Raw genomic sequence first — 144,179 nt, 5'->3', positions numbered from 1 at the left:
TCTGTTTGTTCAGGACCTGGTACACAGGGGCTGTGCTTTCGGCCTGCTTTCCAGGGCAAAACAGAGGGGTCCAGAGGCAGCATCTTGCCCCCAAAATGGCAAAGGCAGTGGGACAGGTGCCAGAACACCCAGAGGGCTTAGAAACATCCATAGAAACAGAGAGTCACAGGCCTGAGGTTTTGAGAGGTTTTTAACTCTTCCAGAGAGTGGGAGTCTTGGTTTCTGTTGCTGTTGACATAAGGAGTGGGAAGAAAGGCTATTTACACCTTTTACTTAAGGTCATACGTGACTTCAGTCTCCAGCACTGACGTTTCAGTGCTCACATTTCCTCTGCCCACAGAAGGTGACTCAGGGAGTCAGCTCAAATATCCTGCTCAGGGTAAACAAACCAAGTGAGTTGGATTGACAAGGGATCCCAAACATCCCCGCAGAGCATGCAGTAACACAGATGTTTCAGGAGCAAGGATGAGAGAGACAGGGCAGGATCTCATTCATAGGCAGTTTTCAAGGCTGAAAGGAACAGAGGCCCAGCCACCCTGAGCCGTGGACAATATGACAGACCAACTGCCTAGTAGGGACAGCATTTTTGCACTGAACACTGAGACCTTCGGTTTTACCCCAACAAAAAGCCTCTGTCTGGAACTACAACTCTGTGCAAACGGAGCCTTAGGGCCACAGACTCCAGCAAAAACCAAGGTATTGGCCATGCAGGGGAACTGGCTCTGCTCAGAGCCCCCACTTCACACAGTGTGTAGTGACGACGCTCTGTGTTACACACCCACTCCCCCTGACCACCTACCACCACATGGCACACACCCTCCCGTGTGCATTAAGCGCACCTCCTCACAGAGAGGTTCTTCCAGAGAGGACAGATCCTACCAGACCTTTACTCAGGGTCACCTCAGAAAAGACTTTCTGAGTTATTTCTCTTGCACTGAAACAGAACCTGCAGGGATGAATCACAGAATCACAGAACAGCTAAGTTTGGAAGGAAGCTCTGGAGATGGTCTAGTCCAACCACCCTGCTCAAAGCAGGATCAATTACAGCAGGTTGCTCAGGGCCCTGTCCAGTCAGCTTTTGAAAACCTGCAAGGATGCCTGCATGTACCTCTACAACTGACCTGGGCAGCCTGTTCCAGTGCTTGCCTACCCTCACAGTAAATAAAGTTCTTCTTATGTTGAAACAAAATGTCCTGTATTTCAATTTGTGTGCCACAGAGAAGAGTCTGGCTCCTTCTTCTTTACTCCCTCCCATCAAATACCAGCACCAAGCCCAGCACAACAGCTACAGCAGGAGAAGTGTACTGTGCCTGCTTGTTGAGTTCACCACCATGTAAAAGGCAGTAGGACTAGCCCTGCGTGTTCCCACCGCAGAGGGGGGAACTGACGCACTGAGAAACTAAGTGACACTACCAAGGTCAAACAGGACATTGATAGCAAAGGCAGGAGTTCAAACCTAGAAGCCAGGTCTCAGCCCGCACCCCTCCACCAGCCTCCTCTGTCTGGCGCAGCGTGTCCTACACTCCCTGCAGTCCCTGCAAAAGCCCAGACCATCTCCCTGGCTAAGAAGACACCAAGATCCATTTTGTTTCAGGAACGAGATGCTACAGGTGTGAAGGGAAAGATGAGCAATGCTATTCTGCTGCCCTTTCTCCATGTAAGAAACCAGTGATATGCATGCATGTGGGAGCAAATTATTTAGTGATATCTTCGGAAGGCATTTTCCAGTCTTTGCTTCCAAACAGCTCCACAACTACAGCAGTTTCACATAAATTAGAAGAACCTTCAAAAAGGAGGTCCCAACAGAGCCATTGAGGATTGCCAGCTCCTCTCTTTTCCTTTAACACATCAAGCCTCCACTGGCCTCTTTGCACATTCCTACCTGTTGTCCCTGCCCAGCGGCACCCTTCAGGTGGGTGCCCACCCAAGGGAGGCCATGGCCTGAGTTTCCACAGCTGTTGGGAACCATCTAGTGGCCCTCAGCCAGATTGCAGCAGTGTCCCTCCTCAAGCAGAGGACTTGGCAGAAATCACGCCCGGCCAGGTCAGACAATAACTGCACCCCGATGGTGTATGTCCCCGTCAGACTGGCATGAAATTGCAGACTATGGTGTTCACTCTTGCAAAAGTGCCACTCTTCAAAGAAAGCTGAGATTTCTGCTATTTTCACTGCAATGAATATCCCCTGTCCCCATTCTTCCCCTGCCACTTCACACAGAAGCACCTTTGCTTCGCTCAGTCGCCTTGGGGCAACAACCAGTTGCAACTTCATTGGCAAGAGCACCTAGGCAGTCCCTCTGGGAGAAAACATGACAGCAAGGAGCATGGTCCTGGAGACGCTGACAGCTGCCTTAATGCAAAACTCCATAAAACCTGCCTGATGCTTACAGCCATTCCCACCTTTCCACCACCTAGCTCACCATCTAGGTAGGTTTTCTTGCCGTCCCTGGTAACTTATCTTAGATCCCATGCAAACACCATGTCATCCCCTCAGGGAGTGCAAATTACCATTGCTATACCAATGCGAGCAGAGTCCTCATGTCCAGCTGAGGAAATGACCTTCCCATGGTGACACAGTTATTCATTGGAAAAATAAACCCTTTGCATGGTAACGGAGTGGCCAGGTTAACGAGGTGTCACTAGCAGAACAGTCTCAACTGGAGGAATTTTTAGTTAATCTAATTTATTGCCAATTAGCACCAAATTCCGATGACTGATTCGCGTTGCGAAGAAGAGAACGTACATAATTAAACGCTTAGGGGAGCACCTTTCCTCCCTCTCCCCAGGCTCAGCTTCACTCACGGAGCTCTCCTCCCGCCTTCCCAGTCTCACCTCCCCCTGCGACTGTGCCTCACACCCGGCCCGCCCCGGCCCTTCACGGGGCCGAGAGCCGCGCAGGGAGCGGGTCGTGCCCGTTACGGGTTTCTTTCCGCCGCCCTGGGCACCTTACCGTGTTGTCTCAGCAGCCCCGCACCTCTCGGGGGTGTCCCTCCCCCGGCGTGTGTTCCTGCAGGCGGTGGTCCTTCGGGGGAGGGGGGGCGTGCTCCGGTGTGGGTCACTGCTGGTTGCAGTCCCTCGGGGGCGTCTCTGCCCTGGCGTGGATCACCCATAGTCTGCCGTGGGGTGTCCCTGCCCCGGCGTGGATCACCCACAGTCTGCGGTGGGGTGTCCCGCACGGGTGTCCCTGCCCCGGCGTGGCGCGGCTCCGGCCGTCCCCAGCCGCCTCCTCAGCGCCGGCTCTCCGCAGACCCGCCTCGCGCCTCCCCGCTCTGCCCGCGCCCACCTCCCCTCAGGCGGCTCAGACGCGGCCGGAACCGGTTCCGACCGGCCCGGGGCCGTTGGGCGCCTCCTCACACACAGAGCTGCCCGGCTCAGACCCCGCGGGTCACGGCGGGCCGGGGGCCGCCGCCGTGTGCGAGGGGCTGCTCGGGCCCGCCGGCTGACCGTCCCTCAGCCATGGTCAGCAGAGGGGCTGCCCGGGAAGATGTTTAGCTGCCATTTCACAAACGCAAGCTGGAGGAAGTGGGGTGCCGCTTCTGAAGGCCTCTGGGCTTTTATTATTTTTTTTACTGTTGATTCTGGTACTAATGACCAACAGAAGGGTTGGAAGGGTGAGCGCTTTCCTGACAGAGCCAATTAAGAGAAAGAGGTGAAATGGGCTTAGTCTAGACAAGATAGTTTGAGATGTAGGGGAAGTGCGCATGCTCTTATAATTCAGGTGCAAAGCACTGCGTTGGGATGACAAGCAATGTAAACGCTGCAGATTACTTGGGGGGACAGAAGATGTACTGGTGGAAAAACTAAAATCTGAAGACATTAAAAGCACTTAGGCGGTTTGGGTGCCTCTTATGTGGGAGCCAAATTGCAGAAAATGCTGTGTCATTTGCTCAAAGAAAATGGTGCCCCCTTTGAGGTAGTGTCAAAACGTTGTTATGGTGGAAGGAAGGGATAATCCAGGTGGGAAGGGGTCTCAGGAGGTCATCTGCTCCCACCTCCTGCTCGGAGGCATTCAGTTGAGACTGTTGCTCAGGGCTTGGTCTGGAAATTGCCTCAATTCATGTATTTTCAGATAAAGATGTTCACAACTGAAATTAACTTTTGGAAAACAAAAAATTTGGGCTGATCTGAAATTAGTTTTGCCCCTCCATATTCAATTTCCTGGAACCTTTCGGAAGAGTGCATTATTCCAGGGGGATTAGCTTCCCTATTTTGGAGGGGAAAGAGGAGAATTTTTAATGGATCAGAAAATGCGTTTTCTGGCCAGTCCCATTTCTGGTAGAGGCTGGTCATCCCGTAGGAGTGAACAAACACCAGCGAAATGTTTTAAGGTGGTTTATACTGAGTCACCCAGTCAGCCACTTTCCCTAGTTTAATATAATTTGCCCCAATGAGCAATCAGTACTATCTACGAACCAGACAACTGAGCCTTGCCACTTGCACGGTGCTGCAAAAAGCACAAGTGCTGAATCTGCCCTGGGAAGCTGCAGGGCTCTGCTGCCACCCAGGGCTCTGCAGAGCTCGTAGCACTCTCCATCCTGCTCTGGGAAACTGCAAGATGCAAAGTGGGGAAAAAAAAAAAAAAAAAAAAAGCTGCCTATTTCAGTTTCCTTTAATTGTTTTCTTTTGGCTGAGATGACTTATGGCAATTCATCTCCCCAGCAGCGGGTGTGCCAGACTGCAGTATAAATATTCTGGATGAGTAATGAGCCGATCGAGGTGTGCTGCTCTGTGGGCAGGCAGTCCGTGGTGGCTACCCAGCTGCTCTCTGCTGTGGGTATTACCATACAAGCACAGGAACGTTTGGCCTTCTTGCTCCCTGAACATCTCTGTGAACACACATGGCTCAGGTCAGCTCTGTCCTGTCCTGAGGAGTTGTGGATGAGCAGCCAAATCCAGATTCTGAATCAGAACAGCCAGATTCTAATCTCATATGCGATACTATTATTATAATTGCCATTACATGGCAGTATATGAAGGCTCAGCCATGATCAAAGCTGTTTTGTGCCAGATACTATCTGTATTTATACACTGTGACATAATAATCTCCACCTTGAAGACTTCAAAAGACAATGAGATCGAGTGTCGTATCTTGAAAAGGGTGTTAATGCATGAAAAGCACCTTTGAGAAATGTGGCTTAAAAAAAAAAAAAAATTGAAGAGGAAGAAACATTCCAGTCCGTGGGAGGGAAAATGACTGCTCTTCAGTGATCTTTCGAGTTCTTTGTTTTGTGGATCTCTGACCATTTTCAATTACGGCTACAGGCCCCTGACCAGTGGATCAAAGCTTGCTGCCAGTAGGATGATGTTCCTAGTTACCTTCCTGGAAACCCCTTCAGAGTAGTCTGTGGAGCCCTGGGCCTGTGGAGCTCAGCCTGAAGAGCAGTCCTGAAAGGCCAGTGAGCGTTGAAAGTTGCTGCTTACAGTTCCTGTTGCCTCATTGCTTGTTACCTCCGCTGGGTGGTAAGATGTATGCACTTGCATACATGTCTGTAGAGGGGTCTACACGTTGGGGACGCTGAGGGTTGCAGCAGGCAAATCAGTATGAAATGGGATAAAGAACAGGGCAAGGGGAGACCTGGAAAGTCTTCAGGATAGTCACAGTGGCTTTGTAAAGGGAACTGTAGCCCCAGTTCAAAGAGATTAACAGGGGAAGAGGCGTCCATTTGCTGTGGTCTGCGTGGATCACTAGAAGGCTCCTGGCAAGGTCTCCTGTGAAATGCTTGTAGGGAAACTCAGCAGCCATGGCGTAAGACACAATGTCACTGCATAGATAATTGGCTTAAAGATAGGAAACAGAGAGTAGAACACAGGGCTTGGTTCCTGCAAAAGATACAGCCCCAGGCGAGTTCATTGCCTCCATGGTGTTCCGGAATCACTCTGAGCCAAGAGATCGTGGTGTTTCAGACTGGTCAGGACTGTGTACCATCAGACTCCACAGAACATGACAATTGTGTCCAGGTAGTGCCAGCCAAAGCCTGTCAAAGCAAGAACTTCCCAGAGCCTAAGTAACTTTTTCAAACTAGAGTCACTTCTTTGTGTGTCTAGAGTCACACTGACTTTCTGTGAGACTCTGGAAAGCGCAGCAATGCAGAGAAGGAAAAGACAGATTTTTCCCTGACTGTATGGACATTCCCAAATTGTTAAAAGCAATTCCTTTGAAATAAAGCTATGGATGAAACCATCAAACAATAATAGATTAAATTTGCAGAACCAATATACTGCGAAGAAGTTGCATCTGTCCTCTTTTCAGAGACCTGAAATTCTCCATACTGAATTAACACTTCAGAGGAATAAACATGGAAAGCTGTCAGCATTCATCTTGGCAGCTTCTCACTAATAACATACAAAATCCTATTTAAAGTGGGTGTGACCAGGAAAAAAGAGGTAACGCAAAAGGCAATGCACAGCCATAACACAGGGCATGGGATAAATCACCTGACCTGGACAATGCCAAAGAAATGTTCTGTGAAAAGAATTCTTAACAGCCCAGGTAAGAGAGGAACTTTTTTCTTTGAATATAACTTTGGAGGAATTCTTTGCAGCTAGTACAAAAGCAACTCTGCCTTCAACAGCAAAGCAGCCTGGAGGTCTTGCACACTGTATTTATAGCTTCTAACCCCATGGCTAGTACTCATCCTGCAAAGCATCTGTCTTAAAAACTAGTGGAGGAGTTTGGAAGGAGCTTTGAGTTGGATTCCCAGCTGTTTCACAATGTTCTACATTTCTTCTCAAATCTTAAAGATCAGAAGTGGATGACCCCATTAGACTTAAACAGGAAATGACCCAAACTCTTCCCCCAACACTCAAACTGAACTGAAGCTCAATTCTTTTGGAGGATTGAAGAGATTCAGGTCATCTTTTCCCCTTCATATTTCTCGTGCTTCCAAAGAGCAGCGCTGAAGCACAAGCCTGGAAAACAGGATGCCTGCATTTACTCTGCAGCCACCTGCCAGTCCCCAAGGCAAAGGGAGAAAGGGTTATCTTCTCCTGGGACTGCTCAGTGGAGATCCCCCTTTCTCAGATGGAGAAATGTCTCTAAAAGTCGTAAGGAGGCCCTGCTCTTCCCAACCCTTCAGCTGTGAGCAGATAGAGAGGTCCTGCCCTGGGGCAGGAGATGCAGAGGACTGTGTTAGTAAGCCCCTCTGTGCACAGGGCAATGGACTAGGGGTCTTTCTGTAAAGGGGAGCCCCTTCTCCCTTTCCTTCTGCATTCAACAGCAAGACATAGAAGACCAGCCAAGTGATGTGGCAGGGTTTCTGCTGGGCATGGTGCAAAAGATGCTGTCTCTTGGGAGGGACAGGGCTGTCGATAGCTGTTATTCCCACCCCTCCAAATCCCCTGAGCTCAGATTGTTCAGAAATTCGGGCACAAAGTCAGTTCAGTGAATATAGATTAGCTGCCCCCATGACTGCATGGACACATCAGTTCCTGGGCTAAATTCCTTAACTCTCTATTTGTGGCTAATTAAATCAAATTTCCCATTGCATCCTTGAAGTGGTAATGAGCCTGGGGTGACAGTAGCATGCAGCATTCAGAATTTGCAAGACAAGGAGGGGAAAAACAGTGTAAGTATAGGAAAGAGCAGGGGAGAGGGGTTTCATTTGTTTGAAAAAGCAACGCAGCGCCTGTCCCATGATCCAGCACATGCTTTCCTGTACCAGGTTGTTTGTCTAGCCATAAAGTTAGTATTTTGTGACTCAACACACATCATTGTGCCCTGGCTGCTAGATGCTGATGCTAATTCAGAGCAGCACTCTGCATGCTTGGAGCACCTTTCATCTCTGGGCATCTGGCAATACTTCACCAGCTACATCCGCTTGCATGAATCGCCTTGTCAATCACCGCTACGCTAATAACAGCACCCAGCATTTCCAGCGTGCTGCCTTCCTCCCATCTGGCTACAATTCACTCAACAGGGGTTTGTTCAAATGTCATGCAGTAAAGAATGAGCATAGAGGGGAGAGTTGCAGATGAATAAGCCAGGGGGAAATTTTTTCATCAACATGGTCATCTTATTAAGAAAATAGGTTTCAAATATTTCTTCCTTGTTTCAATTAAAAAAAAAAAGTTTTACTGTAAAACTTGGAGAGCAGTTTTTGAATAAAAAAGGCAACAATCAGTCTTGAAAATGCTTCTGCAATGTCCCAGGAGAGCTGCAGTTCATGTGCCTTCTCACCTGTTTCTCTTGCATGGCTGGGAGGTCCCCACCTCAGTATCTCCCAGAAAACACCTTAGTTAGCAAGGAGTATGCACTCCTTGCCTGCTTGTTTTCGAAGTGAGGTGATGTGCATGAAAGGAACCGTCGCCAGAGTCAGCAGCAGGGCCTCTGCAGGATACCTGGAGCTCTGAGGGGGTAATGCACCCAAAAAGCCAAAATGTTTGCCCCTAGTCTTTGGGGAGCAAACTGGTGTATCCTTACACTTCTAATGCCAGTCGGCAGCAGTGGGTGGAACATTTCCAAAGAGCTTACAAACATGAGCTGTCCCTGTGTTGATGACGCCTGAGGCAAACTGGTAGTTCTGCTATAGTGAGGATTTGGAGCCCTAGGGAGGGTTGGGCTGGAAAGCTTCCAGGAAGGAAGACACAATCTTGCTGAGCAGCGGTCCCAGGCAAGCAAGCAAATGTTACCAAAAAGGTCCCACAAAGCTTGTTAGGCTCACCCAGCCTCCATCGCCTCTGGCTGCCACAGCACGTTTTTCTATGACACGGATTAAAAACCTCACGTCCCAGAACTTGAGCATCATACCAAAGCAAAGAGGCTTGCTTGCCCAAAGAAGAAATGGAAAGTGTAGCTGATATTTTGCCTCTTTGGGAACTTTCGTAAGTGTTTTTTTGGCTGGGTTTCATAAGCACTTTTTTATCCAGGGCTACAAAGTTACAAGTAGCTGATGTGTTTTTGGCCATTCAGGCTGAAGGCTGCACCTCTGATGTTAATTGAATCCTGTGATCCCTAGCATGCCCTTGCAACACCAATAACAGAAACATCTGGCAGAGCCAGCAGAAGTGCATCAGAGCCCTGGTTCCAACAGCAATTAAAAAGGGGGAGGGGGGGGAAGGGAAAAAGCCAATTACATGTAATTGGATTCCATAAACTGAATTATCTCACTATTAAAGCAGTGCTTGTTTTTTAGATAGTGGGACATTCAAACTATCAAAAGCATTAATTGATTCATCCCGTTTTTCAAGTGCTTTCTCAACAGTGCCTCTATTCGAGAGCTGCAACCTTTTGTTCGCGTGGGGAATCTGAACTATACAGACCATGGTTATATCTTGGTAGCTCTATTCATTCTGACTTTTTTGTCATGTTGGTGTTTTAACTCAAAAATGAGCTGAGACTCCTGCAAAACATAATGGAAGGTTTATTTCTTTTTTTGTGATGCCTTCACTGTTGCTGGAGGTGTAATTTAACAAGGGAGAAAGGGAGGGGAATGTTTTGAGTCTGATTCTTAGTCATTCAGGTCTCAGGCGTGGGAGCTAGGTGGATGGGTAGGAAGCCAAAAGGAACCAGAAGCCTTCTCTGTGTTGTTGTGAAGCTTGGCGTGTGTGTTCTCCACAGCTCCAGGGCTGCACTAGGGCAAAATTTTTTTCCTATGCCCTCTACATCCGCCTTTCAACAAAGGATATTCAATGCTCACAGACATATCCCAAAGGATTTCTGGGCCACCGCTGACCCCAAGGGCTCAGAGCAGTGACATAAGGAGGCCCTTATGCCCGCTGTCAGTCGCTAAGAGAGGGTGTCTCCATAGCCAGGGATATCAAGGAATTGTTCTGTGCCAAAGTGGTACATTTGTCACTGTGCACAACTGAGGGTGAGGCCCCCTACATCTTTCTGCCTTCCTAAGTGGATACTGAATGCTGGAAAAGCCAGCCATGAGAATAAGTCAGATCCAATGAGTTATTTAGGCAAATTGAAAGCATTATGTCAATTTGATGGGCAGCGTTTCAGGCCAGAATGGTACTATTGGCATTTTCTTCCTTCTGAATCAATAACTGCTAAAGGATTACAATTTAATTTTTAAAGGGTAATTCAATCAAGAATTTGAAAACAGAGGGCATTCTTAAAATTAAACTTTAATCAGATTTATTTATTTTTTAAAATTGTACTTGCAGAAAAAGAAGAGCAATTTCCAAACTATCCTTCACCTTGGACTTAAAGGGGCAATTTTTTCTTATATCCCTAGTAGGAATCTGTCCCTTTGCTTACCTCGAGTTACTCTTGCCTATGCCAGTTCTATTCAGACATGTTTCCGTTAATACCCTGAAGAGACATCTTCCAAAAAACCCAAAGACTTGGCTGAGTTTTTCATTGGTGACTGCCACCAGCATCAACTGCTTTCTCTGCATCTGAGCGTCTCCCCACAGAATTGGGCCTGGCTGACAGAGAAAAGCCCATTTCTCATGTGACCGTATTCCTCCTCTTTTCTATCTTCTATTGCCTCTTTGTCTCAAAGTTAAGAGCCAATACTCCAAATCAATGCAATTTTAGGAGGGACCTGGTGTGGGGGATTAACAGTACCTTTTGTTCACGGAATTTTGTCAAATGAGGTGATTTGGAGTTTTGGATACAGCTGCTGATCAGAGGCAGCTGAGCACTAAACTCTTCTAGTCCTATAGAAATCCTAGACCTGATCACTTCAGCCCAGTCTTCAAAAAAATTTTAAGCTTCTTCTGGACAATGCAATAGTTTGAAAGCCACATAAGCAGTGCAAGATTCAGGCAAACACCTACTTGGATTGTTGAAAGTTCTAAGCAAGTCTAAATATCTGTGTTTTAATTCCTCTCTCACAGCTATGCTGGGTACCTCAGTACAAAGTTTAGATTCTCAAAATCATTGCTCTGCAGATGCCTAAGCCACGAAGCACCAGAAGTCTTCCGATACCAAAGTGCTCACGTGTGCCAGGCAGCACAGAGCAGTGCAGAAGCCTTGACCTCTCTGGTCCCTCCCGGCACAGAGCAGCACTGTTTGGATATAGCAGCGCAAGCCCAGGACACTGCCTTCAAGCCCTACTTCACCTGCTTTAGTACCGTGAGAGCACAACTTCTAGGTGCAAGGCTCTTGGGAGTTGTTTTGGATCTCAGCAGCTTTGCTATTGGCGCTACACTTCTGCTGGTAAAATCCTCATAGTGCCTAAATATTGCCTGCAGGGCTTCTGCAGCATCACAGCTGCTAAGCAGGGAGACTCACGCAAACTCCCACAGGAACCCAGGAAGCCGTCCTTCTCCTGTGTATCCCTCCCATTGCGTATCCTTCCCGTTGTGTATCCCTCCCGTTGGGCCTGTGCCAGTCACAGGCAGTTCCAGCCAGCTCTGAAACAGATTAAAACAACCCATTGCATGCCAGAACTACAGCCAGGCACAGGAGCACATGGCGCCTCTGCAAAAATATTTAGGAAAGAGTGGCAGCCCCTTGGGCAGAGACACAAAAGGAGCTATGTGAAGAGGCGAGAGGACACACAGGATGAGACAGTGAAGAGATGAAGAGACACGAGAGGAGAAAATGGAGAAATGGAGGGGATCTGTGCAAGGAGGCATTGTTGGAGATCCAGCTGGAGATGCCCTTTCGGAAGGAGGCAGTCCATGTAAGAAGAGGTACCTCTAAGGGGAGGAGGACCCATGTGAGAGCTGGTACACCTCCAAAGCCATCCCTGCTGTGCCTCACCTGGCTGACAGAGGAAACTGAATTAGGCAGCATCTGAATGGGGGTTTTAAGCACTTTACTAGTGCTCGATTGTGAGATTCAGGTCCTGAAAGTAGCAGAGAGCTTTTACTGAGTATTTAATCTGTGTCTATAGGCATCTGAGCCAAATGCCAAGACTGTGAAGACATCTTATCTTATTGGTGAGCTCTTGACTTCAGCAGAACTAAATGTGTGTTAGAGCACTCACTGGGGGTGAGAAGCAGTTGCACAGTGAGCCATTAGCAATCGAATAGGAACTGCTGTCTTGACAGATGATACAGTCAGGACTCAGGGGATGCTGATCTCATAGGAATGCATGACATCATAGAAATGGCAAAGAGCACTCCTGTTCTGGGAAATGAAACTTCCTAGATGAACCTGATCAGTTCTTCTCCAGGTCTTTCACTTCTATGACATTTTCATTAAGTGTTTCTTCTAATATTTTTCATAACTTGCTTCTCAGGCCCTAATCCTGCTGCCCTTTGAAATTAAGAACCTCTGTCCATTCAGTGACAGTAAATCTGAAATCAAATCACTGATGATCACAATAGCTTTCCATTTTGCAAAAGTCACAGTGACACTGCAGAAAGCAACGGGTGTTAAAATGCTGCTGTAGTACGCCCTCATCTCAGTACAGCAAGATGTATTATTTCAAAAACAATGATTCCTTCAGATTTCATTAGAAACCCCCATTAAGCGAACCCTCCACTAAATAATGTGTACCTGACACTTTTTGTCATGCAGCCACACAGCGATCAAGGACACTTTAGGTGGAGTAGTGCAATAGAGTGACACATGGCACAAAGAAACAATAATGAAGATAATTATGAAGATAAGGTCCCTTTGGGAGACCATTGTACTAAATGCCTCAGAAAATCTTAACTACCAAGAGGTTTTCCCGTAAGCACTCTTTTCATGGAGAGGTACTCACACACCCCAGAACATCAAGGTTAAAAATGCTTCCTGCTTCATTATTGTAAGACAATGGTTTTCTTTTGAACTATTGTTTATGTGCCAGATGGGCCATTGATGCTTTGCTTGAAATAGAGGGAATCGTGTGATTACAAAATGCAATAAAAACCCCAAACACCTCTCTGACTGAAATGTAATCAGCAATAGTTTTGTTTAAGGTGACATCTAAAGCCTGAAAAACTTGCTGTAATTAACCATGGAGGAAATAAAACAAAATGACACTGCATATATTTTTTCAGGATTTGATGCTCCTGCAATCTGAATTAAAACTGTAGAATAAGACACAGGTGGAATAGAGTTCTTCCGCTAAACTAAGGAAAGAGAGCGGTCAAGCACTACAGAGGATTTTGCCATAGTGATAAAAGACTAAGGAAAATGTCATCCTACCCATAGAGGTCGGTAAGTGCCTTGGAGCAAAATCCAAGAAGAGAGGTACAGGCTTAGGTGGAATATAGTCTGGGACAGTGATTCAGAAGATGTTTGCCCCAGCAGCTCCAAAACCCTGCATCTGGCAGAATGATACCGGTCCCCATACTTCATTCCTGAATATTTTCTCGTTTCTCCACTGAGTTGAACACTCTTCAATAGGAGTGTCTTGGTTTTCTGCACCTCCTCATGTAAATATATCCAGAATGACCGTTCCCTAAATGTAAAAAAATAAAAATAAGAATAAAATTTTATATATATATATATATATATGTAAGGATGAGAGAAGGGGTGGAGAGAGATGGGTTTCTGTTTTTTCTAATTATCAAGAAATGAAATTTTCAGCTGTAGTTCTCTTTTGTTTTATGTAGCTGGTATTTATTATCTGCTAAAATAAAAAAAAAGTAGTTATGTCTTTTTTGTACATTTCTGTTTCTGTCTGATTATCAGAGTGTGTTGTCAATTCCTTGCTGCAGGCACTGTTTTGTCATAATCCTTTCAGAATAAGAAAGCTAAAAAAACCCCAAGAATAACACAATATGAATTCCAATGATCTCTCCTTTTCAATTAATGGCTGAAATAAGCATTTGATTTACATTCGTAGAGACACTTGCTGCAGGCTAATTAAAAATAACGTATTGTTGGCAGATCATTTATTGAGGGAAAACAAATTGACAAAAGATAAATTAAGTTGCTACGTAATTAACTAAAAAAAAAAAATACACAGCTGAAATAGTAAATTAATACATACATTTATCAATATCTCAACCAGGAGTGAATAACGAAGTTTAAATATCCCTGTAAGAAATAGGTAACAAGAAGATGTGGCTGAAATAATGTTTTAAATATTCTGCGACTCAAATTTGCATGCACGCTGGTGCAAGTAAGCCACAGAACTGCAAGATTTCATGTACTGAGACCTTGAACTTGTCAGTCCAAGGTCTTCTCTGCCAGCCAGGTCCAGATGTTTCAGGAAAGAAGAAACAGTGCAGGAGATGATAGTCACTGAACAACCTTCCTCCTAGAAATTTACCTCCTGAATCCTAATAGTTTTGATTCTGTATTCCTAAGGAATGAGAGTCTATAGCCATTTCACAAGTTCTTTTAAAAAGGGTTTTAAGTCCAATCAGTGGCAATTCTTAGTAGTTTCATTACGTGGATAAATGCCCACTCATTTAATTGATACGCATTTTCATGCTGTCCTCATCATTGTAATATCTGTGGATAATATTGATAATATTAAGCCATGGGATTAAAAATTGCCAAAAGTTTTCTTTATCTGTTTGATAGCAATTCATTAAAATGATCAGAAATTTGACCAGGAAATCTGTCCAATGGAAGACTCAGTGCTCTAAATTATGGCGAATGTGGCATAAGAGACATTGGGTGGAACAATTCCACTATCTATCTGGCATATTAATACAAAAATAATTAATACAGGATTGCTCAGGCGGGGGGAAGGAGGAGCTGCTGTGCCGTGTGTCTGTGGCACTTGACGTACATGGAGCTAAACTTAACTGAAGGTTTCTGTGTAATGAAAAGAGGAGTGACATCAATCCCAGGAAACAGGTTAGGGAGGATTAGCAAAATATAGCCAGACACAAACTGTCCGGCAACTTCTTACAATGTGTTGATAACAGGGTCTTTAAATAGGAGTTATGCAGGTGGCTTTCCCAGCTCTGACTCTAACCAAGAGGGAGCCGTTGGTCGAGAATAGGAAGGGGGAAGGCAATTTGGGTGAGAGCGTCCAAGGACTGTGAAAGTTCATGACTCTTTGGCAGGATAAGAGTATACACACAGTGGACTTCAAGATGACAGGCATCAATACACCCTGATAACTGGGGGGTAGGAGCTCATAAGACACAAGTCTAAGCGGAAAAAAATAATCCAGAAAGCTGTTGGTTCTTTAAAGACATTATGTTACAGGTACAAGTGCAAATTATTCCAAAATGAAGGAAGGATGTCAAAGACATCAGCCTGGCTAAATGAGAAACTATTCAGTGTCCTCAAAGAAGAGAAATACAGAAGGTGAAGACTACAACAGATTGATAAGGTTGATTCTAGAACAACAAACAACACAACCCATAGGTACAAAAGGCCAGATCTCTGTGAGATACAACCACCAAGGGACAGAAAATGTTGCCAGAAGTAGCCTGCAGTTACATGCCTGAAAAGAGGATGAGGAAAGAAAGAGTTAATGTGCCTTTCAGAAGGAGGAAAAAAACTGTTGACAGATGTTGCCAGAAGAACAGTTCTTCATGTTTGTGTTTTTCCCCTGCAAGTTTTCAGTGTAAAGGTCAAATACAAGCCTGTATCTATAGTCACTGGGGAGAGACATGGTCACTTCTACAGGCTAAGCCCGATCAGGAACTCATTTTGAATGCTCTAAATCCCTTTCAGAAGAAATCTCTCCTTCCTTTGGCCCTCAGCAGAGGTTCAGATGAGCCTCTCCGGTTTAAGCTTAACCTGTGGGAGCTCCATATCCTATGACCATGCTGACTGTGATACAGCAGACTCAGGGCCTGTGAATCCCAGCACCTGTTTCTCCTTTCTTCATCAAACGGCCCTGTGTAGTCCTTGTGGTTAATATCTGATGCAAGAAGCCAATGGTGCTTAATGCACAATCTGGGTTTTCATGGCTCAGAAAGAAGAAAATAATATTTAGGAGCTGGATTTCCAGATTGCATAAGGAGGGTATATTAGCATTGATATTTGGATAGGATAGTCTCCCATCTTGTCCACTGAACAGAACATGAGCTTTGAATATCATATCAAACCTTTTCTGCTTCATTGAGCTTCTCTTTTATGCTCTGTTGCTTTCCTTTGGCTTTTCAAGGTATGACCGTTACTGAAACAGAATAATAACTAGTACCAGGGATCCCACTTCAATTGCACATTCACACAAAAGCCATTGCTTTGCTTTCGGCAATTGTGTATAATCTGGAAAAAAGAAAGAGAAAGAGAAAAATAATATGTTATACTTCAGCAGGCAAATGAGAGGATCCAAATGAGAGTGGCTTCATAACAGCATGACAGCTAACTTGGTAACTACTTACGAAGCCAATTGGGAATGGACTCTCTCAGCAAGGTAGTGTTGTATGCTGACCTCAGTCATTCAGATGGGAGAGCTTTATCGCTGAACTCAGTGGGAATATAAATGATGTTCGATGGAAATACTGCCAGCAGAGCCCCTCTGGGTTAGGAGATCAGCTCTAGAATAATTTGGGTGGGAATTTGAAGAGTTCCATGGGAGTACAAAACTGATTTCTGCTTTCAACTGCAAATGAAAAGAAAATACAGTGAGTTAGTAAAAATGTTGCATACATGAGTGCAAGGAGGGAGAGTGTGAAGGAAGATAGAGTTCTCTGATATTCTGTCTAGTGTTAAAAAATCATGCCAGTAGGTAACTTGTCAGCAAAGCATGGCTCTGTGTTGAGCCTCCCACAGCATCCATATTGCAAAGTGCAGTTTTGATGATTTTTTGTCCCACCCAGGACAGAATGCCCCTAAAGCCTGTCAACCCCATCACTGCCACCATGTATAATCTGCACCAGGAGAACACAGAATTTTCTCTATCTTAGATTCTGAGTTTTCTCATGCATTTTTTCTGAAGATGAAATTATTTTTTTGTTGAACCTTCCTTCTGCTTTTTATATTTGGAGGTTTTAGTTCAGCTGTTTATCCAAGCTGTAAGGGCTAACCAGAGTTTGGGTTATTGTGAGGACCAGGAGGGAGAAAAGTGGTTAAATTTTGCAAAAAACACCCTAAGTCTAGCTAACTGATTTGTTTTAACTAGAAAAGACCTGATTCTGCTACAATCTTACATAATTTTCTCATCAGAGCAACTCCGCCATCTTCAGTGGAATTGTCTCTGATTTACATCTGCACGTGAGAGGAAAATTAAGCCCCAGTGTGTCTGAGAGACAGAAGCTACAGCCTGTAGATGTGATGTTACCAAAGTGGTTTTTTGTTTGTTGGTTGGTTAGTTTTCTCTATTTGTTCCTTCAGCCCCAGCCCTGTCTCTGTTTTCAGAAACTGGAAACAGTATGTTTGTGGCAGAAAGGTTTTGGTTTGTTGGAGGGGGAAAATGGATTTTACTGTTTCAAACCAGTTTTTCTACTAAAAAACAAAAAGAAGTTTGGAGTAGTGAAAGAAAAGTATAAATTTTTTTTTCAGGACTAAAAATGTTTCAGAAAAATGTCTGTTTTGCTTGAAAATGCAATTCTTACCAAAATAGAGAGATTGACTAGAGAATTAAAAATAGCGATTCAACTGAGTTCATTTGCCCCTGTTCCTAGCTGTGAAATGTTGACAGACTGTGGCTACCCTATGGGTTTGCTTCCATCTGTTACCATGTTCTTCAACCTCTGTGCCTGGTATTTCCTACTGGCTATACCAGTCTGTAGGTTCAGAAACACCAAAAATCAGGAAGCCCAAGCTAGGTCTGGACATTGCAGCTTTAGTCTAAGTCTAATGGTGCCATATGTCACTGGGAATTTATATAATCTTTATTCCCTTTCTGTGACTCATTCATCAGACTGACTCATCCTCCTAGTTAGGCTTTTTTCCCCTGTGGAAAACACAGCTTGTTTTTATCCAGAGCCCTACCTTCCATTTTATTTAGGGTCAATCTTAGCCTCTTTTTATACAGGACCAAGAACACAGAGCATCTGTTTTTGCAGCTGTCCTTATTCTAACACAACTGTGCAGTTGCCCTCCCTTGGGTACTCTTACAGCCATAAGCAAATGTCACTTATCCCCACTGCTGATGCCTTCAGGTCCTTTCTATTCGCTTGGTGTTTAGTCTCCTAGCCCTGCCAATATTCAGTCCATCCTATGTCGCTCCAAGCCTATATCTGTCATCCAGAGGGACCCATTTCTGAGACAGAGAAGAGTGAATCCACCCATAGCTTCATGACATGCCATCCCCAGAACAGCAGAGCACTGAGCTCTTCTGCCCATGCTGGTAGGAGGTGACTGGCAGGTTGCCCAAGACAAAGTAGTCTTGAAGAGAACAATATTGTTGTGCTGGGATCAAGAACTCGATATTAATCAGAGGGGCCATTCCAGGGCCCAGGTGGACTCTGGGGATGTCAGAAAAAGGAAGAGATCAACTACTGTTCTGTCTATTAAATAGGGGACCGAATCTCAGGGATAACGTGCCCTCTGCCTGGACAACTGGACAACTTTATTCTAGACAATTTTGTGATAAAGGGGTGACTCCAGCCCTTCTATGGGTTGCACAGCTGCATGGTCACAACCCCATCACTGAATGCATCTGTGGTGCTGACGGCAAGCTGCAGCCTCATAGATCCACCCAATAAATACACAATTATAGTATGACAAAGCAGAGACTGTTGATGTCTCTCACAGCAGAGAAGAGGAGGCTTGAGTGCGATAAATAGAAAGAGAAGACATTATTAAAGTGGCTGAACATATGTAGACACTCCATATTTTATCTAGGTCCTATGCTAGTGCCACCTACTGCCACTGGGAATACATCCATACAATGAAGAAAGAACAAAAATGAACACACCGAGCCCTACAATTTGCCTGTTCTGCTGCTGGTAGCTTGAGTGTGGCATGACTAGCGCACAAAGGCGAGCAAGGTTGGAGCTACAGTCAGGTAGCAAACTTGCAAGGAGCCTGCCTCAGTGATTTCTTAGCATGGACTTCAGAGGTTACAATGTGATTGACAGTGTACCAGTGAGCGGAGAAATACTTACATTGATCCAACACTGATGGAAAGATCGACTGACCTTGGTAATGGTGATTTTTTTTCCCCTGCATCTGGAAAACTGTTCTCATGGACTGTTTTTTGGGAGAAAATAAATAGTGGCTATGAGCAAAGCATACGGTGTACAGTCAAGATAGCATTTCATTAGCATGATGATTAGATTTGGTCTGAAATCCTGATGAAAGATCTTGATAACAACTAGAAATGACATCCCTGAAGCAGTTTTGTAATGCAAGTATTTGAGGAGACCAAGTAGCTCCAGGCAGCAGAGGCATGGCTATGATGAATTTAATAAGCAGTGGGAACTTTGTTTATATCAGACATAGAAGGAACAGCCCAAAGCCAGGTTGCTATAGCATATTGTGCTAGTACATATTTTATTTATTATTGAGTGCTATATCAGAAAGAATTTTCTTCAGATTCTCCCTTTGCTCCTCATTTTTGTTTTTTCTCTCATCTGTTCAACTCTGCTTGATGTTTGATACATTTTTCATCCTCTGTCTTCACCGGACTTCGCCTTTCTACCTCTTTTCCAAAAATTTCCTATGTGGGCATGGTCTCAAGAACTTGAGGTTCTCACTGAGGCTTTGATGCAAGGGTGTTTTAATGTCTTACTCAGCCTCTATGAAATCCATCCCACAGCAAACCGTTAGGTTCAGTGGGACTCTGATAGTGCATGTGACTTGAACCAAATTTCTGTAAGATACCAAGTTCATCCATCCTAAAGCCCCATGGAAGTTTCAGAGACGGGTTACATGAGTAAGAAGAAGATAACAGTAAAGAAGACATGTGGTGTTGGAGTGTTCAGATCAGTTTCAGATGAACTCAACTAAGGTTCAGCCATTTCTCCTCAAGATTCCCAGGAAGGAAGATAAAACATTTTGGCTTTTAGGATTGGTGTCTTATTATTAGAGTCAATTATAACAGTCAGTGAACTTAGCTGTGGCTCTATTAGGAAGCTCACAAAAATTGTGACTATTTCTCTTAGTTTCAGGCACTTCATTTAGGGAGAACAAGCAGCCTGATAAGCACATTCCCCAAACACAGTGCTTTCAGCCCTGCCTGCTGGTCTAAGCATATTTTATCCTGAGACTACGGAGGCCTTTTGAACCCTGGATTTGGAAAAGACATCTCAGACTAATGGCCAGTCTGGTCAGTATGTGGCAACAAGTCATTGAGAACTGAGCACTCTGGAGAACTTTGTTTTCCATCTACCATAGCGAAAGACTTTGAGCAGTTATAAATGTCTCTACAATTCAGCACAAAAAAAGTCGTCATGATGAAGCAACCAAAAGCTATATCCAAGTCACTCAAGAATCTGTGAGAAACGCTCTATAAAGTCTTCACATGCTGGTAGAATTTTCTGCGGATGGAAATCTGCAGTAAAGGTTAATTCTAGGACAAATCCCTCTACTTACGTACCAAAGAGCTACTCTTCCTAGAAACTAGTGTTCATGTCAAGAAATCACTTCTCTAAATTGCAACTTGAAGTGACATTTGGCCCATTAATACATAGAGAGTTAAAGCTGACTATGATCATTCTTTTATTACATTCTCTGGCCTCTAATATCTTTTAGTACTTTCAGTTCTCTACTCTGACTGTAACTGTTTTGTTCCAGGGGCCAGCAGTATAACCCTGCTATTACATCTTGGCATCAACAAGAAAGGGGCAGAAGACAACAGCTGCATGAAAATGTGCTTTTTGCAATACAGAAGGAAAGCTGGCATGATATGAGTCTTCTATAAGATTAAGAGTGGGCTTGAATCCAGATTTAATTTTGTCTAGCTACATGAGCATTACGGTTTCTGTCCCTGTTGCTAGCAGCTAGTATGACTGTATCTTGGACTGAAATAATTCACATGGAGGTTTGGAAGAGTCAAACTTGGAGCATCTGTTGATGGACTGTGCAACTGCACTACTTGTGCTGAGTCCTGTACAAGCTGGCTAAACAAACAAGACCCTTGACTTGCCTCAGCGCTGACCTTGCCCAAGCTCTTTCCCTACACATTTTTCCAAAACTCAGGCTGAGACAATCTCTCAGAGCAGGCTTCTGGACTTGTAACATGAGCAATGAGTGAATTAATTTGGTTTTGAGTGGGTTGGACTTACACTCAAATAACATTGTTAATGAGTCTGATCATCTGATGGTCTTCATCCAGCCCCACTGGCTTTTCTCTGCAGAAGAGCCACACGGCTGCAAGAGCAGGCACCCTGCGCAACACATGGCTGGTTTCCATGCAAGGGCACCACGGAGCCACTGGGGCAGGAGGTACACAGGCCCCGATGGCCTTTCCTACTCCGTCGGCATGATCAGGCTACAGCAGTCACTGCAGCTGCGTGGGGAGAAGGAGAAGAGGTTTAGCACTGAGCTGCAGCTCTGTCAGGTCAGATCATTGCTGTAGGTACATCCTCTGGGATTAATTTAGATAGGTGTAACAAGGCCAGCTCCAAAACTTGAAGCACTCAGGACTCATGACCTGAAACTTTCCCCACAGGGCAGGTGCCCCTGCCATTGCCTAAAGAGAAGAAGAAAGAGAAAAGCTGAGATTTATTCTTCTTTTGAAAGAGATTATTTCAAATCCACCTCCAACGCACAGAGCCTTTTATACTAAAGGCTATAAATAGCAATAATAGCCCAAAGATGTAGGAGACACAGGTCTGATTCTCTCTGCTTCCTGAAAAGATTAAAACTCACTGTCTCTTACTCTTAAGAAAACAGCCTGGCCGCCATAGAGATGTGGTGAATATGGAGGGGCTCTGTCTCTTTTTAATTCTGCATTTAGGCGTCAACACTTCATCTACGTGGGTCCTACCTTAGTTGCTTAAATCTTGTTTTTGATATTGTACTTCTCCTGCATCCTTTTTGCTTGAAGAGCTACCATGGTCCATTAAAGAGTCCTTCTGTTTGTATCTTGTCAGCCAAGGCCTTATTCCACCCCAAGTTTACATCTCATTTCCTGCTTCGATGTGTCAACACAACCATTAGGAAATGAAGGTCATTTCTATAGCACAGTCTTGTTTGCAACAGCAGTTGGGTATAATTGCAAAACATGTGGGAGAGTATGGGAGAAATGACTGTGGTAGAAAATGAGCTTCAAAAGCTCTGAGCAGTTTATGTGAGAAAGCCTTGTTTCCATTAGTAAAATAGAGATTTGTTATGACATTGTAAGTCTTAGCTGTGATATGCACAATATTTCCTTGGAATATCTGGCAGCTGTATCACTGGTTAATATATCTATTAAATACTACATCTAGATGTAAGAGCAACCAATAAAACTTGTTTATTTACCTTTGAAACCTTTGACAGAGTAAGGCATATCACTCTCTAGATATATTTCCCCATTCATATCTACTAGATATTTGAAATGGCAGCAATAAAAGAAAAAACTATGGATTTTCTTTCCACGTCTGCATTTACTGTGGACAAAACAAAGACTATCAAAATGCATTTATTTATTTATCTATTGCTGCTGTCTTTTGAATGCACCAAAAGTAAAAATCAAAGTGTTGCCCTGATGTGCTTGTACAATTGCATAAAATATCCAAGAGGGACCAATAATCACTATCTTCACAGAGGTCTTCTCTGTAATCAATCTTCAGGAAAAACTCAGCATTTTGTTTTTATTGGCATTTATGGTCATATTTATTGTCCCTCTGCTGGGACAACTAAGGGTTTTCTTGGCTGGTGCGTGCATGTACACACGCATACCTTCCAGCATCTCTCAACTATCAATTCACAAAAATTGCTTTCAATTCTGAAACTATAACATTTCAAACAAGAGTGGGTGAAATAAAATAGAACATTAAAACAGCCTTGTGGGTTCAGACAAGTGCACAGCAACCAGGAAAGCCAAGAATAAGAATCTTTTGCTTTCCCACTTGATGAAGGTTACAGTCTCCTGGTGACTTGTTTTCTTAACTTTAATATCTTTTGATATTTTTCCAGTCCTGTTATAGCCAGAGCTTTAGACACATGAAATAGCTTGTGTATCAGGAGGAGCAAAGGGCAGCTCGACCTTGTCTCTTGTCACTTTTCCGTTGGCTCAGGGGGAGACACCACACTGTGTTAAATCGCTAAAGTTTATAACGAGATGAATCAAGGTGGAGGCTGGGAAAAGGGAGAGAGATAAAAAGCAAGCATGTACCTTTTGTGATTCCCTTGAATCTCTCCAAATAACTGAAGAAACGCATGAACAAGGGAATATTTTGTCAATTTTTTCCACAGCAAATGTAAAAGAGATTGTGATCTTCCCCAGGTAATGCTGTTAATACAGTGACTAGATGAACTAGGCTTACTTCTGATCTGAAGCACTGAAGAAGCAGGTTATATTAAGACCTGAAATTGTTTCTTATTTATTTTCCCTCCTCCTCTTGTTTTTGTGTAATTTTACAAGGTGACTGCTGAAAGAAAGTTCACAGTGCAGGCTCGAGCACAGCCAAGGAAGGAGAGGGACAGGGCAACAGGAAGGGAAGGTGCTCCACGTGCAGACCTGTTATAAGTAATGACCTTCCCAGTGTGTCTCTCCAAGTAATTAGACAGGCATTAATTACCAATTCAGGGTTAGTACATGCTAAACGTGTACATGTGCTCATGTAAATGAGCACATGATAAACCAAAACTACTGTGTACATGGTAATTTTGTAAAAGGGGAGTGAGAGGGAATTTAGGTGCGATTCATAAGAGAGGAAACTAGTTTCCATATTTTTTCCTGTGATGATCAGTAAATAGTTCACAGTATATCTATTTGAGTGTATATACATTATACATCCTTACAGATCATATCATTGCATAATCAATACCTGGGAATCATTTAGCAAAGTGGTTTGATAGTTTCCATTTTGGAAGTCAATTTTATAATGAGAATGGTGATGAAGACAGTCAGTTTTATAGTAAGACTGAATGGAGACCAAGATAAACATGCTAAATCTATGCTATAAAGACTTATAGATAGTAAGTCCAGAACAGCGACAATGCTAAGCCAATCTAACCTTCTGGACAAGATAATCAGAGAAATTCCCTGAACGAACATTCATTGTTCATCTAAAAATTTTTCAATGATGGAGAATCTCCCATCAACCTGTGTAAGTTGTCCCAGTCGTTAATTAGTATCACTGCTGCAATGGTCCAGACTATTTCTGATGTCATTGGATCTATCATACCTCCATCTGCTAGACTAAAAGCCACAGGACCAGAAGACTGACTTTTTTTGTGACTAGCCAGCCTAGGAGCTCCCTGTGCTGTGCTAACGCCCGCACCACTTTGTAGTGGCTTCTGTATCATGAGCAGGTCACATATGACTGTTTAGGAACTCCTGCACTAAGGACCTCCCACAAAAATGTCATGTCCAAAAGACCCAGCCTTTGTGTCCATGAAACCTCTTCAGTGGACAAGTTGCATGACTTTGGAATGGGCTCAAAATTTAGACCTGTGCTTGGGAAGTGGTGTCCAGCTTTCTTCTGGGCCACTTCACTGTCTAGGTCTTGAAGGTCTTCTGTGTTTTGGAGGACTTAAAATCCACAACTAAATTCTGTTTAATTTTAATATCTTTTCTAACCAGAAAGGATAAAGGAACTTTTAAAAGTCTATTTATTCAATGAAATACAGGATTTGGATGTAAAAAGCTACAAAACACTTGTAGTTTGTTTTATTTTTCACAAGTAAGGTATTTCAAATACTTCTTTGCTCTCCATGAAGCAAACCGACAGACAAAACAGCAGTCAAGACTGACACAGGACTAAACATGCTTCAGGTGCAACTCAGCCAGGCACGCTCAGCTATATGGATTTAATTATGTCTAATAGTTTGCATGCTGGGAGAATAAAAGCCTTGTGCAGACAGTATTTTTTTCTGTCAACTTTACAAATAGTGAATCAAATTGACAAGTTCAACAAGTCACTTCCCTCTTTGTTATTCATACATTGATACCCCTTTCAGTAGGAATTTTCTGAAGGGGTTGCAATTTTACCATTTGCAGGAACAATAACTTATACTACTGCAGAGATGGTTATAACTCGGGACAGGATGCAGATACCCTCCCTTCCCAAATGAAGGTATCTTGTTGCTCACAGAGAGCCTCATCTGAGGCTTCTGCCATGGGCTGACCTTCAGCAGACATGAATGAGTTTAAGCAGTAGCTCAAGTATAAGTCACCCAAGGCCCTGTTGGGATGCCATTCTGCTTGTTGACATGGCAAATGTCACCACAAGATAGTGAGGCTTATCAGAGAGTGCCATCACTGAGCTCTGAGGCTCTCCATACCTCCAGCAGTCTGGATTGGGTTTGGGAAATGGGGGCAAATGCCAGGGAGAGAAGATCCGATTTTTCGTGCCCATTTTCAGCTTCCCAGGGAAGAATGGCTGAAATACAGAGGGCCTTGCTCACATGTCCGTGGGTGAATATGGAAAGCACTGCTGGAGCACATCCACCAGCACAGACCTGGACATCTCAAAGCATGAAGGGAAGGAGCTCTACACTGCCTTCATGCTCTTCATTAAATTGCTTTTGTTTTCCTAAGTGTTCCTCATGTAAACATCTTTCCAAAGGGGTAGAGAGGGGGAGAGCTAGGAACAGTCACTATAAAACCAGATGTCTAGGTTACAGTCCTTATTGACTTTTGCTCCATTTACAGTCAATGGGGAGAGATATTTCAGAAAGTCATTCAGAGCTTCAAACAGTGTCTGTTATTCTCCAATGATGGACTCTATGGGGAATGACAACCACTGAGCTCCTGACTGATATGGTGGGTGCTGATTAGGTGATGTGGATTCCCCACCATCACAGACACCACATTGGTGCTTCAGTCTTGCAATCTGTTAAAACTGAGGACAGTATTATGACAGGGCTTGCTCTCAGGAGTGTTGTTAGAGCACAGTCATTAGTGTCTGCAAATCGCTCTGAGAGGAGCCATTAGAAAACTGTAAAGTGCTATTACTAAATACCCACTTACATTTTAAAAGAGGAAAACCAGATGCACTTGTAATCTAAAACTGCATATATTTTAGACAAAAGATATAAATAATGACAGGAAAGTATCCAAGAGAGAGCACCATACTGGCCAGTCCTTTGTAAAAAGTTGCAGAACAGTGGGAATGAGCTGGCTGCTAAATGCCTGGAAACATGAAGGTTGCATACACAAATGACAAAAGTCATCACAGTTTCATGTTCTGCATCCCTAAATTATGTGGTGTTTCAGGGCTAGTGAGCACCTTTTCATAAAGGAGGAAGCTGTTCTTGACAATAATTTGCTTTAGCAGCTTTCCTGGAATCTCATGAATTTGTAGAACACAAAACAAAAAAAAAAAGCTCTAAAATAATTTTTTTTTCATTGCAGAACAAAGAAAATGAGGCTACAAAAGTGTATCTATCTCTCTATATTTTTTTCCACATGAGGCCCCTGATTTAATTAGTCGAGCCACCAGAGACTTTGAAAGAAGCTTTCTTCAAACCCCTTTTCCACACTCTCAGGGATGGAAGTAAAAATAGACTTTAAATTGGTCTTGGGGAACTGCTGCTTACTTTAAAGGTAGATTAAAAAAAATAATCTACTACTGAACACTAACGATGGCCTCGTTCCAAGTCTTTGTCAACTCAGACAGTCCCAATTACTCCACTTTCAATCTAGCAACACAGGGCAGCATAATCCTAGGGTCATTCCACAACCACTGATGGAAGGACTCCAGATACACATTGGCACAAATGGACATAATCAAAAGTCCCTTCCTGATTCCAGCAGCAGTAGCAGAAAGGGACATCACAGCTTGGCTGCAACTTCCAGCCGTGGCCCTTTCCCCGACCAGCCAGGCTTGGCCCTGCCGGTCAGCAGGATGAAGGGCTGTGGCACCAGCTGCCTGGGACGTTCTCCAACGTCACCGTGACGCCTGTGTTGCATCCCAGTGACATCACAGCGTGGCGCCTGTCTCCTGGCAACAGGAAGTGGAAGACAGAAGAAATTGCTAAAAAGCCCTGGTTTCTTTTCATGGAGGGAGCTGTTTTGAGCCAATCAATCTGTGAATCAAACTGTACTTGCCTTTGGTATGTCCTGCTAGGGCAGTGCTGCGTCCCGTTGCCCCCAGGAGCTGGTCCCCAGGGAGGGATGGGGAAGGCTGCAGCGCTGGGCATCGAAGTGCCCCAGACCTGAAGTCTTTCCCTTGGGCACCGTCCCCCCGTGCAGAAATGCCCGCACCCTCTTCTATGGAATGACCCCCGCCCTGTGCTTTCAGTAGCGCTGCTTCTGTCGTGCCTGTCCATGTACCCAGGGGATGCTCTCAGCTTTCAGCAGGCTCGCCGTGGCCGCTCCCTAGAATGAAGTACAAGTGAAACGCCACCTAAATATATTTTGCCATTGAAATAAACTGGTGCTCTTCACCCTCGCCCTTTTCTTGGGCTGGGTTCCTCTGCTTTTCTTTGCTATAGAACCTTTAGAACCCAAACCAGGAAACTCAATGATGTTCCCTCAACCTTTTGTCAAGCTATCAACCCAGTCCTCTGAGTCAGAGGAGCATGACTGCAGGAACAGTGACTTTCCATTTGCGGACAGTGAAATTGTAAGGGACCAGTTGCGTCAGCTGAATGTTCCTAAGTCCGTGGGGCCTGATGGGCTTCATCCCAGAGCACTTGATGAGCTCGTGGATGTTATGGCAGGACCACTCTCGATCATTTACCAAAGGTCTTGAGAGTCTGGGGAGTTCCCTGCTGACTGGAAGCTAGCTGGTGTTATTCCCATGTACAGGAAGGGCATGAGGGAAGACCCAGGAAACGACAAAGCTGTTAGTCTGTCCTCAGTACCTGGAAAAATGATGGAGAAGATCATAGTGGGTGCTACTGAAAGGCATTTAAAGAGCAATGCCATCATCAGGCACAGTCAAGATGGGTTCACAAGGGGAAAGTCCTGTTTAATTAATTTGATATCCTTCTACGATAAGGTCACCTGCCTAATGGATGAAGGGAAGGGGGTGGATGTGGTTTTTCTGGATTTTAGTAAGGCTGTTGATGGTGTCCCTCACAGCATCCCTCGGGACACATTGTCCAGCTGTGAGATGGGCAGGTACAATGTGCGGTGGGTGAAGAACTGGCTGGATGGCAGGTCTCCAAGGGTTGTAGTGATGGGGCTACATCTGGCTGGGGACCAGTCACCAGCGGTGTTCCTCAGGGCTCAGTCCTAGGGCTGGTTCTGTTCAGTGTTTGCATCAGTGATCTGGATGCAGGAGTTGAATGCACCATTAGCAAGTTTGCTGATGGTACCAAATGGGCTGTTGCCTCTTGAAAGGTGAGAGGCCTTGCAGAGGGATCCACATAGGTTGGAGCATTGAGCAATCATCAATGGCATGAAATGGAACAAGAGCAAGTGCCAGATTCTGCACCTGGGATGGAGTAGCGCCGGGCACAAGGGTAAATTGGGAGAAGAGTGGCTGGCAAGCAGCCCTGCAGAATGGGATCTGGCGTGCTGGTTGGCAGCAGGCTCCACAGGAGCCAGCAGTGTGCCCTGGCAGCCAAGAGGGCAAACTGCATCCTGGGGCGCATCAAACACAGCATGACCAGCCCGTCAAGAGAGGGGATTGTCCCGCTGTATTTAGCGTTGTTGCAGCCTCACCGTGAGCACTGTGTGCAGTTCTGGGCCCCATCATTTGAGAAGGATGTGAAGGTGCTTGAACGTATCCAGAGGAGGGCAACAAAGCTGGAGACAGGGCTGGAAGGCATGTCCTGTGAGGAGCGGCTGAGGCCTCTGCATTTGTCTAGTTTGGAGAGAAAGAGGCTGAGGCGCGACTTCATTGCTCTCTACAACTACCTGAGGAAAGGACATAGAGAGGGAGGTGCTGATCTCTTCTCCCTGGTATCCAGTGATAGGACGCGTGGGAATGGTTCAAAGCTGCGCCAGGGTAGGTCTAGACTGGACATTAGGAAGCATTTCTTTACCAAGAGGGTGGTCAAACACTGGAACAGGCTTCCTAGAGAAGTGGTTGATGCCCCAAGCCTGTCAGTATTTAAGAGGCATTTGGACAGTGCCCTTAATAACATGCTTTAACCTGGTCAGCCCTGGAGTGGTAAGGCAGCTGGACTAGGTGATCGTTGTAGGTCCCTTCGAACTGAAATAGTCTAGTCTATGCTATGCTATGCTATGCTATGCTATGCTATTCTATTCTAATTGATGAATGGGGCCAGTTTGTTGTGCTGCAAATGAAGCACCAAGCTGGGAGGAAGAAACTTTACATTTAGTCAGAACCCCAATTAAATTAAGATAGTAAAAGAAGACAGAATTTTAAATAAAGAAGTGGATCCCAAACCCATCCATAAGATCCACGCAAGATTTCAACATTATTGATAAAAGTACTTGTGGGTAAGGAGAAAACGTGTCAATTTTGTCAAAAGAGGGACAGTACTTTGGGCAGACATGCAGGTCCACCCTAGGCTAGATCTTCATGTAATGGCAATCCCCCCAGGGATCCGAATTAAGATATACCCCCATCACGTCATCCTGCTGCTCCTCAGCACAGAGACAATGCCTTGCTTACAAGTAGGCATCCTTGTACCAAGATATTCTAGCATCCAGAAAAGTTTAGGGAGTATTTTTCTCTTCAGCTCCTAGTGATAAAATACTTACCCATCTTTTGCAAAAATGTTCCTATAAAGTAGCAGGAGAACTGAAAAGTTCTTAATAAAACCATTAGCTCTGTGCTGTAGACTACAGTTACTCTTTGGGGGCCAGATACAGATCTCAATTATAAGCTGGAATAATTTCCTGGCACTCAGAGGGCTTACACTGGCGTACAAATAATGCAAGCCAGAACTTCATCATAAAGCATCATGGCCACATTAACTTTCACAATTTACACCAGTCAAGGGGTTGACTCTCAGCATTTTAGGGTTTGGTCACGAGAGAAAGAAATGCAATTGAGGGGGGGGCTCTGTTTTTGAAACCAATTTCTAACTAATAAAATTTTTCCCTTCATTTTAATACACGGTCCTCTCTTGTGCCTGTATCTGATTGAATGAAATATTACTGTGCTGTGTAATATCATTGCCTAGCCCCCTGGGTCATGTAGAATGCATATTACTGCATTTATCACAATATGGGTACAACCTAGCTCACTGCACAGCCTGGAGACTGAATCCAAGAAGACGGGATGGTGACTGGGAGAGGACTACTCTTTAAAGCTCATCTTTTAATAAGACATGGGAATTTTGAATTCAGCCCTGGGAAAGCAGTAAGTTAAGTGAGATTCATGGTGTTGCAGGTGTTTGGCACTGCAAAGGAGAGCACTAAGGGTGCCTGTCCCGATGCTAGAAAAGGAAGACTCCTGTGTGAGGTAAATCCGATTCCTCTGCGGCTGATAGAGGTGCAGTGACAGCAAATTCAGGGACATTAAGCAACATTTGCACTGGTGGTTTCTAATCCACTCCATATGCAGAAGCAAAGTGGACTGCTCAGGGACACCCCGTCATGCACAATGCCCCTGGGGCTGGCTTGCAATTGGGAATGAAGTGGGGACTATGATGGATGGTACCATATTCTGTGGGAAGCAAGGTGCTGAAAAAGCTGAAAGCTGGGTTCTAGAAAGGATGTGAAGGTTACTCTTCAAGCCTCTAATTATGGAGACCACTAACAATTTGCTTTCCCTCTAGGGAAAGAGGGATATAGGACCAAAACTGTGATGCTAAGGGGTCCTTTCCCTCAAAGCCTAATTCTCTATTCATGATGCCAAATCTAAGTTAAAACTTTAGCCTGGCCTGAATGAAACAACTTGTTTTCTGGTGACGTCCTATCTGAGTCAGGACTTTTGATCCTGAAAACAAAGTTTTGTGAGTAAATGTACTTAATTTTAAGGTCAATTTTGAGATTAAAAATATAACCACAAAGTGAAAAGTAATTTCAAACTGCAGAATGATAATGTTCTACTAAAATAAAGGCAGCCTTAAAAGGGATATGTCAGTATTTTCAGAATTTTCTTGTAAGATAAAATACTGATGATATCAACACAATTCTGCATAGTCTTCCATCCTGATGGGACTGCATAGCTGGACAGAGTTTGCCTGTGTGAAGTTTGTCAGCTGTCTCTGTATAGTAGCTCATCATATCTTCATTGAGCCCCTTGAAAATCCAGCCATTCTTTTTGATGCAAAAATGACAACTGTGCTGTTCTGAAATGCTGATGCTTAAAGGAGAAGGATGTTCCTGGTACCTGGGCCTGACGGGTGTGTTTATCATGTCTTCCTGGGCCTCTGTGGGTTTGTTTGGGGGCCAATACTGATATAGGAAATACTTCTTTGTACACGATTGCCCCACTCAAGCTGTGCTCTCTTTTACCTTGTTTACAGTGCGTCTGGGGGTTGTGGTTCTTTTTAATGTGAAACACCTTTAATGCATTAAACAGTTGACATGTGAGTCTTGTCACTTTATGAGGTGGAAAACAGTCACTGTCACCAACAAGTTAATAATAATAGAGATGAAAAATTAACCATGAAGAGCAGGGCCTATACATTACTGTGCTAATTATAAGCGTTGGCACATTCATGCATCAGAATTAATTTCTAATAGAAAATGGGCAATGCTCTGTTGCATTTATCACCACAGCGAGGGATGTGCAAGCAGGGAAATCATCACCTACTGCTTTTTTAAAACAGGTGAGTAAATAAGCAGGTAAGTAGGAATCGTCTGCCATGATGCAATCATCACCTTTCACTTCGGGCTGTGTCTGGAGCTAGGAACCCCTGCAGAGGGGACACTGGGCAAAAAAACATTTTAAGTCATCTTTTATCTGTACTACTTTTGCTTCAAAGCACAGAAGTGTGTGCATCTGAAAATCCTTACTCTGAACAGGTTGGCAGGCTGTAGATGGGGAAATGAGTGTGAGTTTCAGCTCTGCTCTTTCTGTTTTCTGGCCAGGCTGAAAATAATTATTTATGAATCTGAAGCAACTTTGACAAATAGTTTCAAGCAAAAAGGAGAGAGAGAGACAAAAAGAGAAAATAATACATAAAATTTTTAAAAGTCAGTTTCTACACTGGCAAAATGAATACTTTGCCTTAGCATGCTGAAATGATGTTTTACTTTGATATTGACCTAAATTTAACTTTTCAAAAGGTTTAAAGGGATACAGAAACCTCCAACCTGAACTGATTCATTTCAGTTTAAACCCAATGTACTCTCTGATCTACCAGATTGTCCTCGATGCTTTTCTCATTCCATCTAGAAGGTAAGCAACAAAACTGGTATTTTTTATGTGCTTAAGATGAGTGAGGGCTTCCTTGGGGCTGACCAAAGAACCAAACACTCAGGTATTCTCACCATTCTGCTAGGTGAGGCTGGGATTCATTGCACCTACCTGCAGCCTTTTAAAAGTCAGGCACTTCGTTTAAATTACTTAAGCTATGCCAATAGCGGATAGAAAGAAGGCGGCATTTCAAGAGAGTGACTGATCGATCTTCAGACTGAGTGTGTCGTGGTTTAACCCCAGTCAGCAACTCAGCACCACGCAGCCGTTTCCCCCTCCCCGCCCCCAGTGGGGTGAGGAGGAGGAAAGGAAAAAAAAAAGTAAAACTCGTGGGTTGAGATAAGAACAGTTTAATAACTAAAGTAAAATATAATACTGACAATAATAATAACGAAATATAATAATAATAGTAATGAAAAGGAATATAACAAAAAAAGGAAGGGAAGGGGGGAAAGAAAAACCCCCAGTGATGCACGACGCAATTGCTCACCACCCGCTGACCAATGCCCAGTTAGTTCCCGAGCCGCGGTCCGCACCTCCTGGCCAACTCCCCCCAGTTTCTGTACTGGGCATGACATTCCATGGTATGGAATACCCCTTTGGCTAGTTGGGGTCAGCTGCCCCGACCGTGCTCCCTCCCAGCCCCTTGTACCCCTGCTTGCTGGCAGAGCATGGGAAACTGGAAAGTCCTTGGCTGAAGATAAGCGCTACTTAGCAACAACTAAAACATCAGCGTGTTATCAGCATCATTCTCACACTAAATCCAAAACACAGCACTGTACCAGCTACTAAAAAGAAAGTTAGCTCTGTCCCAGCCGAAACCAGGACAGAGTGGAAGGAGGAATCGCCTGTGTAAGGGCTCCTTTCTCTCCAGGGACCACCAGGAGGGTTGCAATGACCGGCCAAGCACAGACTGCCAGCTCTTAGCTGGCCGTACCACGGAGAGAGCAACTTGCAGGTTCTGCCTCTCTTCCTGGCTGACACCTTAAGTAACAATTTAATCATTAATTTCTTTCAGAGGTTTCTTCTTAGGACAGGAACAGGAGATGGCTAAAGGCCAGGATTTGTCTTCCACAGGAACATTGTGCCTATGTGGAATTACCAAGCTTATGTGCGCTCAGGGGTGAAGGGCTGAGTGCAGGTCCCAGTTATCTCAACTCAATCTCCTGGATCAGAAGAATGCTACAATAATAAAAATCATAAAAATCCTCTTAACCCTGAATCTGACATCATTAGTGATTTTCTAGTGAGTGATAAAAGCGAAACAAAAGAAGAGCAAGAAAGGGCATTAATGTGAACTGGTGCAGGTTTCCCTTTAGCTACAGGTAATCAAACAGACATACCCCTTAAAGGTAATTACTGGAGCCAGCTGGAAATGTTTACTTGAAAATGCATTCTGACTAAAACTCAAGGTTCTTACTGTATTTTTTGTTCGCAAAAAAACCCAGCCTGAGTTTCGATCAGTCTTTGCCAGCATCAGCACAACTGCAGATCTCCAGAGCAGACCAAAAAGCAAAAATAAGAGGTTTCATTTGGAACGACAGTGGTATCTGACTAACAGTTTTGGAAAACCTGCCTGATTCCCAGCATAGACAAGGCTGAAGTGGTGAAGATACGCTCGGAGGGGAGGGAGAACTGGCTGCAGCGGGGGCACCCTGAGGATTCCCAAATGAAAGCAGTTCCTTAGATGTGTGTGGCAACAATTCATGCTTCAGCCCCAGAAGAAGGGTGCCCCACCAAAGGATGATGATACTTTTGCTGTCAGACAAATGCTCTTTCATCACTGCATGTGATTTAAATTAATCACTTACTTTCTCACATATCCTGAGGCAAACCTGTTCCCAACATAGGAATGGAGCCTTAAATCAGGGACTACTTGTGATAGCTGACACCCTTCACTCAGATAGGGATTCAGGACATACAAACAAGCAGTGGAGAAAAAAGAAGAGGGAATTACAGGTGAGAACTGCTGGTAGAGGTCACCAGGCTGTATTAACCGCTTCTGTCTGACAGTAAAACTCAAGGTATCGTCATGGTTTTCAGATCAGAGCCTGTGGGGTGGGCTTCTACCTCTTCCAGTGTTAATAAAAACAATTCCATTGCACATAGCTGCCAAATAATATCTGGAGATGTATCTTTTATAATAACTGGAAAAATATGACAGCTTGGATTCAGAAGGGGAAACATCTAATTGTCATTTGATGTAATTCTTGCATTCTCTGAACTTGCACCCATTGTATAGACACTATGGGAAGACTGCTTGAAAACAACTGCCTTTATCCTTGTTCCTGGAAACAGAAACATGATGGCAGACATCAAGGGAGATTCGTTAAAACCATAAAGGTGCATCTAACCTTGCAGTTTGGCCTACTCAGAGCCAAAGGCTGGACCAGAGATCTCCAGTGGTTGCTTTCAACCTAAATAATTCAATGATTCCAAACAAAAATGTGTTGCAATATTTTACTTAAATGCACTTGGAACCAAATTGAGTCCATCCGTGGACCCAGGGCCTTCATCATTAAAGCAACTGATCACCTCATATTCAGCAGCCCTTCTCTTTTATCCTGTATTTTTTTAATTCTACTTTGGTGCTGATGCTTAAGTGAGATCAAAGGGGAGTGAGAAACTCCCAGCTTCTCAGAGCTACAGTATTTCCACTGCTTGCAGGCCCAGGCTGGCCTGTGGCTAGAGCAGGGACTGGAGATGTATTTCATCAGGAAGCTGTTGAGACAAAAAAATGTGTTATGATGCCTACCTGTGTCTGAGACAAGCTACAGCCTCATTCAGCAGTTCTCAGATTTAATATTTTTTAGAACTGCACAGAGAAAGATTATGTGTCTTTGTTGGGAACTTCTGGTATTTCAAAAAATCTAATGTGTAAGGATGAAAAAAAAGAGGGTTTAATGCTCCCTGTATGAGGAAAATCAGCCCTGACCTAGCTAGAAAACCTCAGCTGAAAGGCCCACGTGTTACTGAAATCAGCAGATGGACTGCTCACAGGCAGCAAGGTCCAAGCATCCAGAAAGTCCAAGCAGCCCATTGCTGGGGAGCTGTGAGATGGTCGTGGAAGGCACTGGACCAGCTGAGCAGCACTTTTATATTGCAACAAATTGGCAGGCCCTTGCAGACGTTTACTAAGGCGTTATTTTGGACTAGGTCCAGTACCGAAGCCCAGACTCAGTTTTAGTCATGCAGCATCAGTAAGAAAGCTATTATTCAGCACTTTGTCCAAATCTCTCCCTGGATCAGACTTTGCAGTGAAGGTGAGGAGGAGTTTGGTCCTCTGTGCGTGGTAGTAATTGTGGCGTATTGACACGGCTGACCACACTGCAGCAAGTGAATCTGAAAAAATCTCCCTTTGTACTGCTCTTCCAGCAAGTCCCTTGCTATTGTAAATACCTAGGTGAGAGCTATCATCTCATCAATTTGATACACTGCATGTCTGATCCATCTGCCCTATACAAAGTCTCTGATCCTTGACCCTGATTTCCTTTCATCACTGCCTGCACTTACAAGATAGCAGCTATCTCTTTTCAACATTGGTCTGTTACACTCCCCATAAAAGCTTTGCTTGCTAACATCTTCAAATGCTGAAAGGAGACTGGGAGAAACGCCGACAACTTGCAAATGCTCTCTGTATTCTGCAAGAGCAAGACAGTCCTTTTCTTTCCCCAGGCTGCAGGAGTGCAGTTCTGGAAGCATCACGTCAGAGCAGGAGGCTCTCATGATATGAGAAGTCTGAACTTCCACAAAAAAAAAAAGCTCTCATCATTACATGCTTGAGCAGATCCGGGAACAAGAAAAAACTCTGCATGAATATTCTGGCAAGTACCAGAAGGGCAAGATTGATGCTGCCTTCACCCTCCCTGGCTTCTCATCACCCGTGTAATTAACACTCACCACCTCATGATGGATGGGAAATTCAGTGCAAATTTTGAATACTAAACAGGGAGGGTGGGTAGCTGCCCCCTCCTCCCCCAAATTGACCTACTTAAAGGTATTCTCTGATGACCTAGGTAAATAGGAGCTTCTTGAGTCAGAGACAGGATAATGAGGTATGTATCAACAAGCTTTATCGATCGGTACTGCCTGGGTAACCACAAAGCCCTGGTAAAAGCTGCAAATCCCCTCTCCCAGCATGCAGTGGAATCAAGATAAAACTCAAAAGGGATTGCCTGCAGACAGCACCTTCTTTGTTTGTTTAAAGCCCTGATCAGGAATTTGCAGGAGTATTTCAAATGAAAGGAAACAGAGATGTTCAAACCCTCCCACGAGCTGAGCTGTGCATTAGGAATGGACTAAGAGGTGCAGGACAGGCTGTCAACTTTTGTGCAAAGTCCTTGTCTTTAGTGCAGGAGGGGAAATTTCAGGAAGAAGAAGGTTTACCAGGTGGAAGAAGCTCAGCAAGCCTGCAGCGGCCCAGATGGCAGCACAGAGCTGCTCTGCAGGTTTGGGATCCAAGCCATGAAACAGAGGGCTTCAGGGTGGCAGCACTGGCAGGCAACTTTGGCCAGCTTTCACTTTCTGGTGGTTTTTTCCAGCTGTTTTTGTTTTCTGCAAACATTTCAGACCAATGCTAAGATCTAAACAGATCTTAAAGTGTAGCAACCTAGAAGTGAGTCGATCTTAGACTCTTTCGAAGTGCTATGTAGGAAAGAACAACAAAAAACAATATTTGGAAACTATAGCAAGAGAGATGAGAAAGATGCCGTAACACATTAGCAGTGTGAATGATCAGCCACTAAAACAAACAGTGGAAGATTCTCCCATCTTTGGCAGTTTCAAATGAAAATGTGGCAATTATCTGGAAGATGCGAGTCAAGCATCTGTCAGGCGTCCATCGTTTGGCCCAAAATAAAGCTATACAAGAGATCAGACTTATCTCAAAGCCTATGTTACCATCACTACTTGATTTCAATCTGTCTGGGAACTTAGATCTGCAAGCAAGAATTTCTGAGCAATTTTGAAGACACAAGAACACATGAATAGGGAACCAGCTCACAGTTCTCCAAGCCCAGTTCCTCCATATGGGTTGTTGATGTGGGGCCCAGACCTTTTCTACAGGCTGTGTCCTAGTGCCATCACAACTGAAAATGACAAAGCGTCAAGACTAAATCAAGCTGTTATTGCTCCTCCAAGACATATTTTTACCCTTGGATTTGAATTTTTGTGTAGCTGCAGCAAACCATATGAAACAGATGTGAACTTATCAGGGTTCCAGCATCCTTCGTGGAATATGTCCCTTTGTACAAATTACAAAATGCTCCATCTGTGCTAACTGGATTGAAATGTCAGCCCCACGGTTGGGGTAAGCCTAGCAGAATTTGTGTTTAACAATTTTGCAAGTATATTAGATTAGCAATTATCCTGTTCTGGTTTTAAATTCTAATTTCACCTTTTTTCTTACTGCTGCAGGATGCAATATTCATGTACTGTTAAATCAAATACTCCATTAACAGAACCAGAGATAAATATTGAATTAATGGAATAATGCAGGTTAATAGTAGATTCATAGGATAATGCTGGAGAATACTGTGTATGAATTATGCTGCCAGCTGAATCACTGACCCTCGCTGTGCTCTGACTGCAGGTACAATAAAAATAACCAAAAAATGCTAAGCTATCTGAGATTTAAATATTTACTGGGAGTAGGTAATAGGTCGTGGATGTGGACAGATGCTTAGATGAAGCTAGGACAAGCCATAAGCACTGAATTTTTCAGGCTCTCCCTTCCTGCTGAGAAGTAACAGAATCCGCTGGTTGCTGCTGCTGAATAAATGCTCATTTTCCACCCCAGAATCCTCTGTCTCCTTCAGCCCTGTCCAGGGCTGAGGCACTCGGTTTGTAGTTCCCCACAAAGGCATCTCATTAAGGCTGCATGATCCTCTGCAAAACAAAAACCCCAATCTTTTTATCAAAAAATTAACAACCCAGTACCTCTGCTGTCAGAGTGGTTCCAAAGAATGTTTATCAACATGGTGATAGGCGCTTTATATATATGAATATAAATCTATATATAAACGCCCTTCAGAAATGGCCCGAAGCAGAGACCTCCTCAAGCCCGGCACAGCCCTGCGATTGCCGGCTGGAGCAGAGCTCTCACGGAGTTCTGTGCGGCGGGTCCCAACCTGTGCTAACGAGGGCCGGAGCAGAGGCCGGTCTGCGGGCTCTGAGCATGACTGACATATGCCAGACGGATTTAATTTCCTGCTCTGACCAGCCAGACCTCCCCAGCCCATCCACTTTCTGGGGCTGGGCGACTGGACAGACATAGGCCAGCTCTGATGTGCTGGCTTATTAACTGGGCAGCATCGGATGCGGTGCAAGGGACTGTCCCCTTCTGCCTGTGACAAAACCTGAGGTCAGGCAGAGTCCACCACCGAATGAGTGGGAAGGGCAAGAAGCCTGTCAGGACGTGCTTTTAAACTGTCCCCATGGCTCTGTCCTTAATTTTCTTTTTTGACAAGTCTGCCTAGTCAGTTACTATATTTTTATGCCTAGCTTCATGAATATTTCAAGTAGGAAACTCATCCTGAATTTGTTTCTTTTTTGTCTTTTCTTCCAGGAAATGTATGTGTGCAAACTCCCCCTAATTTATGTAAATACGGAGGCGGAAGAGTTTCACTTCATTGTTACAAATTAAAAGTTCCCTGACATTTCCAATTAGCTGGAGAGAAAGGCAACGCAACTATAAATACATCACAAAGCCAGCAAGTCTGCTCTGGCATAAACAGCACGCTCCCATCGCGACACCAAACGGTGAGGCTCCGAGGTGTGCTTGTTGCAGCGGAGATTAATGGCATGGTGGCCCATTGCCCTGGGAAGGTAAGAGAGAATTTGTGGCAGGGGGTGGCTGAAAACTTCGGCACAAGAGCAAGGAAACTACCATTAGGGCTAAACCCAACTCAGTGTTGCCCCTCCTGGCTGATCTGAGGCTTAAGCTGGGGATAGGAGTACGTTTAGTGTATCAGCATAGTGATGTTTGACAGGGTCCTGGCTTCTGCAAGACAAAGCTGGTGAAATGCCCTTTCCTGTGACCTGCAAAGCTGCTGCTGTCAGGGCCGAGCTCATTGTAAACTTCTCTGCCCGAAACCTGTATGAGTGAGACAGGCAACTGCGTTGAAGCAAAGAAATGGAGGCCGGTGGGTGGAATCCTGAAATGAGGGCAGGAATAGGACCACTGCCTTCCCACAGGAGCCACCACCCCTGATTTATCCCTTCCTTGAAATCCCATCTGGTCTGGACTAGGGAGGCCCCCAAAAAGGGTAGGAAGATGGAAAAGTCTCCTTTGCCCTGTGGTCTCTCCATACAGGAACCTGTCCTTAGCGTGGAGGAAAAGCACTATGTGTGGGCGCGAGCCCAAAGGGTAGCGTAGTCTGTGCTAACCACGCTCTGGAGAAATTTATGACACCCTTTCCACCCCAGAATAAAAAGGGTGCAGGAGTCACATTGGCACTGCAGGGTGGTATACGCTGCAGTTCTCCCTCTGCCCTCTTGCCTGAATGTCTTCTACATGGGATCTACCCGTGTCGTCTGACTCCGAGAGGCACAGCTATGACTGGGGGGGTCGGAGTAAGGTGGGGCAACAAGCACAGGCCTTCAGGTGAGTGGCGTAAATCTAATCCTGTCTGATGGTTTTGATTGCATTTAGACTTTTTGAGGTGGTAACGTGAAACATCTCATGCCTGGTTGCCCAGCTTGGAGGTCTCTCTGGCTTCCCCTGGGCATTAGGACGCCTAGGAATGGGCATTGCAATGCTTGGCGTCCCCCACCAGTGCTCCTTCAAGTGCAATACCGCCATGCTGATGTTCAGAGTTAATGCTCAGAGTTAATGTTCATGCTGCCTCCCAGGCTGTTTCACAGCAAAGGGCACCCTGGCTTTTGGTGGTGGATGTCTAAAATTCCAGCGACATCATTTCCCATTTTACAAATCCATCAGGCTGCAGACACAGTCGGGTACAATGTGTTCAGACATCCAGTGCAAGGAAAACTAATAATAATACTGATGCTTTTTATTGGCTTCACACACCATAGCTTGTACTTCTCCTCCCCAGGGCCAGATAAAAGTTTTGTGTTGTTGCTTAAGAGAAAGCCGATTTTGGCACCATAGCTAGCAAAAATATTGAGAGTTTCATTTCTTCCCCTTCCCCCTCTCTTCCTCCTCTTGTAATCTTTGATAAAGAAAAAAGTGTTCTCCAAAAAAGGTATGCTAATTAACAATTAATTCTTTTATCTTATAGTGCCAAGACTGTAAGACCTGAAGAAGATGTAGAATAAAATTAGTGGTAATTAGCTTTTTAGAGCATTAAATAAAGTGTGACATGAACGATGGAGAATTAATGTTATGCATTTATTTTTAACAATATTTATACAGGCAGTTTTTGAACAAGGCCCTGTGGCATTAGCTTTTACTAATACAGGCAAAACAGCAATGAGAAATAATTACATTTAGTCTGCATTAAGACAGCACTATGCAAATCAAAGGAATAATGAAGAGAAGCCTGTTAATAGGGTTTTTGGAGACTCTATACTTAAATATAGTATTTGGGCTTTGTATTCCTCTGAAGAATTCAGAAATTACCACCCTCCATCATTTCAAGCCACAGGCGTGTGGCTCTGTATAAATATCACTGGTATGAATCAGAGCCGCCAGCCAAGGTGAAGGTTTCCAAAGCGGTGATTTGGGCTGTGCTGTTTGCATAGAGGGGACCCCCTTGCAGGGACCAGTGAGCAGAGAAGGATGCACGGCTGCATCTCCCGCTGCTCCCTCCACAACCCACCCACAGCCTTGCAAAGTGGGGCATAACTCAACATTTGCCTCTCCAATCCCTGTTGAAACCCCTGAACGAGGTGCCCTGATTTCCAGAAGGGTTAATGCTGTCCCCTGTAAATGAAGCGTGCAGAAAGGCTCGAGATTGTGTATTTCAACACCGACAAACCGTTTTTCTGACTGAATGTATTTATTCTTTGCTATTGCTGTTTTCGTCTTTTGGGGCACCTCTGGGAGCTGGTCATCACCACGTTAACACGCTTGGCGTGTGCAAACTGCCATCCAAACCGCTTCATTAGTGAGCCCTCTGCATGCACGTGCTTCACTTTCCAGGGTCATTGACACAGCTGAAATCTCCCTCAGCCGGACCTTCGTAACACTCGGGCAGAAAGGGACAGAGAAAACAGAAATTTGGCTCCTAATCAGCTGAAACACCCACAGATCATCCATCTTCTGTTATCGCGCCAGCAAATGTAGGAGAAGAAAATGGGAAGATATGTAAAACCTTGTTTGTGTTACACAGTTTTACTGCTAATAGGGTGTGCTAATTAAGAAGGGAGCCTCACCAGATGAATCCTTGAAACAGTTTTTAATTAACACTCTCTCCAAAGTTAGAATCAGAGGGGGGAGAGGGGAGCAGGGGGAAGGGTCCTCCTCGGGCCCCCCTAGCCCAGCACCCACAGCAGGAGCCCAGAGCTGCCGCCGCCCAGTCCGCATGCTGGCTTCCAGCCTGCCTTCAAAAGCGCCCGTTTTAATTAAAAGAGAAAAGGCATCGGTGACAGTCTTCAATCAGGCATTTAATGAATTGCTGACAGGGCGCTTAATGCAATCAGTCCATTGTCATTTCAATGAAATGACAGCAGGATGTATATTAGTATCGTAACCTCCATTTCAGAGATCTGCTGGGGGATGCTGAAACCTCCCGTCAAGGTTTTGCAGGGCTCGGTCACCGCTCTCTGCTCTGTATCGGGTGTAAATCACAGGGTTTGAGTCATGCCAGGTCTGTAGCCTGTGGGTGACCCACACCAGGGCAGGGACATCTCTGAGGGGCTGTGGCCATGGGTTACCCACGCTGGGAGAGGGACACCCCTGAGGGACTGTGGCCACGGGTGACCAACGTTTGAGTGGAGGAAAACCAGTAACAAGCAAAGAGCAGCATGAGCCCTCACTGCCTGCAGACTTAGATGGGGTGGGGGGGGAGAGGGGGAAAGTGTTTGGTTTTAGCTGAGCCCTGGGGAATGGGAGGTAATGTGTTTTCTTCAGTGTTTTTTAATTGTCGTCTCTTTTTTTTTTTCCTCAATAGCCAAATCAGGCATCAGAAGTTGGTGTTAATTGGCAGGAAATTAAATTAAGCAAAAATTCCCTAAGTTGAGACGGTTTTGCCTGCAGCACGCTGCCACAGAGCATGTGCTGGGCTGTTGCTCTGTCCTCCACCCTGCACAGTCCTTAGACTTCCCTGGGCTGTCAGCTCATGTACACAGGGTGGGAGCTGGCTGTTACCGCTCTATTAACCTGTTTGCTCCTTTGGTTCACATATTGGGAACATTCTTGGGCTCCTGGGTTTGCCCATGTAGATGGGGTTAGAAGGTAACGATTAAGGTTGTAATGCCTGACAGTAGTTTCTGTACATAATCATGCCTTCTAAAGCGGATCACAACTGTTAGTGTTTAACTAACCACAAACCATTGGTCTGTGTGCTGTTGGTAGCGAAAAGAATTGGGTCCAACTACCAACACCCCCCACCCCATCTCCTTCGGTAACCCCAACCAAAGACCATAGAAAGAACCAAGTCTGCGTTATATCATTCCTTCTTGCAAACAGGGAAACCAAGAGTTTAAAATAAAGAGAGCTTTCTTGGAATGGGAAAACAGCAAAATAAGAACTCAGGTTGACTGCATTTATATGTTAACAATCCTCATCAAGACATTTCTCCACTGTCCTTTTCTTGGAGGGGGAATTTTATTCCCTGATGGACAGCCTGGAAGATGATGATGTTCCCCTTGCAGAATGATTGCAAGGTAGACAATGACAGTTCAAACCCTTGCCTTGCTCTGCCAGTCTCCACAACGCTAATGGGACTGCCAAGAGGGCATGAGAGTGTTATTTTCTCTCCACAGGCCATTCAGAGCCAGCCTTCCTGCGGAGACAGCCCCTGAGTTGTAGTTAGGCTCTAGTGGTTGTGATGACTATGGTGTGGCTGCTTGTCCTTTATCTTCAGACCCACCTGTCTCACTCCCATCTGGATCATTCGGTGGTAATTACAATCCTGTGACCTGTTAGGCTCTTGGGAGATAAAAAGACCCATTCCTTCCAACAAGATAGAGGTCACAAGACACTCAAATCATGTTCATTTATGGGGTCATTCAGGGGAACAGAGCTGTAGGTGAGGCTCAGAGATATCACAAATAGAAATCAGATGGCTAAAACAGGCAGGCAGAGAAGCCTTTGCAATGCCCTCTTCTCGGAAGAAATGCTGAGAGAATCACTGGGTGCCACTTGGGTCCTTGAACTGAATCAACTCTGTATTTTTTTAACAGCCACAGCCTGAGGAGGAGAAATTAAAATGGTGCGTCCAGTCCTGATCTTGAACAGCCATATTCAGCAATATTGGATACAAGATGCTGTACAGAGGAGACTGAAAGCCACTGTGCTCCCGCCCGCAGGTAAGTCAGACTGAAATACTCATCCAGAGAGGAAAACGTTTCCTGAACCCATTTTCCTTGATCCCTTTCTGCAAAATTTTTAATTTCTCATGCTGCATTTTTCTGATATACTCTTTCTTTCTTCCTGCATGCTTAAGTTTACTTCCTATCTCCCACCTGCAGCTGAGCGGCTGCACTTCTGCCAAGATTGCACATAAAACAAAATTAGGAAAGGAGAGATCAGCTAATAAGCAGTTGCTATTCATTATGGGAAATTACAGCTTTCGTGTCTTCATAGCGTAAACGCCTGTCAGCTCCAAACCGGAGACCTGTTGTGTCTAAATACTTTGCTTAAGTGGGTGGATAGGATTAAATGCACTCCAAATCATTCCTCTTTTTAGCAGAAATTGCTGCTGCTGTCCTCGGTGTCTGGGGACAGACACAAGCGGTGAGGGGAAGGTGGAGAGGGCATGCTCTCCTCCGCTCTGTTTGCTTCCCCTGTGACCCGCAGCGCCTGGTCATTGGACCTCGTATGGCACCACCAAGAAGTGGCTTTCTCTGAACCACCACAGCGTGTTCACCAGGGAACAGCAAACACCTTGAGGTCCGTCCTCATCCAGGTGAGCAAAATTTTCGTTGCAGGGATGGAAGATGGCCACTGAATTAAAGACAGTGGGCAAGTGCTGGATGATGCGCTGCCTTTCTAAGGCTGAATGTGCATGCTGCTAGCAATGGCTCTGGCAGAGGCGTTGCTGCCACCAGGCCTTGGTTTGTGTTACAAAGGATGTCCCCTTTTACAGACATGGGGAATGGAGGCAAGAGGCATGTGAAGCAACCTGAGAACAGTAGATTAGAGAAAAATGGGTGATGAAACCCAGGCCTGAGAGTCCCACTCTATGTCCAAGTACTAAAAGGGCTTTGCCATCCCAGCCTCTTTCATTTATTACCAGCATATTGTGTCCCTGCAAGAGAGTCCTATTTCAGAAGAATCATCCATCCAAAGACCACCACTTCTTCTGGGGCCTCCCAGGCCCGCTGTCCATCCTAATTCAGCAGTTATACTCTGGCAGGCCAAGATGGTGCTTTCCACGGACCTGTGCAAAGCAAAGGCGGCAGGAGTGCTGGCGTGGGTGGGGGCCCCATGAGTACTCGAGGTCTAAGGCTTATTGAGGCCCCCTGTGCTGTCTGTTCTGTGCCATTGCATCTGAGAGGAGGGCAATGTCCAATTTATATGGTCAAACTTGCCTTACTTGCAATATTCCACCCTCCATTGCAGTTTACATCGAGCTGCTCTGTAAGAGAGGGATGGAAACTGTCACCCTGTCAGGGCATTTTTTCTGCCCTCTTGTGACAAAAGAGCTTTTGAACGTCAGAGCTTTTGAATGTCTCTTGTAAGAATTTCATAAGCAGAGTGATGTTGTTGGCCCATTTTACAAAGAGGAAGACACCCATGGAGAGCTGGGGAAAAGCACTGCTTTGGGTGCTTGGATGTCACATCTAGCACAAAGCCTCACTGCTTTTCCACCCCCGCTTGGGGATTTTTGCCAAAACTGCATTTTTGGGCTTCTCAGAGTGCCTGTTTTATAGAAGATATGCGAGGGGACCCACTGGGGAGGGGTGGGTACCAGTGCTGTAGATGCTCACCACGGAACAACAGGACATAGAGTGCAAATTAGATAACTCCAAAGTTCATGTAAGGTAGATCAGTAATGGAGCAAAATCCCAAGAGCTCCAAAGTACACAGCTCAAATCTGGGGAGGGCGGAACACTGGGGCCACGATTTCTCCCCAACTATAGAGCACCACCCTCACTGCGGAGATGGATGCAGGACACGGATCCAAGCACGGCATGTGATAATTCACAACTAGCCAGGCTTCCCGGTCTGAACAGACGCACTGCATGCCTGGCTTCCCACATAAAGCAAGGACACATGATCACAGCTTTTGGCCAGGGTCTCCAGTTCACACACTGAAGCAGAAATAAACAGAACATTGTCAAAAACAAAGGCCCAAGTGATGTTGGGAAACATCAATTGCCTCATACATAATGTAAACCGGCCCGGCATCCCCAGGATGCTTGCCTGTATGTTTTGAGGCTTGCACAGTATTTGAGAGAGAGCAGAGAGTATGCTAGGAGGTGTAGCTGTTGCTATGGCTCCCTAATTACCTTCTGCAAGGTTACCATAGAGAAAAGCCCAGAGCTGTCTTTAGAAACAATAGCACTTCGACTTTGTTTACATGGACTTCTCAGTTTTTAAGTAAAACTTTACATGAGCCAGAAATTGAGCCTTCAGCCCACTGCAGAGCAGGGAGGATTTTATCACTGCGGAAACTGAATAAATATTTCAACATTTGTTTCTCTATTTCATATTGCACTGAAACAACAATATTTTGGGAGGCAGGGTGGGTTGCTTGGTTGGCTAGCTAGTGAGTTATTTGTTTTACAGGTTTGTTTTTTTTTTCCCCATTGAGAGACCAGAAAAGTTGAGAGTTGTGTCTGGGAAGAGACCGTACCAGTCTGGGTGTTCAGCAGAGACAGTCTCTGCTGCAAGGCTCAGTTATAGAAACGGAAAAGCTCCAACAGAAGCGCATCAGCAAGGTCACACATCCAGAGTGGGTGACAGGCTGGCAGCAAGTGCATTTTCCTGGACCACAGAAGACAGAGGTTCCAGTGCAGACACTGAAGAGGTCCTAGGGAGCCCTTAGCCTTTTGACCTCAGTCATAGCCAAAAAGAAAACAGCCTGGTCTGTGATTCTGGGGCAGTCAGGCCCTGTTTACTATTTCTGGCCAAAACGAAAGAGGTATTGTAGGTCTAAGAAATTTTTGCTTGCAGAAAAGATGCATTCCCTCAAAAAATATCAGGTTTGAACAAATCCCCGTTTCCAAACAAGAACCTGCTTGGCAGAACCATGGCTTTGTCCAACACTGTCCACTGCTTTAAAGCTTCCTATGAGGTCAGGGGATGTACGGATCTGAGGCAATATAAAAGCTGCTTCTAGTCCTGACACTGCAGAGTGGCTTTTTTGGTGGAAATAACTGACATTTGCTGCACTAAAAATCCTTTTGTATTGCACAAGGGGCATAAACAGTTGTAGCACTTAGAAGAGAAAGCCAGCTCCCATCAGCAGTCTCTTGGTAATGGGTGTGTTCATTGTGCAGCTCATTAGGTAGGAAGGGAATTGAAGATGCCACTTGGGACCAGATGCCTGTGGTATTTTACAAAAAGCATCTTGGGATCACTAAGCACTCCATCGCCATAGTCAGGGGCTGCCTCCCCACATCACTGTACCCTTCCATGGGTTGACAAACCTAGGTCCTGAGACTCGCCTTTCCAAATCCTGGCTGTCTAAAAGGTTGGCACCAGGATAAGCTAGGCATGCAGTCTCCCTTCATTTCCACACCTCACCCACCTCAAGAGAAGGTGGCATGGGTGACCTTCTGAAAGTACTGAGATGGCGCAGCAAGGGGGCTTTCTCCAATTACATGTAGATATTAGCAGTGCAGGCCTCTCCGATGCAGATCCGGTTGGTAGAGTCAGTGCTGCCTGGGGTGTGTTTTATCTCATCTTGAAATAGATGTCTACACTGGTTAGAAGAATTGCTCCTCACAGTGCCTGTCTCTCTTCACTGACTTTGAAAGGAGTCTATAGGGTCTATTTCAGCTGTAGCAGCACCCTTCACTGACTTCTAAGTGGGATGAATCCTATCCTGAACTAAAGTGCTACCTTTAATTTTTTGAATATCTAAAGTGACTGTGCATCTTAGTGATGAGGCAAACATGGAAAATCCGCCATTTGACCTCATTAATTGACGTCAGCAATACCACTGACTCTGGAAACTTTGAGGGACGTCGATAGGTTTCAGCATTTTGAGAAAAGCCAGATGAGAGTGGCCACAGAGTTAGTAATGGGCTAAGAATCAAGGACTGATTCCCACAGAGTATCACCTCCCACAGCGTGGTACAAAAGGAAATTCAGAAAAACTCTCCTTGCGGTTGCAATGATATACATAACTTTTCACAACACTGTCAGAAAGACAGAGAATGCCATACCCACTTTTTGGCATCAATAATATAATAGTTTATTAATTCTGCAGCAGAAGAAGTTAATTGGCTGGGGATAAATTATGAACGTAGCAGGAGGCAGGGGAGGTCTGTATTCCTCTTGCTCACAATAAATGAAATTGAGTATTATTAATACATAGCAAGATTAAAGCAATTTCCGTCTGATTCATGGCTCCTGCTTTCTCTAAAGACAAGTGAGACAGACAGAATTGTCTGTTTCTGCTTTCAAGTCTCCAGTATTTCCATCAAATTTGCACTTGCTTTCTGTCCCGGTGAAGAGAGGAGAGTTTCTACCACCACCTAAACCCAGCCATAGGTGGTCAGAAAAGCAGGAAATCCACTCAGCAATTGTGGCAGTGTTTTGTGAAAACTTGCTATAACGTTCTATCTTAGTTGATCCGTTTTTATCAAAGGAGAAATAATAAGTTAAAATTTCTCGTGTTAGTTTTTAATATAATCTAAATTTTAAAAAAAGAAAAAAAGGAAAAAAGCCTTTGAAACAAATCAAACTGGCTTAAGGACTGCTAGTGAATACAAGAGTACTGGTGCTGTTTTACACTCTGTGCTGGCATTGAAATGCTAAATAACCTGCAGACAAGCGACACTTCCAGGGTGCCCTACTAAGAGAGGTCATTAACCCTTGTCAGAAGTAAAAGGAGCAATTCAGTTTGCAAACAAGCTAGAAAAGTTGGAAAGCAGAAGACCAAGGAGATCACAGGGGAAGCCAACAAACAACCGCTGAGTCCCCTCTGCTGAAAGGAATGCATCATATGGGGGGGGAGCTTCTTTAAAATGGGGCAAAGATGACAGCAGAAGAGAAAGGTTGGTTTTTCAACATTGGAAAAATGACAAGCTATTCAGGCTTCCCAGAATAATCCATGGCTTCCAGAGCAGTGGAGGTAGTGGGAGACCACCTGCAGATGGAAGCAGATGTGAGGATATCAGGGACTGCTGGTGATTCAGCTAGGTCAATGGTCCTTTTCACCTGGGTTCGATACTAATGCATTCATTTTGCTCGTTATTTGAGAGCTATTATGGACAGATTGCCACGAATTAGGTGGCCCTGGCTTAGAGAGTGTGGCAATGTCTCCCTCTAGCAGCTGCCCCGGCAGTGAAAATTGCCTCCAACTTGCTGGTTTTGATTAAGTGAATTTTCTGTTCCCCCATAAATAGAGAACACTGCCTTTCACCCTGAGGATATTCGATTTGATTCATACTGTCTACACATCTCCTGTATGGCTCACTGCACCAATGTATCTCTGACTGCAGTGCATAATAATGCATAGCCGTAGTCCTGGCCACTGAAGGAAAAATGTACATTGTGTGAGAGCAACAAGGATCCAGCTCCATCTGTCCTGAGCTTACTGTTATCATTTACATAAGTAAACGTGAGAACAAGGGAAATGTGAGTCATTCCACTCTGATTCAGAAGCATTTTACACCCTGCCTGCGTGAGTGGAAGTGCCCCGAAAGAGCATCAGACAACAGAAGGTCTACCAACCAGCCCACCAGCTATATGAATGCATATGTCAGGTTCTCTCTCCATGTACTTTTTGTAATACTTCACCCCAATTTCCTTTTCATAGCTCTGCAATGACTGGGTGCTCAAAAGCCAGTCATTTTTTCCCCTCAATGATACCAATTGTTCTAATAGAAGCTATTACCTCTCCCTGCAAACCTTGTCTCCATGGAATGCTTAGACCATCATGGTCAAAGCACCACTACCATTTTCCCTTCTTGCACATCCGTCTCATTAGCACTTTTCCATCATTCAGGTGCCTCACCACATTGTCCTCCAGGAGACTTCCAACAGCCCTTATCTGCAGACCTGTCTGCCCCCGCTTTCTGTGGGCTCATACTGCGTATCATTCCGTGTCACATTTCTCTCCTCAACAGCCCATGAAAAGAGTCAGATGTCTGACCTTTTTACAGCACTGCATGCAAGAGTCTACTCCTATACCTGCAGTCTCTAACTTTCCCTCTATACCCCTGCTACCTTCCCCCCTGGATTTCACAAGGTGCCTTGGTGGCCTGTCACATGCCCAGAGGTAAGTGAGCAGGCTGCAGTCACTGCACCGAGGAGACCCAGGTGTGGCAACATTTCTTTGGTTTTGCACTTTTCTTTAATCTCATACCAGCAAAGAATGTGCTTTTAGACATGAGATCCAAGGTCCAACTCCTGACACAAACAGAGGAGCTGCTACAATCAAAACCAAAGCCCACGCTCACCACATGAGTTTGTTTTATTTTCTTCTAAAACCAGGAATCAGAGCACTCTATGCTTCTCTGCAGAACTGTAAATTGAAACTAAAGGGTAGATTGAAAAGGAGCCGCTTGTACCATATAGCCAGTGACCTTCCTGAAGAACTTTAATGCCTGAAACATCCTAACACTTGTTTTGAATCAATTCAATATCACCTCAGCACAAGGCAATCTCTATATCTGAAAAAGGCTGCAAGGAGGAACAAGCTTGTCTAAGCCAGGCTGGCAGTGTTGCAGGTAGGATTTTGATTACAGGAGTGTAGATACCACTTCTCCTTAATGGGATTGATTAAAAGCTTCAAATGTATTATCCTTTACATGGGGTCACTTATATCTTGGGGTAGGCTTCTTTTTTTCCTCACAGGTGCAGGTTCATCACTTCTGCTGATGCTAATGGAAATCACACGGTCTTGCTGGCAACAGGGCCACAGAAAGTTACACAAATCCTTTTACCCTTAAGTCAAGTTGGAAATGGCTTCGTCCAGAATAATGGAGTGCATGTATCGGAAAGTGCCCCAGCCTAAAAAGGGTCTTGCCGTACATTGGAGAGAATGCTGTGCTGAAGAGGCCTATGGTGACTTAGGATGAGTCATTTACCCTTTGCATTGCAGGTTTTTTTACCTGTAAAAGCAGGACAAAACCCCTTTTTCCTGACCCTGTTTTCCTCTTAGCCATTTGTACTCCTCACAACAGGAGTCAGCTGTTGCAAGCAATTTGAATCGTACCTAATGCAGATCTGGGTCTTCCCAGCATCTCCACCCTCCAAGAGCAAGCAGGACCTGCACTCTTTGGAGTTTTACAGCACGGACTAGTGCTCAGGTACAATTTCTCAGGCCTGACACCACTATCGCCCAGTGCCCTGAATGGGAGCTTTGTCAGTGATGCTGATGCCCAGATTAAATTTCTGGCATACATAGCCAGCAACAGGGGTTTCCATAGGCCCATACCAAGTGGCTGCAAAATGCCGTGATGTGCGTGAACCCTAACCTCCCTTCCCAGGAGTTGGTGGGCCCCCAAAGAGGAGCATTGGAGAGAGAGCAAAAAGTTGCTGCAGCAGGGCAGTGCACTCTTGCTGTTTCTCCCATCCCTGGACCGTGGATGCTCCTGGTGTCAGCCATGGCTACTCTGCTCCTGCTGCTACTCTGCAGTGGAGGTATTCCCATTCTGATGCTTGGATCATCTCACAGCTGCTTTGTTTCTGAGGGTGTAAATTATATCCCTGGTAGGCCAGGGAGAAGCTGATGCTTTGCAGCTGAGCCCACTGGCTTGTCAAAGAAATCTCAAAAAAATAAAAAAGAAGGAGAAAAAAATGAAAAGGGTAGGAATCATGAGGCATGCCAGCCTGGGAGCAAGCAGCAGCTGGTGCTGGCCAGCACTGGCACCAGTGAAAAGAGCTGACGGCTTGAGGTCAGCAGGAGTGTTGTAGGTGGACACTGCCCCGTGTCCCAGACGTCACTTATCCCAGTCGCTGGGGAGCCAGCACTGTCTGCAGACTCGGGCAATTACTGTACGAGCAGCTCATGGCAGCAAAATAGCTGTGCTGAGAGCCTGAGCTGCAATCTGGAGGAAACTCACCTCCACTTTGGTGCTGACATGATTTTGGTTTGTGCTTGTCAGCAGAGGCATCGTGCTAAAACAGCCCAGGAGCCTGGGCACCCTCTCCTGCCCTTAGCTTGTGCTCAGGGCTCAGTGGGCCAGCAGTGCATGAAAGTCTGGGCCAAAGTTGCTGATGCTGGACTCTTAGCCCAGTATCCTCACAGTTACATTGGCTATGACAAGAATTTGAAAATTTGAAACTGGTTCTTACTGGTCCCAGCTGGGCAACTATACCCCATGAGGAATTAACAGCTGTATTGGTTGTCTGTGTTCCTGGGAATGACTGATCCCTGATGTCAGCCACCAGTCACCAAGAGGAGCGTCACTGGAAACCCAGCTGAGACCCAGCTCCCATAATTTTCCCCTGAAAGACAACCTCATTTTCTCCATTTCGCTTGCAGTAAACTGCAGCTGGTTTTCCTCCTCTGCCAGGGAACATGAGGAGATCTTTGATTTTTGACCTTGCACACGCCTAGATGATTTGCTCTTCCCTTGTATTTCCTGACAACTTCCTCTTTGCGGGTCTGCTCCTGCCCTAGGCTGCATTCTCCCCTCGGGCATGTTAGCGCTTTGGTGCTGAGAGGTGATGGGTTAGGAATCGCAGATGATTAAACAGATCAGTATGAACGCTTCCCTTTCCTTGTCCTTACCCTAGACACCCTGATAGCTATCACTCTCGTGAGCCAGGCATCCTCCATTCGCAGTCAGGCCTGTATGATGGATCACCCCTCCAGGCAGCTAAACAAAGTCCTCCATGAGCTGCCAGAGCCCTGGCAGTGGTAGCACTGTCAAATTGAGCATGTGGTACCTGAGGCTACTCTACCAACAGACTTCACAAGCAGCTAGGCAGGCATGCCCTCACGCTTAGACGATGCTCTCCAGAATGGATGATGGCAGGCGGTACAGATGGGAGGGGGGAATTTGATTAATAAAAGAAGCGATTCTTACTCCCCCGCTCTCCTCTCATTACTGGCATTTGAAAACCAGGATTCACATTTCTTCTAAGCTCTGGTGTTGTGTACAGATGTGAAGCTGTGTCTCTCGGGAGTGCTTCCACCAGCAGAATTCAGATGGGAGGAAATGGGCTGGCGACACCCAGCAGACAATAATCTGTTGGAAAGTATCCTCTGCAGATGTGCTTCCTCTTCATCAGCACTTATTATTATCAATAAGATTCCTTCCCTTCTGCCCCACGCTAAAAAGGGACTGATATTTTATCTTATGGGTTTTTTTTTCCCAGAAGGATGAAACAAATGAGTGAAAGAAAAGCAAGAAAAAGTATCCGTTCTGGGTGGGACTGACTCCCATGCAGAGAAGATGAATGAGCCTTCTGAGTGACACTAGTTCCACTGAAGCCTAGACACTAGCTTTGCTAGGCAACATCTCTAGATCAATGTGGTCCTTAGGTTTTAACTGTGACATGCCCTGTGCTGGCTTTCACCCCCTGAGTAAAAGCATAGAGCATTTTTTTCCTTCCGAAGCTTCTCCTGGGTAGGCTTCAGTGCTCCCCTGAAGGTTCCAGTAGCCTTGTGGACCATTCCTTTTTAGCAAGGCAAGCCTGTGGCAGGTCTATCATCTTTCCGCTGTGTGCCCCTTTTAGCACACAGTTGTATTTTATCAGTCGGCTGTGAGTTCTTGGGCACAGCATCTTTCTCTGTCCTGTCAGGGGTCAGCACCCAGTTCATCAGCACCTGAACTCCGTTGGGTCCTGAGTGGCTGACCCCGCACTGTGGGTGCTCAGCCTGCTGGAGATGACCTTGTAGTCGCAGCTGGGACCTGGGGTTTTGTTGTGAGCTCTACCCATCAGTGATGCTGTTAAGCCTTGTGACTGTTTATGCCTCTCTAGTCTTCCAGATGTGAGAAAGGGATGCTGCGATGGTGTGGCACGTAAAATATTTTGGGACCTACTGGAGAGCAGTGCAAAAGGAGAGCTGGTGCCAGTGGAGATGGTGCTGTCTGAAGCTGCAGTGTGATGGACTGAAACTGTGAAGGAACGTGGAGAATTGAAGACAGAGGTCCTGCAGCATGAGACCTTAATTTAGCAGAAATGCATGGTGCTAGTCTTTGTAAACAACTGTCCTTTAGAGTCTGTAGGAAACCTTTACCCCGACTGAGTTGTGAGCAGGCTGATTGCCGGGAGGTGTAGAAGGCAGAGGTCCGCTGACCACCGAGAAGCTTGAGCCATCGCAGAGCTCCTCAGGAAACCAACATCTTTCCCACAGAAAATGAGGTAGGAAAACCTTTGGTTAGAAGTGTTTCAAGTGAGCGGGCTTATTTTGTTATACTAGATCTCATTTTTTTAAGTGGGAGGAACATGAAACTTTGGAACCCCCCACACACAGTTGGCTGTGTTTCAACACATTGAAAGGATACTGTTTGTTTCTTTTCAACCTAATCTGTGAATCCTGATTTTTTTTAATTTAATTTTTTTTTAAAGCAAAAAACATTTTTCTGTGCTAATGTTATGGCTTGTGGCCTTCCTCCCCACTGTCTTGCATTTACTGTATTTTTTTCTGCAAAAAAGTCTGTTTTTCCAGTTCCAAAATCCCAAACAAAACATAATGTTACATTGATTTGAATCTGGAGTTATTTTCTGATGGTTCTTTTTGCAAAGTTTTTTTCTTTTGTAGTAGAGTTGAAAATTTTCAGGGAAAAACAATGGCAAAAATTCATTTTTAATAGGGAGATTTTTTTAATCTAAATACTTCATTGAAGAAACAGGTCCAGCGTGTTTTTGTTTCACTGCATCTAATTTAATGTACTAAACCTTCTGAGCACTGGCTTTCATTTAAATGACCCTTTTTCTTTATTTGAGGGAGGGTTGGTGGAAAAAATCAGATTCTTTTTTGAGGGAACAGCTGCAGGAAAAGGTTTCTTTCTTGAGCAGAATGAAAATGAGAATTTGAATGCCTTCTCCCACCCTGGGAGTTCTGGAAAAGCTTTTAAAAAAAAAAAAAAGCAAACCCCAAACAAAAAAAGAGCTAACCTCAAGCAGCCGTTTCTGTTTGAAATGGTTTGGTTTGTTTCCCCCCGAAACAATACCAAGCCCCTGGTTGCCCAGACTGCTGGGGCAGTCCTCATGTTTTCAAAATACCACGACTGTCTCTGACTTTTGGGATCTCTGGGAAGACCATGAGGATGCCCCATGAAGCTGGAGCCACCCGAGAGGTTCTGGAGGGGAGTGAAGGGACACTCTTGCTCCAGTTCAGAGAGGCTGGAAACCCTGGGGGTGCTGGCCCCATGGCATTCCCTTGGGTACCATGCTCCTTGCTGGGGAGAGGCTGGGCTTTAAACAGGACACCTCCCAGGCTCCGGGTCCACAGCCCCAGCCTTTCGCCAGGGTTTTTGCCTCTGGTGCAGTCGGCTGAGAGCAGCTCTCTGTTCGAGCTCTGGGCCATTACTCATTTCACACAGGCCACCAGACATGAACCCTGCCTCTGGGACCCCGCTTCAAGCGCCGAGAGTATGTGAGACAGGAAAGCTGGGTTTTTCTGTTCCAATCCCTTTGTCCTCTTCTACATCGCTTCATTCCTCATCCACCCCAGCCTAAGGCACTTAGGCAGATATTTCTGCCCAAGACCAGGCAGATGATCCCTGGCAAGCTGAGCTCTAGCCTCACCACCATGTAATCCCTGTATCTGAGCCAGACACAGCTGGGTGACCTGGAGGCGAATGGAGGCATCCATCCCACGCTGCCAAGGAGCTCTTTCCTTAGTATCGATATTTTCCTACTTCTTGTGCTGCTCTGGACAAAACAACAACAATAAAAAAAATGAGCCAAGCTGCTTGATTTTGCAATCTCCATAGATGTCAGAGCAGAGACGGCCACAGAATAAAGATATCCTGTTCAGACGAAATAAATAAGATGTTGATTGGCAAGCTAAATCCTCCACAGTGTTGCTGCCCGTATGACTGGAATCCCAAATGAGCCAAACTGCAACATGTTTTATGCTGTTTCCGCACTCCAAAAGCATTTTTCAATCTATTTCCTTAAGCCTGCAGGACTGCTGTCTCAAATTCCACTTCCCATTTCTCCACTTGGACAGAAACACTAAATACAAGCTCTCCTTAGCGACAGCACCTTTCATTTCGTTTCTCAGATTTCTAAGCACATTGGAAGGGTTAGCATGTGTTAACAGAGCCATTGTCATGAGATAATGGCCTGCTATTAGAGCATCTTTTTTTTTTTTTTTTTTCCCCCTTCTGATGGCTGTGGGCCATTTTCCTGTGATGTGAGAAATGATGTCTTGCAGTTCCTGGACATATTATAGGATCAGCCTTGTCACACAGCCCAATCACTTCTGTGATCTCTCTTTTGAGAGGGAAAGAAGAAAAACGTCCCCCTGGGATGTTCTGTGCTAGCATGACAAAATCAGGCCACTGAAGAGGGAATAGCTGATCCCAGGCTGAATAAAGCCTGAGCCTAAAGATCAGCATGCCCAAGCAGGGCACTCTGCAAGAGCAGGTGGGGAGGTCTGCCATGGAGTCACCCTCTGCCTTCAAACAAGAGCCTGTCTCCAAGGGAAATAGAGCTACTTGTCCTCTTCTGCACAGCCTGGAGAAGTGGAGAGCATCAGCCTAAGCAGATAAATGTTGAGGTCAAAGTCTAAGGATTTATCAGCTCTGGTTACAGTCTCCACTTGCCTCTCCTTAAGAAATAAAGCAGCTTAAATGACCTCGAAATATTAAGTCTGAGATAAGCAGCCAGGTAAAACAAGACAGAGGAGCTGGAAAAAGGAGCATGGACAGCAGGGGATAGCTTACAGCTGCCACAAGGACTGTCCACAGCCAGCTTCTGCTGGAGGAACAGCCCGCCTTCCTGCATTACCATCCCTGTCTGGGAACCAGCCCACGACGAGGAAAAATGTTCTGACTGTCCCCAGAATATAAGATCAGGGATGGAGGTTGCCCCTGTGGAGAAAAGAGTCTGTCCAGCAAGGCATCAACCCCTTTCCGTGAGGTCTTGCTTTTGTGCACTGCATTAAGGGATGCAGACGGGGAGATCACACCTTTCTGAGCCCTCCTGAAGTCTGCGTGGAGAGAATCTGGTTTGGGACCAAAACTCTGCTGGCCCAGGCTTTAGGTCAGGACACAGTGGTTGCAGAGGATGCTGTAATGCTGTTAATCTTCTTGCAAGGACTTCCGTGCAGCGTTGCAGAGTGATGACAGCCAGCTGGGTAACATCAGGATCCAGACAGCGGCCGCCAAACTACAGGCTCATAGGAGCAGAGGCCAGGAAAGGGTCTGGAGGAGAGGTGTTAGGACAGAGTTGTGTGGGTGGGAGGGGACGTCTGGAGGTCTCTGGTTCTGCACTTTGCTCAGAGTGGGGCAAATGCAGAGCAGGTTGCTCCAGGCTGTGTCCACTTGATCTCTGAACTGTCCCTACCCTGACCCCCGCTGCTGAACCTCTGATAACTGAAAATCTCACATCCATCCTTTACTCGTGGCTAGCTCATGCTGTTTGGTTTGGCCATCCTTGTTTCCTACCTCCAATGTCACTCCCTGCACTTGGGGAATTCACATCACCTTTGTGCCTTCCTTTCCCTCACCTGGAGCTACCTGGCAGGTAATCAGACAAGCCTGATCAACCTCAGGGTTAATTCCTGCTCCCAGCACGAAAAGTGAGATGGGAGCAGTCGTTATTGCCAGTTCTGGCCCAGTGCAGCACTGCTGCAGGAAGGAATCAGCCTCTTTTCCTTCCTCTTCCCTCCAATAACAGGGATGAGAAGGCAGCACAGGGGCAGAGTCCCGCTGGCCCGGTGGTGTACAGAGGATGCAGGAGCCAAACAGGGTGCATCAAACTGGGGCCAAGGAGCAAGCGTGGCCTCCGCGCAGCCTTCCTGTAGCCCCGCGTTTTCCACGGCTGCGGTTGATTCCCTGTTTGGCGCCGCACGTCCTGCAGGCGTGCTTGTTTATTTATTTATTTAACTTTTTTTGATGCAAAGGTTAAACAAATCAAACATTACTGATTCAGTGCAAATGACAGAAGGCTAAGTGGTGTTATCTTTAATTACTGTCAGCGTCAAGGAGAACAACCAGGTACTGGTGCGGGGGTGTATGTCTGGGGGTGGGGGGGGGGGTGGGGGAATGGCAGGTTGTCATTTGTGTTCAGATGGGGACATCTAGTGACCACGGTGACGTATTGCAAGGATTGAGCACCCCGGCCCTGTGTAATGGAGATGGAAAGCCTGGCTTGCAGCCCCCTCCCCCTCTTGGAAGGCAGCTTTTGCATTGCTGATGCTGCTCCCCCCACCTCACCTTCACCTGCCGCTGCAAAGGGGCATCCTTCAGAGGATGTTCCCAGGGACATGCTGTTGGCCTAATCCTGTTCCCTCCAAAAGGATTGTGGGGTTTTGTGTATCTTGCCATGGTGCAGGGCTTCCCCAAAGCCAAGTCACCACCACGGGTTCCCTACCGGGCTCCATCCGGCGCTGTGTGGGGCAGGGGATGTGCCCTACGAGCAGAGCCTGGCACAAGTGTTGGGCTCCCCTGGGTGCCCAGGGATGTACACGGTGACAAGGGATGTCCCCATGTGCCAGGGGGTCTGTGTTGTGTGAGCCTCCACTGAACGCACCAGAGTGTAGCACGGGGAAACAGAAGGGACGGGGTCCCAACGCTCCCAGTTCAATTCATGTGGCACTGGGCAATGGCTGCTCCCAGTCCCTCTCCACCTCTGGATACATCCCATGGTCCAACACACCGTCAGCAAAACCAACCTGACTCCTGCTCTGCGTCTCCCTCATCCAGAGCCGTTTCTTCATTCAGCGCATGGCCAAGGCTGTGGGTGGTCACCTGGAGCCAGGTTTCCTGCAGGGCAGGTCTGCAGCCGGCCGCCTGGCCGCATGCACGCAGCGCGGGGCCTTTGATCCCACCGGCTGCTCGGCTGAGGGGGCGTCTCTAGCCCCTCTCTGCTGTAGCTGTTGTCCCAAACGTCCTCTGCTCGGGAAAACTTCCCTGAAAAGAACAAGCACAGCTTTTTTTCTTTTATTCATGCTCTAAGGCAGAGAGCCTCAGCCAGGCCAGGAAGCTGTACACATTTTAAAGCAAGGATCCTTTCCCTCTCTCGTCTGTCACACTCCCTTTTACACACCCAGCCAGCTATCTCCCTGTTTTCTGAGCATCTGGTGTTCTGAGGCTTTCCAGAATAGGCTGGGGATATGGAGAAACTGGAGGTTTTGGTAAAAAATGTGGCCCAGTGTGATCCTATAGAGTGTGAGGGTGTAACCCAGACCTGCCCTCAAAGCCCCCACTGCCCATCTGGATGAGTACTTGGCTCTCTGAGCCTGGCCACTTTGAGTGGCTAGCGTGGTGAGAGGAGAAGCATCCCGGTCCCCTTGGTACACCCTGGCGACTGGGAAGACACAGGCTTGATCCTGTTTCAGCCAAATTGCCACCAGCCCTTGCACCCCAGCACAGCCCTTGGGGGTCTGCAATGTGTCATCTCAGATGGTCCGTTTTAAGCAGGTGGAGTTTTGTTGGCTTAATGCCAGTCTCGTCTCACCCTTCCCTCCCGCCGGTTCTGATTTTGGGGACAGGCACCTGAGACACGAAAAAACCATCTTTCGGTCACTACTTTCTCTCTGTGAGTTTTCTCACTTTGTTCGCTTATTACTAAAAGGAAATGGCCTGTGGGTTTGAGAAGTTTCCATCGCTGTCCTACATGCTAAAAAGATTGCACTTCAGTTCCAAATATACTTCCAGTTTTACTGTTGTATTTCTCTTCCCACATTTATGTCAACCTTAACTTTTCTTTTCCCCTTACACCTGCTGCTATCGAGATCTCCTACATATATATTTGAAATTAATCCTTTATTTCCCAAAGTAGCCCTTGCTATCAGCTCTAGCAGTAGTGCCAGTAATTACTTTCTTCCTATTAGTTGGTGAGACACTGTGTCTAATCTGTGGGTACACTGATAAAAACCAGAAGTGTCAGGTGATTACACTGAAGTTTGACTGCATGAAAGGTCAGGAAGTGATTTCTCCTATGTAGGTGGTTTATTAATCTCATGCCTTACTGAAAGGTCTAGCGACAGAGTCCCTGAGACTCCGGGTGCCCTGGTGTGCGATCAGAGAGCAACCACTGCAATACTCATTCGTGTTCCTTGCTGTCTGCAGAGGTGCCTGTACATAGCAATTCACCAGGAGCTCTGGGACAGGGCATGCCCACGCCAGCTCCCTGCTACCTGTTGGCAACCTGACCCACGTAAGGTTGTGCTGTGGTGCCAAAGTCCTTGTTTCCAGCTGACTGATGGGTGTGGAGAAGTTGTCCCTTTCTGACTCCTACACCCACTGTGTCTGGGGCTTCTTCCCTTGCTGTGCCCCTTTGTAAGGCAGCGAGGAAGAGCTGGCTGCAGTATGAACCTGCAGCATTCTGTGCTGCCAAGTTCAGCTCCAAGCACAGGAACAGGCATGTACCCTTCTCTCTCTCTCTCCAAAACGTGGACTTTTTCATCAAGAGAAGGTCACACCAGCTTGGGACAGAGAGCGGTGCAGAGTGAGAGCAGGGTGTGGGGGGCAGTCTGTTGTTACCCCAGAGACATCACTTCCATCGCAGGCTGTGCCAAGAGCTGCCGTCTGTCGATTGTGGACAGGTCTCCATCATCCAGGATGGAGAATCAGAGGTGTGTGAGTGTGCTCAGAGGTGTAGGAAGTAACGCACCTCATTGCTCAGCTGTAAAACTACCTGTGCGCCTTGTACTTCATCTGCCTTAGGCCGGTCCTGGAGAGCAAGGACTCTCCCTTCCTACCCATCCGTACAGCGCCTTCCACCATGCCTCAAGCACTTTACGATGCCGCCTGCTCTGCCTCGTTAGGGTTCACTTTCTCCATCCAGAGGAGAGGGATAGCAATCTGATCTCCAACAAAGAACATAGCACTACCTGAGGACAGATAACTGTTCAGCATTTATTGTTATCTCTAGTCTAATCTACGCAGTACATAATAGTGGGAATAGGCCACGGAACAGTAAATTACTGCAACAATTGTAAAACTCGCAAAACAGTTCCTGCCATGATTGGTGATTAAAAAATAAATAAATACAAATGACTGTCTGAAGTATAAAGCCACTTACAATTTATTGCCAGAGCTCTGATCCTTAGCAAGTTCATCACTAAAGGAATTACACAGGGTAGGGTACTCTGGCTCGTTGAAGCCTCTTCCCAAGTTGAACATAAAATGACAAATAATAATTTGCACGACGTAAATTTACTAGCACCTTAAACTGTCTGTTCACTGAATTAGCTCAGAGAACTAAGAGGGACGAAGCTCACTGCTTTTCAGAAGGAACAGTAAATTCATACAGTCTGAGACAGGTTTCACTGCCTGATGTTGCTTGGAGAAAAATCATAATAATAACTGGTCTGCTACCTACCCATTCATTAGCAGCAATTACACTGTATTAGTGTTACAAATTGCTATTGAAAGATGTTACCAAGCTAGAAGCCCTCAATTTAATTGAAAGCACTTTTTTATTTGATTACTAATGGCCCTGTGTTATAATATCAATGACCTGCGTGAGAAAATTGCTTCCCCAGAGGGATCTTGTTGGCAAAAGAACTCTGCTGGAAGACAGAGCTTTCCTCCCGCCTTTGGGAGCAGTGGAGGCTTCAGTCTTTCAGTGGCATGCTCGGCACCCAAGGGGAGGTAAGGAAAAAGTGGTCAAGGATTTTTTCCATACCCAAAGAAGAGCATTTTATAAATTATTTTGCCAGAAGACCTAAAGGAACTTGGGACTTGGTGGCAACGTGGAGAGGAGGAGTGGTCATACATAGGATGCAGCAGCAAAGAGAGGGAAAAGAAGTTCCATGTCTGTAGAAGGATCATTTACAACCTCCAGCAAGGAGGCTTTCACTATAAGCCCATCACTTCACAATTTGGGACATATAAGTGGTTTTTTTCATTGTGTGCAGCATTTTTTGTTTCCAAGATAAGCATGTAATTAGCTGAAAGAAAATGCAAAGAAAGGCTCATCTAGTAGGTTTCCATCTTGCTGCCGTTGGCGATCCATTAATGAAGTCTAATTACAATGTCAAAAGCCTATGTTCTAGCCCAGTGACTAATTGACTTTGGAGATGCAAGAGCTCTTTTGTTGTTTTAAGCCAGGAGAAGCAAGAAGGGAGGAAAAATAATTGTTAATTAGTTTAGTTCTGCTTTATCTGTAACACAAAACAAAATATTAGTTACAGAAGCAATTCTATGCCTGATAATAGATCTTGGCCCTCCTGCCATTGCAGAGCACTGGAAAAGCATTCTTTTCTGTTTACACCTGCAAACTATTTATGGCCCACTCCTATGTTGTGTTCCTTGCAGAGGATTTTACTGTGTGAGGTAGGCCTGATGATGCCAAAAGGTTAGCTTGGATTGAGGTTTTCAATGAGTAAGGACCGTAGTATAGAGAAATATGAAGATTGCTACTTGACTGATTGGATGGGATGGATGGATGGATGGACAGATAAACTCTAGGAAAGATAGCTGGGGAAAGACAGATATAATGGTATACTCTCCATAAAAAGAGCTGCTATGTCTGCGTGTAGGGGCATTTCTTTGCAACATCCGGGAGTATTGCTCTGAAACACGGAACTTGGTGATTTAGGAAGACACCGTGTCTCCTAGGTCCTTCCTCAAGGTGGCTTGCAGAGATTTGAAGGAACAATGCTTGGTATATCAGCCCTTCACATCCCAAATTGAGTCACTAGCCCCTAGGCATGGTCCTACCTGGATCAGCCTCCCTAGAAAGGGCTGGGGATTGTTTTGCTCCCCAAAGATATGAACAGCATTGAGTTTTATGGAAGTTGTTGGATTAAACTGGCAATGGGCAAGGTAGGCTGCAAGGACGCGGTTTTCTGTGGAGGTGAAGATCCAGCCCTCACTTTACATGAAGTTATCCCATTACCAGCAAAAGTCAGGCAAACGGCTTAAGCCACAGAATGACAATAGTAATATCTTATCATGTAGACATTTCCATGTGTGCCATGACAGGAATTAAAATCAAATCCATCTTTTAGTTCCTGAGACTATTAAATTTTACTTTCAAGGCATTTAAAGAATAAATAGGCATATAAGAAAATTAACTACAGGAGCTCATTTCCATGATTGGCAAACTGATCATAGCTGAAAAAAAAAGAAAAATAATGCTGTCATCATCTTATCAGAAGGAAGTGAATTGCCTCTGACCAGCTGTTAGATTGAAGAGACATAGAAAAAAATGGAAAATGAGAAAAACAGAGTAAAGAATAAGAAGTCCAGAAATACGTCGGGGAACCTGGACGTTACGTTAAAGCATGTATTCCATGAGGACCAGATGAGTATTAGGCTGTATGAACATGACAGAAACAGCAACTTTAATGGCCAAAAAGTTCTGTTTTCTTTGAAACCCTGTGTCACAAGACAACAATTTCAACATAGCTAGAGTCTCATCTCATTTCTGAGAGTAATAAATGAGGGTCCCAGCTACACCCATGGCTTCATCCCCACCTCAGCTGTTGAGATCAACCTGACAAGCAGTGAGGTTTCCAGCCCCTGAGCTGTGGTTTGCACGGATCCCTCTGCATTTCTCAAAGCCCAGTTGCTTCCTGGATTTTCCTCTGGCCAGGAATTGCTGTTATCTCTTTTCCTGGCTTTGTCATGGTAAAAAAACTCCTCTGACTCATCCCTGGGCATATGGTGCTGGAAGGATTTTTGAGCCCAGTCCATTACCCAGTGAAGCCAGTAGGGGCCATGGTGAGAATTATTAAATACTTCCATCATCTTTGAAGTATTCTGGGCTATACTTGAACCCTGGTTTCAAACAGGGAGAGACAATAGGATCAACAACTCATTAAGCAACAGTGAAAAGATGATACATAGGCTTGTTTGACCAACTGCTGGACCTCCAGGTCTTCTCATCCACAACCATTACGGATCCATTATTCCTGACTCAAGGAGATGAACCATTACAGCCCTATATATTCCTCCTTATTTTCACACCCACCTCCTGGATTGCTACTCGCTTCCTCACCAGTACTTTCCATTGCTTGTTTGTATAACACTTTCTGTCTGCATGAATACAAGATCATAGAATCCTAGAATGGTTTGGGTTGGAAGGGACCTTTAAAGGTCACCTAGTCCAACCCCCCTGCACTGAGCAGGGACATCTTCAACTCGATCAGGTTGCTCAGAGCCCCGTCCAGCCTGACCTTGAATGTTTCCAGGGATGGGGCATCGACCACCTCTCTGGGCAACCTGTGCCAGTGTTTCACCACCCTCATCGTAAAAAATTTCTTCCTTCTATCTAGTCTGAATCTACCCTCTTCTAGTTTAAAAGCATTACCCCTTGTCCTATGGCAACAGACCCTACTAAAAAGTCTGTGCCCATCTTTCTTATAAGCCCCCTTTAAGTGTTGGTTGGCTGTAACACTGTGCTGATACTCAATGTTATTCAACAGCAAGGTGAGATTCTGCACTGTGTCAGGAGCTCAGCTGCTGAAAGTCCTTCATAAAAAGAGAGGTTGAGAGCCAGAGCATGCAGAAGCTTCTTTTCTTCTGCTTACTGTGGAGGTTTTTCTTCCCCCATTATAAATATATTGTCTTTAAGATGGAAAGTGATTCCACATAACCAGGAAAAAGATTCCTTGGATGGCTGTATAGGCAACTCGGTTGCCCTGGGAGAGGTGTTTAAAGGTTAGTTGCATAAGTCTGAAGGAGTCGTTATAATCTATAAGGAGAAATGGGCTCAGGTGCTGCTTTGTTGCACTAAAATGTGCACATTAGGTAATCCTGACAAGCATGCCCTGTGGTTTCTATTTCTACTGAGAAACAAATGTAACATGAGAAGCTCAATCTTAGAGGTCTAGATTTTATATGTGTAAAATTAGACGACAGAAATCTTATCCCTAGAAGTTCAGGAGTTGATAGGGGTTACTCTGGAGTCTGGGGTATACAAGATTTGACTGAGAGGACGAGGTTTTGCTATCAAGAACTGACTGTAGTCCTTGAGCTAATGCTTGGAAATGTGTTGGCTCATTCCTGTGAGTCCAAGAGTATGATAAATGATTTTTGTTGTAAAAGAAGTTTTTGTTTTGAGGGAAAGGTCTCAGTTTCTCTATGGACCTGTTTCTGCTCTTGCATTGAAATAAAAGGTTGTGACATGAGATGGACGCTTTCCTGCGCACTGAAAAGACTAGAGTCGTGTTGTCAGGCAACTACCTCAAAGCTTAGACAAAGAAATAAGTTAAATTCAGTTTTAAAATTTTCAGCAAACTTTTAATATTCACCCAAAACACATCTGCTATGGTGACATTTCTGAATAGGCCAAGTTATTCTGTAAAGCTTTTCATGTAGTCTCAAGTATAAATATTTTGATACAAAAAATAAAAATAAAAAACCCTCCAAACCCAGCCCTTTGTGCTCACATTCAATGGTGCGCCATTGTGCCGTGAATACACACGGCCTCTTCCCTCCACGCCTAGCCAGACTACAGCTGTAGGAGACAGGCAGCGTTAGATGCTTCCAGTCCACATTGCCTTTTTGTCTTGCCAGTGCTGGGAATCCAGGAACAGAAGAAGAGTCTGAAAGGTGTTGAGATGAACTTACTGGCTTTGAAGGTGCTTAGAGGTGTGGGATAAGGAAGGAGGTTGTGAGCCTCTGGTCGACACAGTAATGAAGGCACCGCTTCCGTCGGCAGCAGCTCCAGCTGCAGTTCCCTGTGTTTTAGGTGCTAATGATGTTTTGTAGCTTCAGTTGAGGACGTGGAGACCAGAGAGCTGAGGAGCAGGGGCACGTCGCCTGGGGTTGGTGTTAACAGTACTGCCTTGCATTATACAGAGCCACGGCCGCTGGCTCATTGCACATTAGCAGGACTTACCCAGAACAGGTCTAGCTCAGGTGCTAGTTCACTGAGACATTGTGAGACCATTCGCTGGCTAGGAAAGCTGAGCTTTTTTTCCTTCTATATTGTACAGCAGCTATGGATAAACCCAACTAGCAGCAGCGTCCTATCCTATCTTGTCTGCAACGCACACTCAGAGATCATTACTATATTTCACCTACTTACTGACAAATGTGTCATGCTTACAGTAATAAGCTGATCAGCGGCTTTGACGTTTTACACTCAGCATCTGAGTTGATTTTAAGTCACTTGGACTTTTAAATTAAATTATCTCATGCATAGAAACAAAAGATGCAGAAGAACACAGCAAGGATTCACAGAACTTGTAATCAAGTACTTATTAACACTTATATATTAAGCTTTAAATCAAAACCAAATCTTTCCATTTTTTTTTTTAATATATGCACTCTATACGATGCAACAAACATTAGCATGGTCTAGCTCTCAGTCATACACAGTGCTCTGCCTGTTATACAATGTCTGCTCTACGGTTATACTTCTTCCCTTTTAAACAAATGCAGGTAGACTAGACTCTTCAAAAAATACAAGCTGGCCATAGCACTGTGGCTGAGCTGCCCCCCGTTACAAGTGAAGGAGTTCTAGTTTTGTTACATTAGGAAGGAGGGAAATAATATTGTTTTGGGATCTTAGATGATCTTGTTCTCCAGGGCTTCAATCCTTTTTGCCACAGCTTCCAGTGAGCAAGAGTTAAGGGGAAAAAATGACAGTGCACATCATTAGTGATTCATTGCTCAAGTCCTCCTCTGGCTTGCAGAACAGATAATGAATGGAGCTACCTTGCTGGGAGCAGGTAGCAGAGGAATGCTGTCATCATCTACGCTGGCATTCCCAGAACTGTTCAGGTTGATGAACTTTTATTGAAGGTAGAAAATGTTCATGCATGCACACAAACTCACATGCACCTATACATTTACTATGAAAGGAAGGGTAAAAAATGTGAGAATGATTAGAGTGTGTTTTGAGTGGTTGACAGAGAATTCCTGACCTTGAGCTGTATGGGTTGCATGAAGAGTAGAGCAGAGTGCTTTTCTTAGAGTTATACGCGTGTCGCAATTTTCTACTCTTTTCACTAATTGCTTTTCATGATGTGCCTGGCAGCGGCAACCCACTGGGTGAGAATTACTGATTTACTCTGTCCTTTGGCATAACACAAGTCGTGGATTTCACTCAATTTGAGTTAAAGAGTAGAAAATATACTGTGCAACTGACATAGCAAAGCACAGAAATGTGTGAATAAATTAGAACATTGCTTTTAAAATTATATTCTCTCCTTATTCTCAGTAATGAAAGATCTCCCTAGCCTTGTGTGAGCCACCCCAAGATTTCACTAATTCCTCTCGCCCTGAGAAGTTTGAATCTTATTCACAACCTTTTTCTTGTTTCTCTTTCAACCACTTATTCGTGGTCTTTGTGCAATATGACAGGACCCAGCATGGCAGAATGCAGTCCCACAAACTCAGTTCAGATGGGATCCAACTTACCTCACTGGAGATGTTTGCAGTGAGTAGTTACATGAGAGTTAGTCTCGCAGAACTGAGTTTTAGCCAGCTGGGAGAATTTGGACCTACCCATCTGACTATTGGACATATCCATCTGAGTTTGTCCAGACCACCAGCTATACAGTCAGAGGTGGTTTGCTGTAAAAGACCCTCTTTCCCTCCAGTGCTGTGGAGGAATTTAGGCAGCCAGCTCGGATGTTTGCATTGTAGACATTTACCATCACAAAAAGAATCCCATCCATGGTGCATTAATGACTGAGTGAATCAGCTGCATGTGTGCACCAGTGGTTTTGTCTGCTCACAGTCCAGTGTTAGCCACTGCTGCTCTCAGCCCTCACATTCCGGCCTGCTTCACAGGACCTGCAGCTTGCAGAGGTAGCAGCATCATCCCATGCATGACCCATGCTTCCACACATGTCACACTGGCATCATTTAAGCATCATTCTAAAAACTGACCTAGGTCTTGGTGCCTACAGCTCATTGCTGTCTTGCAATGGTTTTGCAAATATTCTACTTTAGCTCTATTGGTTTTGGTCTACTTATTCTGTGTCAGACCAATGGCTATTCACCCTGGTGCAGGGACTCTTCTTGTTATACACATTCATAACCCAAGTGTCTTGTTTCCCAGCTTCCTGAACACCTACCCAACCTCCTTCCCCCACGAGTAGACTTTCCCCACTGGTCCCTCCAGAAAGCACAACCCAACCCACTGAGTTCTGAACAAAGAGAGCTTCCGAAGGATATATTTCCGCTGCAATGAATTTATGAGGTCTTCTACTTTTGTCTGGAACTTCACAATAGATTTACATTCACATGGATCTTCCTCTGTGGATCAGAATATCAAGAAGATGAGTTAAGTGGCATGAAAAAAGGATTAAATGAAAATCACTGAGACAAGTGAAATAAAGCAATTCTTATTTTCTTTATCGGAAACAGGAAAGAAATCAAAATATCATTCCTTCTAATTATCTGACTGATCATTTCTGGCTTTAACCTCAGATGACTAAAGAATCTCACTTTTTCTTGTGATGTAGGCCAGGCTCTGTGCAGAAAAAGTCTTTCCTGGATTTCCGGTTTCCTGAAAACCCACTGAGCTCTACTACTGATGCTTAAAGTTTGCCCCCAAAATTTGAATCTGACCAAATACAGTGCTCAAAACAACCTCTGTCTTCCCAATAACATCACCATGGTGGGCCATGCTCTTATTTTGTGAAATAAAAATTGGAGGCACTGTTTACCATCTGAGAGTCAAGACTTGTTTGAGCTTTGCTTCAGTACTCCATTTCTTGAGCAGGCAGAGCAATGTGCATTAATCAGTTTGTTAATCTGTGTCAATAATTTACATATGTTCTTCAAGAAAAATTAACTTAAACTGGAACAGGAGCAAAAAAGGGTACTGAGATGACTGCGAAAAGAAATGAGATGTTTACAAGACGCCACTGAGTCAGCTCAGCTGCCTAGCAAATGGAAGGAGTAAATAGGAGAAGGACTTTGTAAGGGAAAGGATATCACTTGCACAAAACCACAACAGGATTAAACCAGTCATGAGTAAACTAAAGCTGGATATTAAGAGAAGTTTTCTAGTCATCTGTTGATAAATACAGGTGGGCACTGGAAATCAAACAAATACAAATATTTCCTTTCCTTTCCTTTTTTTAAACTCAAATGTCAAGATATTTACCTAAATTGATTTTTTTGCAAACAAATACTTTTTCTGAAATCTATTTTTACTTTTTTTGAATGCTGAAGCCTAAATGTATTTGCTTTCTCAAAAGATATTTAAATACAGTATGTTGGGGGTTTTCATATAGCTCCCATCATCTTGTTCTTGGATTGACTCCTAGTTTTTAAAGTAGCCATGGCAAAGAGAGTCTCTATCTTGCAAGCCTGGCTACCAGGCTCTGCAGACACAGGACCCTGGAGGGTGTTGTCCCTCTGAGACTTCCCCAGGAGGAAAAGAAGGTCCTATCTTTAGGAACCTGGAGAACAGGGCACTTGCCCAGCATGACCCAGGACATCTGTAAGGATGCAAGGAACCAAATCTGGTTTTCTGAGGCAAGGCCCCTCACTTCCCGAGTACTTTTTCGCTCTAATATACACTCGGGGAAAAACAGAGGAGTTACCTACTGCTAACACACTAATATTTACACAGATATGTCTTGATTTTGGCACAAATAACAATATTAGAAATTGCAAAGAAAGGAAAAAAGGAGATTAACATTTGGCAATGTGTATTATTTCATCCAGTTGATGCTGTAGAGCGTCTCCGCATGCCATGAGAGCAGTGGAGATCTCTGCATCGTGTGGGGCCATGGGGCACTCAAGAGCAGGTCTACACGCTCATGGGAAGTAGAGCTGAGCTTGGCAGAGCTCTCTTGGGAACTAAATGAGCCCCGTGAGAGCTGTGTGCAATGTATCTTGCTGGGAACTGGAAGGAAACATTTGCCTAGCAGGATAAAGGGGCCTGAGCACCTGGACTTGACAAGAGAGTGCCAGGTTCCTGATGATCCTGGTAGTGTAGCTCTCAGAAGCGCTGCAATGTATTCAATGTCTTAAATGAAGCTTGAGTCTTTGGGATTCACTATGATCTGCCTGATCAAGCAGATGCATTGCAAAGGGCCAGTATTTCATAGGAGGCATATGATTCCTTCAAAACAAAAATCTAAAATAACTGTGGTAGTTCTTTTTTTAATCATTTTTAGACTCGGGTTATTTACAGGTCAACATTCTTTAAGTTTTATGTTACTCTTTAGGTCCTCTTGTCATGCCTGTCTCCCACTCAGTCCTCTCTCAGCCTTTGCTTCACTAGGCTATCCAAACTTCAGCAACTTAGCATTCATGTTGCCCAAATTTGGACACCTACAAGTCATGCAGAAGATAGTAGATGAATATTTCAACTTGAAATGTGTCACCCCTGTGGTGCCTGTTTGACTGCAGAAGCAGCCAGTGGTTAGCGAGCTTCAACTCAGATGTCCAGTTGTGTGATGATCTTCAAATTAAGCCAAATAAATCAACCCTTAGCTTCTCTTTCAAGAGCATCTGTTCTTTCCTTTTGGCTATTCTCAGGACCTGGTACAGCCTGAATTCATAATTTCTGAAGAGGAAGGTAGAGAAGGGGAGAAAGGTGGAGAAAAAGGGAAGGAGAAGGCAGTTTGTGAGAGGGGGAGATGGCTGAGGTGTAGGGGTGGCTGCAGTTCAGGTAACCACCAAAAATGTTGATGTCTTATCATCCTTCTATGTACTCTGCCAACTCAATACACTGAGAACAGAGAGCTTTTTGTTACATCCATCTGAAGGGGCATTTTTGTCCTTCTGCTTCCGGCCTTCAAATGCTGTGACTAAATCCCCCCTCTCCCCAGTCCCCGACTCTTACCAATGCAGATTTTCATTTGTAGCTTCTTCCCGATCTTGCTGATGGTTCTGAAGTCAGCCGTGTAGAAGTAGTGCTCAGCTACTGGTTCTGAAGCAATTTCCCTCAGCTCATCCTCAACTGCATTGCCAACTCCCACAGCAAACATCCTAAAGCCTGCAAGCAATGGGAGCCTGTCAGTCGGACAGCCACGGAGCATCTTGCTGCTATGGTACCAAACCCCTGTCAGTTTGTACATCCTTGCTCACCTTTTGGACCACCAGTCTCCACACAGCTCTGCAGATGTTAACTGGGAAATTAACCCCCTTACCCTCTACTATTATAGAGTTCTTTCAGCCAGGTCAACCAGGGTTCTAAAATATTTTTGCAGGCAAAGTTGTACTAGAATTACCCAGACAATGACCACTATCACCACAAGAACAATGTTTTGGAGATACAAGAAAGGACAGATGATTATAACACCCTGACAGGATCATGCATCCAACTAATAGGGAAGTGATAATACAGCAAAAGGAAACAGTGAGAGTTTTCAAAATAGCCTGCAGCCACGATTAATCAGCCTATGTAGTGGAAAGTCTCCTGCGCAATGGAGACCTGTGGTTCGGCAAAATTGTAGCCGAATCTCTTTCTAAAATTGCAACTCATATAGTTTGTCAAGAGCAACCCATACTGTGAGCTAAGAACATGTCCAGGTACTATGCTTCACTGCCAAGAGATTGATTGGCCACCTCTGGCTTAAACCTGTTTCTATTGAACTGAACTGCAGTTTTCCCATTGACTTGAATGGTGATACTAGTTAACCCCTGTTTCGAAATATTTGTCTCTACTTGTCCATGTCTAGACACCGGTAATGCTTTCCCCTCCTCCCCTTTTTGCCTTGTCTTTCTACCTCTGGGTGTATCCAATATTTGGTTTTTTTCAAAGTTCAAATCAAGGAACATGTTTGGAGTGTAGTTATAAGCATCTTGTTATTTATCCCACTGAAATAACTTCTGAACAGATGTTGGAGATTTCTGTGTAGGGACAAGAGAGGAGGAAGAAACAAGGCATAAAGTTTTATCATCACAGAGGAATAAATTCTGTAGATACAGTTTATAAGGACCTTTTGTTTTGTAAGAGCTGGACATCCACATAACATGTCAACTTGCTTTGTAAACATCAGCTTTTCATGAGCTCGTACCTGACCTTTATTATTATGTGCCATCCCTTAGTCCCATCTAGTGGTCGAGACCAAAGTTAAAAGGAAAGTAAAGGATTTAGCAATTCATGAGCGTATTCACATGGGTTGCATTCATTTGACAGAGAGATGTCAGGAGACTGGGAACTCGTTCAGCAGGTCAACAAAGGGGCAGATCTCCAGATATTTATACTTCACCATGTTTAGACATATAAATGTATCAATATGTTGCCACAGTGCATTTTTAATACTTCAGTAGAAGCTGAGGAAAGTTTCTTATTAGTGTGTCTGGGTGTGTCTGGGATTTGGACAGGGAGTCCATGGTTACTCCCTTAATCTGTGTTTCTGCTTTGTTTATTGTTTCATTTCTTCTTTTTCCTTTCCCGGCCTTAAGGCTGATCCAGACAAGCCACACTTGGCCCTACAACTCCCGTTATTCTCCAAGGGGCTCTCTGACGGTCGTCTTTGCTTCACCATGAGTGCCACTGATGCTGACCTGACTTTCATTACCAACATCAGACAAATCCTCAGCTTCTCCCTGTGGTTTCCTTCACATTTGCGTGAAGCATGCTAGACCAGTGTGAATCCCATACCAAATGTGTGAAACTCCATCCTGCCCAGAAGAGAGACCTCCAGCAGACTTAGATCAAAGACACAGAGGGGCTGTGGGAACAAAACCCAGCTGCTGGCAAACCAAGATTCGTCTGAACCCCAGCCAGAGCTGCTCCAAGTTCTTTATGAGCATGCAGGGATAGTCAGGCAACCTCTCGACAAAGTCACTCTATAGTAACCTGTTTCTATCCTCAGTAAGAGACATCTCCAGGGAGAGTCATACCTAGGTTGATACTAGGTGCAGTACCTGGTCCAAGGGAGAAACAAGCCACTGAGAATTCAGGAGACCTACCTAAGTCTTTGGCTTTCTTAGCAGCATCAGTGATGTAATCTTGTGACCGTCCATCAGTGAAGACTATGCCCACCTTGGGGACCCCAGGCCTAGCTCCATTGATGATGGAAAAGGAACTGTCAATGAGGTACTTCAGAGCCTGGCCTGTCATCGTTCCTTTCTCCATGTAGGCCATTTTCTTGACTGCTGCTTTGATGTCCTTCTTGTTCTTGAACTGCCCCAGTGGAAACTCCTGTCTGACAGAACTGGAGTACTGAACCAGCCCGACTTGGGCCTGTTTGTCTGACACCTCCAGTGAGTCCACAATCTGGTTGATGAATTTCTTCACCAGCTCAAAGTTCTCAGGCCGCACACTCTTGGAGCCATCGATCAGGAAAACAAGATCCAGAGCAGATCCTGACCCACCACTGCAAGCTGAAGCAAAATATGAGAAGAGGGCAAAAGAAGACAGCAACTAAGACCCCAATTAATTATGTAGGAAAATATAATCCTAGTGTCATTTTATCACTAATGAAATAGGTTTAATCAATCAAAACTCAATGACAGTTCACACTAATGTTTTCAAAATAATTCTTGGTTATAAGAATGGTTTCCTTTTCTGCCTTTTCTGAACATAACACATCTACCCTGTCTCAATCCTATCCCCACCATACCACTGCAGCTCACAGCTTGGCTCAGTGCAAATGAAAATCATTACTTACCGCTGCAGGTCTTCCCATCGCTGTTCAGCGTGAAACCCTCTTTACAAGCACACTTGTACGCTCCTGGGGTGCTGATACAGATCTGCTCACAGTCATGGTCTCCAGTGGCACACAGGTCTGACACCACTGTAAGTAAAGGTGCAGATTAAAATCAGAGACCGTGCCAAGGCTTCTCAACCCAGACCCTACTCAGCCCGTGCACAAAGCATGATATTTGTCCCATACACTCAGTGGTAACTAAATCCGCTCTGCAGCAAGACAAAGCAGCAGAGGTCATTCATTACTCTTGGATAGCCACTGAGATACAAGAGGCAAGGAGAAATTTTCACAAGTCTCCTGATTCAAAGGCACAGCCAGGACTAGAAATAGTCTCCATACTGAGGGCAAAAACCATCTGTCTGTTGAGCATATCACAATATACTTCACTCTCCAAAGCTACTGGATGATATTTGGTTTCCAACCTACCATCTGGGCTGGCCAATACCCATTTTTTCCAGCTATGTAGTACAATTATGATTAGTGAGTTCAGCCCCATGTGCAGTTGTCTTTCCTGGATGGGATTCATGTGCAAACATACTCGGAATTCACTTCAGAGCTACCCTCGTATGTGCAGCTTTCAGATTCGCTCTCTACAAACATTTCTGCCTGCTGATCTTAACCTGGATCTGACTCCTGAGATGCTGAGCAAACAGAAGCTGAATTGCAGCAGTCTGAGCCAGCAGCGTTCAGTGACTGACAACACTGTCACAGCTACAGCAATGATGATGGAAAACAAACTGGGAAGTAAACAGATCTGGTTGAAGCAAATTCGTTTACAAATACCAGGGAAATCTGTGCAGAAAACTGAGCATTGAGTTCTACCAAAATGATAGGAGGTGGCACAAAGTCCTTCAAAGTTAAGGGGCTTCTATTAATTATTTCAAGTCGTTTGTGTTCTGCTCTGCATGCATTTTATACTTCTTCTGGCCTTCCCAATTCACACGTCTGCATATTGTGCCAGCACTGGTAGATCTTTCCAGCATGTATGTAGCTCATATCATTAGGAATATTACTAACCATGCAGATGGCTGTAACATTGGGCTCTCAGGTTGAGTTCTCTGAAGCCTACAGAGATCTTATTAGTCTAACTAGTGGCCGGATCGCCAAGAGTCTCCCTTTTTCCCACGTGTTTGTTGAGCATTATGGGAAACGGCTTGGACAGTGCTGCACAGCTCTTCCTGCTGTCGGTACCCACAAACCGTGCTTCGCAACAGCAGGTGGTGTTTGGGTACATCTCCAAGGACGGTTTTGTGCAGCTGCTTGCATAGCACGATAACAGCCCGCTTGGCAGTTAATATGGTGCTATTCTCTGTTAGCTATAATAATCCTTAGTACAGCGCTTCCCTTGGATGCCTCTCTGAGGGTGTTTACCATGGGGAGAACTTTGTCATCTGCGTGTTACGAATTTGAAAAGCAAGGCACAGAAAGGATTTTTTTCTCTTTATCTTTTTGAATGACACCAATGCCAGAACTTCAAAACACATTGTCAGGCCTCTCCATCTCTGGCTGACTCCTTATTCCAGGGCAGCCAACACAAGCTCCCACAAATATTCATGGCCTGGATTCCACCTTCTCAAATTTTGTCTCTATTCCACCTTCAGTATGAAGTATTTGTTCCCCTCTTTCATGAGCTTCTGGTGCAGTGACACCTGATTATAATACATGACTCACTTTATATTCAAAATTTTCCTCCTTCCTACAGAGGAGGAAATTTTCCTTGACAAAAAGCTGCTCGCCCCCATCATTTTCAGCCTGAAAGTTGAATCATGAAATTTTACACCTCTTGAAGAAATTGGTCTCGGAGAGTTTTACAGGTCCATCTGTGTGTATGTGTTTGCAATGCCTTGCCATAGGCACCGTGGTGTATCGCACCTTTTAAAAAGTGTTGCCACATGTCTGTGCTTCGACAGGATGGGCGTGCGAAACCCCCAGGCCTCTCTTGCTGACACATAAAATGGATATTTATAGACCACCTCCTACAGTCTTGTGGGTACGTTTGAAAGTAATAAAGCTTTCTCACTCCATTCACCAGTTTATGTAGGAGTGAATATGTGTTTGTAGGATGGTCAGGCTCTTTTTATATGCTGTGCAGAAAGGCATTAGATACTGCACCAGCCAGGAGAGTTTCCTGCCTTGCAAGGCTTGCAAAACCAACAGCATAGTCTGGCAAAAAGGCAGTTCAGCCTCTAGCAGGGAAGTGAAAACATCCCTTGCTTAACTGGGAATTCAGAAGACAATACTGATGGGGGAAATTACAAGCCAGATTCTCAGAACTGCCCAGATAGGCTTAAACATAAGGGAAATTATTTTAACTATATAAAGATCATGTTTTCCAGGTTCTTTTTCAATGCCTCAAGGAGTACGTGGGTCATGTTTACAAACTCTTCTGTGCCAATGAGGTCTGGAGACTTCTTTAACTAAAACCTGAAATTCCCTAAACAAAACCTGAAATTCTTGAAAGGCAACTTCAAACAGCATCTGTCTTCCATACTGCTTCATGCTCCTGCAGACCCAAGTTCTTGGAACAAGGAAGCAGATGGATGAAGGATGATCAACTTCCATGTGAAAAGCTTGCTGGCAGCCACTTGCAGCTCCTGGCTAGGAACCCAGGGGTTGTGGCAAGGACTTACCACAGAAGGCTTCTTGAAACTTGTGGGTCAGCTTCTCTATAACACTGTAGCTCTCCACGTAGTCCACGTGATCATCCAGGGGCTCGCTAGCAATTTGCCGCAGTGTGTGCATGTCCACCCGGCCAACCCCAATGGCGAAGATCTCAATGCCAGCTGCTCTGGCCCTTGCTGACACATCCTGCACTCCATCCTGGGGACGTCCGTCAGTCACAACGATCGCCACCTACGCAGAGGAGGGCAGAGGCAAGGGGTATGCTTGAATGGGCGTTAATATCACTGTTGCTTGTGGAACAGGCTGGGTTAGTAAAGATGGTTTCATGTTTCTAAAATTAAAGAAAAAGGAAATGTCACCCCCTCCTCCCCCTCTTCCCGTTCTTTCTGAGATCACACAAGCTGTTCTTTTATGTGGGGTTTGTTTCTTTCTGAGCTGGAAAGGTTAAACTGCCAGGGACCTGACTGATTTAATTAAGGGACAACTGGTGCATCTCGCCCCTAAGGAAACCAAAGTAAAGGTTACGTTCTTCATACGCAAACTAATGCTCAAGCCAAACTCTAACTATCTTCATGAACCCCCAGCTGACACTAAGGACAACTCTAACTCAGTATGGGACTTTAAAGAATCTCAGGAAATGTCATGGAAACATCATGAGATGAAGACTTTTCCCCATTTTATAGGTGGAGAAGCTGAAGCAGAGAGGGGAAGAGATCTGCCTAAGGTCACAGTGTGTGTCAGCGCCTGCCATGATTTCTGATTCACTGTTCCACAATAAATAGCAGAGATGAAATCCTACCCCTACTAACATGAGCATTAAAATGACAGCTGGTTTCAGTGGGAACTGGATTTCACCCTGGATTAGATGGAGCCCTGAACCAGTGGAAAGCCTTCAAGGGTCCTGCTCCTGTTACTAGGTTGTCCATTTTCCTCTTTATTTTTCTTCTGATAAGTGACATTGTCACAAAAGCTTAATTCTTGTTCTTTGCCAATTCATCTGCTCCTGCCACTTTTCCTTACAACTGTTTTATTGTGACACCACTGTCAGCTCCAAAGCAACTGATTGGGATGTAATGCAGTATGGAGAAATATAATCAGCAGGAGCAGGTGAGCTCCTAAGCAGAAAAAAACTCCACATCACAGGCAAATATCCTCAGTAATATAGAAAGTAAAGAAACATCAAACGAAAAAGGCAGGAAAAAATCTATCTGGCAGGAACAGTGAGTTTGAATGAGCTATCATCTGGTCATTAAGGCAGTATTTGCTATTCTCCTCTATGCTGTATATGATTTCCATCTTTCTGAAGATAAAATCAGACCCACCAGCTGCTCAGTTAGGACAGTGTGATGGCTGTTTTACATCCTCAGGTGGAAAAAAGTCATCTCGGGTAAGGTCAGGAGTGGGGTTCCCTGCCCCGTGCATGCAAGGTGTGCTGGCCATGCAGATGAAGTGGCTCCTTCTCCCTTTGCCCACCCTTCAGCTGAGGGATGAGTGAATGCTGCAGTCATCTGCCCCAGAGTAACACTGCAAGGCTAAAGTAATCTGCTGCCCCGTTCAGAGCTTTCCTGCTATGCAAAATATGGATGAACCAGGAAAAATGTAGAGCTTTTCAATCTGATGCAGGTCTGTAAGTTTAGGTGTTTATCTGCACTTCCTAAGGGCTACAAAATTAAAAATTCCTAGGAGCATCACAATTCTGTAACTGGCTGCTTCCAAGGGAAGAAAAAAAAAAAATTCAAGTATTTCTCTTCTGCTTACGGCCAAAATAAGGAAAAGTGTCACTTGTGGCAGATGTCAGTGTGTGTTGTAAAGGGGAATGAACATGACAATCAAAGCTCAACCAAAAGGAGCACTCGGGTTGTTTCTGGACCAGCAGCCAAGCCAAGGAGCAGAGCCAGCCATGCAATTGTGCTTTCTGCCAGGAGAGAGAGCCCTCGGCTCAGCCGCTCAGCAGCCGGCTAAGCAGCTCTGCTTTCTGCATACAGCCAGCAGCTCTGAGATGGGGGCTGCCAATTAGAGCTTATCAAAAGCCAACCTGTCAGGAAACAAGATGTATTATCAAGTAGCTTCTGCGAGCAACACCACCCTGTGAACAGGTTTCTGTCAGTAGCAGCGTATCTTTCTTGCAGTGTTTGTCACGGGATGGAGGTGTTGCATGTCCTCCTGGCATTTCTCTCTCTAAATAAAGTGATTCTCCAAGTTTCATCAGTTCCTTTCGTTCTTCGCGTCAAGGTGGCATCTTCACATAGGCCTGAGCCCCAGATGCAACCCAGGAGGTGTCTGGTAGCAGCATCCACATCTGGATCTGATGGGAAAGATCTTCATAATGGATCTGTGTGAAAATCTACTATAGAGCACACAAAATTCATGTTGCTTCTGACCTGCTGTTGGAGAGAACAAAACTTGGAGGTGCAAAGGGTCCGGATTAGGCATCTGGAATTAATCAGTGAACCCATGGCTAAAATGAATGTAACAGTGAGTCAGACCAAGCACCAACCAGCCAGGGAGCCGTCTGTGACCGTAATCAGGACCAGGTGCTTACAGAAAGGGTGTAAGAAAAAGAACAAGTATAAAGTGATCTTGTTATCATATGTAGTTATCTTGATAATCAGGAAATTCTCATTTTTTTCCTAGGATTCCCCCTCTAGACATTCGCCCTCCCTGCCAGCCTGAGGCAGTGAGTTCCAGCGTGAAAAAAATCAACGTACATTTTTTTTAATCCTACCTCCAAATTATTTGCAGTCACAGGATCTCTGTAATTCTCTGTGTTATGACCTTGTCTTATTTAAAAAGCTGAGAGTCCTGGGATGTGCCCTGTTTGGTAAAGAGCAAGAGACAGGTTGGAAGAAAGGAGCAACTGCTACAGCCTGGAGAGGCTGACACTGCTCTGCAGCGGAGGGCTTGAGGTGGACTCAGCAGGTAGCCATGTGAGAAGAATTAAGAAAGGGTGAATGCTTTTGCTGTCTCGAATAGCTGAACAGGATCTCCAGTTTTGCCCTAAGGAAACTCAGAAACTTTTGCTTTTCAAGGTCAAAACTTTTACTCATTTTGACCACTACCTTTGGTTTTCCTGTGAATTCCTAACTTTCTGGATCCTTCTCGTGTTACTTCTGTCATATAGAAATCCCCCGTGTTCTCATGACACAATTTATTCTTGGTTAACTAAGACACCAGAGTATTCACGGGCATCCCTAGGTATTCATATTTCAGGGTTGCCATGCGTAGGCAATCCAGCAGCTAATGAGGTAGCTATGTCTCATTATGCAGTGTATAACATGAATGTTGTAACAGCACGGAAAGGGGAATTGGGCAGAAAGTTGAATAAGCCCTTGATTTTCTCAGCAACTTGACAATCTATTTGTTGTTCCTCCTAAAGAAAGATAAAAGTAATTGGGAACCCCTGTAGTTTTTGATAAAGGTATAAACAGATTTTACTCTGAGCTCCTACAGCAAGAAATAGTGCTTTTCCCTGCCCTGGGGTGAAGTTTGCCATACAGAGCACAGCAAGACCAAATGATCTTGTGATGCGTTGACCAGTGTCCCACATGGTTGACAATCATAGCACAGATTTTCACAAGGTCTTGCTGGACTTCTCTTGAGTGAAGGAGCGAGGACCATGTCCAATGTTTCTGGAAGCTTCATCTCCCTAAATTACTGCATGACCTATTCATCCTCCCAGACAGATGATGGGGCCACCCTGAGCAGTAAGAAGGTCACAGAAGGGAAAAGTTTGCTGGACTTCAAGGCATCATGGAAAAAAGCAAAAAATAACCAGGGAACCAAATACAAATGGTTTTAGAGTCTCCCACCTTGGAGGTATTCAAAAGCCATCTGGACATGGTCCTGGGCAATCAGCTCTAGGTGGCCTTGCTTGAGCAGAGAGTGCTGGTCAATATGACCTCAAGAGGTCCCTTCCAACCTCAGCCTTTCTGTGATTCTGTCTCTTTGACCAGATCCAAAGTGGAAGGAAAGAGGGAAAAGCCTGTAGTGATTTTGTTTTCTTCTTTTTTAATGCCTAAGTTAAATCATGAAAAAGACCATTAATATTCTTCCACTTTTTTAGATGTCCAGGAAACAAGGTTTCAGGGAGACAAAGCAGCTTTAGAGTTCTTTGTACCACTGTCCACAGAAACAATGATGCTTTAGCCATGCTACTGCAGTAAGCCACTAAATAAATTTCGTTGGTTTTTTTTCAAGTGTTCAGATACTTAAACTAAAGGCTTATTTGGTGTATTAGCAGGTCATAGCAGCTCTTATGTGTATTGAGATGGTAGGAAACCACAAGGATTGCAAGAGCATGTTGAGTGAGTTGTCTGGCAGCCCAGCTGCAGAGTAGACAAGAGCAGGAAAACAGTGCACGAGCAAACGGGTTACTTAAATGATGTGGAAGAGATTAGTTAGATAAAGGTCCAGGCATTTTCATAGACAGCTCAGTGAAAATGTCTCTTCAATCTACAGTAATGGTCAATGCTGCGTGTAAGGTGTCAGGCTGTATTAAGGAAAAAAATAGAGACTAATACTGAAAATATTAGTATAGTATTGTAGAAATCAGGACTGTGTCCCAGTCTTGACCTAAACATGGTCACCTTATCTTAAAATAGACATTGAAGAATTAGATAGAGACAGGAGAAAATAAAGAAATATAGTGAGATGTCTGAGGGTCATGAATGGATTGGGTAGTGGTCCTAGAGGAAAGCGGATCTAAAAAGATCCCATTATTTGTTCCATTTGAAAGGCAAATAATAAGAAAACCAGTGAAATCAATGGGAGCTGCCTTCACACAACAGGAGTGGAAATCAGAGCCCTCCTTTAGGATCCTTCATTCATAACCCAGGTACCATTCTAGGTGCAATGACTGGCCATAGGTTTCCTGTTTCTTGATTTCCCCCATCTATTGGGTGAAGATGTTTGCCCAGCTCAGAGATCTGAGGACTCTGTGGGTGTTGCTGGAGCTGTGTCAGGGTTGTGCTCAGTGTGGGATCATGGAGGGCACTGGAATTACTCTTCCAGCAATGAGCTCCTCATGTGGAAGATGGCAGATACATGGACATGGAACAGTCTTAACGCCCTTTGCTGTTCCTCTGCCACCTTCCTTTGCTCACAGGACAAGTGTTGAAAAGAGGAGAACGGCTTCAGCCACCTTGGTGCCCCTGACTGGTTTTGCCTACAAGTAAATCTTCTGGACTGACAAGGCTAGAAGGGATGGAGCCTGGGGAAGAGCTCCACTTCAGTGACAGCCTTGAGTTGTCAGGTCCCAAAGGCCACTTAATGGCAAATTAGCTACTGCCTGCAATTTCTGCTACTGTGCAGCCATGCAACAACTCCCAGCTTTTGGAAAGAAACCTTTGTGCACTGACTGGCACCCTTCAAGCACCCTTATCCATCTATAAAGGTGCTCAACAGCTTTGAATGGAAGTCTGATGGCATAAGACATGGAAATGAATGCTCTAATCACTCCCCTAGTGAGAGCTGACCATCTCCAAGGAAAGGAGCAGCATCCACCCCCTTCTTGATTGCTACTACATTTACTGTTACATAGTGGGCAGCTACTGCTGACACTGTAGGAGACAGGACAAGCACATCTGAACCTCTCTCCTGCTTGGAGCTTCTGGCACTTCTGGACATTGGAACAGCAATTAGTGGAGTGAGATGAGAAATAAGCTTTTTTGCAAGGGCGTATTGGAAGTAGTGAGAAGTAAATGTCTTTTTTGCCTATCTGTGCTCAAGAACTGAAAAGTTTCTGTGGTCTGGCATTCAAACTGTTGGGATTTTTTTGTGTTTTCTTTCTTATTAAACAATTTTTGCACTTCAATCAGAGTAAAAATTTCTGAAAAGCAGAAATAGATATTATCATCCAGATAATTTTTTTTTTTTTTTGGTTTCAGTTCAGCTGTCTGGCTTCGTGCTAAACAATACTCAACAAAAACAAACATTTCCCATTACTTTTTTTTCTTCTGCACAGAAATGCACTGTTTGTGTGTGGCTATGGATGATCCTGCTTAGAGGAGACCTGCAGCTCCCACTCTGCTCACGTTTTTCCACCATAGGGTGCTCTGGCCAGGCTGAGATGGCAGGAGGGCTCTGCAGGAGACCTGTCACCTTCCCACCAACTCCCCTGGAGCGGTTTCAGTGGAGGAAACTTCTCTTTCCCATGCAGTATCTGAAGCAGCTCTTCAGTGAAGTCATCCGTGGAGAAACTGGGCAGCCCTGACCTCTCTGAGAAATGAGTCTTTTCCAAAGCCTTTTGAGAGCGGTGGGAGCGGGCAGCATGGATCGCTGCTGCCTCTCCGGCGACCCTGCAGCAGACTTACTGCTGCTGGGAAAGTGAGGAAAAGCAAAACGCACCTTGGCAGCAACAGGCAGTTGCTTGAACCTCTAGAAAATAGCAGATTTGAGCTAAAGGCTGAATCCACACTTAATGTCTTTGAAGTAGTTCAGTCAAATGAATGAGAACAATTAGTCTTGCACCTAAAGGATTTTAAAGCTCTTTACAAAAAAAAAAATTTAAAATAACAATATAATATTAATAATGCCTTGCGATCTTCAGTGAACCTCAAAGAATTTGACAAACAAACCAATGTTACTCCTTTTGAATAAAACCCATTGCAATTAGGTCTTGGAGTTCTCCTGCGAGAGCTGGGCTATTATATTTTGCACCAGGTGACTCGTAAGCTTGAGTAATGATATGATCATGATGGCTCATCAGATGAGCTTCTCTCTCTGGAGCTGACTGCGAATGAAACTTAGTGAAAGTTTCTTGGAGTGTAATTTTTCTCCTGTTATCATTCTTCGTTTTCTTCCTATTGTGTCAAACCAGATTTAGGCTAAGGATACACAGAATTTTCCCTGCTGTGAATCCCACAATAAAAGACCATATGAGCCTGAATTCATTCATATTTGCAAGTTGCTTATAGTTCAGCATGGTGAGGGTGCACACAAGGCATTTAATTAGATCATCCTTGTAGGTGACAGCCACATTTTTAGGGGTATCTTGTGAATTCCAGACCAGCAGAGCCTTCAGGTTGCTGATTTTTGGAGTTGACAGATCTTTACCAGTGCCTATTTTTCACTTCCAAGTATTATTTTTGACTTGCCATCCTTGGGCATCTTTTCCATATTCTGCTCTGCTTTCCCTAGAGCATTACTAGCAGTGAGAGAAATGGAAAGTGACTGATGTTCCAAAAATGTTGTAATCAGGAGAAAAATCCCAGGCTTCCTCACTCCACCAGCTGGGCTTTTGTCCAGCTGGTGGAAAGCTCTAGCTGCTTGCTAATGCCTTTGCTTATTTTTCTGGTCCGGTCTCACAGCAGAGAGCCAATGGAGCTGGCACGGGACAGAAGGGCCTACGGAGTGCGTTCACGATGTTCAGCTAAAGCACGTATTGTCAAGAATATACATTCTCCGCATGCTCAGAAGAGAGTTCTCCTGATGATGGTCACTGGGCTGAGGTTTGGTTACATTCGTGGTCAAATCCAATGGGGTGAATGAGGTATCGGGGGAATAATTTTTTAAAGACTGATCTTCCTGGACAGGGAATATGGGTCAGGAGCAGTGATGGCCATTGCAACCACGTGTAGAATTAAGCTGATCTTGTACCACAGCCTTAAATGCTAAATGGTTAATACAGTCTGTGTACCTGAAGAGAAGACCCAGAATGGAGAACATAGCCATCAGCCAGCCTCTGAAAAACTGGAAGAGCAGTGGAGGACCCTGAAACAGTACTTTGCTTTATATTTGCAACTGAAAGGGGCCGTTTCAAAGGAAACTTTCAGAAGGTTGCCTTGCTTTTTACTATGGTGGATTCTGAAGCATTTTTATTACAATATTTTGGGAAGACGAGCATTGTTCATGCCCAGCAAACCTGGCTGAAATGATCACCTCATGGCGATATGTTGTTGCAGGCACATTGGAAGCAGGGAGCCGTGTCCCAAAGGACAGACACTCCAAACAGAGAGGAGAGTTAGTGAAACTGGATTAAATTTACCCTGACAACTTCTGGCCAGCTCTGCCCAAATGAAAGTCGAGCATTGTTTTCAAAAAGAGTTGGGAGGTTTCCTCCTCCCAAAGGTTTGCCACCTTTGACAATTAACCCCCACTTGTCCCCACACACTCAAAGCACAGAGAAAATCACCTTTCCTCCTTTTCTGATTTTTCCAACCGCTCCATGGTGAGTCACAAGAAAGAAGGAGCATCCAAGAAACAGATAATTTGCTTACCTTATTAAAATTGGGAGACTTCACCCTGGCCCCTTCTGAGTCACTAAAAGCCTGGCTAATGGCAAACTGGATAGCCAGACCAGTCATAGTCCCAGTGGAGAGCGGCTCTATCCTTCGGACCGCTTGCAGGAGCCCGGCTTTGGTTTGGTAGGTCTTGAGGGAGAACTCGTTCTTGACGGCACTGGCATAATTGATGACACCCACCCGGGTGGAGTTGGGGCCCACGTCCAGCCCCTCGATCACCTGGGACATGAAGACTTTGACTTTCTCAAACTCATGTGGGCGCACGCTTCGAGAGCTGTCGATGACGAACACCAAGTCAGTAGGTTTGGTTCTACACAGGGTGCCTGGAAAGGATAAGGAGGGACGAGAAAAATAAAAGAAAAAGAAAAGGAAAGTATCCTAGGAGGGAAAGAATGGTCTTGTTAGAGCAGCAGCTGAGGGTAGAGGACCTGCAAGCTTCAATCCTTTCTCTGCCTGTCTCAGACAGGCCCAGTGAGACCACTTTAACCTAATATTTCTAAATGTTCTTTTTCCTTTCATAGGAAAGCATCTGTAAGAAAAGCACAGTTACCAGTTGACAACATGTACTTCTGAGGGAGCGAGCTGATGAGATACCAGCGCTGCACTTGTGGGAGCAGGTTACCCACTTGTCACCCCAGGCTATTGCTAATGTCTACGTGAAACTTAATTCACTTACGGCAGCACGGAGGGAGGAATAAAGCTGTGAACTGAAGCCTGTGCGTGCACTTCTGCATCAAACAAAGTCTCAGAAGGAGTTATTGCATTTCGGACATGGATAAGCAGTCCACATACATAGATATTAATTAATGAGATTGTATCTTCATCATGCATGACCAGAAGCAGGCATGAAACTCAGCACTTCAGATTCAGTTGTGAATCAAGATACCCAGACTAACTAATCATCATAACATGAACCAGTCTCATGTTTTTCAGCTAGTGGCACTAATAATGAAATACTGTAACACAGCAAAGACCAGTGCTGTTTTATTTCTGTGAGCTGGTGAGGGAGAATTCAATAGAGAGATGTAGAACCATGTAATTGATAGTTAATCTCTACAACCCCATAGTAAGACATGAATATCCACGGTAGAAAGTAAATGGTATAAAAAGGAAACATTAGCGATGCAAAGAGCTGAGTGATTTTTTTTTTTAATTTCTCATTTTCATACTGTTTTCCATCTTAATTTTCAACTATGGCAAAACATAAAAAGGACTGATATTTTTTATGATTTTCTAAATGAATTGTCCCATTTTCCCCACCAGATCTATAGCATTCTGTTCTTTTAATTTTTTTCTATCATTTAGCCTGTCTCTGTAGGGGCATCAAGTGCTCTGTTAATATTTGATTTCCACAGAGAGGGACGATATAGGTTATATCATAAAGGAGATTTCTGTGGACAGATTTTTAAATGTGAGCTTTTGGGCCAACAAATCTGTTCCAAATTATGACATAAATATTATAGCTAGTCCTCAGTGTGAAATCTAATGGAGCTTTCAGTCTTTCAGACAGATGAAAATAAATACCCTGTGATATATCCATGAAGAATATAATCAGGTTAGTTTCCTGAGAGACACTAATGCTGAATCTGCTTTTGGCTCCCAGAAAGGTCTCTCTAAAAGATGCTGTGTGTAGAAGGGAAGCAGGCAGTGGTTACTTTGTCAGATGCTCTAGTTTCCACTAAAATGCAATATAACCTTTTCCCATATGGGTGACTTTCACTTTGCCGCCATAATTCATTGCAGAGGAAGGAAAAACTCAGTTGGCAGTCCATCTACATACTGCAAATCCCTTTACCAGGGGTTGGTTATACCCATTTTACAGGTGAGAAATGAAGGTACAGAGAAAGGCTCAAAGTCTTGCAATCAGTTCCTCCAGAAATAAAGCACAGATTCCCCTTTGCCACTGCAGCTAATGAATCATCTCTGTTTTCAGTGACGAACCAAGGAAGAAAAGTTTTTTTTTTTCCCCTAGGAAAAGTTGGATTCAATAGAAGTTTTGAAGTATTTTTTTTTTTTTTTTTTTTGCATGGAAGCTCTGTGATTTTGCCCTAAATAACATTTTTAACCTCTTTTTATGAGAATGAAGTATATTTCAGGGAAATGAAGAGAAAAGAAGAGATATCAGAAGGGAGCTTTGGGATTTCAGCCTGTCTGGTCATAGCCACTGTGCACACATAAAGGTCGGCAGGACAGGCCTTGGTTATCTCCAGGAGGTGACAGTCAGGCACGCTTGCTCTGATTGACATCTTGACTCAGCATAGTTTATTTTAAAGTTGAATTAAACCATAAATAAAATCCTCCTCTAATTTTAAAAATGTCCACACTTGAAGTTATTCAGGAATAGGTGAACTTCATGCACTGATTTAGCAGAGAATATCTCTTAGGGCATCTTTGACATATTCATTAAAAGAACAGGAAACCTGCTTAGTAACTCAGAATTAAAAGGTGTTTATTTTAGAAATAGTGATTGCTCACAGTAGGCTGAGTTGAATGACTGGTCTGTTTAGTTTCCTGACTTTGGTAGCACTTAGCAGTTCTGCAGCAAAGATAACTCTCCCTTTCCAAATTACTAAGGAGAAACTGGTCAGTATATCAGAAAACTCCCCTTCATAAGCAACAGCTAACACTGCAGCCACTGTCACGCTTATTTTACAATTGTCAGTCTGCCCAGGTATATGCATTACGCATCATCATAAGATCATTCCAACATTTTCAAAACCCAGCAGTAATTTTTGCCTTGGTCACTTCTCCTGCAGTGAGTTCCCCAGGTTGGCTGGAGCCCCCGGAGAGATGCTTCCTTGCTACCAGACCCTTCAGCCCTTTCCTTTGTGTTCGGGACTTGCTGACACTAATTGCAGACTAGGAGTTAGAGACCATGCAACCTAAAGAGCAGGCAGCTCATCTCCCATCTAGCTGCTCTACACCCCACTTGGAAAGACAAACAGAGCAGGATTTTGCTCAAGAGCAGATGAAGTAAAACCTAGGCAAGGCCCATCCTCAGCAACCTGACCCAGACCTTCCTGGTCGGTGAGGTTAACCAGAGCTTGGGGTGTCTGGCCAACTCCTCCTCGAGCTCCCAGCAAAACCAGCCCTCTGCAGAGCTGCAGAGAGGAGAAGCAGTTTTGGAAGGCAGAGGAGAGCCCTTGTCCTGCCTGGGCCTCCTCCAGCCAAAAGCAGCGAGCCCCGAGGCTGCTGCTACGCTGGGGGCTAGGGCTGACCTGATGCCGCCTTTGCTGTGCCTCTGTACAGACCTCCCACTGTTTCTCTAAAGCAACGTAACAGGCAAACACATCTCCAGGTTTTGCTGCCTTGGGAAAATATTTGAGAAAGCTCCTTTGCTTCCCTGACTAATGTTGGGTATTTCTTCTTCCTTCATGTGCTTCCCAGTCCCAAAGCAGGCTAGTGGCAAGGAGGTAGAGGACCGACACCATGCATCTGGCCGCTGAGCTCCCCACTTACCTCTCGGCTGCGGAGGTGCCCCGCAAACTCCATAGCTCTGGAGGAGAAGCAGCAAAGAGAGCAGCAAGGCAGAGACAATCCTGTCCATGGCTGCAGAGGAGCCGGAGGCTGGATGCAGAGTGGCAAGGAAGAGCCTTGGCCCAGAGGTATTAACCTGCCCTTCCTCGGGGAGGCAGGGGGCCAGCCCCTGACACGTGTGAGGTGCCGGGGTGGGGCACTGAGGGGAGAGGGACAAGCAAAAAGGACTAGGAGAAAATATTGCACGAAGGTGGGGAGGGGGAGGATGTCCAGCCCTGCCGGCCCCCATCCCCTCCACAATGGCTGCATTGCTCGGCGAAGGGCATGGGAAGCTATAAAGAGACCCGCAACGGCGTGGTATGTGGGGAATCTGGGACCATAACAGTGGGACCAGTGAAACCAGCCCTGGGGAACTGGGGTTAACCTGTCAATCACCAGCTCCCGTCTGCAAATCCTGGGCTTTGCCACAGTAAGCAAACGGTCTGCGGTGTGTTAGGCTTGTGTCCTTCCTCCGGCAAAGCCCAGGGAGGGGGCGGTGGTGGGGGGGGGGGGACGGGAATAGCGTCACACAAATCATCTCTCAGTCCCGGCGTTTGCCAAGTGCAAGGCTGGAAACCAGCCTGTGGGATCAGGGGGCTTCGCTTCCTTGGCTTAATTTGCGGGCGAATGCTGCGTTGAAGGATGCAGGGAGAGGAAGAGGAGAGCAAGGCTTGGGGAGGCATGGGCGAAAGTGTAGGATGCAGAACAAATTTCTTCCTGCGGGAAACAGTTACTTCTCTATGAGGCTGTGCTCCTTGTGCAGGAGAGCAGGGAGGGAAAGAAAGAACTCAGTAGCCTAAACTAGATAAATAGACAAGAAACTCAGGATAGACAGACAGATTAGAAGTTTGATTTATTTTTTACAGCGTAGCGTTCAGGTCTGTACACATGAGGGAGATACAGCTCCTGCCACAAAAAGCCAATAATCTAAATCAACAAATAAGACTGATGATGCTGCAAGTAAGCAGAAATCCAATGTTTTCTTTATGGAAGAGCAGCAGGGAGATTTGGTACCAGAGTAAGATGAATTTAATAATGGGTTCATCACAAAGCAGTGCATCTATTTTCTTTTTTTAAACTACTGTATTACGCTATTGTCAGTTGATTAAAGCCCTTCTTCTCTGACGGATTAGTCTTTGCTCACCTTTCCAGCCGTACACCCTTGGAGCACTCATCCATTTAATCTGCATTGTGTTAGTGCAGTGCCATGGCAAACTACCTTTAATTCAAAGCCCAGTTTCTCTTCCCTTATCAAGAGTCACTCTTTACTCCAAAAGTGCTTCAACAGAGACCGAGAGCTCCTGTGGAGAGAGGCTTTTTGATCAGGAAAAAAAGGACCTGTCCTTAGTGAAGTTGCTGGGCTATTCTTAACTCTTTCAACATTAAAAGTATTAATTAAAATATTAAAAGATGGCTATGTTCTCATGCAAAATCAGCATGGATTTGTCCCACTGCTATCTGCCCAGGTACACACCATCAATCCCAGGCTTTCCACCATCTCTGGAGCTAGCTGGAAAGTTTTAGCCAGAAGGAGCAAATGCTCCAGATGAGCTTTTTTTTGCTCCTATTTCACTTCTTTCTGTCATTGAGGCCCTTTTCCAAGCTTGATGGCATCTTATTTCATTTGTTTGTTATTTCAGAGCCCCTGGGATTAAAAGAGCTACCATGCAGGATGTGAAAATTGCAGGTTATGATCATGGAGTAGTATAGAAAACACATGCAGACCTTCACGTATACAAGTGCATGCACAAAGAGCCCGGTATAAAAACTTCACGTATGAATGCTTATGCCTGTGAATGGATGCATAAATATATACACATGTGATCATACATGCATATAAGCATGATTGCATGTATGTGTTTATGTATATAAATATGTATGTGTGCACATACATGCAGACACATAACTCTCCTCCATGTATGCTTTTCATGGATGTCTTTATATATGCATGGATTTAGAGGAGTGCTAATATGTGTAAATAGTATTCACTGATATCCTCGTGTGCTTATACGCACATAGGTACGTTTGCTCCCCAAATATATAGAACAGCTACACCCATACATTTACGACTATTAGGGAACAAAGTGAAATAAAAACATAAAATCCAGGAGATTTTACCTCCAGCCCTGTCTAGGATGGGGTTTCTGCTGTTGCTCTGCCATGCATACAAAGATCTATTGGTGCAGACAGTACTTGCTTGCCATGAATGGGGATCATTCAGAGCCCTCCGTAAATGAAGTCTCTATGGCTGTTCTTGCTGAGGAAAACATAAAGTTTCTCTGTGTCATTTTGCTGTTAATTAGCAAAGAAAGATAAATACATTTCAGGTGAATATTTTCACTAGCAGAGGTTGTGGCACACAAGCAACATTAAAGCTTTGCAAATAAGGTGAGAGGCAAAGGTGTGCTGGATACTGGATAGGTCTGCATTTATACCTCTGTAAAAGTAGTGTTTATTTTTAAAATATGAAACATAATTTTCCCCCAGGCCTCCGAAAATGAAAACACTGGATTCAATATTTCAAGAGGAAAATATGCATTTAAAGCTCTTCCCGAGCCTGCTTGCAACGTAAACAGACAAACCATTAATGGCTCATGCTGGCCCCAGAGTGGACCTGCCATTCTGCAGAGCCACTATTGTAGGCTTCACGTGTCCTGGCACAGGGAAGGTTTGCCTCTCCCTCCAACACGTTCACGTCCATGTCTCCTTACTAAAGAAGAGCTTGTTTTAAATACCAGATCCCCCCTTTCCTTTCACTGCTGGATGGTCAGCAGAAGACCCTGGTCCCACCTTGCTCCTGCTGAAATCAAATGCTTCAGACTGATGGCAAATTGTTGTGTACAGCCAGGGAGTTTTTTCCCCAAACAATGGTCCCATTGTATTATTATCTGAGTGCAGATGGAGGAGAAAAGGCATGTAGATGCTTTGTATCAAGGCAAAGAAGGTGATAGCGAAAGACAGCACCTGCACCCATAGGGGTTTCTCTGATCTGGGTTTGCACCCCGGTCCCTTGCTCTCCACATCGCTGTTCAGATTATGACCATCGGGACTATTCTCAGGATGGAGGTGACAAATATCATTTTTTTGAGAAATCTCCGATCCGTAATGGGATGATCTGCTGTGCTCCACCAGCACTATCGATAAAAGCACTTTGCCGATGGCTGCAGCCTCCTTGCTCCCACCAGCGAGTGGGCAGAGGGGCTGGAGCTGCTGGGGCCATCTTGTCATTGCTGATGGGAGGCCGTGGTTGCTGATGCCCGTTGTCGGCCAGCTCGGATGGGATGAGCTTGGCTGGACTAAACTTGTCTGCAGCATCTGGATGTCACAGCACAGATGAGACAAGTTTAATGACATGGCAGCATGAAGCTCACCGTCAGAGTGCTTAAACTGCTGGGAGACTTCAGCTGGAAAATAATAATATTGGAAGTGCTTAGCAGGGCTGGAGAGCCTTTGCACTGCCCTAACAACCGACACAGCCTAACTACAGCCAAGGCTTCTGCCTGCAGGTGAATGAGACTGAATTAAAATAAATGGCTTTCTAGAGGCAGTCAGGTTCGGCAGAAGACTACAGGGTGAAGCCAGGAGATGCAGCTTGTTCTCCCCAGCGTGACCAATTGGGGAAGGCAGTGTCATCCTTTGCACCCAGGCAAGAGAGAGGTTTTCCTTCGGTGGCTGGTGCCTCAAAACTCTGTGTGAAGCCCTGAACTTATCCGTGGTTTGCTCACTGTGCTGCATTCTCCTTCCAATCCTCCCTTGTTTTTCTAACCACCTTTCCTGGTTCGTAAAATCCCAATGCTAAAATACCTCTCTGCTGGATGCCTTCATTCTTTGGATTGCCAAATCTGCCAGCTTTGGGATGGGGCAGGAAGGAGCAAAGCCCAGTTTAAGAATAAGTACTGAAAGTACTAAACCCCAAGAACATACTCATATAGGCAGTATTACAGCTGGGAGAAGTGGTAACTTCTCATTTGTCATAAGACAAGCAAGTCTGATGGCATAAACTATATAAATGCAGATTCTTTCTCTGTCACTATATGCATAACATTTCACAGGAATGTAGATCAGATGGGAAAAGCCAAGAAAAATGACATTTTAGTTTCAATAGTGCAGACATGCTTTGTTTTGATTTGACATTTTACTTTTCGAATTTGTTTTGCTCAAGTTTTATTTTAAAATAGTATTTTAGTTTTATATTTACATATTTCCAATAAACGTACCATTATTACATTTAATATCTTAGTATAAATTTCACACTGCAACAAACCAAAATGATAAAATCAAAATGAATCAGTCCCTAAGGCGCTTCCATGTAAATGACCCAGAAGAATGTGAAGGTTTCCTGTGGGAAAAAAGGAAATTAGACTTCAGGGATCTCAAGACATTTCCAAACTTCCAATCGAGTTCAAGCAGAATGCATTTAAAATATTGGATTTTCCTTTAAAAAAAAAATCACATTGTTTGTAGCCCTGGACCATAACTACTTCTTAGAAGGGATCTGGAAATGTGGCTGAGTCACACTAGTTAAGGCAGCAGAGCAAGAAGAGGGTTGGGAAGTGACAAGCAGCCAAATCCTGAGTAGTTTACTGTTGATTTTTATTTCATTCTAAACAAACCTGTTAGTTGTAGTAAACACAGCTTTCTCGCCCTCCAGCCACCAGAAAACTCCAAGGTTTAGCAAAATGCTTGGTAATTTTTTTGTCTTTTTCATGCTTCCTTTGATGTTCCCAGGTGAGTGTTTCTGAGCTGGATTCACAGCCTCCATTTTTCAAATACTCAGAGAAATGGTGACAAAAGCTGCCATTTAGTCAAAGCTCCAATTCTTGTATTTTATCCCCACGGTATTTTTATTTCAGTTTGTTACAGGGAGTGGAGGAGTCCCTCTCAGCCTCCTTCATTACCAGAAAGGATATTTACTGCATCGCCACTGTATTGCGAAAGTGGTATTTACAGCAGTGGGATCACTGCAAAGCATAAAACAAATGATGTAAAGGGTGAAAGACTGGGGAAAAATGAATGGCTTTAAATATAACCCTTTCGACAACTCGGGATCAAAAGAACTGCTGTTTATCCTTTAAGCTGCAAATGGCTGGCAAATATCCTTGTGCTCTGATGCTGTAAATAGTAAATGCTGTTTATGGCTAGTCAATGTTTATGTATTTTATGGGTCACATTTATTTCAGAGGGATCATATTTTATTTGCCGTGTTAACCTTGCCCGCATCTTCCCCCTGGGACCGAGTTACCTCCTGGGCGCTATTCCTGGCTCTCCTGCTGACCACCTGCAAACCTTTGGGCAGCTCATGTCCTCCCTCCGTGCCTTGACTTCTCCACCTGTACAGTGCCACCAACAATGCTGGCCTGGCCCAGCAGAAGTCCCTAAGGTTTTATCTGTCCTACTAAATTGCTTGAATGAAACAGCAGGGTAAGACTTTTCATTTGTAAAGATGAAGGTCACTGTGTGGGCAGCTCTTTTTCTCTAAGGTGAATGAGCCAACATACCGGCTGGATCAAGGCGAACCGTACAAAAGGACCAGGGTAGGAAGATGTAGTAATAAAGACTCTGGGATCATCCAAGAAGAGGAACATCGTTGTAAAATAACTTTCACTAGCAGAAACGTTACAAAAATCCTGTGGACAGACACATGGATAAGAGAGATCCTCAGCTGGAGTCCGTGGGGGCGTCCGGCCTGATGGATGGCACGCAGACAGAAAGCAAACAGCAGCAAAAGGATTTGGGCTGATGCATGGCCACACTGCCAATTTCTGTCATTCTGGGCCCACCACCGGGGACAGCAGTGGCAGCGACTTCATTCAACTGATACAAGTGAGTAATTATCTTAATGAACTGTCTGCAGGAAAGCTAAAGTAAAGCTCATCTTTTTTTATGATGTTTGATTTATGCAATTATAATGGCACCTGTCCCAGGCTCTAGGGTCTGAATCCTGGAAGGTTTATAGGTGTCATTCAAATCAGCAGGAACCAAGGCAGCAAGTAAACCAGGAAGGGCGGCACAGTCCCTGTGGTGCAGGACAGTCTGCAGTGACAGGCTCCTGGAGAAATGCCACACATCCATCACCCGGGATTCCCTCCGCTGCTCCAGAGCCAGTCAGCACATTGGCTTACGTCAGCTCGAGGAGATGCCAGGGAATGCTGCCAAGTTGCTGTCTTTGCCTTCTTCAAGGTCTATTTATACCCACTCATGGACATCAGAATACCCTTGGGATAGGAGAGACCTTCCATCATAGTGGACGCTATGACTCGATCTGCCTGTTTTTGAGAGCTGTTGTTTCTATAGCATTATGCATTATTTTTGCCAAGTTGTTAGCAGCACCATCACGTTTCCGGATGCCATTTCAAAGTCTGATAGAAGCCGGCACCAGAAAAATGCTTCCGATCCCCCCCAGGCTTTACTGACACTGTATTTTCTGCCAGCTTTGGCGCTGTTTAACATCCAGGAGGATTTGTAGAATCAGAAGTTTTACTGAGTTTCCATGTCAAAAAGTCTCTTACAAAAAGATGTGGCCTGGATTTCTGGCGCAGCCTGTGCTGGTTACCTTCACCAGAAAACATCAGTGGACAGGTTTATCAAACGTTTGACTAAAAGGCTGTGAATGGTGCATGGGAGCACTTCCAGCACGTAACTGGGGTCTGCAGCTTTGTCTCATTGGGACCAGCCCAAGGCTGAGGGAAGGAGCCTCAAGGAGGGCTATCCTGTGTCAATAAAACAAAACACTTCTGCAACGGCATAGAGCAGAACTCCATCTCAGCCAGCCTTGAGGACTACCTGCAGGCAGTCTCTAGGGATTTGCTTAGACCTTTAGAGGCTTTCCTTGCAGTCTCAGGTACTGAGCCTGAGAGCAGACCAGGTTCACTCTCACCCATTCTGCAATTTCCCTCCCTCCTCTGACTGGGTCCATGATATTCCATGAGTTATTTCCCTTTCCTTCATACCTCAATTTCCATTTCTGTGGAATAGGGAGACCAGTGAAGTCTGTTTGGTTGTTTCTTTTTTCAGAGCAGAGGGAGAGGCATGTCTCCTTCAACTGAAGGCACTGACACCAGAACGCCTAGAGAAGAGCAAGAAATTAAACAAAGCAGAAGCGCTCAAAGCAACACACAGACACTCAAAGCAAAAAGCCCTTTTTCCACCAGAGCTTTTGCTCTGGGTCAGATGCAGGGAAAAAGTCACAGTCAGTCAGGTAATCTAACGGACATCTCTGGAGTCTGGAGCATCTCCACCTCCATGAGATGCTGCTGCTTCTAAAGGTGGTCAAGTCCCTCTTACATATCTATTCTGCCAGTGCTGAGATCATCAGCTCAATCTACTCTCTACATCAAAGAATTGCTGCTCATTTCTCCTCTGCATTGGAAAAAAAAAAGCAATGGGTGGGGCAGCATTAAGCATATTTGTGTGAATTGGTTCTCAGCCTGTATTGAAGAAGTTTAGAGAAGAAAAAACAGTATAACAGTAGCATATTAAAAAGAGTCTTCTATCAGTCTCAAAACCAGCATTGATAGCACCATCGTCTGACTTACTAACAGGCTTGGGACAGCTTGTCTTCAGTTTGTATTGGCCAAATCATCTAACATTTCAGAAAACCAAAACCACTTCCCGTCTAGAACTCAGTCCCTGACCTGGCTGGAAACTTACAATAAATCTATACATTTTATCAGATTTCAGGGGTTTTTGAGCCAGGCTTTCATGGGTAACTATTCTGAGCCCTGGAGAGAAAATACTACATGAAGCAGAAGGATCGTCTGGCTTGCTAAGAGCTGCGAAACATCAGGTTCGTTTAGATGATGAGGTGTGTACCCAAAGGCTCGACTCCTCGTACACATTGAAACAAACCCCACCTTTGCGAAAGATGTGTTGAACATACTTTAGCTGCTTTAGCTCTATTATCAAAAAGTCAATTAAACCAAGAGGCTTAGGGAATATTTAACCCCGCTGCAGTAACTAAAGAGCCAAGAGCATTATTAATGGGAATTTAATTAGAGGTAGAATTTGAACCATTTAAAGAGATGGAAAAGGATTTTTAACACAATTTAATTGGATCACATTGAGGAACCCTCTTCTGGTTTAGAAGCCAAGTGAATTTCCAGTACTTCTCCTAATGATATTTTGGGCAGACTCAGTTAACGGGCTTTTGGTCAATCCTGGCCAGTGGAAGGCAGCCTGGTGAAGATGTCCCAGTGCTGTGATGGTTGTCACGCACCGTCTCGGCACCTACAGACTCTGATGAGGAATTTTAAGGGAAGGACTATGCTTTCAAATACCTCCCTAAACTAACAAGGAGAGAAGCTCTACCCAGGTAGCCCACCCGTGGCCTCCTCCAGACCTGGCTTTGAGCACTGCAACCAAGGCAGGCAGGTAGCTAGTGAGAAATGAGAAGCAGCCAGTTTCAGCATCCAGCCTGGTCTTCAGGACTATGACCATGAGGGCTGACAGGTGATGTCTGGAAGGTACTGTAGCCTACTGATTATTCATATTTCAAGGAATGTTTTATCTCTCCACCTAATTAAGCAAGAGACTGCGCTGGACCTTGATGCAAGAAGCCGCGCTCTTCACATGCTTCTGCAAGGTTTTCTGGTTGAATTTTGGGTTGGTCTCTTGCTTTCTGGTCACAGTTAAACAATTGCCAGATTTAGGGTCAGAAAAATTCTTTTCTGCTTGAAGAATGTGTGGGGTTTTTACTCTTGTGAGTGATTTAAAGCATGTTTAAAAGTACTGGAGACGTTAAGATATCATTGTGGTACACCCTTCCGGACTTCATGTCTGTTGTTGAGTATCCTGGTCCCCAGGACAAGAGAGATGAAGCACAGAGAAAGGGAATCATCACCCCTCTTCAGTGACGAGAAAACCAGCTCAAAAGTATATGACCAACATCATTGTCTTCATCCTCATATACATAAATACACATTCAGTGAAAAGAGCATGGAGCAGCACTGACATTTCTTAGTTATACTTTGGCAAATCTTCCATTGCAGCTTGTTGTTTTGTTTTGTTTCAGAGCCGAACAAAGACCCCAGGCTGTGGTCCACACTGTGGATGACGCTGGAATAGTTATTAGTGAGCAAATTACACTTTCATACTGAGTTGTTTTAAAAAGTAGGCAATGATCCAAAAAGGTGAGCAGATGCTAAATTCCAGATACCTCTCATCTGTCATCAGCAACACTACTCACTGATATCTACAGAGACTGACCTGTGCAATCAGAGTCAGTCATGAATGTGCCACAGAAATCAGGGTCTTTATCACTGATGACAATGTACAAGAGGAAGGAACAAGTTAGATTTTTAGATGAAATTGCCAGGTTGGCTGTTGGAAATACCACCTTTTCCTTTGCGAGCAGCACAGACGTGAGATAACATCAGCCTAAGGCCAAAGTACCATTTTTGCTAACTAATTTTTTTAGAAAACAAACTATCACTTTCTTGTGACATACTTCAGACAACGACAGCATCATTCAGAAATCAGACAGCGAAGTATTGAAGCCATTAACATTTTTATTAATTGAAACTCATCTTTCAAGTCACACTAAAAGCAAAAAAATGCAAACACTCAGTTATAAAATGGCAGAGCAATACTGTGACAATTCCAGCATGCTGCATGTTCTGGAGTACACACTATTAATTATCTTCATAAGCAGACAGGATGAGAGCTGCATCGTAGTTCATTTGAAATCTTCATTCTTTTGCTGATCCCTTTCCCGTAGGGTCCTCATTAAAAGATGCTGGTTAGCATAGCTTCAGAGCTGGACTGTCTCAGCAAAAATGTTCTTGCCCGTTTTCCCCCCATTCCACTTCCTAAATGTCTCAGCTGCTGAGTTAGATGTGAGACAGATGAGAAACAGCATCTTGCTGGCATAAAGCAAGCCTGACAAGGGATTCAGGCTAGTGCCTACGCTTCACATTAGCCAGATGTCAGAGGCCAGTGATGGGAACCTCTGTGGCGCCTGGTGCCAAGTTTATTAAAATTAGCACTGCAGCTTGGTAGTACCAAGTCAAAACCGCCAGTGTAGAACAAGGCACCAACTCCAGTGGTTCACCATTACTCTTTGTAAGCTCATAAAGTGAGGTGGATTCTAATAAGCATGATACTGCTATAAAGTAAGGACTTCTCAATGAGGCTGACTATCTGACAGAAGGGGTAAGAGGCACCAGCAGCAATACAGATGTCGTCTTCTCTCCATAAGTGGAGCTTAGATTGCTACATAGGGCGGTGGGGATTCCTTGGAAGGCAACTCTAAGGCTTCCTCATACGATGGCAGCACAGCCTGAAAGAGAAGACCATTAGTTATGCTCTGGGGATCACATACAGGGTTTCAAGTGGATTTGATCTCGGATGTGTTTCTCTACCTAGTTCAAAGCAGGGTTAAAAGAACCACATGGGCTGTAAGACATAAAGGGCAGAAATCCAGAAGAGTTAGAGGTCAGCAGCACTTTATAACCACTTTGCTGCCAGTCCCACCTCCTTCTCCCAAAGCATGGTTGCAATAAACAGACCAAGGCTCTTTAACATCCAGAATATAAGCCTCATTGCCTGAGCAAAGAAGTTAAGCTCAGATCATTGCAGAAGGTCATGTTGCATGCACAGCAGGGGCACACACTGCTGGCAAGACAAGGCTCATCATATTTTCCAAGTTTCAACAAGACAAATGCCTACACTTAGCATTCCATATTCTTCCTCTTTACTTCTCATCCATCTTTACAGTATCTCTTATTTTTGGAAGGTCTTCAATATCTTTCCATTGTGTCAGAGCGGCTGGATGCTACTATTAAAGAGATCATCAGTAATCTAAGGAAGGACATTGATATTCATTATTTAGCAAACTGTTAAGATGAAGTGCAATGCACCAAATCTCTCAGACGTTGATCCAGTGAAAGGTGAAGACAAACTTAAACAAGGGTAGCATTATTAGGCACAGAAACCAAAGTTCAACTGAAATCAAAAACACGTCTCTGGCTCAGCTAATACAAGTGATATATTTCCATTTATCTGCTTTGTCTGAAGCCTGAGTTTCAGGTTCCTTGCAGATACCATTGACTTTGAAGGATTTTATACAAAAATAAAGTTAAAGGAATACAATATAATTGGAAACTGATTATTAGTACCTGTTAATGCACATTTGAAGGGTTAAACTATCTCTCGGACCACCAAAGAAGCAAAAGTAAGGATCATCATGCATCTCATCAGTCTAAACCATGCTTTTTCATGGTGTAAATCTGAAACAGTCTTTACTCACCTTTTCAACTGCTTGTGGGTCGACTTTCACCTCCTCTCTCTTGCTGGCTTTAATATACTTAAAGCAGCTGAGGACGCATTTGAACATATAGGCCTGAAAAGGAAAGGGAAAGGGAAGTCTGCCATCGCATTGCAAGTCAACAGCAGCATTTCCATTTTTGCCATCAGCCTGCTATTGTCCTACTCTCTTCTCTGGAGGTAGAAGCCTGGGATCATGTGTCCCTTAAATCAGTCTCTTGTGACAACTCCATCTATTCCGAACAGGATGCTGGTGTGGGAAGTCAATAGCACTAGTAATACCACTAAATATAAAGCACATGCTTAAGACCTCTGAGAGTGCAATGGCATCAGGTAGGAAAGGAAAGCATGTCTTTCGTGTTATTTTTCTGAGCAGGCTGCAAACTTGGATGTCTCAGAAAAGCACCTTGGGCACAATATCCACCTCCCAGAGATCCAAGGCTCCCTGGTCAACTAGGACTGACCTGAAAGGTCAGCTCATTCAACAAAATCCTATACTTGCAATAGTTACACTTTTCTGACAAAGGCTGCCTTGCACCTCACAGAGTTACAAGATGCAATAAATAGAGCTTTTCTGAGAAAAATGGATCGATTGACAGATTGTGGCACAAGAAAATAAGCAAGGCCTGTGAAACATACCATATTAAATAAATATTTTCCCTACTCCGTGCAGCGAGGCGAAGTCGTGTGCCTCTTATTTTTATTGGCATAAGAGTCTACTTTAAAAACAGTTGGCATTTTCAAAGGAACATAGGGAGTTATATGCCCTGAGAACAAGCTTAGGATTTCCTAGAACAATGAGGACTGTTTGTCTTGACACAAAGCCAAGACAAAGAACGAGAACAAGGAATGCAGTATCTGAGTTGAAGGAATCCCTCTCTCAAACAAACTTCCAGAGATGAGGAGGTAAATCCAAACTTTGACCCCCTTTAGGGAACACAGGAAAAACCTTCCCCCTTCCAAAAGCCTCTTCATACAGAGAGCAAACATGCAAGCCACTGAAGCCATCGTATAAACTGTACAAAACCCCCTACTCATCCACGAAAGAAACCCCACAAAGAAATCATACAACAAAAAAATCCTTTCTTTGATTTTGAGTCTGGAAGAGTTTGCTGCACTGCCAACCTAGTATCTGCACCAAATTCAATGAAGTTGACTTCAGTTAAGACTTCTGCAAGCAATAGCAGGTTTGAGCAGAATACATTAGTACACACAGCTTATGTAAAGGCAGCCAGTGACCTTGGGATCATCTCATTACTGGCTAACTCAAAACACTCAAGAGTCACTGTAAGATACTCTTCTCCACACTGAATTAAAGAGGGAAAACTTCTCTAGCAGCCATTGATGTAATAAGTGGATGGGAAGCTTGTCCTAGAGGTGAGGAAGTGAGTAATTATGTTAAACCCGTTCCTTCATTTCCAATCGGAAATGTTTTATTCCCCTTGGTTTCTGGATTCTTATCACCGTGGTGGTGGAGGGGGATGAGTTTATGATACTGAGGTGAGATAAAGATTACTTGTGGATACACAGATCAGCAAGGGAGACTGCCCTGATGGCGCTACGTAAGCATCACCCCTTCACTCACTCTGCCCTTTGAATACTTTGCATCTCCAAGGAACTTAGACTTGAACAACTGATGATATCACTATTGGGGCTCTACAAGTAAACATACAACCAGCCACCACACTGGTAAGGAGCTGTGAAGTGCATGGAGAGACTTCCACATTGCAACAGGACATGCTCCCTCCAAAGGGTGGTGTTATATGAGAGAAAGAAGGGAGAGGAGTGTTACCATCCCCCTAGCATTGTCAGAGAAATCTTTCCTGCTAAAAGGGTGAGCAAAGTCTTGCAGGTCTCATATGAGGTCACTGGCAGAGCGTTCAGTGGGGCAGGTGCCCCATCTCTTCTCCATCTGACAGACCACTTTTTAGCTGAATTATGCTATGGTGTGGGATGCAGATAACTATTTGGGGACAGTAATTGCAAGTTGGCAGGCAAACAGCACCAGACACACAGAAACAACATTTTAGTGTAAGAGCAATAAACGCTTGCAGTGGGTCATTAAGCAAGTCAATTAACGCAAAAAGATCCTGGGCTAGTCCAACATATTTAGATACTACCTTGGTGTGGGCACTCAGTGAATTGAAACCGACGTGCCCTAAATTGGCCAAATGGCCTTTTTAGGTCTAAAATATTTCATGTTGTTACCACATTCCTCGTCAGATCTTTATCACTTGGAAGAAACTCTCTCATGAAAATGGTTTTGCTACACATGGAAGAGGGGAGGGATTGTCACTAAGTTTAAAGGATGGGGTTCCTAATAACTTGTTTGGGGGAGTTTAGTAAACCAAGGAGTACTTGTGCCTGTCCATTGTTCTTTTAATTATCCTCCCCCCATCCCTCCTCCTACAAACTCCAGCACAAGAAGTCATTGCAAGTTAAGCAGTCTTGTAGCTAACTCTGTGCAAAATTCAAATCAACCCATTCGCCAGGTCAGTGAGATTTCTGCTGAAGACCCACACTGCCAGCTGGGTTTCAGGGTTATCTCCGCTCCTATTGCGCAGTTTATGTAAATATGAAAAGATATGCTAAAGTCATGTCTGCAGTGCAATCACACAAGACACTCCACTCCACACTGGCTTGCCTGGCCACCTGGGAAGAGTCTGAATAAAAAACACTTTCCAACTAACAAGTAGCATTTTTCACTGTGACAGAATCTGCTCAAGTACCTGGAAAGATCTGGTTTTCTTAGCTGGTCTGAAACCCCTCAGTGAAAAATCTGTTCTCTGATCCATTGAAGCAAGAAGAATAGAAACCATCTCACAGTGGAGTTTTCTGAGATGTAAGCAGGATTTAGCAGCTCACAGGTTTTAATTAAATTTCAGGGTATCAGTGTGCATAACTCCACTTACATCAGTGCAGATACAGCGACCTACCCAAGTGGAAGATCTAACCTGCTGCTTAATGATCTAATTTATTTTGGCACACAATAGCAGAAGAGTTTCCTATATTTGTTTTCAAACATCTTATCCTTCCAGAGATGAATAGGCAGTAACAGTTTCTGGATGTAAGAGAGATTTTGCTTTATAACTCACATCTGCAGAAGCGTAAAACCAGTGATTTGAATATTAGACCTGCCTCAGACACTGTGCTGAGGCATAGCTCCTATTACACCCAAGGAGAGACCAGCAAGGCTTTCCAATGCCCTGGCAGATTTGAGAGAGAAGTAAAACCAATTTCTCCTGTCGCCCAGGCAAGAGAGCTTCATTTCAGCCTCAGCAGACCCTGCAGCCATTTACCTTCAGCAAGAGGACAGCAATGAACGCAATGGTGAAGGTGACCATCACTTTGGCGTATTCCTCTGTTGGTAGCTTCTCCAGGGTTGGCAAAAAGCCCTGTGAAAAGAGGGAGAGGGTCTCAGTCATAAACGCTTGTTCCCTCTACCAGGGTCCCACAAAGTGGTGGAGATCTCAGCAAGTTTCTCAGCTTGCCTCTCAGAAAGGTGGGACAGGCCACCTTCCTCTCCTCATCAGAAAGAGTACAGGGATATTTTTTTCCTCCTACTGTTTACACTCCTTTGGCAAAGATTTTCAGAAGACTATTTAAATGAGAACTAAAAGTATGACTGTTTAATAAAGATGAAAAGCTGATGCATTTTCAATGCATGCAGGCAGGCTCCGTCCAAATCATTTTGCTCTGCAATTTGCATCCATAAGATTCTTACAAGAAAAACAAGGTGTACTTTTAAGAAACACATGCATAAGCAAGCTGTCAGTCAAGAACACCGTGTTGGTGAGAACATATGGAAAATCCTCTTTTGTCATCAAACAGTGCCGTTCTGGGTATACCGTAGAGATCAGAGAAAGTTTACTCTGTCTTAACAGGCACTGAAAGAAACTTCATACGGGTTCACAGCATGAAAAATGAGCTGAGCTTGCTTATAACCTACCCCATTGTCTGAAGGCTTGAGGCTGAGATAGGTGGGGACCTCCATGTATGAGCTGCAGAGAGTGAGAATACTCAGGCAGAAGTCCAGCAGCTGCAGAGCCAGGAAAGGCATCTTTGAGCGTCCCTGCTGCAAGAAGGGCAGGGAACAGGAATTTGGTTATGATTACAAGGTTGCATCACTTCTATAGATTTTCCACATTTTACACAGGGCCTGTGCTTTGTTCACATTGACAGCCTAAGCTACTTAATTCACTTATACTAGCCAAAATGATGAGCAAACCATCTTGTTGGGCTGATGTATACAAGCTCCACAGAAGAGGCCTCTAGCTGAAGCAGTGATATTCCTAGCTTATCTCCAGCAAACCCTTCCTAGCACGGACACCCCCAGAACAACCTCCCCAAAGCCATGAGACAGAAAATAAAATCAACAGGAAGATTCCCAGACATGGGAAACTAAACAATGTCCCAGCTGTCACTAGGCATCCTTATGCACCTTCTAGCCCTGAAGGACTGCGTCCTGTCTCCAGCCACTATAGAAACTACCTCACCATGAAGAATCGTGGCCCAAGATAATGATCCTTTATTCCTACATTATGCATCGATCTCCATCTCATAGAGAACAGAGAAGACCACCCCCGAAGTGAGCCGTTACCTACCGTGTGGCTAAGGGAGGACACAGAAATGATCGCTGGGACTTGTATGTAGGAACTGAACATTGTTAGGAGGCTGAGGAGAAAGTCCAGGACTTGCAGAGCAAGGAACGGGATCAGGAGACGTTCCCTCTTCTGAGAAAGAAAAGCAATGCCAGTTATTTCTATTCTGAATGGGAGAACGAGACCAGCTATCAATACCTGAAAGGACGTATATCCAAGAATAAATACTTTTCTGGAATTTCTGCATCTAATTCCACATACTGTGGTGACAATTCATTCAGAAACAATGAAGGGCATCAACACTGATTTTTTTCACCCTCTTGGAAAGTTTCTGTGAATTTTCACTATGTGACATTGGCACTTGATCCCGTCAGAGCTGTCATTCAGCTGTCCCCAAAGTTTACCGCTACAGAGAAAGCTGAGTTCCCACACAAACGCATGGTCATTTCTTCTCCTGAAATGGGAAAGGAATCCCCAGTGTAATAAGGGAGTTACAGTTCCCCTCCAGGATCTGACTTGCAAAAGAACGAGGAAATGAGGCAATAAAACAACATTTCCAAATCATAACATTTCTATTCCTTAACACGAAAAGTAGTCTTGATGGAAATGTCACCCAGATTTGGTAAATCTGGCAGTTAGCAGCCTTGCGGATGAGCCTGCGACTGCAAACCAGCCGCCTTCCCCCTCTGTAAGAGAGCGGAGATATTTATCTGCTTTTTTGATCATACTTCAGCATTTTTGGTGAGCATCCTCTAGTCCCCTCCTCTAATACCTCCTAACTCAGGGAGGCTTCAGCCAGCAGCTAAATGTCATTTGAGGAGAACGTACCTTCACCACACCAAGGAGGAGGTTGAAGCTGATGACAAACAGCATGATGATCAACAGGAAACTAGTGATGACATCAGCTAAAAGTAATAAAAGTAATTACCACATATTACTAAAAGCTGGAGCCTAATGTCCCAATTCAATCATACCTCTAAGGAAGAGTTAAAGTGTGATAACCTTGCAGAAAGAATTGTATTGTGTATGTGGGGGAATGAATGCCACGCAGCTGGAAGGTAACCCTCTTTTCCCTTTCTACACCCACTTTTTCATCTCTCTTTGAAGCTTCTGTTTCTTTAGGCACAGGGTCAGCTCAGGCACGTGGGAGCCAAAAGCCTTTATTGCCTGGACTGAAATTTTAAATATCCTAGGCTACAATATTAAGGTAAAATGAAGTAGAAAAAAAGGCAGAGTACTTTTAGCTAATGATTAATAAGTCTGAGTTGGAAATTATTTTGTGCCTCAAAGACTGATAAAGTAACCAACAGTGAGATCTGGTGAAAGATCTGCAAGATTCACAAGCAGACAAGAACATGAGTTTTAACCACCCACCGCTGGTACGGACCACAGAGTTTCAGGGTGAAATATCTCACCTCCACTCTCTGTAGCTGTAGGACGCAATATACACATTAAAAATAAATGTGTGAGGAGAACAACATGAGACAGTTCTACCTACAGGGCTGAAGGTAATCTTTGTCAGCTGTTTTGGGTGCAGGAACGTGATCTCTTACATACACGTAGCTTCCTACTGAACAGTTCCCAGAAAGCAATTTTCCCCCTTGGTATTGCAGCCTGCCCTGATGGTGACTACCAAAGCCTTGCTTGCATTGTACAGTATACACATTTGGTCTTTGTAGCAGTCTAGACAGTGTGAGTTTTTTTGTAAAGTTGGTTTGCTTCTTAAACAAACAAACAAACAAACAAACAAAAAACAAGGGCAGCTCTCTCCAAAGGCAAAACACTGCTACTTTCGTTATCTGCCTCTGTGTAACATACAGCCTTTCACAGTGCCTCCTCCAACTCACTCTCCGATTTCTTTCTTATTGCTTTACCTGAGCTTAAAAGAGCAACAGTCTGTTTGGGGTCTCCAACTCCCAAGTGCTTAAATAAAGGGTTTAATTTTATTAGAAAAGAGCCAAACTTTTAACTTTTCTGACTTTTTTAAAGCAACTGATGCTTTCCATAGGTACGTTTCTTGAACATCAGAAATGTTTGATTACTGGCTTGCTTTTCCCCCTTGCCAACCGACCAATTTATTCCATGGCTATTAAATAAACCTAGAGCGTAACTCTATTTTTTCCTTTACCCCTTTCACTTACTTTCATAAAGAAATCTAGAAATTGTGCTTCAGCCTGTTGGATCCCTGATATATTCCAGCTGCTCTGAAATCCTTCACTGCTCCATATTACCTGTTTTTTCCCCATGAAAATGCCCCTCCATCTCCCCCAGCTTTGAGTGTTTGCCTATAGCTTTGCTATCACATTACATTTTTAGCAGGTGGGGGAGTATTTCAGCGCTTGGGCATACACCAAAGTGTCCTTAACTCACTTCCTAGCTTTGCTGACAATAGAATAAAATAATTTACAAAGGTGTTCAGACAGAGAAACCCATCCCTCTTTTTCAGACAAACAACACCAACACTGCTGTTTACAGCGACAAAACATTTGCATCGGAGCAGTCACAGCTATATTATAGTTTGGCCAGTTACTCTGTCTGAGGGAGCAAATGCAAACAGTCAGCCCAAGTCAAAGGGAGAGCCATGCTGGAGAAGGGCAGATCTACCACCCGGTGATGCCCATGGCATCTGGCAGGAGATGGGCGCCCATTGGATGCAGCAGCTGCAGCATATGCAAACTGTCAAGTACTGCATCCAGGCTCTGCTAAGCAATGTGGGTATGGACAAATGCCAGTTGAAGAAAGGACCAAAGACTATACTGAGAAGCTCTGGAGCCTTTCCAGGGTTGTAGAGGACCTGCCTGACAGCTGGGCTGAGCCACATCTGGCAGCAAGGGCAGGCGGCACCAACAGCAACGCTCTTCACATCCTTACTCTGCTAGCAGAGAGTGCACTTTATTTCATTTAAATGCATTGGTACAAAAGATATTTTAACTTCCCTTACTATTTTCTCAAGAATTAGCAATACACTTGAGTCTCCTCTAGAAATGAGATTTGCTGATGAGGAACCTTTAGTCTGAAAAGAAGCTGTGACCAGTACTTCCTTCCCTGAGGATAAGAAGCCTCTTCCTTTCTGGGGCTCAAAGGGAAAAACCCTTTGAGGAGGTTGCATCCCTCAAAGAAACAAAAATAGCTTATCTCAAGAGAGGGAGCAGCACTACAAGAGTTGCTGCACATGGAGGCGTCAGACATTCAAGACCTAAGGGAGTGATCAAAAGTATCCAACAAACACTTAACCTACATCAGGAAAAAAGAGTTTTGATGGCACAAAACAAGAAAATAGCTTTTACTTATAACTTGATAAAAAAAACCCCAAACAAATGCAGGATCTGTTTACCACAAAATAATGAGAATTGAAACGCAGAAGAGGAAGAAGTCTTAGGAAACAGCAAAGAAAGAAAACCCAAATCCAGCAAACCCCAATGAGAACAGAGAGGGCAATGGAGAAAGGGCTTTACTGCAGAAGAGGCTGCTCACAGCTTTGCAGCTCACAAGGGTCATGGGAAGAGCCTAAGCTTCAAGGGAGAAAACCAAGCCCACCTTTCAGAAGCAGGAGAGTAGAGACAAGGCTGTGATCTGGTGCACAAAGAACCAAAGTTTAACACGAGGACAGCATAAACTCAAAACAGAAAAAAGCTTAACAAAGAAGACAGACTCAGCCTTTGTAGGAAGAGCCATAAAAGGAGACAGTCCCAGTCCCATTAAACTCCAAACTGCCCGAAGCCATTTTCCCTGGTTTTCCTCCCAGAACCAACCATCAGAAGTTTGCCCCAGAGAGGATTTATCTCTTTAGCACAGTGTTTCCTCAGATTCAAGATAGCTGTGTTTTTCTGCCTCTTTCTACATGGTCTCATGCTCCAGCTCTCTCGGTAGGCTCACTAATTAATTGGACAACTGGCTGTTGCTTCTGCAGGCTAATTGCCGGCAGAACCCAGCTGAATTTTCCAAGCGGAACCTAGATCAAAAAACCCCTAAACAAAATAAAAAAGAAACAAAAAGCCCACAACCCTACAGACACAAAGGGATAGAAAGAAAAGGAAAACCAAGAGAAAACAACTTTCCACGCACTGTCTGCCTCCTATTTGTTCACAGCAAATATAGTCATGCTTTCTGCTGGCAGCAGATCTCTCCGTTTCAGGGACTTTTTAGTACCAATGGATTTGATCTCAGTAATCAAAGATTTTACTTAACCAGAATGACTTCTTCCTTTGTGGGAGCACATTTAGCAGATGGGCTGGAGTGACCCCCTTAGATAGTGTTTAGATAGCAGCTGGCTCTTAGCCCTGTCTGTGCAAACCCTCCATGAGATGGGAAAGCGGTACATGTTATAGAGAGGCCAAATGCCACCTGGAATACTTTGCAAGGGCTGGCAGAGTGGCAAGTTACCTTCCAGAACCAGCAGTAGATCCCTGGGGATCCCTGGGGTTTGAGGGACTTGCAGGCACAGCAGACCCTAGAGACCGCATTACTGTGACTAACAGGCTCTTTCCATGCCCAGCATCTGTTGTCCAAAAATATAAGATGTTAATCTTTAAATCTTTTCAGTATTTCCCTTCATGTTTAGTTGGCCTTTGTAGGATGAATGTTTGTCTCTTTTGTACTTAAAAATCCTCAGAAAAGAGCAAAATTTAGGAATTTTGAACCAAGCTTGAGCACCTGTCTAATCTCAAACACAGGGGCATCATTCCACGGTTTTCCTCTCTCTTCCTCCTGCATGTTCATTTGGGTTCCTGTCTTGGGAATAACCTGTTTTCCTCTACAGCACCTTAAAAAGTACTGGAGTAGTCAGAGAATAACAGGGTTTGTCCCTGTAGAAGGTGGGCTGGCTCTTTGAGGGCTGTTATTGCAAGACAAAAGGCAATTGTTACAATAAAGGAAATTCCAGATAAAAGGAAGAAAAATCTTACAATAAGTGATGCAGACTTGAACAGGGATGCAGAGAGGTTGTGCAATTCTAATTTGGGGGAATCTGCAAACCTCAACTGGACAAAGCCCTGGGCAAGCTGCCCAACTATGGAGTCAGCCCTGTTTCAAGCAGGAGGTCAGACTGGAGACCTCCAGGGATCCGTCTTACTTTTGCTCTGATTCAATGATTACAAAATCAGGCAGGGAAGAAATGTTGCTCCTTACAAAGCCTGCTTCACTCTTATAGCCCTAGAATATCCTACCTACAAGAATATTTCAGTTCCACAGCAACCTCCATGCTGGCAGTGGTACTTTATTGCTGGCAGAAAGTGTGGTGAGAGCTTGCCCCCTTTGAGGTGCACCTTTTTCCAAAAGCATACAGGTATAAACAGCAGCAACAAATAAATAAACATGCTCTTTCTAGTCTCCTAGAGATCCCAGGGAACTTAATGAGAAGGAGTATATATGTGTTGTGAAATAAATGCCACTTTCCTTGGGAAGGTGGTGTAACCAGAATGGGGGCATATGACAGAGCCTCCGCAGAGCTGCACTAGATATTTGCGATGCTAGCAAGTAGTACCAAAAAACCCCTACCCATCCAACAGGAAGAGAGAGCATTTATTTGCCAAATGTCTATTTTTTATTAACTTCACATAAAGGTTTTTGCCCTGAATGTAGCCAGGAGGGACATTGAATGAGTCCTAATATTTCTCATGAATGCAGAGAAACCCCTTTCTATTTTATGGCCCAATAACCTGGCATGGGAAATACAAACAGGGCTCATAAAGCTGTGGTTTAACAGTTGCATTCAGAGATTGTCAAGGACGGCAGTGTGTGATGGTGTTGCTGATAAGCTGCAGGGAGTTGTTTCTGCACAGCTGCATTCAAAGGATGGGCAGGACATGGGGAGTGGGATCGAGTGCACCCTCAGCAAGTTTGCCGATGACACCAAGCTGTGTGGTGCAGTTGACACGCTGGAGGGAAGGGATGCCATCCAGAGGGACCTTGACAGGCTTGAGAGGTGGGCCCTTGAGAACCTCATGAAGTTCAACAAGGCCAAGGGCAAGGTCCTGCACATGGGACAGGGCAATCCCAAGCACAAATACAGGCTGGGTGATGAGTGGATTGAGAGCAGCCCTGCAGAGAAGGACTTGGGGGTATTAGTGGATGAAAAACTGAGTATGAGCCAGCAATGTGCGCTCACAGCTCAGAAAGCCAACCGTATCCTGGGCTGCATCAAAAGAAGTGTGGCCAGCAGGTCGAGGGAGGTGATTCTCCCCCTCTACACCGCTCTGGTGAGACCACACCTGGAGTCCTGCGTTCAGCTCTGGGGCCCCCAGCATAAGAAAGACATGGACCTGCTTGAGTGGGTCTAGAGGAAGGCCACAAAGATGATCAGAGGGCTGGAGCACCTCCCTATGAGGACAGGCTGAGAGAGTTGAAGTTGTTCAGCCTGGAGAAAAGAAGGCTCTGGGGAGACCTTATAGCGGCCTTCCAGTACCTAAAGGGGGCCTACAGGAAAGATGGGGAGGGACTCTTTATCAGGGAGTGTAGTGATAGGACAAGGGGTAATGGCTTTAAACTGAGAGAGGGTAGATCTAGATTAGATGTAAGGAAGAAATTCTTTACTGTGAAGGTGGTGAGGCACTGGAAGAGGTTGCCCAGAGAAGCTGTGGATGCCCCCTCCCTGGCAGTGTTCAAGGCCAGGTTGGATGGGGCTTTGAGCAACCTGGTCTAGTGGAAGGTGTCCCTGCCCATGGCAGGGGGTTGGAACTACATGATCTTTAAGGTCCCTTCCAACCCAAACCATTCTGTGATTCTGTGACTCTATGTTTCTATGACCAGCAAGGGAAAGATTCTGTGATTCTGTGATTCTATGTTTCTATGACCAGCAAGGGAAAGATTCTGTGATTCTGTGATTCTATGTTTCTATGACCAGCAAGGGAAAGAAGCCTCCCAGTCCCTTTAGCCGGATTTGCTTTTCATCAGAGAAGGAGGAAATATTTTCTGCATAGTAAATGGTATGCATAGGATATGGTAAATGCTGTGCACACAGGTCTTCAGGCATAACTGAGGTATTTTTCTTGGCTGACTGGACAGAAATTGAAACAACTTTTCCAGTTGTACTTTGTCCACAGCCTCAATTTTTATAGTCTTTAATGAAAAATAAAAGTGATTAACGCTCAGACTGTACACAGGCATGAATTGAAGACATCCTAAAGATCTGGCCTATGGCAAGCAGTGGGGTGTAATCTTTTCAAGGCAGAAAACCATTCATGTTAGCAGCTTAGAACTGGTAAGGAGGTTTTAATTGAAATGTTTTTTGGGGGATTGCTTTTTGGTTTTATTTTTCCAGCAGAAAGAGCTAGTCTGCCAAAGCTCATATGCTTTCAGGAATGAAGCACTGCCAAGAAGACTTTTGCTGGGAAGGCTTCTCAGCTCCAGGATGAGATTTCTAATAGACTGTAAATGGGGGAGGCTGCATGGGAAATGCACATCCAAATTTCTGCTCTACGTGAGGTAGAGCATAGAGATGTGAACGTAACTCTTCTAAATTGCAACTGAATGCCCCAAATCACCACGCAGCAAAGTTTGTCTCCTGTTCCCTCTGCCTGGCCAAATTAATCTTGTGTTATTTCTTCAATATTAGTTAGGTAGTAAATTTAGATCTACTTTAGATTAGCCAACATCCTGGCATTGACCCCACTAGGGGTGGAAAAATCATCTGCAAAGCTCCCAAAGACAAAGAAGAACCTGGGTCTTCTTCCCATTTTAATCCAACATTTTCAGCAGGTCTTATACTAATTTCTTGGTGAGCTTTCATTGAAAAGCAAATTTCAGAGGAGCGCTCTCAGCCCTGTGCTGCCTGTGGCATCTTGTAAGCCAAGACAGCAAGGAGTAGCAGGCTGCAAGGGACAGAGCATCCCTCTTCTAAGGGCAGCTGACCCAGTCACCCTTCCCATTACCGTAGCTATTGCAAAAACCTACAACAATCCCAATTCTCCTTCCCCTCCCTGACCACACCTGTGGAAGTCAAGGCCCATCCCACACCCTCTTTTTAAGGCAGCAAAACATACTGCTGAGAAATCTTGAGGGAGCTCTGATTCCTTATAAAGCACTCCTATATGTATTTTTTCCTACTGTATCATGTGAAAAGCATTTTCCCATAAACCTTGCCTTGTTTATATTCTTGGGCCATGACTACAGCGTTAGCATTATATATTCTGAGACGTGCTTTAATCTGGCAGGATCTACAAATAGAGCAGCAGATGCTGAGGGCATCGAGAGAACCTCTCCCCAAATTGTTCTCCAACTCTTCCATCTGGGTTTTGAAGTCAAATTGAACTTTTTGTGCTGCTTTGCTGTATTGCTTCCCTGCTAGTTTCTGGAAATAGAAGGGTTGCAGTGTGTTTATTCCAACTATAATCAGAAAACACAATCTCCCAAGCAGAGCCCTTTGAAATGCTTGGGAGGAGAAGCCAAGTGGAAGTGCTGGGGATTTCATTATAAAATGTTCCTTTTTGTGTAGGAGGCAGTGGAAGAGGGGGGAGGGGGAAGACCTGTCATTTTGATTGTGTGGGAAGAGGGGGGGGTGTTAAAAATGGGGCCAATTTCACTTGGAACAGTTCTATTCTTAAAGAGAACCCTCCAGATTTGCAGAAATGCACGTCTTGCTGAGAAAGCATATAATGGTTTTGTATGGAAATTATCTGAAAAATCTGTCTCAACGATTTGTTTCTTTTTCTTTAAAGAATATTTTACTTAGATACTTGAAGAAAAGTAAAAATTATTGGCCTCGGATGATCTTTCTGCAAAAAATAATGAAAAACAATTGTCATTTTTACATAACTGTATCTGTGGGAAAGTATTCTGATCTGCAAACATCATGTTCCGTTTTCAGCCGTTCAGTTCACTGTATTAGTCAGAATGCATGTGCATACTCCGCCATCAGGAAAAAATATTTCCAATTATGCCCATGTCCAAGCCAGGTACATCAAAACAAAACAAAACAAACCCAACAAAGAAAACAAACCCAAAAAAGGGAGGAAGACCTTAAGGTCACACTTGCATCATGTTCTTCAGTTTTCATCTGTAAAATTAAAACTAGAAACACATATTACAGAAATGGAAAACTAGATTCTCCTGCCTATGTTTTGCTGATCCCAGCCACCTGGAAAACAGCCGGGTTTTAGAGCCTGTTCAGTGTGTTGCATGTTGCCCTAATGGGAAAGCTCTGCAGAACGCATTTTCCAAAGCAGTCATCATGCCAGTCTACATTGGGTGTTGAGTTGAGCCACAGCTGCAGGGGGACCTCTGTGGACCACAGCTAAGCAAAGTAGCCTCCAACTCACCCAGACTGGACTATTTTGGAAATAATGCCCCGTGTGAAAGATGTGAACCATGACAGTAGACCCTTGCTTGGTGTCCTATTAGCAGGACTCACCCAAATGTCCATTTTCTGCTCACTGTTGATGCCTTTCAAAACAACCTTGGTGGATCACAGTGGTGCCTCCTAAAACCCAGCTGGGCTCTATTGAAAAATGTGAACCCATCTGTTAGCAATATCTTCACCCAGACAGTGACTATGCCTGTTTTGGTGCTTTCCACTATGTCTGACTCCTACCCCGGGGACAAGTGAGTTTGGGATGTGCAGGAATCTGCTGGACTTGGTTTCCTTTTTCTCCACTTACAGGGGCCTCTCTGTACATGCTTGCAGCCTGGGGAAGGACGCACTGGAAAAGCAGGGAACAGGCAAGTCCTTGCTGCTGTGAGTTGCATCTTTCTCTGACTATGAGCCTTCTCCGTAGGGAGAGACAATGCAGGGTGTGGGAGCCTGGTTTCCGTCTTTCTGCACACAGCAGAGAAGGGTTATCTCAACTTGTGGTTTTACACTGAAAAGTGACTAAGAAAAGGAAAAAGCACCCTGCGTTTGTTCCTTCCAAACAGCTTCACGCAGGATTAGCCTGGTTAAGTAATATTTGAGGTTTGGGGAGTTATTTTCTTTCAAATGGCACCCCACATGAGATATCTGCCAGGTCTCTGAAAGCTGAGCTAGATCCTTCCGAGCTCAAGCTGTAGGAATTCAATCATCCGTGATGAATGTGATGCTTGTGACTGTGGAATATGAAACAGCCTGGCTGCTTCTTCCAGACAACCAATGTTCTGCAAAAAACACCAGGGGTTGGGAAAATCTGGGGATGGGGGCCAAAGGGACGGGGGAGAAGGGAGGTGTGCTGGTGTGGCTCTCTGAAGTGCCTTCAGCTGTGAGGTAGGAGACCCCTGCATGGCATGATGGATGATGAGAAGAGGATGGCTCCATGGCATAGAGGGCAGGGTATTGGTGGCAATGTCAGGTAGCCCACACACCCATGGGATGTAGCGTGGGGCTGCGATTTCTCCCCTCTCTGGGACCCCAAGGCCACTGGCCAGACTAGGTCCATGGAGGAGCTGGGCAAACACTTTAGTGTCTGACTTCCAGTTTTGTTGGAAAATGCCCAACATGTGAAGGAAGTCAACAGTGTGTGTAAGGCTTAGATGATCTACAGTTGGTGAAAAGAAAGAGAAGGGGAAACCAGGACTGTCAGATTACTCCAAAGTGTATTGCAGAGGGAGTGGGAAGGCTGAAAGAGTATAAGGGTACTGGAGAGTTTGGGCTGAGGGCCTGATCCACTGAAATAAAGACAATTTCTCTGGGCTCCACATTGGTCTCCGAAAAGCCAACACAGCCACGGCCTAAACAAAAATCCAGATCTTTAGAGCCTAAATTTTGTCTCTGGGTCTGAGCTTTTGGCCCATCGGCTCTGAATACCAGTTTCCAATTTTCTTTGATGAAAAAGAGGGACCAATGCAGGACGTTGGGCTCCCTCTCAACCCCACAGACCCTTGCTGCTTTCCGGCATCCCAGTGACCTACCAATTCTGTAGTAATCCTTGTCCAGGTCTTTGCAAAAGCCTTTCCCACTCGCCACCTCCAGGGAGTACTCAATCAGCAGCAAAACGCTCATAACCTAGGGGAACAAAAGCAAAAGACACAGTTCAGTGGGCTTTGGGACAACTTCCTATCAACAAATCCGTTTCCAGGGAGCATGCAATGGCCACAGCCCTAATTGCAGGATGAGTCTCCAAGTGAGACAGGCACGAAGGGTTCAAAATCCTGTACAAGGAACAGGAACCATGCATCTCATCTTGTTCCTCACTTTCGTCCTCATTCTCCGATCTCTGCTGTCCTCCCTCATGCTTGGTACGTGTTTCATTTCTTCTGCATTTTTAGGCTGTAGCAAGCTGGAGCACAGCATGGTCTGCCAGTCTTATACCTACAGCTGCACTTTCCAAAAGCAGCATAGTGTGTGCTGCGTTATTTTAAAATTGGCTTAACAGCGTGGGTGGCTGGGGAGGAGGCCTGCTGCTACGTTCCCCGAAGATGCAGGAAACACAGGCGTGTCACCCCGCAGCTGCGTCTCACTGTCTGGACAAGCTCTCTGACCTCTCTGCTGCTGTGCAAAGAGCTGCCACTTCTCCTCTGCCTGAGCTTTACCCCTGTCCAGGAGGACCTCTTTGCCACAACAACAGGGCACAGCCTGAGAGCAGAGAACAGGAGGCAGACCGGGAGAAATGCACAGACCATCATGCCCTGTGCAACTTTTCCTCAGAGACTTGGGAACTGAGTCTGCAGGAGAGGAAATCCTGAGGTGTGTAAAAAATGGAGAAACCTGTCCAACGTGACTCTACATCTTCACCCCACCAACACCGAGTCCAGCATTGGGAGCACCCATTCTGCAGACTACCAGGGACAGTAGCCACCAACAAAAGTACCATCAACAAAAAAGAGGTTGCCGTGAAGAGGTGAATGAGAGAAGCCATTTTATCTAGACCGCACAACCTCTGGCTGTGAGTCGTCTGAAGCCCACACCGATGCAGGAAGCAGGTTTGTATCTGCCACCAAGATCAACACAAGCTCGGGTACCATAGAGCTGAAACAACTTTTCCGCAATAGCTATAGCAGTCTTTCATTTCAACAACTGCTTAAAGAAGTGACGCAGGCAAGGAGGAACCGGAACTGTTGTGGTCTGCGCTCGTGTTTGCAAACTTTATGTATGGGAAAGAGCACAAAACCAGCAACTGCAGGGAGATGAGGCAAACCTGACTGTTAAGTGAACAGAAGAGAGAATATTTTTTGTCTTTTGCAGAGCAAAGGCTGGAGGTGCCATAAGAGATCCAGACAGAGTTCAGGCAGGAGTCACGTATAGTCAGATGTGCTAGGGCTGACATTGCAAGCAAACAAAACAAGGAGGCATGGAAAGAAAGGCTTTGCATTGCCCCAGAAATGGGGAAGCATAGCTGGGAGGGAAGGCCTGCAGCAGAGACAGGAACTGAACGCAGACTCTCCCACTGTCTCTGCGTTAGCTGCAGAAGACCTAAAAACTATTTTCAAAACCAAATTCATCAACTTTCTCTGCCACAAGCTGCAAGTGCAGTTTCCAGAAGAGCTGTAGCACATCCCCCGGAGCCCTTTGCTTCTAAAGCAAGCATCCACCAAGCCACACTCTTGCTGCAGTGGGGACTGGGACCCTGTGTCCCACCACGAGCCTTCCCTCTGAATTTATAATACTGTCTAGAGTCTGAGTTGGAAGAAAGGATGTGTCATGTTTTCTCCTGGCCTGTCTGATATCAGGTTGTTCAACAGCTACATGAGACACTGCTTTTTTTCATTTTTTGCCATGCAGTAAATGAACTTTGTGATTTGTTTGTGAGGCTGATAGAAAAAGGAGAAATATCTAGATCTCATTACATGGGGACACAAGAAAGTTAACATGAATTCAGTTTAATGTAACAGCATTTAAAGTCCCATGGAAGCACTGAACCTTGTCAAGGATGAAATTGCATCGATCTGAAGTTTCTTTACACCTGACAGTCTCCCCTGGGATGTAAAGGATCTCTTAACTAACTACATGGAGATCACATGCTGACTTCAAGTGCCCTAACTTATCTGAGAGGTTTCATGTACATGCTCCTGAAGAGATTTCGCTTCCCTTATTGCTACTGTTGGTCAAACCCCTCAAATGTCAACATGGGAAATATAGGAAGAAATTGCTTTTTCAGGTTTCTGTTAAATGGAGGCCTGAGCAAAATGGATGACCTGAGCCCTAAATATCAGTTTCATTCCTGAAAGACGAGTGAAAGCAGGACGTCAAATCCCAAATGCTCCCATCCCAGATGGATTTACAGCCAGAGCAGAGCCAGATGCTAAACTTCAGTATGAAGAACCATCTCTAATGTCTATCAAAGAGGGGAACAGTAGAGGAAAAGTGGCCCTAGTTTCCTTGCAGGTGTTGAAATGAGCCACACAACCAGACCAACTGCAGTCACATAAAATAAGTACATGTCAGATAGAAAACCCAGTCCCAACCTGAAAGATTAAGGAGAAGACTTCTAAAGTGAAAGTTGGTTTAAACTTTCCATTTAAAAGGGCTTTTGCATAAAAAGAATGAGCCACTGCACTGCAACAAGATAAAATAGACAATCGTCTCTGGGCCTTTCCCTTTGCTTTCCATCACAAGTGCTGTGTGAGGACCAGGATACCTCTCCATCCCCTGACTTTGGCTTTGACATGCTGCTGCCTGGCATATCTCTTTTATTCTTGTAGAGAATATACATACAAGGTGATGAAACCTCTACAGTGGGCTGCTCACCTCAATTTAAGAAGGCAGAGGAAGACTGATGTGTGTCTGCCCAGCACTCCTTGCTCCACAAAGCTGTATATATTCTCGCTTGAGATTCACCCTTCAGCTCCAGAAGAAACCGAAAGGTCCCCATTTCAGACAGACAGGATGGCTCAGACAAGCATCCAGTTCCCTTTCTTATTGCTATGTCATGACAGGAGAGAGGCAGGCTTAAAATAGGAAATTTCACCTCCTGCCACTCAATTCACAGCTCTCTTGCTGTGCTGCAGTCTCCCAGCCCCTCCACCAGCCAGCCCTTCCTATTTCATCTCCTGGAGCTGCAGCTTTGGGAAGACACCTGTGGTGGTTTAACCCCAGCCGGCAATTAAGCACCACACAGCCGCTCGCTCACTCCCCACCCTCAGTGGGATGGGGGAGAGAATTGGAAAAAGAAAAAAAAAGTAAAACTCGTGGGTTGAGATAAAGACAGTTTAATAGGACAGAAAAGGAAGGGAAAAAAAAAAAAATAGAATATACAAAACAAGTGATACACAATACAATTGCTCACCACCCGCTGACTGATGCCCAGCCAATCCCCACGCCGCCGTGTACCCTGTCCAACTCCCCCCAGTTTATATACTGGGCATGATGTCATATGGTATGGAATATCCCTTTGGTTCGTTTGGGTCAGCTGTCCCGGCTGTGTCCCTTCCCAGCTTCTTGTGCACTCCCAGCCTCCGCTGGCAGGGCAGTATGAGAAGCTGAAAAGTCCTTGACTTAGTATAAACACTGCTTAGCAGCAACTAAAACATCAGTGTGTTATCAACATTATTCTCACCCTAAATCCAAAACACAGCACTATATCAGCTACTAGGAAGAAAATTAACTTTATTCCAGCTGAAACCAGGACAACACCTCCCATCTTGTTGCTGCCTCTGTTTAAAAGTGCTTCAAATTTCTTGGGAAAAGATCTGTAACACCAGGAAATGAAGTGACTTTTAGCCAAATAGTATAGGACTGAGGTAGAGCCAGTCGTTAAATCAAGGCAGCTAAATTGGGGGTGTCTTGCAAGGCAGAATCTTAACAGCATGACACACACAGCCCCCGTTCCCTGGTGAATAATTTTGCTGCAGCTGCAGTAGGGTTAAACTGCTGTTAGAGATTGTCATGTGCCTTTTTCTTCTGAAATATGTGCAGCTTGATTAATCTCCAAATAACTTTTCTTTATGCACATGGCCTTGGTGTGATGGCTGCTCCTTTTTTTTTTCACACTGAGTGTTTCTGCAACAAGAGCTTGAAGCTATAATGAACAGGGGTCACTGGGGACAGTGACAACCTGCTCCGACAGTGAATTGGGGTGCTGTGAAGGTTTCTGACAGAGGTGCATGCAAGCAGGTGACACCCAGCACTTTGAAGGCAAATAGCACCACATATAACTGCTGTACTTTCAGAGCTTCACCTTTTCTTACTTTAATTTAAAAGTGGTTGTTGTGGCAGGGTAGGATGAAGTGAGGAGTGTTTTTAGCTCCCATTTGGTTTCCTTTCAAAACATTTTATCTTTTCCTTCCCGCTGCCTCCTTCTCCCCCTCTTGTTTGTGCAACAGAGATGCTCCAGGAGGACGAGGGAGCAGCACAGGGTCTGCTGAACATCTTGGGTCAGCCACAGCCTGGTGAAAGCACAATGAATCACAGCTCTGTACCAACATGTGTCACGTCCACAGGTGAGGACTGGACCTGGGGAAGGTCCCAGAGATGAGACTCTGTTCCTTGAGTTAAAAAGCTGCCGAAGACAAGAGCTTGTCTGCAGCTGAGACCAGACCAAGGTACAGACACGCTGCTTTCTGAGACTTTCTTTGGCTCTAATCAAGGACTAGTAGCAAATGAATTGCAGATTTTCTGCCCATGCTGTATGCACAGAAGCAACTTTCCAGCCTTGTTCTTGAAGCTAATGTCAAATAACTTGAAGTCTGTTCATGCCTGGGAGGAGCTGATGAGCAGGACAAATTCCTCCATGCTTTCTTTGAAAGTCACCTGCAAGTCACCTCACAACACCTGGTGAAGCTTCGCTGATCACACAACTCTGTCCCCTCCTCGTTCCCCTCCTTCTACTTCCCGTTTGTTTGAGAATGCCCACGATTTATTTCAACTGTCTAAGGAGAGATCAGCAGTGAGACAAATCTAATTTATAGGAGGACAAGACATCACCACAAAGCCTGAGAGCTTGTGTTTGATGGCATTACTATCACCCAGCATCACTATGATTCATCACTAGGACCCACAGCAATAATTTATACTGATACAAACCAACAGTATTGATGTAGCAAATCATCCAAGTCACTACTGAGTTATAAATCCCCTTTTCTTTTTCCCTCCCTCTGCCCAGCTGCAGCTACGTGATCAAAAAGGTGGAGAAGAGGTAGGGAAAAAAATGGTTGCTATTCTGTGTTATCCCTTAAAGAAGTAAGACAAGACAACCTTCTCCAGAAATTAAACTGTTTTCCAAGGGATTCTGTGTAATAGAAACCCACTGAGATGATACAGTAGGTACAGACACATTGGGATCCGCAGGGACTTGGGGAGTTACAGGCTTCGGTGTTGCAGTGATGGTCACTCTGTCAGGAGCCAGCAGCAGCAGGGTTGAAGAGCTGAGGGCTCAGGCTGCCCCTGCCCATTCCCCATATCCTTTACTGGATCAGCCCTGGTCTTCAAGAGCATCTCTGGCTCCTTAGTCTAAACCCAAGTTGCATGTTAGTTGCTAATGCTCCCTGGCACCACGTGCCCTGCATTGATCTTGTACATCATGCTTGTGCATGTCTTATGGTAATCACTATTCTAGTTTTGCAATGATGTGCCACAAAGTTGCAGAGGGTGACCCCAAACCCTCCTGACCACCAGCCACATCCAGCTGGTCACTGCGATGGTGGTTGAACTGCACAAGAGCTGTCATTTAGAGACACGGGGCTGCTTCCTACCCAGGCAGCCCTGGCACTGGGGACTACCAATGCGGGCGGAGGGAGAGCAGAGCAAGGACCCGGCTATGGCTCTGCAGCATCCGCTCCAAAAGCCTGGTGAGATCCCATGCTGAGTTCATGTTGCTTGTGATCTGTCAGGCGTAGGGTGAAGCCAAATCATGCCCTGGCAGAGCAGAAAGGGGACACATGCAGGTGGCTTTGACTCCAATGTGAGAGTTTGGTCCCCATTAAAATATCAGGCGGAGTTATTACTGCTACGTCCTTTCCTGTGAATGTGCTTAAGACATGCTGCGGGTGATGGGCAAGTCTGTTTTAAAAATGATCTCAGGGTCACATTCATACTCAATGCAGACTTGTCCCACATAAAAGAGGGTCAATGGGTAGCTCCAGCACTAGACCCCCGATTGCCCATACTGCCATACTTAGCTTGCTCCCTGGCTTTGGTTTGAAACACTCCAACCACCTTTCTTCAAGACCAATCTGCTCCAGAAGGATCTGACCCCAAGCCAGGCAGCATCCCTTAGCTTCAGGGCCCAGGATCAGTCCTTTACCCTCTTTTAGTTAGCAATGCAGAGAATGTAAGTGTTTTGTCGCCGATACCTGTTCAAAACTCATCTAGTGTCTTCAACAGATCCACAAAACTTTTTTGAAATAACACATCTTTCATATGATGGCACTGGTAATAAAGTTTTCACTGTTAGCCACCAGCACCGAAAGGTGGTGTCTCATTCTCCTCCATCACACACTGGTGCAAATCAGGAATCTGTATTGTTGTTAGTGGCGTCATGGTGAAACACTTACGAGAAAAATGTGCTTCAGTTCAAAGCGTTTGCTGACTTCTGAGAAAGACAAAGGATGCTTTTTTATGATTCACCCTCCCAGCTAGGAAAAAATAATTCGTTTTCTGTACCTCTGTTTCACCACTGATAAGAGATAGCCCACGTCGCACAGTGTGCTTGTAGCTCTCTGGAGAAAATGTGTTGTAGTTCCCTGTCTTGTGTTTCCCACCTTTGCACAGACCTTTAATTTTGCCAGCTCCTCTTCAGATCTTGGCTATACTTCCTACCAGGGTCCCATTTCTAAAGAGCTCATGACCATCCCTCTGTGACGGCTATATGTTTAATTGGTTGTAAGAAATTGCTTGTGCTCTGCTGCAAACTCTCAGCTTTGATAAGTTTCAATTTTTGTGTCTTGGGGTGATGAGAATGCACAAGAAATGCAGCAATTTCTTTTTCTTTAAAGCAGTGAGATTATAAGCTTTGAGCTTGTGGCAAAAGAGGAGTAGCCTGCCCAGGGTGTAATCTAGATGCTCAAAAAGCAGAAGGCAAAAAAGGTTCTAAAATTGCATGATTCTTTTAACCAACCTCATAATATTTTTGAGGTCCCCAAATGATTAAAATATGGCATGGAAATGCCACTACAGCACCTGGCTTTCAAGTAATGCCAGGGGAAAGATGTTGGCAGTTACATTGCATGAAGATGCAGTGTAGACCCAAGTTTCTCTGCTCTCCTGCTCTGGGCTGGCATGGGACCATCTCCTGCCCCAAACCAGGGAGGTGCAGAGATGCTGCGCTGCGCCCAAGCACAGCCACCCCCCTCACTCGCTGCCTCCAGCAACCCACAGTGCTGCTGACTCCCGGCGTGTTTATAAAATCCTGTCATTCACTGAATGCTTTCCCTTTATCTTACTGTCCAAAAAAGCAACTAAGCTGATCTCCAGATTTCTTTGCCTTTCATTTCATGAGTTGAATCCTCCACCAATATATGCAGGCATGGCATCGTGGAAGTCAAAACCATTAAACCAGCACGTCAGACTGCTGTCTAGGCTTTGTGTGAGTGAGGAGAGGGCTACGGTGCAGTGAGGATTTGCTCAGGCAGCTTGGATTGCTCCTGCTGCCCCAGGAAAGCAGACCGGTGCTGCAGGGGGACCATGGCACGTCCTTCCCATGCGTGGCATGGCTGCCACAGCTGCCATGCCCAGCATGTATTTGCAGGCTACAGCTCCCCTCACTCCACTTCTCCTGTGCGAGGAGCGGGTTAAGAGCCCCTTATTAACCGTTACCACCCTGCAGGCTCCCAACCCGTGACTGTGCACAGCGAGTGCAACAGATGGGGTTATTTCAAGTGCCTCTGCCGTGCGAGAAACCACATCCTCAGTATGACTTAAAGCCATCTGAAAGCACCTCTGTGCAACCGGGTGGAGGGGAAGAAATGTCCCTCCAGGCTCTGCTGCCTCTGTTCGCTGCCATCTGCGCCCACCCCCGAGCAGTTACGCCAGCTGCCTGGCAGCTGAACACAGCCACAGATCCAAACGGAAACCAAAACGGTGCATATAGTGTCCAACTGCCCGTAGACAGAGAAATGAGGCAGCTTTGCCCACCCGCCCTTTGCTTGCCTGGGGCCCAAATCCCTCCTCCCTCCAGTGACCCACAATTTCAGCACTCCCACAGTTTCCGTTGCCAACGTGCTGCCCAGTTTCTAACCAACAGGTCCAGGTAGCCGTGCTGAGCCCTGGCCAAGCCACACACCCCTGCATGAGTAAAAGCTCCTGCATTAAGCTGTGAGGGGAAAACAGGAAGCAGAGTGAGTTTCCATGAGCTCCAATTGGTAGAGCCAGGGAAAAGATAGTTAAAAACCCCTCCCAGTACAATAAATTTCTTCCTGCCCCCCCCCCCCCCCCCCCCCCCCCCCTTCTCTTTTGTCCATCCCTCTTAAATCATTGTTTTTTCTCTTTTGGGAACGCAGAAATGTCAACAGTCAGGAAACCTTGTGATCTGCAATGACTACACCTTCTGCAAAGATTACACCTCTGCCTCTCTTTTCTTGTCTCCCTCTCCCTCTCCCCCCTTTCAGTTCTGTAACTTACCATGTGGAAGATCCCTAGAGCGACTGTTGCTGTCTTGATGTTGAAGAAGCAACATTTAGGGGGCTCAGGGGTCGTTTGGGCAGTCATTTTTTGATCCCTCTGCCCAACTGTGAGTTAATGAGGTTGAATTTGCAGCAACCGCCCCACTGAAAAGCGAAGCGAGCAGTGCAGCTCAACTTCCTTCCTGGTCTATAAATGTGTTAAGTCATCTACAAAGTCACATGAGGTCTTTGATTTCTCAATAATAAAGAAAGCAAAATTGTGTTGCTTTTCGAACAGATCTTTAACTGCTTGCACATCCCAGATGGCAAATGTAAGCACAAATACTGCTTCGGGCAGGTGGTGTCCAGCAAGTGAGGTATACAGGGAGAGGAGGGATCCAAAGCAGGGTGCAGCTTTGTCCTACGAAAATCATCAGAAACAGAAGCAGGGGGCCAAGAATTTCACCTTAAACTTGACCTGCTGTTTTTGCAGTGAAGCATCCAAGTTCCTCAGTTTGAAGCGGCTCGTTCCTTGCCAGCAAAGTCAACATTCCTTGGAAGTGCTCCTGGGAGCCGATGCTTGAGCAGCCCTGGACTCTGGGACCAGAAGGATGGTGGGACTCCACGGGTCAAGGTTGTTGGCTGAGAGATCTGCAGATTTGCTCCTGGTTCCTGGGACAGCTGATGTGATTTATGCTAGTCAGCTCTTGAAAAAGAAAAGCAACAGAGATCTGAGCCTGGTGACTTTTAGCCACTGTGCAGGACGTCAGACTGTCTGCCCCCGCTTGAACTTACTAAAATGTGCTCTGTGCGATATATTTATTACCATTCTCATAAAAACAATTTTTTCTTCTCTTTTCCCCTTTCCTCACTCTATGGGACAGAAAAATCATGCTTTAGACCTTCCGTGGAGCAAATTGACCTGAGTTTCTGGCTTCCTGGGAAAGGGCTGGTATGCCACAGCAGGGTGGCAGCTCTCCAGCAGGTAAATGCAGGTACATGTAATGAGAGAGTTGGGCACACTCAAACAAACTCTCAGGGGACTTGCGTGCCAGCATGCCTGGTTTCAGCATCCCAAATGTACCCACTGAATTTATTGTTTTGTGCTTCCAGGAGCGTTCCTAGCCAGTATATCATCAGGGTCCTACAGTGCTTAGGCAGAGGGTTTTCTTGATTGTTCTTATGAAACTAAATGCACAAATTCTACCTCAATGCCAGGAAATAGCTGTTCTGTAGCCCTCCAAATCTGTACAGAGTACTACACGTCCAGCTACGTTATGGGAAGTGTGCTGGAAAGCTTCAGTCTGGCTGAGTGGATGTTCCCAAATACCATGGAAGTTCCACAGCGATGTGTTTTTAGAGAGAGTCAGGAGTTTTGGGCAGCGATGGTATGAAATACAAGTAGCTGAATGCCCCTGGAGGCACTGCATCTGAGACAGGGTCAACTTATAACTTAAATCACATGGTCCATAAAAGATTGGCCATGCCTTTACGCCCAGGGTCCCCCTCCAGAGTCAGGAATCTCTGCAGCACAAAGACATTTCAGGGCAGGGCAAGGTCAGTGCAGTTGGGTCCTGTTGCAAATTCCCATGGTTTTTCTTTGGAATCTCACCAAATCTGACAGTTTATTACTTAAGTCCCAGGTTTTGAAGTCACATGGTTCTCTCTTCTTTTTTTTCCCTTTAAGGATGCCTTTGTGTTTTTCAGTCTTGCATTTGTGGGAAACTGTTTACAAATAAGAGCTAAGTGCAGCTGAACGGAAGAAGAAAAGGGAAAGGATTTTTTTTTTTGCACTGTTTGGTGATTACACTGCATTCTAGCCAATCTCATAACAAGCTGGGGAAGAAGATGGACTCATATTCTTCAGAAACCTGATGACATCAGTACAACTCCTGCCCTGTGGCTGGCAGGAGGCTGAAAGCAGCCTTGGGGTACCCCTGGGGACCAGCTCTGAGTCAGAGCTCACGCTGCTGTGGATAACTTGTGCTCTCCACCATCCACCGGTTCGAGAGAAATGCTCAAATGCAAAAAAAAAAAAAGACTAGAACATCCTGTGAGAGAGTGGAAGTTGAGTCGGTTTTAAGTCAGCTCTGGGTGACTCAGCCCAGGGCTGCATGGTCCGTTTGGTGTGTTTTATTTCAGTCTGAGTCCATGGCTTCAACTCCAGTTGAAAATTTCCTTGCAAACCCAACTGAGCCCACACTGCTGAGCCCGCAGCAATTCATGCTCACCAAAACTGGAGAGATCTGCTTTCCTTCTACACAGCTTTCCATCCAGGGGCCTCAGTGGCCTCCGCAGAGGTGGGCAGGCATCATTATCCCTTTTCTACAGATGCAAAACTGAGAAATGCGTGCAGAAATGCCCCGGTTCCTGGTCACACCGCTGGCCAGAAGAGAGCTGGGAAGGTAACCGGTGCCTGTGGATTCACAGGCTGCTCAGTTTACGAGGAGAGACTTCATTGCAAGGAAAACATGAAATTTATAGACGCTGAAATTATAGTGTTGGCAAAAGATGGCATCACTGTAAGTTATATTTCTGCAATTCACTCAAAACCTGCCTGGCTTCTGAACAGCTCCAGATTTCAAGGATACATTTTTTTATGCAGAGTAAATTTGAACTATGTTTGGTCTCACTCCTCCCCAGTATGAGTTTTTACAGATTCTGCCTCTTTTTAGGATGGGAAATAAAGTAACTTCTACAGAGTATAGTTCTGGGTCTCCTGTTACAAGAGACCTCCTGTAGCTTCCTGCCTTCACATGCAAAGGTAAATCCACGGCAGCAGCTGGGAAATGCTCCTTCCAGATAGTTTTTGTTTATTTACAGAGGTGAAGATTTTGTCATGCATTATCACAGTGCTGAAGAATTTGGGCTGAAGCCCCCAAAATGTGATTTCCTATTTGTTTTAAAGCCATATCTTTCTATCAATCTTTCTGTAAGTATGACGGGAAATATTTTCAAAGCTCTTTAACCACTGAGGGGGTTCGTCTTCCTTTGCTTCAAGTGTCATTGCTATAGGGTTGTGTTTTTGGGCTTGGGTTTTCATTTTTTTTTAAACAAAACAGAAAAATAGCCACATCTCCTGGAAACACTTTGTGATCTCAGCACTTTTGGTGGGTGTTTATTAACTTGGAGAAACTCAGTGCACCGTCGCTCTTGCCTGTTGTTTTAATTCCCCAATTTTAGGTGAGATTAGGGCTTGTCCAGGGGTCAGGACCTTGCTGTCTAGTCTGAACTGTAAACTGACCTCCCCATTACCTAGGACAGGAGACATTTCTGCCGCTTTCCCCCTTACCTGTCCTGGGTTATGAGCAGAGCAGACCAGGACGATGCCCTGCTGTCTGCCTCTGCATTGGAGCCCTCACTCTGACCACAGCCTCTGTGATATTCATAGCTCTGTGAAAACTTTGCCTTCCTATGGTCACGACTCCAGCTGAATGAGTGCAAATGCCTAATATTAGTCCCCAAGCCTAAAATTGTCTTCCCCCAAGAGAAACAGCTCTGTCCCCTGTGTGTCTCCACAATGACAGCCTGCACTGAGCACAGCACCAGATGGCCACCAAACCTCCAGGGCTCCAGAGATGCTCAACGCCGAGGCAGCAGACACCTACAGTACCATTAATTTAAGTTTGGTCCATGAGGATACAGCAAGAAAGCCCCCCTACTAGAGATGCAGTTTATACTGGCAAAATGAGCTCTTTAGACAACACAACTTCTGTGTCCCTAATCAACATCACTTGGAAGAGCAAAGCAACCCTTGTGGGGCAGAAACTGCAGCTCTGGAGATGGGGAGAGGAAGGTTTGCTGGAATATTATCTCTGACAGGAGTGTTTATTTTCTTTCCTCCTCCAGACACAGTGGAGCAATGTTATGAATAGACACTTACAGGCAGGGTTGTTTTTTTTTTTTTAATTCCAAGCAGTGTTATGAATATAGACTTTACTCCAGTGTTTCAGAGCTCCTGCTTCCTAGCGTCCATGAAACCATCAGGTGGAGAGGAAGGAATGGGAGATAAATGATGAACAGTTGCTGTAAGTTTTAATGGACCTCAGACTAGGTTTAGACTAAATCCTTCCACTTTGGGGTCACTTTTGAACCAAATCAGGTCACTTTTGAACCAAATCACTTGTGACTAATAACTGGTAAAATTCTGACATCACTGTTGGTTGTCACCGTTATGGTGGTGCTTTTCAGGCTAAAAATAAGGTTGTTTTCACACATTTTTCAGCATAGCCTCTAACTACTATTAAAAAACATAATCCAGCTGCAAAGATTCACTGGTGGATCCATAGTACAACATGAAATTGAAATCTCTTCAGACGCAGGGAAAGCACAAAGCCATAGATGAGGACTGAAGGCAGCACATGCGTCAAGCCCTGCATCTGTCAGCACCCCTGGGACAGCTAGAGCTACACCGAACCACAATAATGTCTGGAGCATCTTTGGGGAAACAGGGTTAAAAATAATATTTGGTTTTAAAAATTGATCTGTTTAAGCATCTTTCATTTACAAATCAGTTGCAATTACAGGCTTTGCTTTACCTTCTCCACATGAAACATATTTTCTTTGGGGGTTGCCTCCCCTCAAAGCCATTTTGTGGGCCCAGCTGAACGAAGGTGCAGGAGGATCAAGTATTTCCTGCTAATATGAAAAGCTGGTTCATAATTTGAACCTGACTTTGCTTGAAAAGTGTACTTTCCCTTTGCAATCCCCCCTCTCCTTTTAGAGGCAGACAGAGGCTTGCTTGTGTGTTTGAACATACCATACCCAAACTTAGCTCTCAACATGTAAAAACAAATAGAAAGTGTGGCCTAGGCTTGGCCATTGGCTTCAAATAGTCCTGAATGCCACTGCATATTTGGCTTACAGCATTATCCTGAGTGGCCCCTTTCAGTGGTCTGCATACCAGCCTCTTCAGACACCCAGACCATTGCTGAAAGATCAGCGTTATAGGAAGTCAGTCTGCTCTAAGGAACACAGCCTTGTATTTTTCGTGGAGTTATGGACACACATTTTGTATGCTTTGCAGAGCCTTGCCCCTGACTCCTTCCTGGAAGCAATCCCAGGTGGGACCTCTCATTTGAGGGGTCTCGGTCCTTTGGCTCGATTCACAGCCCGCTGCTGTCAGAAAGCATCTCCCATCAAGACATCTCCTTCAGAGAGAGCATGAGGAGAGGCTGAAACGAGCCACGTGCTGCTCTCCTTTGCACCCGCGGCAGCGAAGAGCTTCCCAGGTTTGGGTGTGCTGCTCCTCAATAAAAGCAGAGTCGAACCGGAGTGTAGGACAGCCACTGCAAATAAATCAGAGCTGCCAATTTGCCTGCATTGCTCAGAAGGGTATTAACACAGCCGTACGTTCTCTGTCTAAATCTTTATGCCTAATTCACACACCGTTTCAGGCATGCGCTGTTCTATATAAGGACAATTATGGAAGAAATGAGAATCATGAAAGCAAGAGGTCGGGTTAGGTAGACAAAGCTTTTAGTCTAAAAAGCCTGTGCTGACTTCACAGATGAGGAAACAAAGTACAAGGAAATTAAGAAGCTTTTCCCAGAGAAACAACCAGCCTTCAACAGAGATGACTTGTACTTAAGCTTCCTGCACACAAACCTCTAACACCCTCCTTGTAACAGGCTCCCAATTTCCATGCAGTCCTGATCCTGCTTAGTCCTGGGTCTGGCCCCAGCCAGTGGGAAATGTTTCTTCTGTCCTTCCTAATTGGCTTCCTCCAAACCATTGCTTCGTGTATTTGCACTTTAGAAGAAGCTAAACAACAATGTGAGAGCCTTAATGAGAAGTGCTGCATGCCAGCAGAGCAATAAATCTCCGGCAGAGGTTGGCATTGGGTCTGCTACCGCAAATTCCTATTGCAAACCAGTTGGGCTCAGGCATCCGCTGCTGCCAGGAAAAAGGGAGAGTTTGGTTAAGTGGCTGACAAATGGCTTCTGCTTCTAGAGTCTCCTAATTAAACTAAATGCACTTTCCTTTCAAATCTATTTGCAAAAGGAGGTTTGTAAAAATGCAGCTAGCAAAGGGTGCAACAGAAGCGAGATGTGCAGTCACTGAATCGTTGCTGCCTCTTGCCAGATCACAGATGCAAGCGCTGGGAGGGGGGGCAGGGGAGCACGTAGGGCTTTCTCCAGAAGTCAGCGGGTCATGAAAATTTGCACCTGCTTGTGAGCTGTGACCAGAGCTCTGCGTCACGGGGTCCTACCTTGGACTGAGCCGAAGGGTGCTCGTCGGCAAAAATGCTCCACGATCAGTGAGTTTCACAAGCCAGTGCTTTATTAACATCTCTGCCCGAGTCCGTTCAGCTGAAGCCCACTGCAGCTCTGGTCTTGCAGGGGGGTGTTTCCTGCTCTCTAAGGGCAATTACTTGGGTTCCTCTGTTCCCTCTATAAAGCCTCTTGTCTCCAAACAGTGGTGAAAAGGTGAAACCTTACATTCGGAAACAGTTACAGTATAACGTGTGAATTACATCACTGTGATTTAAAAAAATACTTTCAAATATGTCTTTAACAAAGGCAAAAAACAATACCCCAGAGGAAGTTAGCCCATCTGTGTTTTTCTACCTACATCTTATTGAGCAGACTGTGTTTCATCAGGGGTATTTGGGGAACAAGTATTTTTGCAAGTGAGTACCGTGGAGACGTGGCTGTGGATGGGGTTATTGCAATAGCAGCATAGCTGGATTTCGTTATACTCCCCGCCTCGCTCCCCCGAGATCTGCGAGCCATGCTGACCTGTCTTTCTCCTGGGTCTCCAGCCCATGCCTGCTTCGTGCAAACCCTCACTACAGCCCAGCAACAAAGGTTTTCAACCTGACAGTTTTTTAGACCTGATGATAATATTCAGCGAAAGGTATTTGCAAGTGTCGGATATTATTAGTTTCTGAGTAAGAAAACTAGAAAACCCTCCCCATAGTCCTGGGTAGCCAGAAGCTCTCTAAGGGCTCGGAAGACAAAATGATCATTTTGCTTATTCTGAGTGACAAGAGCAATCTATTCATTAATGTGACTTCATCCATCAGTTCATTATGCTTTACGTCTATGCTGATGTGTGTTTTGCAATTTGCTACTTTTTTTATTGCCATTATGTGACATGCTTTATTCATTGCACCAGGATTTATATCTGCCCTGTTACCTGCTTTATTCTTTCATTATATTTTATATCAGGTTTGCTATGCTTGATGTCCATACAGCCTCCCTCTAGATATACCTTACTATATTTTACACATTACTTTACACGCCTTCTGCTTTACTCAGACATAAAAAATAATAATCTTGAGTATATTTAAGCGCTCACAGAGGTAAAAGACTATTGTTTTCATTCAGCTGGATAGAGGAAGCTGCTGTGTTAGCTTTTACTCAAAAAGCTACGCAAGAACAAGACCATCCTTTGGTTTTAAATAAGGCAGCAGTTTCATCTAAATAGTTATCCAACAAGGATAAATTAATAAACCACTACTTCTGTTTAGTTGTTACTTATATGAATGATTAATGGAGAGATCCCTCCCACCTTGACCTGGCCTTATAAAATTAAATATGGGATTCAACTCTCCATTAGGACACCTAAATTTAGGTGTCTACTTGTGTGCCAGGTATCTAAATTGCCAACACATTTCATGCAGATCTGGCCCAATGGTGGAAGCTGTAAGCTCTTTAGGTCACCTTAGAGCAGACACTCATAAGGGACCAGCTCCATCCCCCTCTTGGCTCTACGGGCCACATCTCCATCGCTTCTCCTAACAGCTTCCACCATCAGCACACCGAGATATCCCCACCTAACACCAAAATGCTGCTCCTTAACGTGGAGCTAAATCCCACCCTGGGTGTCCAATCTGAGATACATGGGATGATTCCCTCTCCTGAATGTAGAGGCCTGGATGAGCAGCTTGGACTAGGTACCTTGCTCATAAATAGCTCGTTAGCAGAGAGGAATCCCTTTTGCAATGGCAGCTGGAGCTGCCTCCACATCATCGAGGAAACCATGATGCAGATCGCCTCCAAAATGGAAAGGACAATTGGGGTACATAAGGACTTCGAGGTGTGTCCTACAATGCCTCTGCCTCAGAGCTCCTGCAGCTTGGGGAGGCTCTGCTTGAGAGGTGGCTGAGACATGGGAGATCCACCTGCGTGCAGGCACAAGCACCAGCAATGTGCCACCGGAACAACGTGTCTCCAGACTCCTGCAGCATCGGCACACGTATTTGTTAACGTCCATTGGACTCCAAAGGACTGAGGGTGCTGGTAACTGCTGGTCCTCTGCCAGCACAGAGGCCAACCCGGGATCAGGTCAGGCCAGGAGAGAGAGGCACACTCCACAAAGGCAGTTCACATCCAGAGCCAAATTCACCTTATTTGAGGGCAAAGGAGAGCCCTTTTCCACAGTTCAGACCTGGACCCTGCTCGTTGCACACCACAGGACATTTGCCCAATTAGTGGGCTGCTGCTTGCCACAACAGGAAAACAACGTATTTCTGGAACTTAGTCACCATATAAAAATCGTATCCCTTTTGCATTTTCCATCCCCAAGTTTGTTCATAACCTGCCCTTGTTGCTCACTGTAAGCATCTGCAGTTACCTCCCATTAATGATATTTTTATCCCTAGGCCTGATTTGCTCAGGAAACAAACAAACAAGCAAACAATGGATTATTTAGCTGCAAAAGGGAACAAGACTGCCTGCTGCTACATTTGCAAACCCCACAAGATTTATTAGGAGACACCAAAAAAGGTGTTTTCTGCACAAAGCTTGGCAGAACATACTGTATGAATAACTGAATGACCTTTCAAATATTTACACGTACATAGGAGCCTGTATGGAGACTGCTTCTGCTCCTTCACCCACTCTCAAGTTTTCCACCCAAACTGACTTGCAGAAGATAGAGAAACGCTGAATACGTTTTTTTAAGAAACCAGCCATGGACAACAACAATAACGAAGAAATGTTGGACAACTTGCACAGCAGAGTGAAGCTTCTTCAGCACCGTGGAAGTCAATTGAAGTCTAAACTGAGCTCAGGAAAGAAGAGAGCTTCTAGGAGTCAGTCACGCTGGTGAAGGAGTTGCAGGGAAGAAGGGCAAATGTGGACGATAAGGCTCCCATTGCCTTGATTGGAAAGGAACATTTGCTGTGTTAAACACAAGCAGCTGAGTAAAATTTAACTGCTCATACTTCCAGTTTGAGGGAGTGTTGCCTGTAGCAGAACATGCGCCTTTGAAAGTCAGCTCAAACTCTTTGAAAGCCTCTGAAGGGAAACTCTTGAGACAGCATGAGAGAAGGGACGAGCCTCAATCAGGAGCGGTGTGTTGCTGGGACTCGGATGCTGTACTAGCGCTGTCCTCAAGATAGGTGGCCTGTCCCCAAAACTACCTTGCAAAAAGCAGGATGGGGAGGAGGTGGACACCCCATTGCTGATGCACTGCAAAGCCCAGCTCTGTTTGGGAACGTCACCACTTCAAGGGATTTCCTAATTTTGACTCCTCAGATCATTTTCTTGCATGAACACTATGATTAAAATTAAATTACCTCTCAAATGAGCAACCTCACAGGAAATAATTGTGGCATTCTTGGCCTTTGGTATTGTTTCTACTATTTACCCATAAGACCAAGCCTTTGCTTGGCAGGAAAGATGTACCAGCCATTACTTCCCCACAAGCATACAAGGAGATAAGAGGCACCAGGCTATGTCTCAGACCTACATATTGAGCACTCAACCCAAGCTGGTCCTCCTGGAGCACGTTACTGTGAGTGGGAGAAAGTTGTCCTGTCAAAATGCTCAGATGTCCCGTAGCAGAGGAGGATCTTGGCTGGTGCCAGGCAGGGATCATCAGGACTGACAGTCAGACCCTGTCCTGCATCCCGGGGCACACAGGAGGGCAGAGGCCACCATGCTTCGGCACGAGAGATTTAGCAATACTACGAGTATGTTTATATGGTGCAGCTAGTGTCCCCTGTGCAAAGAGCTTCAGGAGATGGAGAGATGGCAGAGAGGGACAGTGGGGTGGGGGGGTTTTGTTAGGCAGGGAGTGGGGCAGAGAAGGAGAACTTGCCGATCGGTCCTTGCACTATCACCACTCTCATCTCCCAGGAAATAGAAAGAAGAACGATTTGGTGGCTATTGTGCAGTTTGCAGAAGCAACACCTTCCTGTTTTTCTCAGAAAGCTGCATGTGAAGGCATTTCTCCGAGGTTGCGAGACCCCTGCTCTGCCTCACCTGGTGTGAGTACGCCTCACTCCAGATCCTGCTAATCCCAGCCTTGCAGGCTGCTCTCAGATGGATACCCCACAGCAGGTCATGAACCACCCTCTGGGGTACCCAGTAAATTGCAGCTTCTGGGTGATTTTTTCAGCAAAAACCCATCTCAGCTCTGCAGCTTGTTCTGTAGCCTCAAAAATCTGCCTTAGATGCAGGCAAAGCAGCGTGTGCAGGGCAGTTCAAGGTTGGGATCTGGCACGTCTGGGTCATTTCTCAGCTGCCCTGACCACAGAGATGTCCTTGAGCAAGTTACTACTCTCCTCAATCTCCTGCCTGCTCCCGGGAGACCATAAGCTCTGCAGAGCAGTTGTGTCTCCAGCACAGCAGTGGCCTCTTGATGTCACCGTAATACAACTGATCAGCTTGTTGGCTCAGATGGCTTTGGATCAGGCTGGGAGCATTTTTAAGACAGTCGAGAGAAATCTTTCCAGTGTTTTTCACCCATTCCTGAAAGGAAACATCAATCTTACGGGGTTGCAAATGGTCTTTTCTTGTGACTGTCCTCAGTACCATTGATGTTAAAATATTGCCGCAGTTAGTGTGCATAGATCACACAAACATTCATCTTTTCTGCCAAAATGAGAACAATCCATTTTCTCCATATATGTCCACTGTAACTGTCTATAGAGACAGACCCTCCTGTGCAGGTGCTTCATCTGTAGCTTTAGCACAGGAAAAGGACTCTGTGTCATGGGTACAGAAAGTTGAAGTCTGAGCCAAACTTTTGAACCCCCAAACTCAGATAAGGATCAGCTGGAACCCTACATAAACGTATTAAAACTTTGCAGAGCTTTTTAAAAAAATCCTCCACCCACGAATTATAATATAAAAATGGGAACATTTTGTTTTGCCATTTTCAATTTGAAACATTTCACCTTCTCAGGTTGAGAAAACATTTGACCTCCAAATATGTTTCAGTGTTATATATGGTAAAAAAAAACAAATCAAAATGTTTCACTTGACCAGATTTTGACAGTCTTATTTTTAAAGACGTGCATTTTTGAATACTTTCCTTTCAGGTTGATTTTTTTTTTTCTCCTTCCAAATTTCAGAACTGCCTAAGGACCAAAAATGCAGTTATTCACAGATGTACTGTAATTAGCTAGAGCTTCTCTGTATCTCTTAAGAATCCAATCAATGATTACTCAAGTGAACTACAGAGGCCTTGCAGGAATGTAAGTAGGGTAGAGTCCTTAAGCTGATTTTCTGTATAGAGATTAATTTCATCCTGGTTAGAAACAAATGGAATATATCCTGCTGTCTCTGTCCCCTTGTGACTGTCCTTATTAAGGGTCTAAGCTTAAAATTCTTGGTCAGACCAGGCTCCCACTGAGTTAATGAGGTCTTTGAATGGGATTTTGAATTGCTTTTGAATAGAGTGGTTGGAGCTCTGTGGTTTGCACAAAGAGCCCTTCTTTGTTCTTCTTGCAGAAGACCCTCACCTTGAATTGCACCCATCTGTCATCCTGTAACTCTGACATCAATGTCCCACTGCAAAATCCTGCAAGGGAACTCAGTTTTAGTGAAATGGCTGAAAGTGCCACCCTCCCTGGGCTGGAGAGCACTGACTCTGCTGACTAGATTTCACATCAATTAGAAAGATAAAGGCCATCCTGGCACTCGTTTCAAGAGGCAAGATGCTTTGCTGCCCACAAAACTATTACTTTGTGTGAAATTATCTGACCCAGCAGTTGAGCAATTTTACTCCAACAGGAAGTTTTTCAGCAGAGTCAATAATTCTGTGGGACTGCTCTTGAGCACTCAGTCACCATGTCGGTATGTTTATCCATAACGTTTTAGTGTGTTCACCTAAAATAGGAATGTGAATATGGAAGAAAATATAATTTGGTGGTGAATCCTGGGACAGGTCCTGTTCAGACAAACTCCAGTTGGAGGCAAAGTGAGCATGTCAGCTTAGATACATATCTCAGCTAGACAAGAGATGCAGAAACAGAAATATAAGCAATACTTCATTGAAATGAACCTTGGGTTAAAAACCCCAACCATAATTATCACAGGGAGTTTCATCACCATAAGTGGAATGTATGATAATTTTAAAATTTTGATCAAAAGTTCTTTAAAATGTACAAAAGAAATTTCTGTGATAGCTTCTCAATGTAGTTGTTGAACTATAGAGTTGATTGGATATTTTTTAAGATTTCAGTGAAGAAAAAGGAGAAAAATAGCTGAAAACATTTAGCAATTACTGAACCATTCTTCTCAAGAAACACAGACTAAGAACAGAACAAAATACAAAGCAACCACTTCCTCTCCTTTCTACACTCCAAGAAAAATGATCTAAGCAGAGTTTTATATAGCCCAGTGGGAGAAAAGAGCAGAGATTCCATTAAATTCACTGACGACTTCATCTATTTTATATGGATACAGTTTGGATGGCCTAGTGATAGGTCTCAATGGGAAATTTCTACAACACACAAAAAGATATGTTCTTTACATATTCATTTGCTGTTCCCATGGATTTTAAAAGTACTATGTGGGTAGCAGCTACATTGGTTTGATAGTAGCTATAGAAGAACCCTATCAGCTGGGAGTTTCTTTTGATCCTGGTAGCTGTCCAAAATGTTACATTTATTTCGAAGTTTTCTTTTATGTCTTTGAAATTCAGCCCAGGAGTCTCAGAAGAATTGCGTTCTGGCAATGCATCCTCTTTTGGGTCCCCTTTGGACCTGAGGAGGCGTCTGGATTTAACCAACATTTGGCATCACAATCCAGCCTTTATGTCTGTTCCCTTCCCTGCTGGATACACTGAATGATGTGAAAAGAAAAGTTTGGCAAACTTCTCTTTACATTTTGGATAAAAATTATTGTGGGGAAAAAGCTTTTTTCCCCTAAACCAGCTGTGTCATGTATAAATGGGATCTTTTTTTTTTGTTGTGGTTTGGACTATTAGACTTCAGATCAGAGAAAACTCCCTAAAATGATTCTCCTGCTGCCATCTATGCGTCTGACTGCCTCCATTTTGGGATAGTGCCTCAGGATCCCTGGGCAAGGGCTTTTTTTTGCCTGCATGGATCAACCCTTTGAGATCTGAGCCCACCAGACCATTCCTCTGCTGGCACTGATTATGTAGTGCAATACCCTGGATGCGTATTCATCACACCAGCATGGGGAACATCTGCTGAAAGCATATATCATCCTTACAAGTGTGTTACTGTGTATGAATTATGGAGAGGGAAAGGGAGTGGACTGTGTGGTCCAGTGGTCGGGGTCATGGAGCCAAATTTTCCCAGTGTGAATCAGCAGCAACTCCAAGAGCTCTGGCAAGGCGGGTAGGTGTAACATGCAGCTTTCCTTGGAGGAAATCCTTATTTACACCTGTATGAGTCAGAGGAGCATCTGCTCTGTGAGCTCCACCTCTGCCAAGTCAAAGAGTTGGTGTGTGAGCACGGGGAATCCTTGACCTCTTCATACTCAAGAGGCCACCCATCTAGAAGCTGCTCTCCAAAACCCAAAAAGGGGACACTCCTGGAAAGCCCCACTGACACCTCAGAGGGAGGATGAGAAAACCACATTATATGTATTCAGAGAGAAGCCTTGGCCTCACCCAGGGCAGTGGTTTCCCACCATCACAGGCCCATGAGCAATAGCTCCTAGCAAGGAAGACACTACCACCTTTGCTCTCCTTTGCTGGCCTCAGCTTTACCTTGCTTGCTGCACATAGCTGTGACTTAGGGCTCTAACTTGGCTAAAAGGTGCTTCTGAGGGGCCAGATTCTGCTTATTTTTTTATTGGTGTCCTTATGGTGCTTTTATTGGTGTTATTCTATCTCCATTGAATCCAGGATTGTGAACACAAAGCAACCTCACTTAAGCCAATGGCATAAATCCTCTACTAAGAGTGGTTTTACTCTAGTTTTATGCCAGAATAACTGCAAACAATATGAATGAAAGGAAAAGTCATTTATATTCCTGGCCAGCTTTTCTTTCCCAGCTCCTGCCCAGAACAATTTCATATCTATAATGTTCTTTTGCAGCTGTGGGGAATAGCAGAGAAACCTACTCCAAGGTAACAATGATACTGGCTACAGCGTATTAGATTTTAAAATGAAGAAATTAAAGACTGACACTCTTTTTTAGAATAATATAAAGAAACAACCTGAACTTTCTCCAAAACTAAATTAGCCTGTTAAAAAGTTGGGAAATAAATATAGCTCATTTGCCCATGTAAAGAAAAATGAAACAGGATTTGTTTCCAGTCGGGCTTCCTGAGTGCAGGTAGAATTCTAAAAAGGAAATCCCAAAATAAAGCAGTAAAGAATAATTTTATCATAACAAATCCTTGATATTTTGCCGAATTGCTGCTGTTTCCCTTTCCTCACTTAGCAGATGTGTTGGGGGAAAAAGAAAAGTTAAAGCATATAAGATTACCACATAGAAAAGTTTTGATGTTCTAGAAGATCAGAAACAGCTTCATTAGAGGTGGAATTAATTATACCTGCAGAGAATGGGATTCACCTGTCCTAACTAGCTCTTAAAAAGATCATGCAGTTAGTACTAGCAGTCACCTAAGCTCTGAGGAAAGGCACAGAAGTGACGGAGATGTGTCCAGGAGGTGATCTGTCCCAGTAGTACAGAGCTCATTTTTTACCAGTGATGGGGCAAGTGCCATAGGTTAGACCTCACATCAGATGAAAAAGGTCCAATGCTTGTTAAAAAACCCCAACTTTCCTTAGCTTCTGTAGTCATTCATTTTCAACTTCATCTTGCCTTTTTATTAGTACTATGTTCTAACTGTAGCTAGACAAAAATGATCAAAGGCAAGATTAAATGCTTTAGGGAGCGGTCCTAAATAGATTGTCTATCCTGGGAGTATTGGCTCAAGTTGCTCTATATAGGCAGGTATTTGGGATTCCTTTTTCACAAGAAAATACTGCCTTTTCTAGTTTGGCCTCCTCCACTTGTTAGCACTGTTGTGTAGCCTTGAAAAGATTTGGGCTTTGTAACTGACAGCCTGCAAATGAGATTCATGCCTTTTGATTGTGCAAAGCTGGAAATCTCATCACTGCAGCTAGTTTGGACTTCCATTTGCAGACAACACATTGTGCAGGAGAGCCGAACAAAGGAGATGCAATAAGCCAGATTCTTTGTTTAGGAAGAAGGGTGAGGTTTTTTATTGTTATTCTTATAGCATTTTTTGACTGAGGAAATGGGACTTCATGAAAATCCCTAAATACGAGTGCATGGTTCAGTTCTGGAGTGTAACCTGTTCCATTGTTGGCTGGTAGAAAATGCAGGCCAGTTAAATACCACTTTTGCTCAATAGTCACATGAAAATTATTAGATCTGTTGGAATAAAAGCAATAAAGAAAGGGCAGACAGGACATAAGTTCAGTACCTGCTGTACTCTGGAGCACATAAGTATTCTAACAGAGCAAAATCTTTGGTAACTTCTGTTACAGGCTGATTTGACAGCAAGAGGACCATGGCGGTTGTCAGTGACCTTATCTTGGGAGAACAGCTCTTGGAGTACACCCCTCGAATATACCCTTTTATCTCCTAAAACTACTCCAATTTATATACTAATTTATTACCTATGCAGTCTTGCATCCCGCATGATACACTTAGCGAGACCTCATTCTACTGGTTAAGATTACATCCATATCGCTTCGACCTTGACAGCAGCATTAAGACCACCTAATGCATCACTTTCAGAATTCACAAATATATAACAAAATGCTTGGTTCATCACAACCTCACTTCGCTAATGTCTCATAAGGACACTTGATGCTAAAATAGTGTATTATCTCCTTTCCGCACGCTCTAAATTTACTAGCTAGTATAATACAAGATTAATTGCTTTCATTACTCCACTATACTCATTTTCTTATGTTACAGTAAACATAATATACTTATTTCTATTCTGTATACACTGCTACATCTGCTAAGGAATTTAGCAAATGGTTTGGTTAGGTCAATTAAGATTTTCCTTGTTTAATGCGTATTCCTTTGTCACCATTATTTTTAAAAGACTTAATCTAGACAAATACCTTTCTACAGACAATGCCATGATTGCATGATCTACACTGGGATTTAGGGAGTTTATAGTGAGGCTAAGAGGTGGGAGATGGAGGAGGCAGTCTAAGGCAGGCAAAGCACAGGCTCTTTTCTGTGTTTTACAGCGTAGCAGAAACCTGGCTGCTTTCAAGGCACGGGATTTTTGCTGCAAGGCGCCAGATGATAATTTAGCTCTCCAATTCCAGCTGTGCCAGACACACTTCATTTTCATTTTCAGTTACATCAGGGCACCGGGAAGTTTAGAAAGACTGAATATAGAGTTTGCATGTCTATGATAGAAAGCGTCTGGGACCAAACTGTGGATGTGTTTACATTATAACCATATAGATTCAGCCCAGCCTTACGTTGCTGCGCGTATGAGGCCATCCTGCTGTTTTTGGTGGAGTTACATCCCATTTGCACCACTGCGACTCCCGGCAGAGTCTGCCTCCCAAAATCCAGGCCATGGAGGAGAGGTGCAGAGCTTTAACTCAAAAGTTTCTTTAGCTGTGAAGGTAATGAGCCAGCCAGCGGCACGATGGCTCCTTCCTCACCTTCTGTTCCCTGTCATCTCTCAATCTGTCTACATCCCTCCTGCTCTTTTACTCATTTTCACATCTCCAACAAGCAAACAGTGAGAATCACTGTTGTTCCTGTGTGCTGGTGCCAGTTTTCAGCTCAGAACTTGGATCTGCAGCACAAGTGGCCACGGTGCCGCTCACGATGAACACGCTGGACACTGTGAACCCGGCAGCACAAGCCAAAACAAACACTCCTCCGATTTGTGCATTGTCCCATTCAGCAAATATTTCTGAGCTAATTGCACTAGCCTGAAATCACAGGGGATTTAGGAATTAGGAGCTGCAGCAGCAGGAATGGTGCATCCCGTCATGGGCCAGCAGCATGCAATGGTAAGTGCTGCAAAGAAACTCCCTGCGCCAAACTGCGTACTGTACCAGTGCTCGATCCAAAATGTCCAGCAATCGATGAGGGAGAGGCACGGAGCAGTAGGTGTTGTTTCTGACTTTGCACATTTATTCCCGTGAAGGGACTCTGGGGGTTTGCAGGGTGATGCGAAGAAGCTCTACAGTGTAAATGAAAATCAGAGTATTTGGGGTGCTGATTTCCATTAACTCTAAACACATCTCCTGCCTGGAGGCACTGCCAAGATGCTGTCCATGTTACACGTACCTTAGTCAGGCCCTGGAGACCAGACACTGTGTGGGTGAGCAAGCTGCCAAGTGTGAGTGAGAAGAGATGTTCTTCTTTCGAGATCAAGGAAATCAAAGATTTAACTGAAAAAATCAGCTCATGGTCTTGCTTTCTCATTTTCTCTACTTATATCTCTAACCATGCTCAAAAATCAGTTTAGTTCAGTAAGGCTTTCTTCAGCCATCCTGCTAGGGCTTGTCCTGGTAACCCTCCATACAGGTCTGCAGAGCCTCCTTCCACCCCATGTGTGTCTGGAAAGGATGGACGAGATCTCCAGAAGTCACTGGGGAGGAAAGCAGAGAATGGCTGAGTCGGTCTGCTCCCAGCACAGGGTGCCACTGAGAACTAAAAACCAAGATGAAAGCAGAAGGAATTCATCTAAGGGTCTCAGGTATAACTAAATAATGGGGTTTTGTATGTAAATGAAGTGGAGGATTGAAGGGGTGTGCACGTTTCTGTCTAAGCCAAAATTATAAATATATAAGCAAGAACTTTATCGGCTGTGGTACAGAACTGTTGGAAGCTTGGCCTGGATGTCCCCAGACAACTGATCAGGATTTATTTATTTGTTTGTCCCTAATGGAATACTTAGAAGAAAATAAGGGAAAATCCATGAAAATATATTGTTTGCAGAAATAAATAAGCCCTATTTTCTTTTCTTTTTTTTTTTTTTTTTTTTTTTTAAGGGGCAGGGGCAGCGCAAGATCTAAATACTGGGCTTTGAAAATGCCAGCACTACTCTATTGCATACCTCATACTTTCATTCTCTTTACTGGGCATTTTCTTGGACTAAAATTCCTGCAATGCGTCACAATTCTTTTTCGTAAAAGATGGAAGGCCATACTTCTTGGGATTTGCATGTGGGTGATTCAAGGAACATACAAATTCAGCTGCAGAATCCAGGTACTTTTTGTTTGGATAAAAAAAAAAATCCAGCCTTTCCCAGGAAAGCAGAGGATCTCTAGGGAAAAAAAAAATATTTAATTGAAAACCTACTTTCCTTTCAAAAACTGTTGTGATGGAGCATTTGCAACAGGCTGTAGCCAAGAGCCAGGGTAATGCAAAGGGTAATGTTTCTTTAATTTTTCTTGGCATTTTACATCTTTTTTCTCCCTGTACACTCCTCCTTCTCCTCCTACTCTTCAGTAGACTAATTCCCACAGTTGCTTTTAATCCTATTAAATGTGCACATTTATTGTGGCATAACAGACTGATTTTTAAATGGTATTGTAGCACCTGAATGTACAACCGACAGGTTGAAGCGGGGTCCTTGGGAATGCTGTCTGCACTTCCGCATCCCTGTCATGACAAACCAGCTTTTGGTACTCAACTGTTAAGTTCAACAATTGGTTCATGTTTTCTTCCAGAAATGAAAGTATCTTGCAACAATCTTCATGAACGCAGTGCGTCTGTCACTCTCAGCCTACAGCCCTCCTCTTTGACTGTAACTGTAAAGAAACAAGATCTGTTTCATACCAGACTAAATGCTGGAATGCCATAAATCCCACCGCATGCCTTTTTAAAAACAGCTTTTTTTTTTTTGAGGCGCTCCGGCGGGTTGGGTAGCATAGACCCTGGCGTTGTGCTGGGGACTGTTGTGAGACTTCATGGTAGCCTCCCCAGTGAATTCTTCATCCTCAAAAAGTGATTCCAACTCCCTTACCCCAACCGCTTAAATAAAGACACCCTTATAAGACATGTTTGTGCGCTGGCTTTCAAGGCTTTTCATTCATTTTTTCTTTTTTTTTTTTTTCCCCTTCCCTGCTAGACCAATGACTGGATGTTTCTTCTCTAGCAGGGGAAGGGGAAAGAAATGTTTTGAGGATGGGAGCAATTCAGAAAATCTTATTGATTATGATTTATTCTGATTCTGCCCCTATAGCAGAGATCACCCTTATCCAGAAGCACACTGGGGACTTTTGCCCTGAGCCAGGCTGTGATGGTCTACCTCAAAACCTGATTGATTTCTCAGGTCTCTGGATGGGTGAGGAGTGTCTAGTTCCCTCTATGCCTCTGTTTCCCTATTTCAGGCCTTTTTGCAGAGGTCTTTGCCAGGCATGAAACTTCCACGAGGTGCTGAAGGGATCTGGGCAGCAGGTGCTGAAGAGTTTTGTTTTTTTTTTAATTCCGCTCCAAATTTCTGTGCAAGAGCATCCCAGACTCTGTCACTGCTAGTGCCAATGGTCAGGGAAACAGCTCTTTTATGGGGGTGTCTGTCTGAGAAGACAACGCCAGCCATGCCCTGCCTGATGTGGGCAGTGGATGCTGTGAGGGGGAGCGGGTGGGACTAGAGAGGTCTAACTATGGAAAAAATGATCTGCTCTCCCCACCAATTCAAGGCCAGAAGGAACTGCCAAAGGGAGCATCCCAGTAAATCTGTCCCTGTGACCTATTTTGCCTGGGAGGTGCCTGTTCCCCAGCACCCCTCACTGTTCCTGGCCAGGGTGCAGAGGGATGCTGCTGGACCAAGGGGCTCCCAGGAGACTCATACATTACTCCTGCTCCATTTCTACTAAAAGAGAGGGGAAGTCCATCACTAGAATTAGGCAAGAACGATTTTTTCTTTTTTTTTCTTTGTGTTGGAAGATGTCAAGACATTGGAATACTTCTAATCCTGGACCAGGGAAGAAATTAAAAAAAACAACAAAACTTGTCTAAACCAAAATTTTGAGAAATATGTGGGCAAAGTCAGGCAAAGCTTTATATATATATGCATTATACATATAAATACAAACAAAGCTGTGATTCAGAATACTCCATTTAACTAATTTTCATTTTCAGAAACATCTTCCAAACACAAGGTGAAGCTGGGCATCTTTATTATTTTAAAATGTCCAAGCTAGCTGGTTCAGGAGGGTTCTTTTTACTTTTCTACCTGACATAGAGATGAAAACACTGATTAAAACAGACCTATTCTGTCAAAAACCTTGAATCACACCTAACAGGCATTTTCCCAAGGAAGCTTTCCCCGGGAAATCCCAGCTCCGCTTTCCTCTCACCCTGATTTCCCCATCTAGAACAGGTAATCTCTACATGTTTGCACCAGACACCCACATATCCTTGGATATATGTCCAGAGGCCAGAGAATTTGTGTGTGTTTCTTCCCTTTGCTGTATCCCTTTTCTCAAGCCCCTATTATACTCCTATTCAAGGTGTTCTTTAAAGATGTTAACTTAAATATGTATAAATATATAAATATATATGTGTGTGTGTTTGTGTGTGTGTATATATGTATATATATTCCCACTACAGCCCACAGCAACCACGGCAATTTCTCTATTGGAAAAAATAATACCCATTAAACATTTTCCAAATAACTGTGGCAAGAAGGAGGCTTGGTCCGTGCTCCCACTTCCCCCCTCAGGGACCAGATTTCACACCCTGCTGAAGCTCCCACTAGAAAATGTGTTTGGTGGTTTCGGCAGGATCCCAGGCAGATGTTTGTGCATCCCACAATGCCATCACATAGAGTTATCTATGCACGGGGTGACAGCAGGTCAGGAAGGAGATTTGCCACATGGGTCCGTGTCACACCCACCCTGTTCCTGCCTGTGAATGACCCCCATGCAGCAAAATGTGGCTTTGGTGCCACTTCCACCCATAGACTGCAACAAAATGGGGCACTGCTGCAAGAAATCATCACTTGCACCATCAGAGCTAGTAAGTAAGCTAATTCCCAAAGCAGGATGGATCTAGAGTTCTCGTTTATGAAATAACCAAAGACATCACCATTTTTTCCTCAAGTTAGATGACAAGAGATGTAAAAAAAATAAATAAATTAAAAATCAGTTAACTGAAAGGTGAAAACAAGTCATGCATTTCAGGTTATGATCACATCCAAAATGACTCATCTCACTCGGGTTTTATCAGAATGAAACATACTGTTCATCTTGAAACAAAAGATTTTTCATCAGTTTCCAGCTATTTTATGTTTTCCTTTGCTTGGAAATCGGTACAGAATTTTTTAAGGGATGCAAACGAGTTTTCATTTTAAATGTTGCCCAACTCCTCCTAGAAATGGAGCACTCTGTTTTCATTGTTTTCATTGAGCAGTTTTAACAATCTGGTTCTTAAATTCTAGGGTCCTGACTCTTTTTCACAAAACCCCCCCTTCTATTCTCATACTTCCTTTCATGCTTTACAGCAGA

The 144,179-nt window shown here is 44.7% G+C and overlaps 2 protein-coding genes across 2 annotated transcripts; both read right to left on the bottom strand.

Moving 5' to 3' along the window:
• Positions 1–65,864: 65,864 nt before the first annotated feature.
• On the bottom strand, positions 65,865–87,337 carry MATN1 (matrilin 1). Its single transcript, XM_050909978.1, has 8 exons — positions 87,250–87,337; positions 83,767–84,113; positions 75,559–75,781; positions 72,890–73,015; positions 72,189–72,602; positions 70,111–70,263; positions 67,482–67,562; positions 65,865–65,914 (listed from the first exon to the last, which is right to left on the bottom strand). The coding sequence occupies exons 1-8, from the start codon at positions 87,335–87,337 to the stop codon at positions 65,865–65,867; spliced, it is 1,482 nt and encodes a 493-aa protein (XP_050765935.1).
• Positions 87,338–96,792: 9,455 nt separating this feature from the next.
• LAPTM5 (lysosomal protein transmembrane 5) lies at positions 96,793–122,655 on the bottom strand. The gene is made up of 8 exons (XM_050909921.1): positions 122,569–122,655; positions 113,985–114,078; positions 103,998–104,074; positions 103,173–103,301; positions 102,518–102,643; positions 101,868–101,963; positions 98,552–98,644; positions 96,793–97,582 (listed from the first exon to the last, which is right to left on the bottom strand). Exons 1-8 carry the CDS (start codon positions 122,653–122,655, stop codon positions 97,508–97,510), a joined length of 777 nt encoding a protein of 258 aa, XP_050765878.1. The 3' UTR covers positions 96,793–97,507.
• Positions 122,656–144,179: the final 21,524 nt, after the last annotated feature.

This window comes from Gymnogyps californianus, chromosome 22, assembly GCF_018139145.2.
Source record: "Gymnogyps californianus isolate 813 chromosome 22, ASM1813914v2, whole genome shotgun sequence".
NCBI classification, from domain to species: domain Eukaryota; kingdom Metazoa; phylum Chordata; class Aves; order Accipitriformes; family Cathartidae; genus Gymnogyps; species Gymnogyps californianus.
Note: the sequence above shows the minus strand (reverse complement) of the source record. Positions and strands in the feature narration are given on the sequence as shown.

Bases quoted from the DNA above. Each gene is read 5' to 3' on its own strand.
- MATN1 (XM_050909978.1), bottom strand. From the start codon at position 87,337: ATGGACAGGATTGTCTCTGCCTTGCTGCTCTCTTTGCTGCTTCTCCTC. The intron at 70,264-72,188 runs GTAGGTCTCCTG...CATTGCTTGCAG, and splicing joins TAAGAAAGCCAAAGACTTAG to GCTTTAGGATGTTTGCTGTG. The intron at 67,563-70,110 runs GTAAGAGTCGGG...TCTGATCCACAG, and splicing joins ACAAATGAAAATCTGCATTG to AGGAAGATCCATGTGAATGT.
- LAPTM5 (XM_050909921.1), bottom strand. From the start codon at position 122,655: ATGACTGCCCAAACGACCCCTGAGCCCCCTAAATGTTGCTTCTTCAAC. The intron at 102,644-103,172 runs GTAGGTAACGGC...CCCTTCTTGCAG, and splicing joins TGTCCTCCCTTAGCCACACG to CAGGGACGCTCAAAGATGCC. The intron at 101,964-102,517 runs GTAGGTTATAAG...CTCTTTTCACAG, and splicing joins TCAAGCCTTCAGACAATGGG to GGCTTTTTGCCAACCCTGGA.